General features: G+C 52.4%; 3 protein-coding genes and 3 long non-coding RNA genes across 18 annotated transcripts; 3 read left to right on the forward strand and 3 right to left on the reverse strand.

Moving 5' to 3' along the window:
- Window positions 1-308: 308 nt before the first annotated feature.
- DRC7 (dynein regulatory complex subunit 7) lies at window positions 309-21,275 on the forward strand. 2 transcript variants are annotated; one of them, NM_001038031.2, is given in 18 exon segments: window positions 309-332; window positions 3,187-3,418; window positions 4,018-4,192; window positions 5,305-5,430; window positions 6,174-6,368; window positions 8,308-8,466; window positions 9,760-9,978; window positions 10,880-11,008; window positions 14,354-14,426; window positions 15,248-15,376; window positions 15,579-15,707; window positions 16,684-16,904; window positions 17,672-17,887; window positions 18,356-18,466; window positions 18,554-18,664; window positions 19,567-19,761; window positions 20,586-20,725; window positions 20,997-21,275. In NM_001038031.2, coding segments are annotated over 17 exon segments (2,619 nt in total). In that variant the 5' UTR covers window positions 309-332; window positions 3,187-3,221; the 3' UTR covers window positions 21,091-21,275.
- On the reverse strand, window positions 1,637-3,084 carry LOC132342812 (uncharacterized). Of its 2 annotated transcripts, XR_009491331.1 has the most exons (3): window positions 2,718-3,084; window positions 2,409-2,539; window positions 1,637-1,977 (listed from the first exon to the last, which is right to left on the reverse strand). It is a non-coding gene; the product is annotated as an uncharacterized lncRNA (long non-coding RNA). The 2 variants fall into 2 exon arrangements; XR_009491330.1 differs by lacking the exon at window positions 2,409-2,539.
- A 2,984-nt stretch (window positions 21,276-24,259) lies between the features above and the next one.
- Window positions 24,260-42,227, forward strand: KATNB1 (katanin regulatory subunit B1). 4 transcript variants are annotated; one of them, XM_005218502.5, is made up of 20 exons: window positions 24,301-25,416; window positions 25,547-25,833; window positions 30,026-30,156; window positions 32,626-32,743; window positions 35,846-35,946; window positions 36,344-36,385; window positions 37,024-37,107; window positions 37,322-37,437; window positions 37,788-37,859; window positions 38,005-38,155; window positions 38,302-38,492; window positions 38,599-38,729; window positions 39,140-39,190; window positions 40,087-40,178; window positions 40,298-40,417; window positions 40,509-40,658; window positions 40,858-40,934; window positions 41,020-41,094; window positions 41,331-41,447; window positions 41,791-42,227. In XM_005218502.5, exons 2-20 carry the CDS (start codon window positions 25,794-25,796, stop codon window positions 41,921-41,923), a joined length of 1,992 nt encoding a protein of 663 aa, XP_005218559.1. In that variant the 5' UTR covers window positions 24,301-25,416; window positions 25,547-25,793; the 3' UTR covers window positions 41,924-42,227. The 4 variants fall into 4 exon arrangements, with proteins under 4 accessions (XP_005218557.1, XP_005218559.1, XP_005218558.1 ...); NM_001101909.2 differs by having other exon boundaries at window positions 24,345-24,386; XM_005218500.5 differs by lacking the exon at window positions 30,026-30,156 and having other exon boundaries at window positions 24,260-24,386.
- Window positions 42,228-43,228: 1,001 nt separating this feature from the next.
- KIFC3 (kinesin family member C3) lies at window positions 43,229-77,774 on the reverse strand. 8 transcript variants are annotated; one of them, XM_059877437.1, is made up of 22 exons: window positions 77,722-77,774; window positions 74,162-74,226; window positions 73,395-73,602; window positions 70,932-71,074; window positions 67,088-67,226; window positions 63,959-64,161; window positions 55,346-55,411; window positions 54,733-54,876; window positions 54,352-54,591; window positions 53,658-53,831; window positions 53,029-53,176; window positions 52,813-52,943; window positions 51,536-51,647; window positions 50,051-50,232; window positions 48,959-49,063; window positions 46,963-47,093; window positions 46,329-46,452; window positions 45,972-46,101; window positions 45,653-45,882; window positions 45,111-45,245; window positions 44,606-44,714; window positions 43,229-43,894 (listed from the first exon to the last, which is right to left on the reverse strand). In XM_059877437.1, the coding sequence occupies exons 2-22, from the start codon at window positions 74,210-74,212 to the stop codon at window positions 43,869-43,871; spliced, it is 2,931 nt and encodes a 976-aa protein (XP_059733420.1). In that variant the 5' UTR covers window positions 74,213-74,226; window positions 77,722-77,774; the 3' UTR covers window positions 43,229-43,868. The 8 variants fall into 8 exon arrangements, with proteins under 8 accessions (XP_059733420.1, XP_024834726.1, XP_059733418.1 ...); XM_059877436.1 differs by lacking the exon at window positions 74,162-74,226 and adding an exon at window positions 44,091-44,119 and having other exon boundaries at window positions 43,836-43,894; window positions 77,337-77,774; XM_024978958.2 differs by lacking the exon at window positions 74,162-74,226.
- On the forward strand, window positions 64,157-70,936 carry LOC112442291 (uncharacterized). The gene is made up of 4 exons (XR_009491329.1): window positions 64,157-65,013; window positions 65,119-65,330; window positions 67,221-67,324; window positions 67,684-70,936. It is a non-coding gene; the product is annotated as an uncharacterized lncRNA (long non-coding RNA).
- A 31,697-nt stretch (window positions 77,775-109,471) lies between the features above and the next one.
- Window positions 109,472-119,501, reverse strand: LOC132342813 (uncharacterized). The gene is made up of 3 exons (XR_009491332.1): window positions 118,936-119,501; window positions 112,203-112,489; window positions 109,472-110,703 (listed from the first exon to the last, which is right to left on the reverse strand). It is a non-coding gene; the product is annotated as an uncharacterized lncRNA (long non-coding RNA).
- Window positions 119,502-127,646: the final 8,145 nt, after the last annotated feature.

A 127,646-nucleotide genomic window follows, 5' to 3' on the forward strand; every position in this document is an offset into this window, starting at 1 on the left:
GTGATGAGTTTTGAGTATTTCTTACCTCTGCTTTTAATATAGTCTATTTACTTATATGTTTTTGTAATTTAAATTTTACTAATGACTGTGTTCATCAATGGGTTCACAAACATTTCTAAAGCTTTAACCATCAGCTCTTGCAAACTGGCACACAAGCTGGTTCCAGCCCACCACGGGCTGAGGGACACACTGCAGTGTGTCTCCTGGACCCAGACCTGGTTAGTGACAAAAGACTACATTTCCCAGAAGCCTCCTCTCCCATGACCTGCCCTCAGCCTTGAAAGCTGTTACTATGGAGACAGGCTAACAGATGGTACAGGCTGTCCTCAAGGGTGAGATGGGAGCTGGGGTGTGCAGTGGCTGAACCCCACCTGGCAGGGGGGAGGGCAAGGGCGCTGGTGGTAAGGGGGATTCTTCTGCCTGGGGCCTTTCAACCCCAAACTTTCTGGGGAAGTTTTCAGTGTGTGTGTGTGTGTGTGTGTGTGTGTGTGTGTGTGTGTGTGTGTGATGGTGAAGAGGAGGTTGCTGCTGGGGAGAAAGACGCAGGGAAGGGCTTGTGGGGTGGGGAGAATGCTGGGCACAGAATTGCGGGAACTTTAAGGTGGGACTGCCTTCCCCAAATTGTGCTTTAGCTGAAGGGGCAGGCTGATGCCGGGAATAAGCATTGCAAGTTCTGGCTCAGCTCCACCTCTGATGACGTGTTCTGTGACCTTGGCCCAGAGCCCATTTTAGTGGCTGCCCACTGACACCTTGGCCTCCTCCCCTCCTATGTCTTTCCTTACTCACTCCCCCTCCACTAAACCATCCATTCCTTCTAGGATTTTTACATTTCATTAGGCCCTTAAATGCATGGATTTCAGAGCCAGAAATATACAGGTTCATGTATATTTCTGCTCCTTACTAGCTCTGTGACTTTAGGCCAAGCACTTAACCTCTCTAGGCCTCAGTGTTCTCCTCTGAAAAGTGGGTATCATAATAGTATCTGCCTCATAGGGTCCGTAATGGGAAAACTCAGTCTTCCATCTTCTGTGTGTCTCCTTTACTTCTCAGACAAAACCCTTTGCTTCTGACACTTCTGGTTTCCAAATGTGCAGTTTCCCCCTCACTGAGTAATTCCTTTTTAAAATATTCATTTATTTATTTGGCTGCATCAGTTCTTAGTTGCACTGCACACAGATCTACACTGTGTCATGCGGGATCTTTCTTTGCAGCTCAAGGGCTCCCTAGTCGTGATGCGTGGGCTCAGTAGTTTTGAGGAATGGGCTTAGTTGCTCCACTGCATGTGGGATCTTAGTTCCCTGACCAGGGATCAAACCGACGTCCCCCGCATTGCAAGGAGGATTCTTAACCACTCGACCACCAGGGAAGTCCCAAGAAATCCTCCATGACACCATTTGGGTGTCCTATAATTCAACTCAATTCTGACACTACCTACTTGGAGATGGCATCAGATCCCACAGGTTAAGGGCTCAGTCATACAAGACTCTTCCCACTCACTTCAGATGCCGATAGCAAGCAAGTAGTCGGTCCCTGGGTTATCCACAATTTATGTCCAATGTGGCTACCAACTGGGGGTTCCCATGACCCCCTCCTCGGGTTCTATTTATTTGCTAGAGAGGCACAGGGAAACACCTCATTACGTTTACCAGTTTATTAAAGGACACAGTAGAGGACACAGACAGCCAGGCAGGTGAACAGATACATAGTGCGAGGTCTGGGAAGGTCCTGAGTGCAGGAGTTTCTGTCCCCCAAGAGGACGTTGCCTTTCCAGCCTGGAGGCTCTCTGAACATCCTACTATTGAGAGTCTTATGGAGGCGTCCTCACATAGGCTTGATCAACTATTGAGCCCATTTCTACTCTTCTCTCTTCTCTGGAGAATGGAGGAGGGGCTGGAAATTCCAAGCTTCCAGCCATGGCTTGGTCTTTCTGGTGACTGGTCCCCATCAGGGAGTCATCCAGGGGGTCACCCAGCCTTGCTAAAACAGAAAAAGAAAAAAAGATGTGCCTGGTGTTCTTATCACTTTGGAAGTTATAAGGGGACTGGATCTTTCGTCCACTTTAGTGAGGCTGGGCTCTCTGGCTGCAGACAAGTCCTTCTCTAGGGCACATGAGCATATATGGCATTTCAATGTCCATCCACCCTCCACCCCCCCCACCCAAAGGTCCTCCATCCTGAGAGATGACACAAGGGCTTGGCCAGAAGAGTGTAGGCTGTGTCACTGCCACCTGCCCCTTATTCAGGTGCCTTAGAGGCAGCCCCATTCTTGCCCTCTCTGTGTTCCAAGTTTGGTGATGTTACCTCTTCTTTTTTTCCTTCCTTGCTATTATGAATGGGCTTCCTAGGTGGCGCCAGAGGTAAAGAATCTGCCTGCTAATTCAGGAGACATAGGAGACACAGGTTCCATACCTGGGTTGGGAAACAACAACTGCTTGTCTCCAGTGTTGCCAACCATGGTGCCACCCAGTCTCGTGAGGCACTGGGAACCAGCCCTGTTAGCAACTCAGTGACTGAGCATATAGGTGTCATATCTAAGAGGCCTAAAAGATAATTATGAATAAGTTTCTTTGAATTTAGACTTCCTGGACTTCATAAATATATTTAATAGGAAACTTCATAGTACTATCCATACAGCACTAACATCACCTGCCAGAAGGAGAAAGTAACTGGCGGAATAAATATACAAAAAGCAAAGCAAGGTTAATAAGTCTCAGCTACCTGCTCCTGACCTGACAACAATCTCAACATGTGACCTGCGTCGTCTCTGCTTTAAGGGGAAATTTGCAAATGTCAGAAAGGTGTTACAGGTGTGCTCACACCACGTGGAGACTTTCTCTCTGATGGAAAGAACGTTTAAGAGGGTCTTGCCTCCTCCCTTTGTGATCTAAACCAGCGGTCCCCAACCTTTCTGGCACCAGGGACCAGTTTCATGGAAGATAATTTTTTCATGGACCAGGGGTGGAGGGAAGTGGTTTCAGGATGATTCAAGCACATACATTTATTGTGCAATTTATCTCTATTATTATGACATCAGCTCCACCTCAGACCATCAGACCTTAGATCCCGGAGGCTGGGGGACCCCTGAATTCTAAAGCACATCAAAGCACCATCCAGGGACACAGCTGGTGTCATTGACTCCATTCTGGCCTGAAATTGGCCATTCTGAGTGCATTTAATCCTCCTGCAGCGACCTCCTCTCTAGACAGTCATAGACACGCCAGAATGGAGGTCCTAAAGGAGAAAGTGGAGGAGGAAGAGGCGGCGGAGCGAGAAGAAGCAGCTGAGCGGGCCGAGAGGGGAGAGAAAACAAAGAGGCCGATGGAGGTGCGGAGGGAGGAGACCACCATGACGCAGGAGATGCTCAGAGACCTGGAGAGGAAGCTGTCAGAGATTGAGGTCTCTGTCCCAGAGAAGCTCTTGTGAGTGTCAGGGATAGGGAGGGAGGGGACTTTGGCCCAGCCACCCTGGCGGGGGTCAGACCAGGGCTGGGCAGAGAGAGAGCAGGTCAGAATGGTGATGCCTGGGCTGGGAGGCAGCACGGGGACCTAGAAGGAGATGGTTAAGAGTGAGGACCATGCTTTCAGGCTGTCTGGTCCAAGTCTCTAACTCCTAGGGAGTTAACCCTCCCTAACTGTAACCTTGGGCAAGCCACTCAGCCTCTCTGTGCATCATTTCCCTCATCTGTTTAAAGGGGCATCTGATCAACCCAGTGCTCGGTGACAACCTAGAGGGGTTGGATGATGGAGAGGGGAGGGAGGTTCAAGAGGGAGGGGACATATGTATCCTTATGGTTGTTGTACAGCAGAAATCAACACAACATAGTAAAGCGATTATCCTCCAATTAAGAATAGATTAAAAAAATAAAAGAGCAGCTGATAAGAATGACACTTCCCTCCTAAGAAGTTATGAGGATTAAATGAGGACGGAGTAGAGCCGGTGGCAGCTAAGGTAGATGGAGGGTTCCCTGTGTGCCAGGCCCAACCCCACACAGGCTAATACCACCCTCTTGTGGGCACAGGGCCTTCACCAAGGACACTATCGACACCTCCAAGCTGCCCCTTTCCTACCAAAGCAACACGCTCAAGGAGGAGCACCTGCTGCAGGTGGCGGACAACTTCTCCCGCCAGTACAGCCACCTGTGCCCGGACCGCGTGCCCCTCTTCCTGCACCCACTGAACGAGTGCGAAGTGCCTGTAAGACCGGGTGGTAGAGGGCAAGGCCGGGGCTGGAGCACAGAGGGTGGAGGGAGGCGGGCCAAGCACAGACCTCTCCTGGAGGGTGGTGGGGGCAGCATATAAACTCAAATGCCCACAGGCCCCAGCAGACCTGGTGTGCGTCATCCCTGGGGTCTGTGGTGGCTTGGAGCCCCCATGCCCCACCTAAGGGGCAGTTGGACAGCCAGTGCGATCTCCAGCCCCCAAGGCCAGCCCTGTGCAGACAAAGGCAGAACCCGAGTGCTGGCCCCCTTCCTTCCCACCCTGGGACCCAGGGCACGTCCCTGATTCTCACTGGGCCTCAGTTTCCCCACCTGTAGGCCCTATGGCAGGAGATGAATGCGAAGTTACAATGCCGCAGCCCATACATAGGTTGACAAGGGGCTTGCAGACCGTTTGATCTGGCCCACCTGGTGATGTAACCCTTGTGTTAGCTGCCAGCACTTGGAACTCAGCTGTTCCCAACCAGATCCCTAGTCCCCTCTTTCCTGGATCTGGTAACCCCGGACCTGCATTTCTGCTACAGCCATCAGTGGGGGCTGCCCCTTAGGTGGGGTCATGTGTGATCTGGTGCTGGTGAAACCTTCCTCGAATTCACAGGGAGGGAGACTCCAGAGGCCTGGCTCCTGGCCCCAAGGCAGCAGAGCAACCCCTCAAAGGCCACAGAAGCACTAGGTCCCCCACGCTGGGCAGCGGTCTAGAGCCACAGACCCGACTCTTCTACTGACTGTGAACCTGAACAAGTCAGCTCACCTCTCAGAGCCTCGGCTTCCTCACCTGTCAGTGGGACCTGCCTCACAGAGTTGCTGGGGGTCAGGAGGTGATGCGGGACTGAGCGGCGCTAAGTGGGGTAGTGGTGATGATGCGGTAGTGATCACATCACTAGCACAGGATTATGCTAGATCTGGGCAAGAAGGGCCTTGAGGGAATCCCTTCCTCCAACTCCCAAGGCCCTGAGTAGGAACCTGCGGCCCAGAGAAGCCTAGAGAGCGGCCCCCAACCCCATCCTGAGGTCTCCAGCTTCCTTGGAGCACCGTGGTTTCCTCCCAAGTGGCACATCGCCCCAGGGCCTGTGGTCTCTCCCTTTGCAGAAGTTCGTGAGCACAACCATCCGGCCCACACTGATGCCCTACCCTGAGCTCTACAACTGGGACACCTGTGCCCAGTTCATCTCCGACTTCCTGTCCATGGTGCCCTTGCCTGACCCCCTCAAACCTGTAAGTACCACCTGGGGCTGCGTCCTTAGGCCACGAAGCCAGAGATGGGAAACCAGGCAGGTCGGGAGAAGGAGGCTTGGCCAGCCTCGGGCCACAGTCTATGAGTCTGTCGGGGCTGAACCCCTCACCGACCCCCTGGCTGGGAGGGAGGATGGGAATAGGCCCAGAAAGAGACAGCCACTTGCCTGAGGTCACACAGCATGCCTGATCTCTGGACTCCCACCTCTTTGACTCCTTTGCCTCCTTCGGCTTTCAGAGTCTTCTTTTCAGGACTTTAGGAGGTGGAAAAGGAAAGAGGGGGACCTGCTACCCACGTTTCAAGGCCACATTTTTGGGGTTCTGACCAGCTTAATCTCTTTAAGAATGGAGGGTGAAAGGAGGGAGAGAAAAGGGAATATGTACACAGTGGAGAAAGAGAGGAGAGAGACAGAGGTAGAAGGTAAGGGTAATTTGGAATAAAACCATAAAACATCCAATCAAAGATCCTCAGGCCAGAAGCCTCAACATCCAGACGGTCTTTCCCACCAGGAAGAAGTCCATGGCCCTTTGGAATTACAGGCAAATGTGGATTGCACTTTCTGGACGGGGGCTGTGGTTTTCACCCCATTCTTAGCAGACTCCCTAAACCAGCAAAGGGGAGGAGCCCCATTGGGGTTGAGCCTGCACACTGGCCCTGGTGCCCAGCCCTGGGGAGACTGGCGAGGGGCAGGGGGCAGCTGTACTGACCAGCCTGCTGTGCCCAGCCCTTGTACCTGTACTCCTCGACCACTGTGCTCAAGTACCAGAAGGGGAACTGCTTCGACTTCAGCACACTGCTCTGCTCCATGCTCATTGGCGCCGGCTACGATGCCTACTGTGTCAACGGCTACGGCTCCCAGGACCTGTGCCACATGGACCTAACTCGGGAGGTGTGCCCACTCACCATGAAGCCCAAGGAGGTACGGCCGGGCCCCTGCTGCCCTCAGCATCACATGAGACACGCCATCCTTACGGCAGCCTGTCCCTGCCGCTGAGCTCTACAACTGGGACACCCGCGCCCAGTGAAATCAAACCACTGATGATTTCTCTCCCCTTGGCATCTTCATGCACACAGCCCATTCCTCCAAACTGGCTGCTCCTCTCCACTTGTTGTCACTCAGTTGCAGCTACTGTGTTCCCCACATTAGTGAATGCCACATGGCGACTATCTTCAGCCAAATTCTTCCAAATTTATCCTGTGCATGCGATAAAAAGCCATCCAGTCATTTTCATATACGGAAAAAGCAGACAAATGAACAGATATGTAGTTCTGTCTTTTTTTTCCCCCTTCTCATGTAAAAAGATCCCTTTTTTAACAGCACAAAATTTCACCAAACCACGGCAGGCAGTGGTTGTGCTTGTATATATGCTGACTGAGTACACCATAATGACCCAAGGCAGCTGTGAACACTCGAAACACTTCTTAGTGAATTTAATTGTAGGAATCATTAAAGCATCTCTGTGCATTTGGAAAATAGCCATGCTACAGGCAAAAAGGACTTCCCAGATGGCTCTAGTAAGAACCCACCTGCCAATGCAGGAGACGTAAGAGATGTGGGTTCAATCCCTGGGTTGGAAAGATCCCCTGGAGGAGGGCATGGCAACCCACTCCAGTATTTTTGCCTGGAGAATCCCACGGACAGAGGAGCCTGGCAGGCTACGGTCCATAGAGTCGCAAAGAGTCAGACATGATTGAAGCGACTTAGCATGCATGCACAGGCAGATAATGCTTTTCATGAACTAGATTGATTCCAGGATTTTGTGATCCGGAGTCAAGGCCCCATGAGTATCTGCAGCTTGGGGCAGGGGATCCAGGGGCCTGAGGCAACCAGCATCATGCACCTGTGTTACCTGCGTGAGCAACTGGGGCCCCTGGGGCTGTTTTCTGGTGGAGAAGGAGAGGGAGGCACCTGGTGAGAGCCCAGCCTGCTCTCTCAGGCCCAGCTCCCCACGAAAGATGGAACAAAAAAAACTCCATCACTGCTTTTGGCTCCAAAGGCCTATGAACTCACATACAGGCCTCTTAGCTCAGCCAAAATTTTAATTATGAAATTGATATCAATAGCTAATGGGTGCTGAGAACATTCCGGTCTATAAACCACTTACATGTTTCTTGACTTGGTTGCTCCTCTCAAGAGCACTGCGTGGTAGGAATGATTGCTCTTGTGTTTTACATGTGAGTGTGTTGAGATGAAATAGCTTTTGTGACCAAAGTCACACAGCTGGTAAATGGGTCCCTGGGGGCTGAGGCCCAGTCTGTCTGACTATGAATGGTGGAGATTCGCTATTTCTCCCTCATACCAGGTCCCCATTCTGCAGCTTCTGTGGTGTCTTTTCCTGGACATTTTCTGGCCACCTAGCACACATTTGTGTACACACGCTCATGTGCACGTGCGCGCGCGCGCGCGCGCACACACACACACACACACACACACATACAGAGGCTTTGTTCTTTTTCTGAGACCAGGAAACTCTCACTTCAAGTCAACATGTGAAGCCCTGCAGTGGTAAAACCTGAAAATCTGATTCTCGACAATTTGCCCCACTTTCTAAATCAGATCCAGATCATAGCTAGTCTAGGCCATGGGGGATGAAGAACAGAAGTCACACCTCCTGAGCTCCGGCCTGGATGGGCAACTCATACAGACATTGTCCTGTCTGCATTTGACAGATCAAGCCTGGGGAAAAGGTTCTCACTGAATTTTGCAGAAGATGCTACAGTTAGGGAAATGGGAGGACATACCCACAGTCACAGGTCTGGAGCTGAGGCTCTTTCTGTGTTTGGGGTCAGAGAACCTGCAGACTCCAGGAGCAAGAGTGTGGGTGGCTGCCAATCCTTTTCCTCTCGTCTCGTGACAGAGTGTCAAGGAGGAGGAAAAGGCACCCCCTAAGAAGTACGCCATCAAACCTCCCAGGGACCTGACCAGCAGGTTTGAGCAGGAACAGGAGATGAAGAGGCAGGAGGCGATCAAGGCTGAGGAGGAGAATCGGCGGAAGCAGGAGGAGGCACGCCTCTTGGTGGGTCCACCATCCTCAGCCCTCAAGCCATGAACTCAGCTCCAGAGAAGGGGCTGCTTGGAATGGGGAAAAAGACGCAGGCCACAGGCCATGTGTTTATGGCCTCCAGGTTCAAATCCCCTCCTCCCTCTTCCAAAAACCCCACCTCCATCCCAGTGGTGGTCAGCCAGATGCTAATACTACAGAGCTGTGCTGCCTGGGCCAATTCATTGTGTGCTGTGCAGTTCTGGTGTCCTCCTTGATCCAGACCAGGAGCTCACTGAAGATATACCTGCATACACTCTACATCCATCCTACATCCACCTTCCCACCACCCTCAACCACCCTCCCACCATCCTCGAAAAACCCTCCCACCACCCTCCCAAAACTCTCCCACCATCCTCCCACCTCCCGCCCACCACCCTCCCAAAACCCTCCCACCACCATCCCAAAACCCTCCCACCACCCTCCCATCACCCTCCCACACCCGCCCGCTACCTTCTCAAAACCCTCCCACCACCCTTGCAAAACCCTCCCACCACCCTCCCATCACCCTCCCACCACCCTCCCACCACCCTTCCAAAACCCTCCCACCACCTGCCCACCACCCACCCACCACCCTTCCAAAACCTGCCCACCACCCGCCCATCACCCTCCCACACCCGCCCACCACCCTTCCAAAACCCTCCCACCACCCGCCCACCACCCTCCCACCATCCTCCCACCACCCTCCCACCATCCTTCCAAAACCCTCCCATCACCCTCCTACCACCCTCCCACCACCCGCCCATCACCCTCCCACCATCCTCCAATCTCTCCTCCTATCCACCCACACTCTCATCATCCCTTTCATCTACTTTGCTTCCCTCCCTTCTTGTCTTTCCTTCCATATAGTATTTATTGAGGGTCTACTGTGGGATGCAGTAGACCCTGGTGATGCAATAATGAACATGGCACAGTGACCCTTTTTCCAGAGGGGTGCAGATAGGGAAGCCATATGGTGTCCCCCTATCTTTCTTTGGATGAAATCTCACCCAGAATCACAACACAGAAAGCCAATAAATCCCAGATACCCTAGAGCTCCAAAAGGTCAAGTTTATAAACCACAGTTCGAGCTAGATCCTCCCATTTTATGTATAAGCAAACAGGTTCAGAAGTGGGGTGATGTCCTCAAGGTCACGAAGTCAACCAGAGATGCAGTGTGGATCAAAATTCGATTATTTTGCCAGTTCCTCAGCCCCAGGGAGATGTTTGTACCCCTGATGATCCCCTTCCCATCCATTTGCCTCGAGGTCACCCACCTTTCCCGTGCAGGAGCAGGAGAATGCAAAGACCGACCCCCTGCACGGACTTCGTGTGCATTCCTGGGTCCTGGTGTTGTCGGGGAAACGTGAGGTGCCTGAGAGTTTTTTCATTGACCCATTCACTGCACGCAGCTACAGCACCCAGGACGATCACTTCCTGGGAATTGAGAGCCTTTGGAACCACAAGAACTACTGGGTCAACATGCAGGATTGCTGGAACTGCTGCAAGGTGCAGGGCGGGCCTGGGCAGGTGTGGCAGGCACAGTGGGGGAGGGTGGGTGTGACCAGTGGGGAGAGCTGGCCACCAGCCAAGAGGGCTTTGAGCTTTTCCTGGAGTACCCAGGGCCTACTGCTTTACCCATACATAATCATTCCAGTATGATTATTGTCACTCTGTTAGTTTCTGTATCCTTATAAAATGTGGATTGTTAGTTCAATTGATTTTGAAGTGCAATACACATGCAGAAAAATGCACTTATCCTACACGTCCAGCTCAATGAACTTCCATACATATTTATGTATAAAAACTCAGTGCCAGGACTTCCCTGGTGGTCCCATGGTTGAGAATCCCTTCCAAATGCAAGGGATGCAGGGTCGATCTCTGATGGGGAAACTAAAATCCCATATGCCCTGGGGCAATGAAGACCCAGTGCAGCCAAAACAAAACCCAAAACCTCAGTGTCATTTATAGAAGTTAAAAAATATGTGCACATGTTTGGAGGGAGGTGGTAACTGGATACCAGGGGACTTTCTGGGAGTGTGGATAATGTTCTGTCCTTGAACCGGTCTTTGCCATATAGTGACACCTCATCTCTTCCTGTAAGGACAATGCCAAATGAGCTCCACATTCAGGCCTATCCCAGGCCAGAGAGTCTCCGAGTCTCTCACCCAGAGACCAACACGGGAAGGGAGTCCCAGCCCCCTCAGGGCCTCCGTCCCCCTGTGGGGATGAGGAGGGCGGGCGAGGACTCTCAGAGGCAGCCTGGAGCCACGTTCTGGCCCCTTTGAGACCCAGCTGGGTTTCTTCTCACCCTGGGCTTGGCTGTTCCCCGCCCCCCTCCCTGCCCCTTTAGAGTAGGAGCGGGGTACACTGGCTGTGGGGTGTGCTCAGCGACCCCGTTCTCCATCAGGATTTGGTCTTCGACCTGGGAGACCCCGTGAGGTGGGAGTACCTGCTCTTGGGCACCGACAAGCCTTTCCTGTCCCTGACTGAGGAGGAGGATGAGGGGATGAATGATGATGACGACGTGGAAAACCTGGTGAGCCTCCATGGAGTGGGGGGACTTGACACCCTGTCTTGCTTCAGGCCAGCCTGACACACTTCCCCCACAGATATGTGTCTAGGGCGGGGCAGTTCAGATAGACCACTTATAGATTCCTTGAAGCAGAAGGGCCTGGACCATGCCCTTGTTTTACAGATGGGCAGACTGTGGCCCAGACAGGTCCAGCAACCTGCCCGGGACCCCCAAATGGTGCAGGGAAAGTCTGGGATGTGGATTCAGGCCTCCTGCCCATCGCCCACTCGGCCCCCTCTATACACACACACACAGCCCACTTCCTGTTCAGGGGTTGCCCTGCCCTTTGGAGTAGGGCAATAAGACCCTCTCCACAGCCCATCCCTTTCAAGCCCCAGAACCATCCCTCACATCCAGGCCTCTCCTGCATGATCGCCATGATTCTCCACACACGCTTCCGGACCTTGCTTGTCCCTCCTATCAGCCCTTCTGAAGGTCATTGGCCTGGTCATCTCTGATCTCCTACTCGGGGGCAATCCAGGCAGGTCTGCATGAGGCCCTGTGAGTGGAAGTCAGAGGCCCAGATGCCTTCGCCACTGGTTCCGACATCTTGAGCAAACTTCCTAACTGTTGGAAACTTCAGTTTCATCATCTGCATGTAAAATGGGGGAATGGGGTCAGTTACATCACGGTAGTAATAACTGGGGTATTCGTTTGCTAAAGTTGCCGTAACTCAGACTGGGTGGCTTAAACAGTAGAAATTTCTTTTCTCACAGCCCTGAAGACTGGAAGTCGAGCTGTCAGCAGGGTTGGATTCTCTTTAGGGGTGCCCACCCCCGGGTCCTCACACTCTTTCCTCTGTGTGCGTCTGTGTCCTAATTTCTCCCTATAAGGACACCAGTAGTATTGGATTAGGGCTCAACTGAATGACCTCAGTTTAACTTCGATACCTCTTTAAAGATCCTGTCTCCAAATATAGTCACATTCTGGGGTTCTGGGTTCTAGGACATATGAGTTTTGGGGGGATACAATTCAGCCCCCAGGTAACACTCACATGGCCCTTTCTAAGTGCTGTGAAGCGGCTCAGTCATGCCTGATTCTGCCACCCCATGGGCTGTAGCCCTCCAGACTTCTCTGTCCACAGGATTTTCCAGACAAGAATACTGGAGTGGGTTGGGATCTTCCCGACCTAGAGATCGAACCTGGGTCTCCTGCATTGCAGGCAGATTCTTTATCATCTAAGCCACCAGGGAAGCCCTTCTAAGTGCCAGAAGGTATTTAACTTGCCAATATCTTCGCAGCTACCCGGTGTGATGGGTACTAGTATTGTCACCCATGATTATTATTGCCCCATTTTACTGACAGGAAGGCTTACACACAGAGGGGTGAAATAAATGACCCAAAGTTACACAGCCAATAAGTGACAGCTGGGATTTGACTTGGGATTTGACTGTCCGGCTCCCAAGTCTGGGTTCTCAAAGGCAGTTCTGTTCGGCCTCCTGGGGCTGCATGAGGACAAGTGAGACCACCAGTGTGATGTGTTTGGAAAGACGTGTAGACCCACCTGGAAATGGTGTTGAGTGTTCTCAGCCTCTTCTCCCTGGAGACCAGAGAGCCTCCTCTACTGTGCAGTAAATCCTGGACCACTGGCGCCTCCTGCTGGCCTCAAAATGAGAACAGACAAGCCAAGCGGATGTCAGACATCTGAGCAATTTGGCAAGAAGAGTTTTCTTTTTTGAATTTTTTATTTTATATTGAAGTATAGACGATTAACAACATTGTGATAGTTTCAGGTGGACAGCAAAGGGACTCAGCCATGCATTTGCATGTATCTATTCATGGAGAAGTTTCAAACCGAGAAAATCTTATGCAAGTTTCTGTGGTTACCTAACCTGAAGATCATTTGTCCAATGTAGTTGCTAAGTCGTGTCCGACTCTTTGCAACCCCATGGACTGTAGCCTGCTAGGGTCCTCTGTCCATGCGATTCTCCAGGCAAGAATACTGGAGTGGGTTGCCATGTCCTCCTCCAGGGGATCATCCTGACCCAGGATCGAACCCACATCTCCTGCATTGGCAGGCAGGTTCTTTATCAGTGAGCCACCAGTGAAGCCCTTAAACCTGAGTTTGTTTCTGTTTTGCATGTGTATTCATTTGTATTGTTTTTAAATTGAACAGCAGAGAAGTCATACTGGAGAAAGGCCTTATAAGTGAATGCATTCAATGTGAAAAATGTTTTACCCATAAATCCGCTTTCTATCAAAGAATTCACACTGGAGAAAGGCCTTCTACGTGCAGTGAATGTGGGAAATCTTTTATCAACAACTCCAATTTCCATAGACATCAGAGAATTCACACAGGAGAAAGCCCTTATGCCTGTAATGTATGTGGAAAATCTTTTATAACTCTGGCTGACATTTGTTATCATCAGAAAGTTCACAGCAGGGAAGTGCCATATAAGGGCAGTGACTATGGGACCTCCTTTAATCAAATGCACCTCCTCAGTTCTGGTAGGAAAATCCACACTGGAGAAAAGTCTTATAAGTGCAGTGAATGTGGGAAATCTTTTACTGCTAACTCTGGCCTTTGGAATCATCAGAGAATTCACAGTGGAGAAAGGCTTTATGAGTGCAGTGAACGTGGGAAATCTTTTATTGCTAGGATGAGCCTTCTCAATCATCAGAGAGTTCACACTGAAGAAAGGCCTTATAAGTGCAGTGACTGTAGAAAATGTTTTATTAGCAGTTTGAGCCTTCTTTGTCATCAGAGAGGTCACAGCGGAGAAAGGCCTCACGAGTGCAGTGAACGTGGGAAATCTTCTCCTGCTAGCTGTGGCCTTCGGTATCATCAGAGAGTTCATTTGTCTAGACTAGGCCTTATTTGCCAGATGGGGAAACTAGGCTCAGAGAGAAAGAAAAACAATAAGGGCAACCAGGCAGTGTCCCAAACCCTTATGTGCATTTATCAGTCAATCCTCCCAAGCAGTTAGAAAACTGAGACTCAGAGCCGTTAAGGGACTTCACCTGAGCTGGTATTGGATGGAGACTCCAGAAGCCCCTCTTTTAACCAAAGCCCTGTGGCTTTGTCTCCTGCCTCTGCGGGAAGTGGGTGGGGGGGTCATATGGGACAGGGCGTGGCTGTCCTCGCCAGGTACCAGGTGGGTAGAGGGGTAGAGCTGCTCCTCCTCCTCCCCTCTGTCTCAGGTCACACCAGGTCAGATCTCCAGCACCGCTGGGGGAGCTGACAAGCCACCTTGGGGGGCTTGGCCCTGGGGGGTGAGAGAGTAGCTCCGACCTGCCTGTAAGTCAGCCCTGATCAGAAGGCCCAGTCCTGATCAGAACTACCCACCCCACCCCCACCTCTCCCAACAGGGCAAGGAGGATGAGGATAAGAGCTTCGACATGCCGCCCTCGTGGGTGGAGCAGATTGAGATCTCCCCTGAAGGTACAGTGTCTCTGGACCTTTGGGGGCATCTGTGGCGGCGGGATGCCTGCAGAGGCTGCCTCGGCCCCTCATTTCCAAACCCCGGCCCCATGTTTCCTGCTGCACCCTCTTCATCTCTTCCTTCCCACCATACACGCTCAGCTCTGCGGCCGGGGGCCTGATCCTAGTCTGGCACACAGGACAGGGCTCAGTTACCAGACCCAGAGTGATGGAGTGTGGCAGGTGCTGGAGGACTGGGGACCGGGACACAGCTGTTCCCCTCCCTCAGCCCACTCTGCCAGGAGGAGACTACACACAGTACCCAGGGCAGGCAGGGAAAGCAGGGGGGCAGGGCATGCTTGTGCCCCATGCCAACCTCTGCTGATTGCTGAGATTTCCATCTGGGAGTGGCTGGACCCATGGGGAGGACCTAGGCTGTCCCATCAGGGCGGGAAGGGCTGGAGAGGGTGTCATGGGAACCCGGGGGTTGGAGGCTGGGGAGTGGGTGGGCAGAAAGGGCTTCTGGGAGGAAGGCTCATCTAAGCTAAGTTTTAAGGGGTCGGAAGAAGTCAGCACAGTAAGGGCAGGAGGGGATGGTGTTTCCAGCTGAGGTCTGGAAGAGTGCGGTGTGGTCAGGCTCAAGCTGAGATGTCCTCCAGGGCAGGAGCCGTCCTGACACCTACAAGTGTAGGTGACTTGTCCCCTCTGCCTCCCTGGAGTGGGCTTGGGGGCTGGAGGAGCTGAGCAAACAGCACAGTGAACAGAGGCTGAAGAGTGGTGAGGCTGGCCTTCCCTTCCCCCAGTCTGGGGAGGAAGGACCCCAGCCCACTCTGTGTCCTCAGCGTTCGAGACCCGCTGCCCAAATGGGAAGAAGGTGATACAGTACAAGAGGGCGAAGCTGGAGAAGTGGGCCCCGTACCTCAACAACAATGGTCTCGTGTGCCGCCTCACCACCTACGAGGACCTGGAGTGTAAGGGGGCAGCTCTAGCTGCGGGGCTGGGGGGGAGGGGGCAGAAGAGCTGGATCCCCGACATGTTATGTGACCTTGGTCATGTCACCACCCCTATCCGTGTGAGTGTGGGCCCTGCTGGTGTGCTCTGTGTGCTGGGAGTGGTGGGACAGCAGCTGGGGGATCTGGCCTGGCTGCTTCAGACACCGATCGGGCCCCACAGGTACCAAGACTTTGGAGATGAAGGAGTGGTACCAGAACAGGGAGGACATGTTGGAGCTAAAGCACATAAACAAGATCACGGGCTTGAATGTCGACTACTTCAAGCCGGGCCACCCCCAGGCACTGCGCGGTGCGTGGACCCCGTGACTAGGCCAGGGTGGGAGCCCAGGGTGGGGGCCTCATGTGCTCCTTAGAGCAGCCTCCACGGCAGCTGATGCGTGGTGGGAGGAACCAGCATCCTTATTGCCAGGGTTCTTGGGTGGCAAGCTACCGAAATAGCCCCTGCCTCCCCAAGCAAAGCAGATGTGTGGGAGGTCAGAGGAAGCACAGAAAATCTAAGGAAATGTGACAAGTGTTCTCCAGGAAAGGTAAAGCAGGGCTGCAGCCCATGCTGTGGTTGGGATCAGGTACCCATTCGGGCCACGTTCACAGGGGTTAGGATGCCTACAAGAAAACCAACAAGCACCCCCACAAGGGCAATGCAGGGGGCCGAAGTGTGGCAGTGAGCATGTGGTGGCAAGCCCAGGAGACTGGGAAGCAGGGAAGGACATATCCTGGGAGAGAATTAACAACCCAATCCAAGAATTCACAAAAGAAAAACATAGGCGCAATACACATCTAAAAACAGGACCAATCTCACTTGGTTGAGACAGGAAGGGGAGGGGAGGGAAGGGAAGGGAAGGGGAAAGAAAGAAAGAAAATCAATAAGGGACCAACCTACAACCCTTCAGTTGGCAAAAGTGAAAAAATGGCCCTACCACGTGTAAGCAAGAGACTCCCCTTCATTCCTGGTAGGACAGCAAATTGGCACAACTTTTCTGGGGAGCGGTTGGGCAAAATAATCAATGATAGCTTTCAATTATGTACGTTTTTTGACCAACAGTTCTGTTGCACAAATAGCAGGCAAGAAGAAAACATACATCAAACAGATGTTCATCACGGTGTTGATTATAATAACAAAAAAGCTGGAAGCAGCCTAAACACCTAGCTCTAGGGCATTGGTGACATCACACATGAGGCTTCTCCCCAAGGCCTGGGGTCGGGTTATGAAGCCAGGGGCTCCGGGTGCTCACCTAGGCGTCACCCGGCCCCCACCTACCCCGCAGTGCACTCGTACAAGTCCATGCAACCTGAGATGGACCGTGTCATGGAGTTTTATGAAACGGCCCGCGTGGACGGCCTGATCAAGCGGGAGGAGACGCCCAAGACGATGACAGAGCACTACCAAGGTCGGCCGGACTTCCTCTCCTACCGCCATGTCAATTTCGGGCCCCGGATGAAGAAGCTGGCTTTGAACAGCGCAGAGTCAAACCCCCGGCCCATGGTGGTAAGTACTTGCTGGACTTGGGGATGGGGTGCCTGCCTACTCTGGTGGGCCAAGGTTACCCTGAAGGGGAGGAGCCCCGACTCCGGGGAGCCTTCTTTACTGAGTGACCTTTCCTTTTTTACCATCTCGGGTCTGTCTGATGCCAGACGTCAGCCACTGGGCCACCGAGGTATTATGTCCCTGTGTGGGTATACGCGCTCTTGACTAAACACTTGGAAAATATGTAAAATTATAAAAAGTAAAAAAATCTCAGAATGCCATCTCTCAGCTATTATCACATATTAATAGATTAGATTTTGAGAGTCTTTTCAAAGATGTGGGTGTGTGCATGCATGTAGAATTCCTGTATCTCTCTCTTCCCTTAAATTGTGTAGCTTTTTCCTCCATATCATCACAAGTTATTTTGCACCTATATTTAACTTCTGCACACCAAAGAAGCTCTTTTTAGCAGTAAGCATTGTCAAGTGATAGAGCAGGCTGCCTGGAGAGGTGGTGAGCTCCCCATCTCTGGAGGTGGGCAAGCAGAGTCTGGCAGAAGGAGCTAGAGAAGAAATGGCGCACCACACAGGGCTGGAGCACCGGGCACTGAGAACCCCTGGGGCCTTGAGAGCCACTGTCTAGCTGGGAGGGGCTGTTCTACATAAACCCCCACCCCCCAAATAACCCCAGACCCCAGCGTCCCTGAGGGTCCTTTGCGCCTGTCCTCAGGGCAAGCACAGAAGTCCCCCTTTTCCACCCTGCCTCCTCCGCATGTTTTGGTGTCCCAGAAAATCACAGAGAGATTCTTCCGCAACCCTGCGAAGCCTGCGGACGAGGACGTGGCCGAGCGAGTGTTTCTGATCGCTGAGGAGCGCATTCAGCTGCGCTACCACTGCCGCTCCGACCACATCACGGCCAACAAGCGCGAGTTCCTGCGGCGCACGGAGGTGGACAGCAAGGGCAACAAGATCATCATGACCCCCGACATGTGTATCAGCTTCGAGGTGGGCTTGGGAGTCTGGTGGGCAGGGGCAGGATGGGGTGGAGTGAAGAGAGAGCCCTGGGGTGGAAGGCCCTGGTACCCCGCCTGGAAATTCATCTTCGCCCCTGGGAAAATCAAGACCTCCCATCTGGGAATAATACTCTTTGAGCTCCTCTGAAAATCGTCTCCTTTTCCATCCTGCGACCAAGGCTGTGACAGATCTCAGCACCTCCACAGGGCTGGCTTTCCTAGTTCCAGTCCTGACTTTGCTGGCACATTCCTTGGCCCCTCTGAGTCTCCAGTTTCTCTTCTGTTGCTAGTTGTGCTTTTAGAGATGCAACAGTTTGAGAGAGGTGAAGCAACTGGCTGGAGGTCACACAGCTAGAAAATGGCAGGGAAAGATTTGAACCCAGGAGATCTGGCTCCAGAATCTGCCCACAACCCCAGCCGTTGCTGCTGCTTCTCCAAGTAAATGTGGCGGTTGTTCCAGGTGGAGCCGATGGAGCACACTAAGAAGCTTCTCTACCAGTACGAGGCCATGATGAAGCTGAAGAATGAGGAGAAGTTGTCCAGACATCAGGCCTGGGAGTCGGAGCTGGAGGTCGGGTGTTCTGCGGGAGAGTAAGCAGATGGCAGGTAGCAGGGGTGGGGGGTGTTTAACCATGTCTGCCCCCACTTCCCAACTCAGGTGCTGGAGATCCTGAAGCTTCGGGAGGAGGAGGAGGAGGCACACACGCTGACCATCTCCATCTATGACACCAAGCGCAATGAGAAGTGCAAGGAGTACCGGGAGGCCATGGTGAGCCCTGCTCCTTGGCTTCCCCCCGACCCCTCCCCCACCCACTCCCCCGGCCCCCCCCCCACCTCCAGGGTGCTGAGGTTGATAGGGATTCTGGGGAGAAGCCCTTTAGAGGTGATGAAGTTATTGACACCGTGGTGGTCATCTTTGCTGTGAGCTGACCATTTCCCTGGATCACGCCCCAACACATGCTTAGGATACAGGCCAGGTCCCCCCACACCACCTCCAGGAGCTATGGCCAAGCCAAGACCTCCACTTGGGGGCTTCCCTGGAGGTTGTGACCTGGGCTGGTAGCACCAGTGAGCGGACTCTGGCCACGGGCCTGAGTTCTCTGGCCCCTGCACATACCTTCACATTACCCACTCTGGTTGCAAGACCCAGCTTGGTTTTTTTGAGGCAAGCTTCTAAATCCCCTTTACCAACCAAGTGGAGATTTCTAAAAAAAAAAAAAAAAAATAGATGAGGTTGGCAAGACAGGACTGGGCACCTGAGGTCTGGTTCTCAGACCCCCAGAGGTAGGGATGTCTGCCCCCACATCTCTAGCTTCACTGGGCTCTGGCGGCCAACACAGCACATAAAGAAGGCCCCAGGGTGGAAGGGAAAACAGGGACTCACCAGCAGTTTTTAACGTCATTAACAACCATGCTTTATTACCATTTATCGAGCGAGCATCTGCTGAGTGATAGGTATGTACTGAGGCTCGAGTGGAGACGTGTGAACTCACAGACACCAGAGTTGGCCGTCACCAATAACCATGATCTCAGGAGACAGCGCAGAGCCCTCTGAGGCCTCAAGCACAGAGGGTTTGAGGTCCAGTTCTATGTGATCACATCTCGATAGAGCTGGTTGGGGGATGTCTGCGGCCCCTGCTGGTCCAGCCAACCCCCGGCCCCCTCTTACAGGAGCGCGTGCTACACGAGGAGCACCTGCGACAGGTGGAGGCCCAGCTGGACTACCTGGCCCCGTTCCTGGCCCAGCTCCCACCTGGGGAGAAGCTCACACGCTGGCAGGCCGTGCGCCTCAAGGATGAGTGCCTCAATGACTTCAAGCAGCGGCTCATTGACAAAGCCAACCTCATCCAGGCCCGCTTTGAAAAGGTGCAGCCAGGGCCCTGGCAGGGGTGGGGACCTCGGCATCCTCCACCGGAAAACCAGCCCAGGGCTGTTGGCTCACCATCTCTTAGATTGTGAGGGACTATCGGGCAGAGGGGGAGGAGGCCAGTGCCTGGTGTGTCCAAAGGACCAAGCTGTCCTTCCTCATCCTTGTTTATTGGGTGGAAGGGTGGATGGAGGGGTGGATGAGTGAACAGAGGGATGGAGGTGTGGCTGGCTGGCTGGCTGGAGCATTATAACAACTCCTATAGTTTTTGACTCATGTCTGTTGGTCAGGTACACCCATGTAGTTCCCCTGCATTATCTTATTTAATCTTCCCAAACAGCTCTATGGTGGTGGGGGTGGGGTGGGTGCAATGACCCTCATTTTGCAGACGACAGATTGGAAGCTCTGAAAATGTACTTTGACCAGAGTCACGTGGCTCTCAGTCCTGACTCCTGCTCTAACCTTGTGGACATGTTGTTGTTTAGTCGCTAAGTTGTGTCCGATTCTTTCTGACCCCATGGACTGTGTAGCCCACCAGCGTCCTCTGTCCATGGGATTTCCCAGGCAAGAATACTAGAGTGGGTTGCCATTTCCTTCTCCAAGGGATCTTCGCCAGTCAGGGGTCTAACCCTCGTCTCCTCTACTGGCAGGCTGATTCTTTACCACTGAGCCACCTGGGAAGTCCTTGTAGCCATATATCCCTCTAAACAAGGCCCCAGGTTTTCTGCCTCTGCTTCTCTGGCTTCTAGGAGAAGGGGTGACGGGGCTGACCTTGTGGGGCTGTCTGGGTCAGCCCTCCTGCTCTCCTTCCCCGTGCCCACAGGAGACTCAAGAGCTGCAGAAGAAGCAGCAGTGGTATCAGGAGAATCAGGTGACCCTGACGCCTGAGGATGAAGACTTATACCTGAGTTACTGCTCTCAGGCCATGTTCCGCATCCGTATCCTGGAGCAGCGGCTCAGTCGGTGAGGAGGCAGGGGTAGGGGGAGCCGAGAGGACCCACAAGGATGTTGGAGCACCAGCTTTTGTTTTTTTGGTTGTGCTGAGTCCTCATTGCGGTGCATAGGCTTCTCCAGTTGTGGCACGCAGGCTTAACTGCCCTGCAGCACGTGGGGTCTGAGTTCCCTGACCAGAGATTGAACCCATGTCCCCTGCAATGGAAGAAGGATTCTTAATCACTGGGCCACCAGGGAAGTCTCAGAGTACCAGCTTTGTAACCCCTACTTGTAATTTCAGACACAAGGAGCTGGCCCCACTGAAGTACTTGGCTCTGGAGGAAAAGCTCTACAAGGACCCACGCCTGGTGGAGTTACTTAAAGTCTTTGTTTGATGCTCTTCACCCCCTACACCTGTGGTCCTCTGAGTCCCTCCTGAGGCCTCAGCAAAGCTGCCAGAGAAAGAAACCTCCCCCAAAGCCTGGCCCTTGTGTTCCCTATGCTCAGCTAATGACCATCCACTCAGGCACACTACCTTCCTGCTTTGCCTAATTTACCTGTAAATAAACACTTGCCATTTGCCACGTGTACCTCATGTTTCACAGACTCCAGCAGCAGCCTTTTTCTCCTTCCCTTCTTTATCTGTGGCCTGGGACCACCTTTACAGCCTTATCTTATTTAATACAGCAACTGCATCCCCATTCCACACATGGCTAATTAGTGGCTGATAAGAAGAGTCGGTGGAATTCAGTCACTTGCAGTCTAGCGTTGAGAACCCAAGTTCTGGCGCACACACCTTAGGCTTGCCATTCCCACTTTGTGAGCTGGGCCACCCCGGCCATGGTGGGGGTGCAAGACCCTCATTTTTCAGACGAGAAACTGGAAGCTCTGAAATGTACCGTATCCAGAGTTTCATGGCTGTCTCAGCCTTAACCCCGGCTCTGACTTCATAAGCATTATATCCCTTTAAACAATATCCCAGTGGCTTTCTCTCAAGACGTGTGTGTGACCCCTGCCTCTGCTCCTCCAACTTCTGTGGGTAGTGGCCCTTCCCAAAGCCCACCCCACCCGAGTCCCAAATGAAGTCGGCCTTTATCGGGTTCCAAATCCAAATTGGTGGTCCCCCTCAAGCTGCAGTGCACTCATCCATTAATCGAGGCCGTGGGGGTAGCACTCCCGGACTCCAAGACTGACTTGGACCCGGAATCAGACTCCGTTTCCCTCTAAGCCTCCTGTGTGGGATTCAAGCTGGGGTCCAAGCCAGAGAAGAGGGACAAAGTTCTCAGAGCACGCCAGCACCGAACCCGAGGAAAAAGAAAAAAACAGCAGTTTCGGTAAAGTGCTGACCAATGCCTCAGTTCAGTTCAGTTGCTCAGTCGTGTACAACTCTTTGCAATCCCATGAATTGCAGCACGCCAGGCCTCCTTGTCCATCACCAACTCCTGGAATTCACTCAAACTCACGTCCATCCAGTCAGTGATGCCATCCAGCCATCTATCTCATCCTCTGTCGTCCCCTTCTCCTCCTGCCCCCAATCCCTCCCAGCATCAGAGTCTTTTCCAATGAGTCAACTCTTCACATGAGGTAGCCAAAGTACCGGAGTTTCAGCTTTAGCATCAGTCCTTCCAAAGAACACCCAGGACTGATCTCCTTTAGAATGGACTGGTTGGATCTCCTTGCAGTCCAAGGGACTCTCAAGAGTCTTCTCCAACACCACAGTTCAAAAGCATCAATTCTTGGTGCCCAGCTTTCTTCACAGTCCAACTCTCACATCCATACATGACTACTGGAAAAACCATAGCCTTGACTAGATGGACCTTTGTTGGCAAAGTAATGTCTCTGCTTTTGAATATGCCATCTAGGTTGGTCATAACTTTCCTTCCAAGGAGTAAGCGTCTTTTAATTTCATGGCTGCAATCACCACCTGCAGTGATTTTGGAGCCCCAAAAAATAAAGTCTGACACTGTTTCCACTGTTTCCCCATCTATTTCCCATGATGTGATGGGACCAGATGCCATGATCTTCGTTTTCTGAATGTTGAGCTTTAAGCCAACTTTGTCACTCTCCTCTTTCACGGTCATCAAGAGGCTTTTTGGTTCCTCTTCACTTTCTGCCATAAGGGTGGTGTCATCTGCATATCTGAGGTTATTGATATTTCTCCTGGCAATCTGATTCTTCCAGTCCAGCGTTTCTCATGATGTACTCTGCACAGAAGTTAAATAAGCATGGTGACAATATACAGCCTTGACGTACTCCTTTTCCTATTTGGAACCAGGCTGTTGTTCCATGTCCAGTTCTAACTGTTGCTTCCTCACCTGCATATAGGTTTCTCAAGAGACAGGACAGGCGGTCTGGTATTCCCCTCTCTTTCAGAATTTTCCACAGTTTATTGTGATCCAAAATCACTGCAGATGGTGACTGCAGCCATGAAATTAAAAGACGCTTACTCCTTGGAAGGAAAGTTATGACCAACCTAGATAGCATGTTCAAAAGCAGAGACATTACTTTGCCAGCAAAGGTTCGTCTAGTCAAGGCTATGGTTTTTCCTGTGGTCATGTATGGATGTGAGAGTTGGACTGTGAAGAAGGCTGAGCACCAAAGAATTGATGCTTTTGAACTATGATGTTGGAGAAGACTCTTGAGAGTCCCTTGGACTGCAAGGAGATCCAACCAGTCCATTCTGAAGGAGATCAGCCCTGGGATTTCTTTGGAAGGAATGATGCTAAAGCTGAAACTCCAGTACTTTGGCCACCTCATGCGAAGAGTTGACTCTTTGGAAAAGACTCTGATGCTGGGAGGGATTGGGGGCAGGAGGAGAAGGGGACGACAGAGGATGAGATGGCTGGATGGCATCACTGACTCGATGGACATGAGTCTGAGTGAACTCCGGGAGCTGGTAATGGACAGGGAGGCTTGGCGTGCTGCGATTCATGGGGTCGCCAAGAGTCGGACACGACTGAGCGACTGATCTGATCTGATTGTGATCCACACAGTCAAAGGCTTTGGCATAGTCGATAAAGCAGAAATAGATGTTTGTCTGGAACTCTCTTGCTTTTTCGATGATCCAGGGGATGTTGGCAATTCGATCTCTGGTTCCTCTGCCTTTTCTAAAACCTAGATCGCCGTTTTACCCCAATCCAAGATGGAAGGTCCGCGGCTTCACGCTGCTCTTGATGTCCCCTTCCTGTTGGCTATCCTGAAATTGGTTTTCCAATAATACGGTTGCTGATTGGTCGATTTTGGACGGTTGCTAAAGCGATTGGTGCAACCGCCCTTGGAGGGCGTTTCGAAAAAAAATTAAGTGCAAACTAGTTTTCGTGAGAGACGGAAAGGGGAGGAAAGGGAAAGCTTGAGGCGGAGGCGGAACCAAGAAAACGGCAGCTCGCATTGGTTCACTAGAGGCCTAGGGGCGGCTCTTGAACTCTCCTTCCTCGTGATTAGTCCAATTCAGGAAAAGAGGGCGGGGACTTAGGAGAGGCGGCAGAAGCGCCTGCTTCTATTGGTCATACCCGAAGGGCGGTGGAGTGCTCGCGGCGGCTGATTGGTGCTGGGGGTGAGGAAGGAGGGGCTCTGAGCCGGAGGTTTTGTTGTGAGGGTCGGTTGTCAAGCAGCGGCCAATCAGGCCAGGGGATGGAGGCAAGTGGGGGTCGCGCCTGGAGCGGAGCCTCGGCCTGCCGAACCGCAGCTGCAGGTGGAGTGGGCGAGGGGGCGAAGGGGCGAGGCGGCGAGGGGAGGTTGAGCCCTGGGCTGGGCCGAGCCAGGCGGGGCCACGCCGGGATGCGACGGAGAAGGCCCTGGGCAGAGGGGGGCCGGAGCCAGTACTGAGAGGAGTGGGAGGGTTAGGCAAGGCCGAGGGACCATTTCCAGCTTCGGGAGGGGCGGGACCGGTGTGGAGGCCCAAGGGGAAAATCCTGAGAGGCCGGAAGGAGAGCGGGGGGTCTGCAGGAGGAGGGGGGATGAATGGGGACTCTTGAAGCAGGAGAGTGAATGAATGGGGATACTGATAGCAGAGAGAAAGGGGGGGACTTAAGAGGGTCTGGCGAGGCAGGGGCCAAGTTAGGGAGCCCTGGAGACCGGATGTGCACACATAGGCGGCAGGGAGAAGGAGAGAATGGAGAACTAGAGAGGCAGACCTGGGGAATGCAGGAGAAAGGCTTGGGGGAGCGGATAGGAGACTCCATGAGGTCGCCTTTTAATGCTGAAGAGTCATACCGACTCATGTCCAGTCCGGAGGCCTAGTTCCCAGCGCTGTCCTTGGGAATGGCAGGGACCTGGAGTAGTTCCCTTGATACATACTGGACTCCCAGGGTCCTCTTCAAGACTCTCCCTAGAGAAAACTTAAGTCTCTCTCTCTCTCTCTCTCTGTCTCTCTCTCTGTCTCTCTCTGTCTCTGTCTCTCTCTCTCTCTCTCTCTGTCTCTCGGGTGCCTCTCGTGGCCCCCTAAACTTAGTCTCTGACTCCGCCCCCTTCCCATACGTCAGACAAAACTGACTCTCTGAGATCTATCAGAACTGCAGACATGTGGTCTTTCTTCCCCGCCCCACTGCAGCATTTCAGCTGCATTTCAGGCAGCCAGCCTCCTGGAACAGAACCTCCTCCCGTCATCCTGGCCTCTGAGAGAACCTTCTTTTTCTCTGTGCTTCAGTCACCCTGCCTGAGATAGCCCCTCTCCAGATTCTCAAACCCAGCTTGCAGTGGACCTCTTGTTTCTGGTGTCTTTGGTGGGTGTCTGTTTTTATCAAGTGGCCTTGGTCATCCAGGGAGCTGCAGCTGCAGTTCTGTAAACCCAGCGACCTCCTGAGCTTCCCCCGAGTGTTTACTAACAAGCCATCACCTCTGTTTGTATTCCAGCCCAGTGTTGAGCTGAGATGGCTCAAGCCTGACATTCCATGACCCAGGATCCCAAAAGGCATGCACAGGGTGCTGCTGTGGATGATTTAAAACCACGAGGTGGTCTGGAGACGAGGCATTCCCTCTGCCTGCATGTGTGGAAACTCCCTGCCAACTTGATTGGTGGATCTGGGGGGGATCCACCCCCACCCCACAAGGAAAGCACAGTCTATTGTGGGTGGAGCTTCAGGTGCCAGCCAGCTGAAGGATGGCCACCCCTGTGGTCACCAAGACAGCCTGGAAGTTGCGTGAGTGGCTTGCTTTCTTACCCCCTTTATCCCGGTAGCTGTTTGTTGGTGGGTGGCCTGGACCCTCAACCTTGTCTCCCATTCTTAGCACAAGGGGAGACTCCCAGGCTTTGGCATAAAAAAGACCAACATGCAAATCATGACTTTGGCACTGAGTGACATTGGCTCAGTGACTTAACCTCTCAGAGGTTTAGTTTCCTGTCTGTACGATGAGATCATCACGCTTCCATGCTAGAACTGCTGTGAGATTCAAGTGAGAAAATGAACATAATGAAGCACTTAACAGGATTTCCAGTTAGGCCGGCAGATGGGGTGGTGCCTCTCAAAGATGTCCTTGGTGTTTTCAGACGTCTCTCCAGTCAAGCTCCCCCATCAGATGAGAACATCTTGGGACTGGGGCGGAGGTGAGAGGGTAGGCAGAGGGCTGCTAATAACCTCTGCAATGTATCTGAATCCAGGTACCACCCACCCCACCATTACTGTAAACTGACAACTCTAAACTCTTTGATCTTAGGACGCTTTTATATTCTTAAAACTTATTGAGAATCCCAAAGAGTTTTTGTTTATGGGACTCATATCTACCCACATTTACCACTTCAGAAGTGAATATTGAGACATTTGAAAACATAATGCACAAACACACTGTTAGTGATGATGTCATCACATGTCATGTATCTTCTGGAAAACTCCACCATATTCTTGTGAGCAGATGAGAGTATAAAAGTCAAACTCCATCTTAGTATTATGATAAAAGTAGTTTTGTTCTCCTGGATCCCCTGAAAGGATCTTGAGGGTCCCACGGTTCCCTGGATCATCTTTTGAGACCTGTTGCTTTGCACCTGGTGCCTCTGTGGGCCATGTTCCTCTAGTAATAACTGGTTGGCATAGATCTGGTGTGTCCAAACTGGTCATCCTTTGCTATGAGCTGTCCCTGGGCTGTTTTCAGAAGCAGGGCCGGGCTCCTCCACTTTTTAACTGTGAGAACCTGAGCAAAACTCTCTGCTGCGTCTCAGTGTCCTCATTTGTAAATGAGAAGATTGGGCCATGTTCAAATTGCTCCTCAGTCCCAGGGTTTAGGGAGGATCATGTTATGGGCTCCCAAGGAGGTGCACTTTGGACAGAATGGCTCTGTATTTATTGGGGTTATGTATATATATACCTTTAACAGCTGGTTTTTCCTGAGAAACCAGGAAAGAACCAGGCACTGGGGAGCCAGTGGAGGGCAAAATAGGCAAGGTCCCGGTACAGTGGGGCTTAGAGTCTGGGGAGCACAGCACATGGGAATCAGGTAATCACACTCACCTGACTCTCCTTCTCTGATTTCAAGCTGGAACTTGTGCTTTAAATCAGTTCACTACATGATAGAGGGGTGGGAGTAGAGGAGTGGGGTGGGCTACCTAAACAGCATGTGGCAGGAAGCTTGGTGGGTTTCAAGGTCTTGGAGGAGGCCATGGGCTGCAGCACTTTGGGGGAAGAATGTGGTGTCGCATAGGCTGGTAAGGTCTTCTGGGACCTTACCCAGCCCTTCTGAGGCTTTGCCTTTATCTGAAAGGTGAAGCCAAGCCATCGGAGCATTCAGGTGGGAGGCGACATGATCAGGCATTTGGGCATCTGCTGACATGTGCACAGCAGTTTCCGTGGGTATAAATTGTCTAAAGAGCTCAAAGGCCAAATGACCTCTGGCTCCTTGTGGCTCTAGAGTCTGAGGAGGATCAGAAAGTGCTTGTTGAAGCCTAGTTCTTTGCACCTTCTGTTGGCATGCAGGTGCTTAGCACTTCTGACCAGAACACAGTGTCCCCCTAGCTCTGGCTGGGATGTGGGGTCCAGAGTGTGCCCCTGAGCTTGGGAAACCAGCGTGAGCCTGGGGCCCCATGGTAGAGCAGCAGCCATCGGCCTGGCCTGCCGTGAGGACTTCTATTTGTTTGCATTTAAATTCGGTACCCAGGCCCGGGCCACTGCAGGATACCATCCTTCAGGCCAGACTGGGAGCTCTTGGGCCAGTGCCCTGTGCCGAAGCCTTCTCTGCCTGATGCCTAAGGAGTGCCCCCTCTCCCCACCCCACCCACTGGTCCCTCCAGGGGTTCCAGCCAATCCCCTGGTCAGGCTGCTTGCAGGGGAGTAGTCTGAGCCCTTCTAGAGGGGCCCAGTCTTCAAATTCCACTTGCCCTAAAATCTGTGGTTCCTTGGGCTGGATGCCCTGTCCCTGGAGCCACCTGCCCAGGCTGGAGCATGGAGACGAGGACCTCATCACTGTCACTCCCCACCATCTCTCAGCGCAGGGCCTCTAGCGGACACCCAGGAAACATTCATGCTATGTATTGATGGCTGTCTCTGCAGGCAGCGGTCCGGAGATGCAGAGAGGGGTGACAGTGGGCCCAGGAGACCCAGTGTGGTGGGACCCAGCCCGAACTTCCCCTGGGAAGGCTGAGAGGCAGGGTGCGCAGCTAGGCCTCCTGGTGGGTCACGTGTGGAGGGCGTCACATGTAGGGAGTGTCTTCAGAGAAGGGGAGGGGCCGTGGGCTGGGGGGTCACAGTGCTCAGGCAGTTTGGCCTCTAGCTGGGTTGGGCAGTCAGTCTGGCCCAACAGAGGCTCATGAACAGATAACTCTGTGACCAGAGCCCCAGGGCACCCATACATCTGTGCTACAGTGTCCAGGGGACAGAAGGCTCCTTGCCGAGGTGTGGACCAGAGAGACGCCCAGCTTCCTCGACTCCAGGGGCAGGGTCCCCTAGGCCCTGGCTCACATTTGGGCCTGCCAGGAGCTCTCACCTGGCTGGGGCTGGCCCCGCCACCCCTTGAGGTGGGATGTCATCTGTGAGGTTGAGTCTGGGACCTAGTCCCCCAGGCAGTTCTGACATCCCCTGTGAGGCATGCCGCGTGGCCAGCATCCTTCCCCAGCCCAGCTTCCCAGCCTCCCTGCGGTCTGAGGCTGGCACCGCGGAGACCCCCAGGCAGGGCAGAGGCTGGAGCAGGCACCGTAGACGGGCCTCTGCAGAGCAGCTGCACCGCCCTCCCCCTCAGCATCGCCCAGGCTGGCCTCCCAGCTGCCTCAGCGCGTCAGCATGTTTCCCTCGTCTGTGTGGGGACACTGTTTCTTTTCTCCCTCTTCTTAGCAGAAACTACTCAGGCCCTGGCTCGGAGTCCCAAGCAGCCTCTTGGTTCCTTGCCTGTTCCTTCCCTGGCGATGCCCTCTGAGACTTACATCTGCTGCACCCTCACCCCCCCCATGCCCAAGCCATGGGCCCTCGGGGCCACCCACAGTGACCTTACCTCCTTCTCTGTCCATTTGGCCCTCACACCTGACCCCTCAGTTCGACTGCCTCCTGCTCCCTCCTCACACAGCCCACCTCCTGGATTTCTCCTGGGCCGCAGTGCCCACTCTCCATGATGTCTAATCTGTAGCCTGCCTAGCAGCCATGAGTATTCAGCCCCTCAGAGAAGCTCACAGGATTGTCCTTAGTGAATCTTCAGCAGTCCAGTGAGCCACGTACCATTATTATCCCCATTTACCCAAGGACGAGTGCAGCACTCAGAGAGGGTGAGCAACTTGTCGAAGGCCACACAGCCTGCAATAGCAGAGCGCAGACCAGAGCCCAGGCCAGGATTGTGACGCTGTGGGCTGAAGCCCTGGCTGAGCTCACCTGGGGACAGCTTGTTTGCCTTCGACCTATACGGTTCTGAAAATGGGTTTCCCCAAGCAGGAACACCAAGCGGCAGTTGAGAGGTTCTTAGGTGGTACGTGGGTCAATATTTCTTATTTCAATTGTTGTTTTTATTTTTCTTTTTCTATCATAGAAAAAATGTAGTGAACATATCAAGCTTGTAATTTTCATGCATGTTATTGCTTAAACGATAGAGCTAAATAAAAGTAGCAAGTCAGTTTTTAAAACTGATCATAGTAACTTAATGATAGTACCCATTCATATACAGAAAAAGGAAAAAATTCATGAGGCTTAAGGGTAGGATGGGAGTGACTGAAGTTGAGAAATTATTTCTGTCTCAGGCCCAAGCCCTGCACTGTCTCACCGCTCATGGGGTGTGTCTAGGCACCAAAGGGAACCGCAGGGAGCAGGGCCCTTCTTCTGGGCTTCCAGTGCCAGGGATGGGGGCCGAGCAGGATAAGGCCCAGCCTGCCTCCACGTGGCCTGTCAGGCCCCCGACTGTCTTCTCCCTCTGCTCTTCCCTGTATAGAGGAGATCGTGGCCCACGCCAGCAATGTGTCCTCGCTGGTGCTGGGCAAAGCCTCGGGCCGGCTGCTGGCCACGGGCGGGGATGACTGCCGCGTCAACCTGTGGTCCATCAACAAGCCCAACTGCATCATGGTGAGGTTCGGTCGGTGGGCGGGGTGGGGCAGATGGGCAGACCAGGGATGGGCGCTGGGAGTGGGCAGCTCTGCAGAAACCCAGCACATCAGTGCTCCCCCCACACTTGTCTACTCAGGGAAGTCCAGGACAACCCAGATGGCTGGGACAGTGGCCAGTCCTCAGGAATGGGGAGCGGGGGCGGTCATCTGGTTGTGGGAAGGAACTCTGGGGAGCCTGTATGAAAAGGCTAAAATAAGCCTACAGGCCCGAATCTGAGCCTCCCCTGCCCATTGACCTGTCGGCTCGCCTGTCAGTTACATGCAGGGTTATTTTGATTCATTACCCACCTCATTCCACAAAAGGGATTTGAATGCCCCTGGTTGGAGCTGGTTAGAGGACTGGTTCTTTAATAGTGTTAATGAACTGAACTTCGCTTGGCTTGGGAGCCAATACATGAGAGGCAAGTGTTGGTTGAAAGGAAAGGTTGCTTTATTCAGGAGGCTGGCAGCTGGTGGGGAGGCGGTCTTGTGTCCAATAGCCAGTTCCCTGCTATTGATCAGAGGGCAAGAACTTTTACAGGGGAGTTTCAGAGGTGTGTAGTTGATGCAAGGGAGCTACGTGCAGAGCAGCACAACCAGGTCTGGCGTCATCTTGAAGTCGGTTGTGCGGTGGTCCACCCAGCAGCACCTTCAGCCCCACGGTCTGTTTGTTCCCGTTTCTTTGAGGCCAGTTCTCAGAACTGTGGCATCTTAGGCTGTGGTGACAGTCTGGTCGTCATGTAGTCAGCTTCTTCCATCTGGTGGGAGTTTCGATATCTACAAGACAGCTCACAAGATAGGGTTCAGATCAGTATCCACAGTCCTTGAGAAGGAACCAAAGTTCCTCAACTTTGTTTAATGACTAAGCTCTTATTATTTGGTCCTATTTGACTGCTTTCCTTTGCTTCTTCTGCATTTTCCTTATTTCTCTGATTAAATTTGTTCTCTGACAAAAGTTTTTCTCCAGACAAAAGGCAGGCAAAGGACATGGAGGTGGGTGGCGTCTGTCCTAGGAAGGCCCTGTAGGGTTCTGCTCCCATTTCATTAGCACTGTCCCCCTGGTTACACAACTATATTCAATGCCAAAAACCGTTTTCCAAAACAGGAAATCACACAGAAGGGAAACAAATACAGAAATGAGTTATATGCAGTTTGATTATCCAAGGACCATTACACCTGGTACTTCGGTCTGTGTGCTGCTAGGGCCTGATACAGACACAGGTGCGTGCACGTGTGTGCAGACTTGTGCCTATGTGTACACGGGCAAACATGCCCACGTGCACACAAATATATAACAACATGTTTCCAGTACACTGTCTTACTCTTCTGTAGCCTGTTTTTTTTTTAATATAGCAACAGTGCGAGTGTTTTCCTGTGTCAGCAAATACCCTTTTACAACACGATTTTTAATAGCTTTGTGGTATCCCATTGTAGGGTTGAGCCTGGCTCCCAGCGTGGAAGTCACCGCCAGGTTTTTGGCTCAGCCCAGCCACAGTGGGGCACATCCTCGTCTCCCTAAATCTTCAAACAGATCTGCAATCATAAGATTGAATCTGTGGGTGTGTACTGCTTATAAAGCTTTCAAAACATATTGCCAAACTGCCCTCCAGAAGTCAATTTACATTCTCATTGATGGCACTGAAGCTTGCCCTCTCCCCCTACAATCTTGCCGCACAGGGCGGTATTCTTTTGACTCTTGACCGAGTAAAGATAAAAAGGAGGTGAGGTTTATTAGTAGAAACATAATCAACTCAGTGTTCTTATGAGATCCAGCAGACAGCTGAGATCTGACCCAAACCGCGGCCAGGGTTAAGGTCAGAACTGAGATCGGGTTAAGAAGAGAATTGAAATTGTTTTGGGGGGTTCACATGTGTTTGCCTCTCCCTGAAAGTCCAGAGTAACACACCCTAATTGAAAAAGACTCAACAGAGGCTGGTCTGAATTGTGAAGAGTGTCCGTGTTTCCAGCAGAATCACTCCCGGGTCCTCTGGTTTCCAGAGCCCCTGCCTGAGAGCGTGGCTGGGTCCTCTGGTGGGGGTCAGCCCCTGGGGACCTGGGGGCTCCAGAGGCCGCTGACGGGTCAGACCTCAGTTCTGCCGTGAGGGCTGGGCCAGGCAGAGTAGAGATGAGAGCAGTTCTGCCTCTGGAGGGCTGGGCCAGGCAGAGTAGAGATGGGAGCACAGTCCAGGAGGACAGTGCTTTGGACTTGGGACTGAAGGGTCAGCTACCCCCCCGCAGGGCCACTCCTGCAGGTGACGTTCCTGTCGGGAGCACAGCGGGCAATGGTGGAGCATGGCTGGGGTCTGGCCCACTTTCAGCCCTGGGAGCCGAGAGGCCTGGGGGGGCCATAGGATCCCTGCTTGATGAGCTTCCCGGGGATCCAGGATTGGGGGCAGCAGCTGAGGGTCTGTTGACACAGCGCACCAAAGCTGCTACCTTCTCTCCTCAGAGCCTGACGGGTCACACGTCCCCCGTGGAGAGCGTCCGCCTCAACACCCCCGAGGAGCTCATTGTGGCCGGCTCCCAGTCGGGCTCCATCCGTGTCTGGGACCTGGAAGCTGCCAAAAGTAGGTGTCCACGCCTGCCTCCCCCCACGCATGCCTGCGGTTGTGCTTGTCCCCAGCTTTCCCGTCCAGCCACTTTCTCCAGGAGGCCTGTGCTGACTAGGTTGGGTGCTTCTCTCCTGGTTCAGTGACCAGATGGTGTGTTTTAGGTTCCAGGGCTGCTTTGGGAGGTCATCCTAGATCCCTCACGCGGGACCTTCTTCTCTCCTCCCCTGCCTCTCTCTCTGTAGGCTTGTAGGATTTTCCTCCCAGTGTCCTCAGGTTTCACAGTGAAGGGCTTTGGTGGGCATGTTCTCGTCCCTGTACTGGGTCCTCACTGGGGTCTTGGTCTGTAGACTCATGCCCTCAGTTCTGGGCCAAATAGGGAGTCCCACTTTCCCTAGAATGGGAGCTGCCTCTCAGCCTCACTGGCTGTTGCCACACGGGAATGTGGGCGCAGTGTTGCCAGACTCTACAGATTTTTTAAGAGAAGCTGGGAATCTGGGCGTTTATGTGGAATCCACCCATTTCTAAAGGTTGACAGCTAACTCAACATACTTTTCAGAACACTGTGCAGGCTGACACTCAGAGGTCCAAGTAAAACCTGTTTGCTCACTGCTTTTGCCAGCCTCTAGTCTGGACCTCGCAGCATGCCAGGTGGGAGGCCATCTGCTCCCTGAAGGATGGGAGAGGAAGGAGTTGCGTGGTTTTTTGCCGAGTCTGCCTCTCCCAGAAACAATGCCCTCTTTGCTTGGCTGAGACTTAAAGGTCATTCTGGCCTCTCCTCTGGTGCCTGCAGGATGCTCTGCTGCAGGGTGGTGGCCAGTGGCCACATATGCCCAGTGGCCACACATGCCCAGTGGCCAGGTCCATTCTGCTCTCGTATAGGTGTTCCTCAAGTTAGGACCTCACTTGAGCCTCTTGGGTGGTACTTGCCCACCCAGTGGCAGACTGTTTCAGAAAGACAGAGCCCCAGGACCTCTTAGATAATAAACGGGCTGCGAGCTTAGCATCTCAGCATGCAGTCCCACTGCCTGGCCACACATAGGACCCACAAGGTGGGGGCATCGCTGGACAAGGGGCGAGGGAGGCTGGGCTCCAGCCAAGAAAGCAGAAAGGCTCAGGCAGCAGGTGGTTCACCTCTAGGAAGCCTCTGCCTGCACCCAGATCCCAGTGGAGGGTGCCAGCCATTTGCCATTCACAGAGGAGCAAGACATAAAGAGAAGGCAAGAGCTGTGATTTCACAGCCGTGACTCTCACGCACAAGGGAGCGTGAGGAATTTCTTGAGGTAGGCAAAGAATGGAGACTAAAGACGTCTGGAATTCCTGAGCCCTGGGCTCCCAGGGCTGGCTGTTCTACAAGCAACCTGTGACACATCCCAGACCTCACTCGCAGAGAGACTGACTCAGGAGAGGGATGGGCCCAGGATCTGGCTTTCATAAGCTTCTAGCTGGTTCTGATGCAAAACCAGGTTGACACTGTCTCCTTTTTTGACAGATGGGTAGACAGGCCCAAGGAGGGCCCTGAGCTTGGTAAAGACTCCACGGCTGGGGTGTCTGACCTCGAATCCTGGTGTCAGGACTCCCATCCCAGTGCTGTCTGCCCTGCCATTTGGCAGGGGTGGGTGGGTTTCAGTGACAGAAGAGAAACTTGCCCTCAGCATTCTCGGCAGGAAGAGGACCTTGGGCCCACCTCCACCCCCACCCATCACAGTGTGGGTGGGAATGATACAGAGGCAAACTGGCACCTCACGCGTAGAAAGGGGTTGGTAAAGGGTTGCCTGGCTGTGGCTTCAGTTGCCCATCACTGTAGGGTCCAGCTGCTCAGCTGGAGGGTTTGGAAGTTCCCATGTGGGGTAGACAGGCCCTGGAGGCCCCTCCTCTCTGCAGCTCCTGGATCCCGTGACCAAGTGGGGCATCAGGAGGCTCCAAGAGTCCTCCCAGGACCGAAGAGCGAGGGCAGAAATCACATCAGAAGAATGTGGTCCTGCCTGCTTTCCATGGAGAGCCAGAGGGCGAGGGCGGGTCAGCCCAGGATCCCACAGGAAGGCGGTCTGGGCTTCATGAAGCCGGCCTACGCAGGGGTGGGACCTGCCGCATCCTCTGGGGTGGGGCAGGATTTTAGAAGCCTGGCTCTGGGATGCAAAGCAGGTGGGCTGGCAGGGGCGGCGTGGACTGGAGCATGTGCGAGAGGAGTGTGCACCCTCCAGGGCCTGGACTGGGCTGCATGTGCCCGAAGACCCCTTGGCCAAAAAGGCAGTGCTGAGCCCCCGGTGGCATGTGACAACTACAGTGTGGGGAGGGCAGCTGCTCAGATTTTAGGGTCTTCGAATTTTGTCCTTAAAGCATTATGTCTGGAGTCTGCTTGAACACCTGCTCCAACAGAGTGCTCACTACCTCACAAGGCAGCCTGTTTCACCTTGGCTCAAACCTGAGGATCACTGGACTGCCACACTTCTTTGCGCCAGCACCCCTGGCAAGATCAGTTTCATTCAAACAGCAGATCTTCTAAAAAGCAAGGCATATGAGGCCAGAGAGAAGAGGCAAATTTGAGTGGTACCAGAGAAAGCTCTGATACAGAAACGCAAGCCTCCCTCATCCACCACCTACTGACATCCTGCTCAGATACCACCTCCTCCAAAAAGTCCCCCTGGATTTCTGTTTTCAACCTAGCAGCTTCTCCCCCGCCTTGGACCGCTCCTGCATCCCTCTCCTCGCGCTGTCTCGGGTATGATGGGATGCCTGGCAGGTCATAAGCTCCGTGTCCACAGGGCCTAAACCGAGTGCAGCAGCTGCTCGACTCTGCTGACTCTGGGGCTTCACTCTTGTGAGAACACGTTGGCACAAGCCCAGTGGCACAAGCCACATGGCGCTTGCAGGGAGTTTTCTGGGGGCTCATGTAATGGCAGAAATGGCTGGCATCTCTCGGGAGGAAAATAAGAAAAGTTAGTTGTTAGGGTGGTAGGACTCTAGTTGAGCTTCCTCCCCATCTTGAAAGTCGGTGTAACTGTTGTGTTTTTCTGTGCTGTCAGTATGAAAGCACACACAGAAACGAACACTGAAGCTCTTTCTCTGCTCGCCGTCCTGTTCGCCTCTCACACCACTGTCTGCTCTCTCCCTTGTTAGTCCTTCGTACACTTATGGGACACAAAGCCAACATCTGCAGCCTGGATTTCCACCCATATGGCGAGTTTGTAGCCTCGGGTTCCCAGGACACAAACATCAAGGTGAGACACCACTCAGCACCCTGGCTCTCCCAGGACTGGGCCGCCAGTGGAACCAGGCTGTTGAGTCCCACCCAAGGGGGTGGGCTTCGGCTCTGCGGGGGCACCTCCCACTTGTGCTGCAGCATCCATGTCCCCCCAGCCCCACCCAGGCAGGGAGATGTAGGAGCACTGGCCAGACATTTGTACTCGGAATGCCCAGCTTTACTGAGCAGTTTCCAGACCCCTGTCATTTTGGGGTGTAGTGACCTGGAGGTGCTCAGAGCCCGTCTCTGCTCATGGCCGTCTACTGCCCTCTGACCCAAGCTCCAGGACTGAGCTTGGCTAGGCCTCCCCAGCGCAGCCCAACTTTGTTGTGATCTGTCCTGACCCCGGCCCCTTTCTACTCCCCACTTCACAGCTCTGGGACATCAGGAGGAAAGGCTGTGTCTTCCGATACAGGGTAAGTGAGGCCCCTCTGTCCATCATTCCACAAGCACCCTGAGGGCATGGAGCCTGGGGCAGTGCCCAGACCCTGGAAGGGGCTGGAGGAGCTGCTCATCCAGCCTGGGTGAGAACGTGAGAAACAAGAAGTCCAGATGAGAAACGTGCATCTGGAGCAGAGCAGGGGTGCGCTGGGTGGCCCACCTGGACACCCAGCTTTCCATGCCTCCCCACAGAACCGTGTTCACCGAACTGTGCTCCACAGTTTGTAGGCTGGTAATAGGTGTTATTAAGTGAAGTGGGTTCCTGTTCATATGAGTTTCAAAGCACTGAGTTTAATAATTATTTTTCGAAGTTGTTAGACCCTTTGACATAAGAGGAGGCATTTAACTCTCCAAAAAGAGGCACAGGACACATTGCTCCTCAACCTGTAAGACCATGAGGTCTTGATCTCCTGGAGTGTCCTGTAGGACTGGGGGTCCGTGACCACCTGTGGAAAGGCGTTTCTCTGTGGCACCTCCCGCAGGTGGCCATCTGTCACCTCTCTGCCTGCTCCCGGGAAGCACTTGCTTGTGGAGGGCAGGGAGGAGTAGGGGGTGGGGAGGGAAGCCCACAGGGCCCAGCCCCTCCAGCGCTCATGCTGTGTCCTGTCCTCAGGGGCACAGCCAGGCTGTGCGGTGTCTCCGGTTCAGCCCCGACGGGAAGTGGTTGGCATCAGCCGCAGATGACCACACGGTGAAGGTAGCTCCCAGCCAGACGTGGGCCCAGGGCTGGGGACTGGGGTCTGCTGATCACACCCAGGTTGGGTCTTCACCTCCCTCCCCATCGGGCTCGCCCGCCCCAAGACTGTCCAGAGTGGGAGGTGGTTCGTGGATAAAGAGCACGGGCTGGATGAGAGGGTGATCCGGAGGCTGAGGACCAGGCTGGTCCTGACCTCCAGCCCACCCTGCCCCAGCTCTGGGATCTGACTGCTGGCAAGATGATGTCCGAGTTCCCTGGCCACACGGGGCCTGTCAACGTGGTGGAGTTCCACCCCAACGAGTACCTCCTGGCTTCTGGCAGCTCTGACAGGTGAGGAGGAGGAACAAGGCCTGTGGCCTGTGACTGCCACACCTCTGTTCTTTGGGTGTGTTTCTGTCCCAGTCTGTCTTTGGGTCCTGGGTGTCACATCCTACCTGGACTGAACTGACTGCCAACCAAGCCAGCCTGGGACCCAGTCACATCTCTCTCCTGACTCCAGTTCCCTGGCCCCAATGTCCTGGGCCTTGCTGGGGTGTCTGGATCTAAGGCAGATGTCCACCTCCCACATGCTTAAGAGTGGCCCTGACCTGGGGGTGGGTGGGCAAGTGTCTGCAGAAAAGCGGGTTTTCCCAGCCACCGGCCTGCGGATAAACCAGCATGGGGCCTGGCTTTCTCTGCAGAACCATCCGTTTCTGGGACCTGGAGAAATTCCAGGTGGTGAGCTGTATCGAAGGGGAGCCCGGGCCTGTCAGGTAGGCGGGCGGTGGGCGGGGCCTCCTCCTGGCCGTGGGGCATGGCTGCGGTGGCCCTTTCCTTTCTCCACTTCCGCTCTGGTCCTGGGTTCCCCGGAGCCTCTCCAGAGGCTTCTGACCCACGGGCCCCTCTTGCCTGGCCCAGGAGCATCCTCTTCAACCCCGATGGCTGCTGCCTGTACAGTGGCTGCCAGGACTCGCTGCGCGTCTATGGCTGGGAGCCCGAGCGCTGCTTTGATGTGGTCCTCGTCCATTGGGGCAAGGTGGCCGACCTGGCCATCTGCAACAACCAGCTGGTGAGAGAGCCACCGCCCACCTTGCATCTTTCTGCCGGGCCGCCGGCCTCCTCCCGCTCAGGTCCCCAACTCCCTTCTGGCCCTGTGGGGACCCTACCCTCAGAGCCCCATGAAGGGTCCCGCCCCAGCTCTTCCATTTCCTGCAGATAGGCGTGGCCTTCTCCCAGAGCAACGTCTCCTCTTACGTCGTGGACCTGACGCGGGTCACTAGGACAGGCACGGTGGCCCGGGACCCCGTGCAAGACAGCCGGCCTCCGACGCAGCAGCCGCCCCACCCCAGTGCCCCGCTTCGCCGCATCTACGAGCGGCCCAGCACCGCCTGCAGCAAGCCTCAGAGGTGGGGTGCTCGGGGCCTTGGAGGACACTGGGGGGTGCAAGAGGTGAGCCCCCCAGCCTCACCGCCCCCCCCCTCCCCGCCTCCCTTTGCTCGGCCGGCCCCCCAGGGTGAAACAGAACTCGGAGAGTGAGCGCCGCAGCCCCAGCAGCGAGGACGACCGGGACGAGCGGGAGTCTCGGGCGGAGATCCAGAACGCAGAGGACTACAATGAGATCTTCCAGCCCAAGAACAGCATCAGTGAGGCTCTCCCCTCCCTTCCCATCCCCGCCTAGCCCCACCATTCCCCTCTGGGACGCAGAGGCAGATGGTCCTTTCCAGGATGGTGTCCACGTTGCTGCGCCCCCCTTAGCCTAATTTCTCACCCACATCTGGGCCTGGCTCTGTCCCCAGGTCCTCTAGGCCCCAGCAGAAGCCCAGCAGCCCCTCGGTGCTCAGCTTGCCAGGGGCCAGGGCATGAGGAGGGGCAAGCCTGAGGGTTCAAACCCTAGGAACAGATCACGGTCTACAGCTGTATGTGTACCCTGGAACCACTTGCCCATCTCCTGCATCCTATGGGGCCCTGGGGTCCCCGCTGACTGGGCCCTGAGGGCTCAGACAGCAGCCCTGGGCTGGCCCATGTGAGTCCCCAGCCCCCTTCACCTCTGCAGGTCGGACGCCACCCCGAAGAAGTGAGCCCTTCCCTGCACCCCCAGAAGATGGTGAGTCGGGGCAGAGCCTGGCCTCCCGGGCTCCCCAGTCTTCCTCTTCCAGGCTGCCCCTCCCACAGGACAGTTCCAAGCCTCTCTCTCCCCTTGGGTCTTTTCCCTCCATTCACCCAAAAAGCACCTAGTGTGTGCCAGGTGCTGCGCTAGACCCTGGTAACAGCGTGAAAAAGTAGGCAGGTGCTCACACCCAGTGAGGAAGGCAGGTGGTAGACAGCCGTGTGGGAGGAGGAGCCAGGCGTGGTGAGAGGCACTAGGGCCCGTGTAGATGGGGAACTGTGAAGCTCTGCAGAGGCGGTGCATCAGGCAGGGCTGGGGACCAGGTGAGGAGATGGGAGGGAACAGCCTCAGGTGGGAGGGAGCTAAGAGGAGGGCGGGGGTTTGGGGGGCCAGGTCCCCAGGCCCTGGGAGTTGGGTTTCGCTGCTGGAGGATTTAAGAGGGGGGAAAAACCTGATCTGCTTTATTATTGGAGAAGGTGGGACGGGGCACCCTCATCTTCCAGCCCAGCCTCACCCCTCCCCCGCCATCAGCTTTCTCCTCAAGGGGCCATCTTCCCGAGCCCCTAAAGCTGGGATCCTGAAGCACCTCTCTCTCCCACACTCCTATTCACCATCCACTCAGCACCAACCCCCCCTGCAAAACACACTCCATTCCTAGTGAGGTGTCAGGGCCACCACTCCCTGGGTCCCATCCACATGTGGTGCTTGGTTCCTGCTTTCTGCCAGACCTGTGGTTGAGTAGGTGGAGAGGGAGGGGCCAGGCCCACCCCCTCCGCCAAACCTCCCCTGTTAGAGGCGAGGCGCCACCCAGAGTCCCAGCCCAAGCCCTGCCTTCCCGCCTGTCCCTTCTCCCGACCTGACCTGACCCAGTGATCTTTCCCTTCTATCTCCAGACATGGCCACAGCCAAGGAGGCAGCAAAGCCCAGCCCAGCCACAGACGCACAGTTCCCAGTGCCAAACATATGTCCAGGCGGAGCGGGCACGGTATGAGGCTCAGAGGGCCTGGTGTCCTGAATCAGGGCTGGGGTGACCCTTGCTGGAGAGAGGGGCAGAGGGGGAGGCCTTGGGCTGGCTGGCTGCCTGCTAACTCCAGACCCTTCCAGCTTGAGGTCCTATCCCGGCCCCCAGTTGTCACTTCCACCCCTGCACCCAAGGCCGAGCCTGCCATCTTTCCTGCCACCCGCAATGAGCCCATCGGACTGAAGGCCTCCGACTTCCTGCCTGTGAGTGGGGGGCCCAGGCTGAGAGTGGGTGGAGGCCCATGGGGCAAGGGCAGAACTTGGTTGCCACCATCCGGGCACCCGTCCCACACAGGCCGTGAAGATCCCCCAGCAGGCAGAGCTGGTCGACGAGGATGCCATGTCCCAGATCCGCAAAGGCCATGACACCATGTGCGTCGTGCTCACCAGCCGCCACAAGAACCTGGACACTGTGCGGGGTGTGTGGACCACAGGCGATATCAAGGCAAGTGCCACCTCTGCCTGGGCTTGGAGCTGAGCTGAGAATAGAGCTTCCTGGAGTGGGGTTGGAGGGGTGGCAGGCGGCTCCGGTCACCACACCTTGCAGTTTTATGTACACACCCCAATAAAGCCCATGATCACATCACACCCAGGCAGGGCCACTGTGTCCCTGGTCCCCACTAACAGGCGCTCTGTTTGCACAGACATCGGTGGACTCAGCCGTGGCCATCAATGACCTGTCTGTGGTCGTAGACCTCCTTAACATTGTCAACCAGAAGGCGTGAGTGGCCATGACGGGGGATGGGAGGTGGGGGGCGTGGGCAGGGCCAGGTGCTGAGAGCACGTGTCCCTGGCCCTCTCCCCAGCTCCCTGTGGAAACTGGATCTGTGCACCACGGTTCTGCCGCAGATCGAGAAACTTCTGCAGAGCAAGTATGAGAGGTATGCGTGGGGAAGCCACACCTGCCTCACAGCGGGGCGGGGTGGAGGTGGACCACAGGAAAGACCCCCAGGGCTGGGGCACGTGTGGGGGGCTGCACCACGCTGCTGTCCCCTCCGAAGTTGGAAGGCCAGTGACCACAAGTCCATGCTGCCTCTGGCCCCGGCTCTGCCCTGCTTTGTCTCCGTGAGCCATGCGCTCTGTGTGTTTGATTCTATCCATCCCTCTGCCCTTGCAGCTACGTCCAGACGGGCTGCACCTCCCTGAAGCTGATCCTGCAGCGGTTTCTGCCCCTCATCACAGACATCCTGGCGGCCCCGCCCTCTGTGGGTGTGGACATCAGCCGGGAGGAGAGGTGAGGAACCCGGGCAGTGGGGAGGGGTGTGTGGCATGTCTGTCTGTGTCTGTGTGTGCACGCCACGTCAGGCAAGAGCACACAGGCCTGCTTGTTGATGGCCCTGGTGAAACAGCCAACAGAGGCAATCACTGTGCCTGGGACAGTCGCTCAGGGCACGCGGTGGGGTTACCAGAGCCTGGGCTCCTCCATGGCCTGGTCTGGCCTGGGCCCTGCTCTTTGGGTCTCAGCCTTCCCCTGGGAGGAGGGTTGGTGTGGTTAGTACAGGAAAGGCCCTGGGGTTGGGCGGGGGTCATGGGACTGTGCCGGCTGGCCACCTCCAGTGCTGACCCTATGCCCACAGGCTGCACAAGTGCCGGCTCTGCTACAAGCAGCTCAAGAGCATCAGCAACCTCGTCAAGAGCAAGTCGGGTTTGAGCGGCCGCCACGGCAGTGCCTTTCGCGAGCTGCACCTGCTCATGGCCAGCTTGGACTGAGGGGCCCAGAGAGTGGGGGCACCCTCAGGCCTGGCCTTGGCCCCCACTCCTGTTCCCTGTGCGCCCACCAGCCCATAGAGCCTCTGCCCGGCCCCCACTGCTGCCCTGTGGCCATCCTGGAGGCAGCAGCGCTGGCCCACTGGCTACTCCTCAGCCCTGAACTCTGACAACTTCTCTGCAGCAACAGTTGCCCAGCTTTGTCCAACTCCTGCTTCCTGGGGCAGTGAACTGAGCCCTGGGGCTGCTGCTGTAAGGGGCTGCTGCTGTAATTTATAAGGTGAATTTTATTAAATTTGTAACTATTCCCCGCTTTCCTTGCTGGGAGGTGCATCCTCGGGCAGCCACAAGGCTCTCCTGGGCCCCTGATGGCTTCTTCAGAGAGCAGACCGCTCCTTCTCCCAAGACCCAGAGGTGGTGCGCCACGCTGGGTGGCCAGCAGGGGGCAGCAGAGTGATAGGCCGGTGGGAAGGGGTCAGTTCAGACTAATCTGGGGGAAGGTGGGCACAGCAACTCCCTGTTTCATGGCTAGAAGAAACAGGTGAGGGGTGGGCTCAGGCTCTCCAGCCCAGCCCCTCTGTCTCAGCCACTCCCACCTGTCCAGTGGATGCCTCTGAGGCCAGTCGGCAGCTGTACCCTGCAGGGGGCTGGGACTCCAGCCTTGCAGTGGGGCCACTTACTGTGGTGGCTGATCCAGAGCTCACCGCCCTCCCTCCACCCCCGGAGGCCTCCAGGGATGGGACCAGAAAGGCCACTACCCCATGCTCTGAACAGCTGCCCCTCCCTGCAGGGCCCCCAGTGCTGGCTGGCCAGAACAGCTCCCCTGACCCAGAGGTCACCCTGCTTCTCCTCCTGAGGCCACTTCAGCTCATTTGGTGCAAGGACCCCACAGAGCCCTGCACATGTTTCCCCAAGGCTGGGACCAGGTGCAGACCAGCACCACTTCCATGGTGGGGAGCCTGGTGGGCATGGCACCCATGGTTGGGGTGCTGTAGGCAGAGGGAGGAGGTGGGTAGCACTGACCTATGGCCATTCACCTAAGGGGGCAAGGCCAGGGCAGACGGCAGGCAGTGGAGTAGGGACCACTGTGCTAGGTTTTTGGCAAGCCTTTGGAGAGCTTGAGTTTCCCGTTTATTAGGTGAAGGTGCCAGTACTTGTATGGGTCAATCATGATAAGGATGGGGGGAGGACACTTGATCCTGACTTAGTGGGTGACAAGCCAGCACTGGGGAACCACCCACAACATGCCAACACCCTGCTCCCTGCATCTGATCAGGGGCTCACAAGACCAACTCTTCCAGACAGTGCTTGTGTAAAAAGGTTATTTAATAAGTAAAAATGGCTAAGCTTCCAAAAGTTCTTAAATAGGATTTCAGAGGGAGGAAAATGTCAAGAGGCTAGTGAGCAGAGAGACAGCCTGGTGCCAGGCAGAAGAGGGGAGCAGCAAGATCCCCACCCACTGACCTCCTGCCAGCCATAAATAAAGCCCGACCCGCCGCGGGAGCGGGCCTCCTGTGTACATCTAGGAACACTGTATACACGCCTGGCGAGATGCTCTACTCCCGGAGAAGAGCAGGACAGGGCTGCCCACCAACCGCCCAGCTCCCACAGTTCCTGTGCCTTCTGGAGAGGCCCTGCGGGCTGGGGAAGGTTGGGCCAGCCCAGGCGAGGGCCCACCCTCCCACACGACACACTTGCCCTCCCCGCAAGGGCCCACACTGATGGCCTGGGCCTGCCCTTCCAGCCCGTGCCACCTGCACCCAGAGCCACAGCCAAGAGACATGGTTTCCTTCTGAACATGTTTCTCATCTCTAAGGGGAGATGGGGTCAAAGAGGCGCCTCCACTCTGGCCTCTGCTTCACAGGCTCCAGACGCTGCAGCAGGGGTGGGCCAGCCACGCATGGAGACCCAGTCGCTGGTCCCTGGTCCGGCAGGGTGGGCATGTCCATCACACAGGCAATGGCCTGGACTTCCCTATGGGAGGGGATAGGTTTTGTCAGCACCGGGACTGTCAGCCTCTGTCCTAGAGCAGGAGGCAGCCGCGCAGAAGCACACAGACAGCAGGCAGCGAGCCCCAGACCCAGCCAGCTTCCCGGCACAGCCCTGCAACCCGAGGCGGCCAGGCAGGCGGGTGGGCAGGCAGCCCTGGGCTGCTGGCCCCCACACTCACCTGGAGACTCTGCAGCCCCAGCCGTCAGGCTGAAATCAAAGCAACAGGTGTCTCACTGGTAGGCTTCCCTTGGGCTGGGACCCACTCCCCAGGACCCTGCTGCCCATACCCCCTTTAGACTCAAAACATTTGCCAGGCCCTTCTGTGAGTGGGTCAAGCTGGGGACTGGAGCCCCGGATTCTAATCACCCATCCACGGCCTAGTTGGGAGGCCATGTCTTTCATGAACCCAGCCTCAGAGAATTGCGTCCTGGGCCTCACATCAGCGGCCTAGCTAGGAGTCCAGAGGGCTGGCCTCCCCTCCTGACACTCCATCTCCAAGGGGCCTTCAGTTTCCCATCAATAAAATGGACCCAGCACTGTCTGCCCTGACTACTTCCCAGGGCCAAGGAAGGTTGTGAAAGTGGTCTGCAAAAGTTTTATAAATTTAAAGCCCACTCCAATAAGGGCAGCCCAGTGGCTGTGATCAGCCTATGGGGGAGGCTCCCCACCCTGGCTCACTCCCTGAAGACTCACCTGAGGGCTGCAGCTTCCTTCTGATGGAGCCTGGGCGGCTAGTGGTCCCAGAGCCGGGGGCCGAATGGGCTCGCGCTGAGGGCTGTGGCGTCTGGCAAGCTGACTCCCACTGTGGGCAGAGAAGGGCAGGTGGGTGGGTCCCCTGCCACCCATGTGTTTCCCCTCCCCAGCCACCCCAAACTGTTTTCTCATCTGCAAAATGGACATGACAATGATACAATAACTATGGGAAGACGGAATTAATAAAGAAGTAAACACTACTGAGCATCTGTGTGCCAGCCTGCACCTCCCTGCCCCACGTCCAACCAGCTGATGACCCCTAGGTACCTCTGAGGTCAACAAAAACGCCTGGACTGAAGAGACTACTGGGTTTGGGTTCAAGTTCTGGCTCCACCCGCTCTGGTATGTTCCCCTCTTCCCCACTCCAGGCTGTCCTCCCCGCCACACCCTCCCTCCTGCCCATGACCGGAAGTCTTTGACCCAGCGCCGGCGGGGGTCCCTGTACCTCTAGGTGCTCCTGGCTGGACCATGACCCGAGCTCTGTCCTGCGGGACCCAGGGCCCAGCTCCACAGAGCGCACCCTCTCAGCAAACTTGAGGGAGTAGAGCGTCTCACTGGTGTTCTTCTCCACAGGGGACACCTAGGGGACACACGAGAGCTCACTCTCCACCTGGCTGGCCAGCTGTCCTCACGGAACTGGAAGGGGCATCAGAGGGAGCTCACAACCAGGGGATTCTAGAAGGCTCCCTGGAGAAGACGAGAAGGAGGGGAGCTGGGGTGGGGTGGGGGGGCAACTTCACCAAGGTGGCTGAAGTGGAGGAAGCTGCAAGCAAAGAGTGACTGTGGCCAGGTCTGTTGGGAAGGCTATGGGGTGGGGGGCACATGTCACTGACTCTGAAGCTGCTGAAGACAAGAGGCTTTTCTCTGCACAGCCTGCGGGCTACCTGGGCTGCAGGGGAAGGAAGGGGGTGGGAACCCCTGTTCTTGGAACTGGCCAAGTCTGTACACACTGATGGCCACACTGTCTGGCCCACCTGAGGCCCTCACCTGCACCACCATGAGGGTCTTGCTGTCCCCGCTGAGCGAGTCCTGCAGCAGGTAGGTGAGCTTGGAGTTGCGGAAGGGCACGTGGCCCTGACGGGAGCGCAAGGCGGCAATGACATCGCCCAGGGCAGACAGCGACTTGTTGATGTGCTGCGCCTCCCGCAGGCGGCTGCCCTCCGCCCCCGACTTGCCCACGCGCTCCGAGCCGGCCAGGTCCACCAGGTTCAGCTTCCCTGTGGGGAGGGCGCGGGCAGGTCAGGGCCGCCCCGGGAGAGGCAGAGGTGGGGGGTGCTCAGGCAGGGCGCTGGGGGTCCTGGCTCACCTGTGGTGCGGAGGCCGGTGCTGCAGTCCACGCCGCGCACCGTCACGATGAGCAGGGCGTGCGAGCGCGAGCTGTGCTCGTTCAGGTTGGTGAACTCCGTGGTGCGGTTGGTGTGGCCGAACTCGAACACCTGGAGATGGGAAGGCCGACGTACCGGCTTTAGAGTGGGGTCTTCGAAATCCCCAGTCCTGGGGCATCCCTATCAGGGGGCGTCACCCGCTACCTCCTCCGCGGGAGGAAACAGGCTCCCAGAGGCCTGCGGACCCAAAAGAGCCTGCATCTGAGCCCTATCCCTCCGGGCGGAGCCAATCCGCTGTGGGCGGAAGCCTCCCAGCGTTGGCCCGCCCAGCTCCTCACCTTGTTGATGTCCTCCACGCTCTGCACCTGGAACTCGGTCAGCCCCGGCACGTATAGCTGCCCGCTGCCATCTGGACACAGCCGGATTTCCAGTTTCTCCTGGGGCTCCTGTCCCAGGAGGTCCCTGAGGGCAGGAAGGACGGTCACGCCCTCCTCCCAGTCTGCCTTCTGCTTACACTTGCACCGCCCCCCGCACCCCCCCAACCAGCCTGGAATCTTCTCCCAACCATCACACTTCAGGATGCCTTCCTGGACACCAAGGGGCTCAGCCCTTCTCCCTCCCCAGCCCCAGCTCCTCTCGGGCACTCAGTTTGCTGAAGGGCAGAGGCAGGAATGTTCCCCAAAAGTCCTGGGGTGGTGGTAACTCCAGTCCCCATGCTGCACTGAACCCCTGGAGGCAGGGTTCCCCAAGACCCCACTCTCACTTTTCACCACCCAGTGCAGCCTGCAGGTAGGGTGAGGGCACTTCCAGAGGAAAGGAGGGCCTTGGTCTGGGTGTCCCAGGTGGGCTCAGTGGGCCTCCCCCCTCCTGCCTGCTAGTGCCTGGAACCGGTGGATTCTCTGGGCCTAGTCACAACATTCAACTCCCACCTGAGGCCCCCATCTGAGGGCCCTTCACCTGAGGGCCCCTCACCTGAGGACCTCATTGTAGATCTCTGCGGCACTGACGGTGATGGTGTATTCCCAGTCGGACGCTTTCTCCTGCACCTCAGAAAAGAGCAGCCGCAGGGCCCGCTGGTTGATGCCTGGGTTCTCAGGGGTCCCCTGGGGTAAAATCAAGGCCCCAGTGAGCCAGGCCTCTCCCCTTTCCCCACAAAGGCTGACCTGTGCAGATGCTCCCCACCTCCTCTGGCTACCCCTCCCAGGCCGGCCTCCCCAACTTAAGCTGTCACATGCCAGCCTGCCCCCTAAACACCCTCCACCAGCTACAAGCCGCTTCACCTCCTTGGGCCTCAGTTTTCTCACCTTTAAAATGGCCCCACCCTGCCAAGATTGGGCCTGAGACTTAAAGCAGAGCACCAGGTGGAACTTGGCCTGGGCCCTGCACACAGGGCCTGCTGATGGACACCTGGCCCTGCTGGGCCCCCTGGGAGGAGCCACTGGGAATGTGTGACTTCCCTGCTGCTGCCCAGAGTTGGGGCTCAGTGTCAGGTGGGCCGTGAGCCAGGTTCTGCGGGAGAGCTGGCAAGTGAACTGGGGCCGGACGGGCTGGCTGGCCTTTCTAGAAACAGTCTGGAGTCCTCACCTGGGCCTCCCTTTGGATGGCACCTTCCACCCCCACTTCCACTTCTGCCACTGGGGCCTCAGTGTCCTCCCCACACCCTCCAGCCCCGTGGCCTCTGCCCTGCTGTCCCCTCTGCCCCACATTCCTCTCTGACTGGCTTCGGTGTCTGCACCAATGTCACCTCCTCAGGGAAGCTTCCTTTCCCTCCAAACACCAGATCCCCCCCCACCTCACTGTTAGTTCCTTGTTCCTGGATGAATTTTCCTCTCTAGCACCTGGAGGACACATGGTGACTTGCCGTGGGCACTGCCATCTCCCCATGGGTGGGCCAGCTCCGCGGGGCAGGCGCTCTGGTCACGGCTGAGCCCCAGGCAGGGTGCCTGATGCACGTGGAGCCTCAGCCTGGATGAGTTGGAGGATGGGTGCCCCTGGTGTCACCTCAACTCTGGGCGCCCCAGACAGAGCTGGGAGCCTAAGGGTGTTGCACACACTCCCCTCAACCACCCCCTCCCCCTTCCCATCTTCTTTTGGCCTGCCTCTCACTAAACAGTCTAATCAATCCCTTCTTGAGGGAAAAGAAGGTCCAGATTGGGGAAGAAAGGCCCACCACGGGAGCCTTCCCAAAGGGTGTCCAACAGCCTGGGCCAGCAGGGCCCTCTCCCAGCCCTTGTTGGGACACCAGGTCACCTGCCCTCCTCCTCTACCTGGAGAATCCCGTAGCAACCCTCAAGAGCCAGGGAAATGCTAACAAACCAAAGACATGCCCTGTGACCAGCTTTCCATTTTTGTCTACAGTCAAAATTCTTCCTCCTCTCAACACCCCTATTCCAGGCCACAGTCCATGGAGGCATGGGGCGTGGGGGGGGGGGAGGGGTGGCACACGCGTGGAGATGAGGCCCTGCAAGCTGCAGGTAAGAGCTGGGCACCCCACAACAGCCTCCATTGGCCAGTCTCTCCCGCTGCCCAAGGATCTCCTTGAGGGTCGAGGTCCCCCCTCATTCATCCCGACACGCCCAGAGCCCAGCATGAGCAGCCATACAACAGGAGCCCAATACATGTGTGTGGTTGAAATGAGGGCAATCCTGAGATACGTCACAGCAATCTGCCCTGGACTCTTAGCCCAGGCCAAGACACCTCTGGGGCCAGAGGCTGTTGTCAGCACACCTTCCCCTCCCCCGTACCTACTAGGACCACGCAGGTGTGCTTAGGCAGGGCACCCCCACTTCAGGCCTGGTGCCTTAGGGTTAACACAAATAATTATGGGCTCAGCTCTAAGGCTGTGAAGCCCAAGTGAGGCAAAACACGCCCCACACAGAACCTCAAGACCAATGAGGGGCACCCCCATCAATAGCAGCAAGGGGGCAGTCTTCACTCTGAACCCCTGCTCCACCCAGTGGGTACCCACCTCCATTGTGTATGTCTTGCCAGCACCCGTCTGGCCGTAGGCGAAGATGCAGACATTGAAGCCATCAATGCAGGAGGTGATGAGGGCCTGCACCTCCTGGAACACCTGCAGAGAAGACGTAGGATGGAGGATGTGGAGCTGCCAAGGCTGCTGGCTGCCCCCAACCCCAGCCACCTCCTCCTGACCACTCCCCTTCTTCAGCTACAATATGGCACATGTTATCATGGGCAACCAGCTCACTGTGGAGGAATTTGTGACTAATGAGTCATTTACACTAGGCATCAGTGGGCAACCTCATTGCCGAAAGACTGAAAGGAAGTCAGGGTAGTAATTACTGCCCACTGGCACCTGAGGAAGGGGCAACCTGGGCCAGGAGCTCAGGAGCCCTCCCCCAGCTTTTCCCCCTCTCAAGGGAGAGGCAGCATGTGCCTGGCACCTCCACTGGCTTGCCTGCCAGCCAGCAACAAAGGACGGGGGCAAAGATAAAGCCTAGCCTGGGCACAAGCAAAACAGGCCTCTCAGGTTGGCCCTTGCAATGTGAGGGAAGAGCAGATGCTGAAAACACCTGGCTCACACAGGCTGCAGGCTCCTCCCTGGGGTCTGCGCGAGCAGCATGGAATCCCTAGAAAGGCCCGTGGGGCTGATAAAGGTGGTGCTCCTGGCTGGAGAGGCCTGCCTCCACACAAGCCAGGGTCCAGTGGGTGGGCGGGGCCATGTGAGTGGGAGGGGCTGAGAGTGGGTGTGGTTGATTATGGGCGGGGACGGTTGGGTGGGAGGGGCTATGAGGGTGGGTGTGGCTATAAGGATAGGAGGGATCACCCGAGTAGGATGGGCCCAAGAGTGGGTGTGGCTGAGATGGGCGGAGCCACGGGGGGGTTGCTCTAGCTTATACATGCATCTGCCCTTCCGAAGCCCTTTTTGCCTTCCCACCCTCTTCTCTCCTCCAGAGGTAAAGAGAGGGACCTTGTAGCCCTAGGCTTCTCCATCCTGTCTCCCCTCCCTTACGTTTATTTTCGTCCAGCCCTCACCCATCTCTCCCCCTTCATGTGAGGTGTGTCTCTCTGTCCCTCTCTCGGCAGGGGCCACACTCACGTCCTGCTGTGAGGCCTGTGAGGAGAAGACCTTGTCCAGCTCGAAGGAGACAGGCTTTCCTTTGTGCAGCAAGTGAATGATGGAGTCGTCGTCGGGATCAAAGGTCACAGCATTGGTCGCCTCAGGTCCTTCCCCGTCCTCTTTGGTGACTGGCCGGACACGGGCAATCACCCGGATGTTTCCTAGATTTGATGGGGCAGGAGAGATGGGTACAGGCCAGGTCAAGACCAGATTGCCTCCACACTGGTGTCCACTGGTGTCTGGAGCAGGCCAGTGGCTCAAGAGATCCTACCTTCTTAGTAAGGCCCCCAAGGGCAAGGTGGCCCACAAAGCTGTTCTTAGTCATTCACACTATACTATGAATTCATGTATCAATACATTTTTTGCTAAGCAAAGCAACTGAGGGTGGCAGCCTCACCTTGGGGACATAGAGGAAAGGTCAGTTTTCAGAGTTGAGACTTTGCACCTTGCACCCAGTTTGAGTGGGATACCAAAATGGACAACTCATTACACATCTGGACTTCAGTTTCCTCACACACACAATGAGGGGCTTGGATCCCACTAAGCCTAGGAGCTTGTTCTCATTCTAGAAGGGCACTGTGAATGCCAGGACAGAGTCTGGGAATCAGATGGGCTGACGGGACCAGGCAGAAGATGGGCACAGGCAACAGAGCAGCCCCGGGGTTGACTGGGGCACAGATTCAATCACGCCACCCGCCTTGCTTCAAGCCCTTAGATGGGATCCCAGAGGCTTGAATGAAGAGAATGAAGAGAAAACTCCCCATCAGATCTAGCATGGCCCCACCTCCCTCCACCTGTCCACTGCAGCTCACAGTCCAGGTCTCAACCCTGGTTCCACCTCCTACAAGAAGCCCCCTCGACACCCTCAACTCTCAGATATTTAGGAGCTCTGAGAACCCCTCCCCAGCCCAGGTAAAGGGGCACTGATGGGGTTCTCAGGGTGATTAATGATCACTGTCTGCTCCCCTCCACTGAAACTGAAGGGAGCACCATGAGGGCAAGGGCAGGTTCTGTGGGGTCCAGAGACATATCCTCAGTGTCTGGAACAGCATGTGGCACAGGGCAGGTGCTCTCTGGACCGCTGGGCAGTGAACGGGTGCTCTCTCAAGCTTGACCAAGCCCTACATCAGAATAAGTGACATTCTAGCCACCCACCACCCAGTACTTCAATGCCCTGCTCCTCCAACACCTGGCAGGCTGCCATGGGCACGAGGAAAGGCTTCAGAGTTGGATGGATCCAAGGTGCAAAGTTTGTTTACTCGCCATGAAGTTTTGAGCAAATTCCCTGTGACATTCCTGTGCCTCTGTACCCTTATTTACAAAGAGGGCATCACAACAGTCCCTCAAAATGACAGGGCACAGCTCCAAGGACTGGCACTGGGGGCCAAAGGGAAGGGCAGGAGCACCCCCGAGGCAGGTCAGGGCCCCCTCTGCTGGGCACCCCCTAACCCACACGGCAGTCACCTTTCAGCCGCACGAGCTCATTGTGGCACTTTTTACGCAGCTGCAGCTCCCGGCGGTACTTGCGCAGCAGTTCCTGGTTGTTGCTATTGACCTCCTCGATGGCCTGGCCAATCTGGTGGGGGAAGGGCAGTGCCATCAGGGGGCCAGTTCCACCCCCCTCACATGCCCGGCCGCTGCCCCCCCACTGACAGCCTGCTCATCGCTGCCTGCCCTGGACTGGGCACCTAAGCTGAGCTGTCACACGTCAGATTTTCCCAATAACCCCTCTGGGTAGGTACTGTGACCAGACCCATTTTACAGAGCAAGAAACTGAGCCCCAAAGAAGCTAAGCCAACCTCAATGTTGCCCTGCTGATGAGCAAAGAGCTGGGACTCAGCCCTCACTCCACAGCACCAGCCCTTGACTACAGGATTCAGTTGGACCCAAATCTCAGCTCTATTCTGAAGAGCTGGGAGACCAGAAGCAACTGGCTCAATGTCTTCGAGCCTCAATTTCCTCATCTGTAAAATGGGAATTCATAGGAGCTGGTGATAAAGATTTCAAGTTCCATTCATAGGGAAAAGAAACAAGATGCAGGCTACACTCACACCTGTTCCCCTTTGTTGGGAGAAAGGGAAGTGCGTGTACATGCACATACATGTCAACAGTTTTCAACATGCTCAGGATACCCTTTAGGGGACATGCTGGGAGAGGTTTCTTTTGAGGAGCGGGCTGGGTGGCAGAGAGAGGCCTTTCCTTTTCATCCAACGCCCATCTGTGAAGTCTGTAGTTGCAACATGTCCATGTATTATTGACATGATTTTTTTTATTAAAGGAGAAGAACTATTTTCGAGTCCCCAAATATATGTCTATCCTGCGGAGCTGTCACACAGACTCAAGGAGCTGATGGCTATAAAAGGCTCGGCATGTAGGAGGCACTTTAGAGACGTTGGTTATTCTCATACTGCACAAGTACAGCTTGAAAAAATTAAATTAAACCTAACAGATGTAAAGATATGTGTAGCATGTTTGAGATATAAAGATATGTGTAGCCCATATGGAATATAAAGATATATGTGACGTGTTTGCTTTACAGACTCATAACAAGACAAATATCCAAATACCTACCCTGATCAGACTGTTTTTCCAATGGTCTGAGGACAGCCGTGTGTGTGGTAGGGAAGGGAGCTGCCGTCTGCGGGTTTGTCTGAGTTTGAGAAGGGCGTGGTAGGGGATGCTGTGTCCACCCAGGGGCTCCAGAGCCTCTCCCAGCCCCGCCACCCAGGGCCTGCACTCACCTCGGCCTTGACACTCTTGAGGGCCTCCTGCAGCAGCAGCGGGAAGCCGCGCACCTGACGCTTGAGCCCATTGTAGTCATTGGTCAGGGTCCGCAGCGCTGGCTGCAGCGTCAGCAGGTTGGTCCGGACGCCTATGGGGACACAAAGGGGTGAGAGGCAGATGGGGTGAAGGGCCGTGGTGTGGGGAGCAGGCTAGCGCTCAGCCGGCCGGCTTACCTGCCAGGTTCTCGTGTACCGCCTTCATCTCCACCTGGGCTCTGGCGAAGGCCTCCTCGATGGCCCGGTTCTTGTCCTCCTCCAGGGACTGCATCTCTTCCAGCATCTGCCCGTGGGCCCTCTCCAGCTCCGACTCGTACATGGCGATCTGAAGCCAGGGTCAGGAGCTCAGTGCAATGCCCCATGGGAAGGTGAGATGCCCCACCCCCCCCACACACACACATGCACGAGGGAGAGATAGGATGGCCGTCTCTCTCCCCAAAAGGGCTGCCAGCTCCGTGCAGCTACTTCCCAGCATCAGCCCAGCACCATCCAAGGTCCCATAGGCCCTGGGAAGCAGGGGAGAGGATCTCTCATCAGTTATGATACGGACCAGGGTACCCTTCCAAGAGCGTTGTGTGCCAGGCCCTGAGTCAATCTTGCAATGAGGTCAAGCCTCACCGGGAGCTGGGTTCTGCGATCAGACCATTTTACAGATGAACAGAAACTTGCCCTTGGTCACGACGGCCAGCAGGGAGAGGGGGACTGGAACACGGGTCTGTGGGACCCCAAGTGCTCAGCCTCTGCACTGTGCCAGAGTGCGACCCCAGCGTCATGCCGCCCCGACAGCCACGCGATGACCCACACACCTGCGCCCGGAGCTGTGCGGTCAGCTGGTGCGAGCTCTGCAGCTGCTGCTCCATCTCCTTCAGCACCTGCCTCTGCATGGCCACCTGCTCCTGCAGGTGCTGGTTCCGGGCCTGCGACTCACTGAGGGCCTGCTTGGTCTTGGACGACTCTACCTCCACTGTCTTGATGACATACTGCGAGGAAGGGGCGGAGGGGCAGGCACACAGAGGTGTGTGGGTGCCTTGCCCTCACCCTGGGACCCTGAGGGGACCCTCAGGAGCATCCCACTAACATCCCGCAGAAAAAAACTAGAGGAGCCCTGAGGTCTTGGCTTTCCAGAATGCTGCAGGGGCCTCCTGGAATCTTCTCATTTTCACGAACCCACGAGGAGCCTGGCTGTGGCCCAAGACTGGGCACAGAACAGACAAGGAGGGCAAAGACGAGAGCAGAACATAGTGAAGCATCACATCCATGCCTGGCTCATAGCAGGCACCCCAAGCCTCGGTTGCTGGACGCCTACATGGCCTGACCCTGGACAGCAGGAAGGGGAAGGGGCCAGGCTGAGTGCAGACCTGGAAGGATTCCTTCAACCCCTTGCACCTACTTATTCACCAAGACAAGCCTGTTCTACATCTGGCCGTCCTGGGCTCCAGAGACCAGTGCCGAGGCACAGCCCAGGTGCATACAGCAGGCAGCCACCCAGCCCCGGCTCACCTTGATGGGCGGTGACTGGGCGCGCAGGCTGGCGATGGTCTCGTGGCTGTCTCGCAGGCGCCGGCTGAGCCTCTCCTCCTCCTGCGCCTTCTCAGCCAGGCAGTCCTTGAGCCGCAGCTCCACCTCGGCCAGCCGGTCGGTCTTCTGCTGCACCTCCAGGTTCAGCTCTGACAGCAGGCCTTTGTTCTCCGCCACCTCCAGCTGTAGCTGGGACAGTCTGTCGCGGAGCTGGGCGCTCTCCTGCAGACGGACAGCCACAGAGGCATGGGAGGTGGGGATGGGTCAGGTGTGAGACCAGCAGGCAAGAGTCAGCGTGAGGAGCTGGGGTGACTGCTGGGAATCAAGCCCCCTGTCCCCCGACCACACTGGTCCTGGGCCCACCTGGCTGTGCTCGCAGCCCGTGCAAGGGGCCGCCGGCTTGGCCCTCAGCTCCTGCAGCTCCGCCTCGCAGCGCCGCATCTCCTGCCTCAGTCGCTCATTCTCCACCATCAGCAGGTCCCGGTGCTTCTCCAAGTCGGTGCCTCCCTGCAGAGAGCCAAAGTCGAGGTGGGGGCATGTGGCCAGGGCAGGTGGGGGGAAGGATGGGGCAGCGGGGAGGCAGAGACAGTACAGGGTGCAGTGGGCAGAGGGCCAAGATGGGGAGGAAGAGAGAAGGAGTAAAGAGAAAGAAAGGCCGGTGATGGACGGAGAGAAGAGAGAAGGGGCTCCAGAGAAGATAAAGACAAAGATGAGGGCAGAGGAGAGAAGAGATGGAGGAGGGTGGTGAGATAGGAACGGCTCCTGGCTACACCCCAGCCCTCTCATTCTATTTTCCTGAGTGTGAAAGTAACAAGGAAAGTCATATTTATATACACAGAGATCACACTCCTGCTTTACATCAGCAAACAAGTATTAACCTCCCTCCCATTATGGGTCATGCAAGCTCGTGGTGATAAGTACCCTGGAAGCTTCTCCCCACCCCTCAGCCCCGTTAGGATGGCGTTGTTGGGCTCACCAGCTCAGATCGAAGGCGGCTCACTTCCTGGGCCTGGCTTATAAGCTTCTCCTTCAGATGTTCCACCTGCCAGCACAAAGCCAGGGTGGTAAGCCTGGTTCCTCACTCCCAGGCCTCTCGCCCAACCCCATGGCCCCAGCCCTCCCTGTGTTCATACATCAGACCACACCTGAACTCCAGATGCAATGCACCTGACCTGGTCCTGACAGCTCTCAGCACGCTCTCCCATCACAGAACCGGCCAGCTTGGGCTCTCAGGAGTCCAGGGAGCAAATGCAGAGAAGTGACCCCTGGGCCCACTCCAGGGGCAGCTTGACAGGGGCCTCAAGGGGCTGACCCTCAGGACACCTGCCTTGCCCAGACCCCTGCCCAGGCCTGTAGCTACTTTTGTATTTGTAACTTTATATCTTTTTTTTTCTTAAAAGGCCTCCAAATTGTATAAACTCCAGGTACTACAAAATGTGGATTGGTCCTTGTCCAGCCCCTAGAATTTTCCACTCTGAGTGGTTCCTGGGGAGTCTGTCTGTGGAGACACCAGCCTGCCAGTGACCAGCACAACTTTAGGATCTGCGTCCACCCTGGCTTCCAGTCTGCCTTGCCGGAGAGCCGTGGGATGTGCACTCCATCAGGAGGTGAGGGTGACCTGGTTCAGCCAGAGCCCAAGGAGGAGAAACCAGCCCCCAGAGAGCAGGGTTCCAGGGGGGCTGCCTGTTCTCCCCGCAGGCCTAGACCCTGGTTCCACATCAGCCTGCCCCCAGGAACTCTCCCCTTGGAAATAACCCAAAATGCAGATGAGGACTTTGGCACCAGCATTCATCAGAGCACGTGTAGGGATTTCCCTGCAGAACATTCTGTGATGACCGCAGGGAACCTTGGGAAAGGTACCGTGAGAGAGTCAGGCTTCCTCCACGGAGATAAGGAGATGCAGTTTACACAAGCAGGCCACAAAGCCTTGGGCTGGCTATTACTACACACCAGGAGACAAAGCCTACTGCCTACAGGGTCCACCAGCCAGAAAAGCAGGTGAAAGGCAGAGCAGGAGCAGACGCCCAAGATCCAGCTGAAGAAGGTGGGAGTGCGGCGTGAGGTGGGGACACAGGCCCAGTGTTGCCAAACTTCTGACCTTTCAAGCGAGGCCAGACATGGGGATTTTCAGGTTGTGCATATTAAATCTCCCCACTACGTATGGCTGAGATGTCATCAACAATCGGTTGAGCACAAGCTCAGAACCAACCATCTCCTGGGGCTGGAGAAGGCAGCTGAACCACAAGTTGGTCTCTGCTTCTCTGAGCGGGTTGGGGGAGGAACTGGGTAACAGGCGTGACCCCACCTCCGAGGAAAAGACCAGTGACACCAGCGAGCTGCTCCCTTATAGTTGAGGAGGTGGAGTACAAGACCCAAGACCCAGAGAGGGGTTGGGAGGACCAACCTGGCTGCCCAAAGCCTGCTGGCTGGCAAGCAGGTGACTTAAGGGAGGGCACCCAAGAAGGTCACCTCTGTCACCTGCTCCACCAGCACATTCCTTCCTAGCAATGCACGGGACGTGGACCAAGGCAGGTAGCAAAGCCTATGCCACTTCTCTGCCCACTCCAACGCCCCCTTCTGTTAAGAGCCTGACACACAGAGCGTTCAGTCCCTTTGCCCTAGAGGGGAGTTTGAATAAAGCAGCCTATCATTCCTTAGTCATGAAACTGGCAACAACCTGAATGCCCAGCATCAGAGGACTGCTTAGGTGGGTCACGGTAAATGCACTCATACACTACTGTGTAATTGTTGCTTATATGCTTATCATGAATTTTAAATGATGTAGGGAATGGCTCCTCAATGTATTAAGTCAAAGAAAAATACAAAAACAAAATTGGATTTGCAATACAAGAAAGTAGAGGGTGCTGGATAGCAGGATTATGTTTGACAGACGTTTAGCACTTTGCAGTAATTTTCAAGTCTCAAAGAATATATATTTCTCTTGCACTCCTCCCACCCTGAAATAGGTGGAGTCCACCTCGTTTTGAAAGGTTGGGGTCTCCCACCTCCCTCCCCTTCCTCAGAAATCACCCAGTAAGATCCACTTGCCCCAAGTTGGGGCACAGAGTCGGTGCCCCAACAGACTGCTTCCTTGGCACCGGGCTGGGGGTGTTCAGACCTTGTGTGTCCCCGACGCCACTGGCACTCAGATCCAGTGCAGAGAAAGTGGGGGTTTCCAGTGTTTACCTGAGGGGGGTGGTCAGGATGCTTACCTGCCACCTGCCTGCAGCCCAGTTCCTATTCTCTTCTTACATCACAATCGGAACTCTAGGAGCGCCAAGCCACTGTCTGGAATTTCAGAGGGGTACCCCCAAAAGGCAGAGGCTGCCCTGGGGGCCCAGGCTAGGGGTGAGGTGGGGCATGAGGGAGAGGCTGTAAAAGGCTCCTCTTGTCAGAGATGTGAGTCCCTCATCCTCTCCCGGTTTGTGTCGGGCAGTGGGGGACACACCAACACCGCTGGTCAGGCAGCAACCACCCCATGGCGTGCGGTGGCTGCGCCCCAGTTGGCCAGCTCCACTAGGGGCCTGGGAATGAAGAACACGCGCTGCCCAGGCGCAGGACCCCTGCCCGCCACAAAGAGGGCTCGGCTTTGGGGGGAGCCACGGGGAAGATGGCAGCTTTCTCCCAGCCTGGGAGATGGAACAGGTGAGTCCCTCAGAGTCAGGGAAAACAGTGGGCAATGGAGACAGAGACAGGAGGCAGGCTCAGAGCAGAGACGGGGAACTGAGGGTGAGCCTGACCAGAGGGCAGAGCTTCCTGTTGGAGGGGGCCCCACAGGGCCCCCCTCCGCCCACCCAGCACAGCTCTGAATCAGCAACCATACCGGCATCTGTACACAAAGAGGGTTCAAAGAGTCAGCCAGAGGGCCAAGCAGGCTCCTAACAGGCTGCAGTGACGACCCCCAGAACAGCACGCAGGCAACCCCAGGCTGAGAAGGGACCAGGCTGAGTTTGTGCAACACTCTCCCTGGGGCTTCCCAGGTGGCACCAGTGGTAAAGAATCTGCCTGCCAGTGCAGGAGACATAAAAGACACAGGTTCAATCCCTGGGTTGGGAAGTTCCCCTGGAGGAGGGTATGGCAACCCATTCCAATATTTTTGCCTGGAGAATCCCAGAGGAAATACAGTCCATGGGTCGCAAAGAGTCGAACACGACTGAAGCGACTTAACATACACACACTGCCTGAGCTCAGTCTCCTCGTCATCCAGAGAAACTGAGTCACAGGCCTGGTACAGGGCAGCCTCAGGGGAGACCTGGGAGATGGGGCCCGTCTGCTGACCTGACGCCAACCCATAGTTACATCTCCCAGCAGAAGCAGGCTCAGCAGAGGGTGGGGCTGCTCGAGCTGGTCTGCGTTTTCCCAGTTGTCTGCACCTCTCAATGCAGACAACCTACTGATTACCTACCCTCGACCTCCCACCAAGCCTGGCCCTCCATCATCAGCTGTCTTTGGAGGAACAGAGGGCTGTCCCAGTGGCGAGACCAAGGGGTTCCTGAGCTGGGAAAATGAGAGGGCCTGCAATCCAGACAGCCCCAAGGAAACACAGTCCAGAGGCCTGAGGGGCAGCCCCGGGAAGCATACTGTCTTGCCCCCAACACACTCCCCATTCCACAAGACCTAACTCCTGGCTGCCTACATATGTGACCAATGACCAAGCCTGTCTGGCTACGTCCACCCACCCTGCCTCTACTGCTGGGTTTTCACATGTGAGTTCTCTGCCACCAAGGGTCACTGGGATCATGGACTCTCAGGCCGGACTTGCCCAGCTTTCTAATTCAGACATTGCCCTAATGTGCTGGACAACCATGGATATGTCTCAAGTCCACCATGCCTCTCTCCATATCCTTGGCTGTAGAGTGAGGCTACCTTACCGAGGAGGTCTGGAGGATTAAGTCAGATTACAAGAGATAACATATATGCAAAGTGCTTAGGACAGGGCCCAGCACCGTAATGAGTTCTATTAACAGAATGAAAGTTCAGATAGGCAGAGATATTTGTCTATTGTGTCAGCGGTGTACTCCCAGTGCCTAGAATGGCAGCTGGTATACAGTAGGTGCTCAGTAAACACATATAGAAGAGTGTTGAATGCCTGAGTGAGTGAGCTGAAAGGCAGGGCACGGGGCAGCAAAGGTGGCACAGGCTGGGGCTCACTGAAGGGTGCTCCCTTCCACCAAAGGCAGGAGTTGGGTACTGGGCTCCAGGCAGCGGCTACCATGTGGAAATGTCGGCCCGGAGGTGCCACATCTTCCAATATTTTATGACAAAAAAAAAGGAAGCTGAGGTTTTTATACGAACTTAACTAAGATTTAAATGGTGGCAACTAACTTGAGCATTAAAAAAATCAGGCCAACTGGAACTAATAAATTCAGCCAAGTTGCAGGATACAACACATTAAAAATCAGTTGTGTTTCTATGCACGAATACTGGACAATACAAAAAGGAAATTAAGAAAACAATTTCATTTACAATAGCATCAGAAAGAATAAAATATGTAGAAATAAAGCAACGATGGAGGCAAAACCTTGTTCACTAAAAACTATAAAACGTTGCTGGAAGAAATTAAAGATGATAATGGTAATGGAAACACATTGCATTCGTAGTTTGGAAACAATATTGCTAACATGTCAACACTACCCAGAGCAATCTATAGATTCAATGCAACCTCTATTTAAATCCTAATGACATTTTTTGCAGAAATAGAAAAGTCCATCCCAAAATTCATATGAAATCTCAGAAGATTTCAAAAAAAAAAAAACAATTTTGAAGAAGAATTAAGTTGGAGGACCCACACTCCTTGATTTCAAAACTTACAACAAAGCTCCAATAAACCAAAAAGTGTGGAATTGGCATAAAGACAGATATATAGACCAATGGAGTAGGACAGAGAGCCTAGAAATAAACCCTCATATATCTGGTCAACTGATTTTTGACAAGGGTGTTAAGATTTCTAATGAGGAAAGGATAGTCTTTTCAACAAGTGGTGCTGGGAAAATGATATCCACACGCAAAAGAATGAAGCTGGACACTTACTAACACCATATACAAAAATTAACTCAAAATGGATCAAAGATCTAAACACAAAAGCTAAAACTATATATAAAATTCTTAGAAGAAAACAAGGAGAAAGCTTCATGACATTAGATTTGGCAATGATTTCTTGATTAGATCTTTACTTTGAACCCCTCAATCCTCTGAGGTACATACTATTATTATCTCCATTTTACAGGAGGAAAAACTGAGGTCCCAAGAGATTAAGCCTTGGTTAATCTTGCTCAAGGTCACTGGACTATTAAGTGCTGGCGCTAGAATTGGAGCCCCTGCAGAGCCCTCAGTCTTAACTACTAGGCCACGTGGCTTTTCAGGAAGAGCAACATGGCAAAGCCAGTTGAGTTCAAAGACAAGTCTAGACAAGAATGGGAACCAGGAGGCATCCTGAGAATGAGGTGGAGGGTACTCCACGGTGGGCTTTTCTTAGAGAAGCAACATATAGAAAAGCCAAGAAGGTCAATCTGTGTCAAATCACAGTGAGGCTGACAGGAAACCAGAGCACACAGACGTGACACCTCACGAGGCACAGCATTTTACAGTTTATGGTCCACTCTTCTGTCCAGTTTCACAACTGAGCTGCTCAGTAACCATGAAGCAACATCTATTAAACCCAGTTTAGAGATGGGTAAATGAAGACTCAGACAGGAAGTGACTTACTACAGCTGCACAGCCAGTACTCAAACCCTGCGCACGTGATTCCAAATCCAACACTCCTCCCAGTAACAGTGAGGGTACTGATGGCGGTGACACCAATAACACTGGTCCTCTCACCAGATACTGTTATTATGTCCATTTTACAGATGAGGAAACTGAGGTGCAGAGTGGTAATTAACTAACCCAAGGTCACGCAGCTGATGAGCAGTGCCAAAGTCAGGACGTGGATGGGACTCCGGGCCCCTCAGCTCCACAGGGTCAGACCCTTCCAAGAGTGGTTCAGAGACCTGAACCTTCAGGCGCATCTCCTGAGATACTTTTTCAGACAAGAGCTTGCAGGAATAAAACATGACCCAAGACCGGGAACCATTCTGAATTCTCCAGATCATCCAGAGGAGTGGAGGCTGGGATAAGGGAAGGGGTCAGGACTGCCTGGAAAGCTGCAGCTCAAAGACACCAAAAAGGCTGAGATGCTTAACACTCAGCTTCCCGTCTAAAAAGTAAGTCAATTTTGCTAATTAAAGGGAAAAAAAAATGTTTCTTAAACATTCATTTAGGGGCTTCCCTGGTGGCTCAGTGGTAAAGAATCTGCTTGCAATGCAGGAGCCACAGGAGATGTGGGTTCGATCCCTGGGTTGGGAAGATCTCCTGGAGAAGGGCACGGCAACCCATTCCAGTATTCTTGCCTGGAGAATCCCAAAGACAGAGGAGTCTGGTGGGTTACAGTCCATGAGAGTCACAAAGAATCAGACATGACAGAAGAGACTTAGCATGCACACACACAAACATTTGTTTAAAGTCACAATAGGCCACATATTATTTCATTTATATGAAATGTTCAGAAAATATCAATCCATATAAACAGAAAGCAGGGCACAGGACTTCTCTGGTGGTCCAGTGGTTAAGATTCCATGTTGCCAATGCAGGGGACACAAGTTTGATCCCTGGTCAGATAACTAAGATCCCACATGCCATGCGGTGAGGCCAAAAGATTTTTTAAAAACCCAGAAAGCTGGGCAGTGGTTGCCAGGGGTTGGGGGAAAGGGGACATGAGGAGTGACTTAATAGGTCTTTGAAGGGTGACAAAAATGTTCTAAAATTAGACAGTGGTGATGGCTGCATCATCACCTTAATATACTTAAGACCATACATTGTATACCTTAAACGGATGAGTTCTATGGAATGTGAATTCTATCTCAGTAAACTTCTTCAAAAAACAAAACTTGTTTCAAAAGTGAAGTGCCCAGACAAACTAAACCAAGGGAAGTCGGGGAAGGAGGAGCTCTCCCCGCTACAGGTCCTGATCTCCCTGACAAAGGCATCTGGTAAGGGCCCGCATGCCCTCTGTGTGCGCCCGCCAGCAGAGACTTTGTTACTCTCCCACCTTTACATAAATGCAAGTGACAAATGTCTGTCCTCCCCTAGACTGCAGCTGCCACAGGCCAAGGCATGCCTGTCCACCTGGGCACCCCCACTGCTCAGCTGGGTGCCTGTACAGACCAGGCACCCAGCAGCCATCTGAGGCAGGAAGGCAGGAGGTAACGGTGATACAAAGTTGGTGTGTTACACCTGCCGTGAAGAGCTCCCACGAGTGGGGCACACCAGCCCAGGGCAGCAAACAGTGGGGTCAATGTACGAGGAGACAGACAGACTGGGCACCAGGGAGGCCCCAGGGAGGCCCACCCAACTCAGCAAAGGACGGGTGGTCAGGACAGAGAGAGCCTGAGGATACACTTATAAGCATTTTTCCAAAACGCTGCATCTGGAAAGTGCATGAGGACTTCCCTGGTGGCGCAGTGGACAAGAATCCACATGCCGCAGAGTAACTAAGCCCGTGGGCCACAACTACTGAACCTCAGCGCACCTAGAGCCTGTGCTCCGTCACAAGAGAAGCCACCACAATGAGAAGCCTGTGCACCACAACGAAGAACAGCCCCCGTTGGCCGCAACTAGAGAAAGCCCACATGCAGCAACGAAGACCTAGTGCGGCCAAAAATAAAAAAATAAATAAAACTGCATGAAAATAATCCGCTGCCCCCGGAACTGAGAACAAGTCACGGCATCCAGTAATGAGGAACAGAAGATCCACAGGCTGGGCAATCACAGAGAAAGAAGCTGGTCCACCTGAAGGCAGGGCGTTCTACAGAGAGTCAGGCCCGGGAGCGCAGGCACAGGTTCCAACATGGAGATGGTGTGCAGACAGGGCTGGGGAGCTTGGGGAAGTGGGAAAGGTCAGACTCAGGCCTGAGAGACACTGACGATTAGAGTGGGGAGTTGAGCCCCAGGAAAGGGGCCTCGGGGCCCACGTGATGGTGGGAAAGAGTGAATTGGCCAGGCACTTGGGTGAAGGCCAGGGGTCAGCCCAAGGGGCCTGTGGCATCCCCAGCATCCTCCTGGCCAGCTAATGCAGGAGACAACACTGGCCAGCATGAACCTTTGCTTTCTCTGGCTCCCAGAGATTTGCGAGCTCCCTTCTCTCCCTGGTACACACCCCAGTCTCTCTTCTCCTGCCAGTTTTCCATGGGGCGACCTCTGCGATGAGTTTGGTCCATGTGGGCTGCCCGAGCCAGGCCACCTCAGAAGATGGAGTGGACTCAGCACCAGCCTCAGAGCAGGAATATCCCTGCGCCTTCCTGCTCCGCCCACGTCTACACATGCTGCCTGTCACTCATGGAGATGCGGATCTGGCCCCCTGGTAACCACGAGGAACGGCACGTGGAAGACCAGGACGGGAGGCCCAGGCCTCCATGTGTTCCCAAGCCAGGGGAGGAGACCCCATCTGTCCATTGTGCGGGTGGCCTGGAGGGTCCCAGGTACCCTGGGCGACGTCCTCCGACCTGTTCCACGGTGGGCAGTGGCCTCAGCCCATCCCACCCTCCCCAGATACCTGGTTCTGCAGCTGCGTGGACGCGGCTTGCTGCTCACTGTCGCGGACAGCCAGCCTCTCCCGCAGGGCCACCAGCTCCTCCTGCAGCTGGGCTTTCTCCTCCCGCAGCTGGGACATGGCCTCCACCATCCTATGTACCACGGGGGCGGCACTGGGTGACCCCGACAGGCTTGAGCACCTCCCGCTGCCAAAGGGCCTCCCACCTATGAGCAAAGTAGTGGCTGATCAGCGAGGCAGCAGAGGCCTCAGCCTGGCTGAGGACAGGGGGCCTGTCATGGCAGGATGGACCAGGGGATGGGGAGTGGATGTAAGCAGAGGGGACAAAGGAGCTGGGCAAGGGCTGGGGCAGCAGCAGGAGTTAGCGGGTGCCGGTGGGTTAGTGGGGGGGCCTCCAGGGCCTGCCTTGGAGGAAGCCACTTTAGTGGGAAGTTTCTGGTGGGTAGAACTGCCTGGACCAGGAGTCAGGAAAGCAACTTCCACTCATTACTCCCCCAAAGCCTATGTTCTAGGTTTGATGGGCAATATCCTCTCCATGGCCAGCCTGCAGGGACCTGCAGTTGAGAAAGATGTGCCTCTGGCAACCGCTGTTGTCTCCCCGGAAAACACTATCCTTGGTGGAAAATGATTTCTTTACGCCCCAAACCTTCTCCAGAGTACAGAAGAGAGGTGGGGGCTCACCAGCCTGGCCCCTGCCCTCCGCAGGGAGTGATCACTGCACAGAGAGAGAGAGAGCAGGCGGAGGTGTGCGTGCGCAAGGGACAGACAGACCAGGACACAGGAACAAACGCAGCAGCATACAAGCAGGAACATCACCAAGCGTGCTCCCAGGCAACCCCTGTGGGACTGAGTACAGGGACCACACAGGCAAGAGGGAGGGATAAATACTGGGGTGGGCGGGGGGTCTCCGCCTTCCACCATCCTGTCACCAGCAGAAGAGACACAGACAGACGGACAGGACAGAGACACAGAATCAAGGCCTGGGACCTGCTAATGGGGCCTGGCATGCCCATCACAGCCTGCTTTGATGGCACCAAGAAGGACCACTGTCTCTGCAGGTGGGGAGCTGGCAAGGGGGTGGGGCAGTGGACAGAGGAGAGGCTGGAAGGGCAGGGATCTGCCTCCCGCCTTGGGCAGCCTAATCCGGGTCCTGGCCAAAGTAGGTGAGGCAGGATGAAGTGTCCAAGAGAGGCGTGAAGAGTTGCTGCAAGCCTCCACCCTCACGGAGCACCAGAGCGTCCAGGCTCCCTCACATGAGGTCCCAGAAGCTGCAGCCCTGTGTGGGCAGGACGGCGGGGAGACCCCAGACTCCAGAAACAAAGCCATCTGCACCTGAAGTCACACAGCCCAGCTTCAACCCACAGGAAGGTGACAGGTGTGTTCAATGAGACGGCAGAGAAGCTGAAACTGTAGCCTGGCTCTTGGACTAAGCGGGAACGTGGGGCACAGATGGCACTGATTCCAGGCTGGACAGAACAGCTCAGGACTGGGCCCAGGAGGGGTGGACAGTGAGAAGACATCCACTACTGAAGGAGCAGGCCCTACACACACAGACTCCCTTTCCCTTCCTCCCAACCCCAAGGGTTGGCTCTGACTCAAGGCCTTCTGGAGAGCCGGAACGGGGGCCAACGCTGGTTGGCCAGGGGGCTCTGGCCAAGCGGCCTGCATGTGACACAGCATGCATGTCACACACAGCTGGCCAGGCTTCTGCTCTCTGTTCTAGAGAGCGCGAGGTCAGATGGATGCTTCCAGGCCAGCACCCGGAGCTGCCATAGACAGCATGTGACCAGCACAGCCCTGTGCTCTCTGCAGATTGCCATGGGGTGGCAGGAAACGCTCTCGGCTCTAGGTCCAAGAGTTGGCACTGCCACTTCAGAGCCGGGTGGGAGGATCCCTCTGGGGCTTCCCTTGTGAAACAGGGACCATGGTCCTTGTCCAAAGAGGCAACCTTGGGCAGGCACCTGGAACCCATGAGGGGTGCACGGGTGTGTTGCCCAACAAGACTGGAATAGCCCTCCTTGCTGGAACACGGCTCATCTCACCCTCAGCCCACAGCCGGGGGGCTTCATCCTAACCTTGGCATGGTGCCCATGTGCCAAGGGAGCCGCAAGGGGCCTGGAGAGCATTTACTGGGGAGGAAAAGACCTTGAGAAAGCTAACAGAGAACAGCAGAGAAGGGAGAGATGCGATTAAAGGAGAACTTAAAAGGGGGCTAAGGGACCACTGCACCATCATAGTAGGTCAGCTGTCCATCCACATTCTCAGAAGACAGTTTCTTTCTCTGAGACCCTGCCTGGACACTGCCCCTCAAGGGCACCCAGGCTCGGGGAAGCTCAGCCCCGGACCCACAAACCAGAGTCAGAACTCTGGACTGGCTGGACAATGGCCCTGCTTCCACAGCCTGGCCAGACCCCAACACCCGGCCCCAAATGAATGCTGGGCCCAGACAGGTGAAGGAGGCCCTGGATCAACCTCAGAGAAGGGGGTGGCTCCTTCCACCTTGCAAGTTCAGACACAAATCAATCTCTGGTGACAGGAGAAGGCAAACAAGAGGACGGCCAGCTCCTTTCCCCACTCACTCTTGGCCTTTCCCTCGGGCTTCTTGAGAATGCCCTTCCCCAATAGCTGCTGGGCTCTGGGTTCCTGCTGGGGAACTCCACAAAGGGGGCCCACAGAATCTTCCAGAACTGTCAGCCTCGCCGGAAAAGACTGGAGCCATCAGCTCCTCTTTCCCAGCCTCGACACAGCAGAGCAAATCCCCGTCCTAGGGCCTCTGGGTCCCTGACGGACCCACAGATACACAAGTGGAGGGGGTCAGGCCTCTCTCTGCAGGCGGTGGCGTCTTCGCGGCTGCCACCCTTGCCCTGCTTTTGACAGGCGCTGGGGAAAAGACAAAAAAGCAGGGAAATTCAACCCCAGCGTGTGCTGGCCAAAGCTGCTTATCACCGGCTGGCGCCCAGTGGCACCGGGAGGAAGGTGTCCCTGGAGTCAGGATGAGCAGGCTGGGGTCTCCGAGTTCCATGTCAAGGCGGCCACTCCAGGCGAGGAGGACAATGTCTGGGGACAAGAGCCTCCCCTCCGACACCAGTGTTAGCCAGGGCTGTGCCAGGCGGGTGGGCAGACTTCCTTTACCTGTTTTCTCTACATTCATGGCGCCACCAGCTTCCTGGGCCTCCCGGTCCCTCCTGGGGGCCGGCGCCTGCCTCTTCAGGGGCTTCTCTTCTTTCGTCCCCTGACTCTTGCTCTCGCACCCCTTGTCCTGCAGGGCTTGCTGCCAAGACACAATCAGAATCCTCACGTGAAGAGGGGGGATCGCAGTGGGGAGGGGACCCCAGTGGAGCCTGAAGATGGTGCATGCTCCCGGAGCTGGTGAGGCCCCCAGACCTAGCCGGTCCACCCCTCACTGTGTGGGTAGATGGGAACAAGGAGGCCCGGAGTCGGAAGAAAATGCGCCCAGATCTCACAGCGAGAAAGGGCAGTGAGTTCCCCTGGCCCTCATTGGCAGCCGGCCCTCAGGACCAGCAAACAAGGTTCTTGGGCACATAGAAATCCTCAGGTGAAGTTCAGCTGGCCGACCTGTGAGCCCTGAGTCACCAGTGCAGTGGCCTGCTTGCTTCAGGTGTACCCTCGACCCACCATTCACAGGCCTGTCCAGCCCCAACAGGCACACGGCAGTCTCAGGGCAACAACCCCAACCCGTGACGTCAGCTGCCTCCATCCCCCTGCAGACAGCACCAGCCTGGGACTGCCAAGGAGCGGGCACACAGGTCCACACGAGCAGGGCAAGGCCATGGTCCACGTGCAGGCATGGCTATCTGGGACCATGAGACCTTGTCTCCAGGAAGGAGGAATCAAGGCAAAGAAGGCTGGAGAGAAGAGACCAGTGAACTGGCAGGGAGATGAGGTGAGAGGCAGAAAGAGGCTTTCAACCAGAGAAAATCACGTGCAACTCACACAGGACAACAGGTAAGGTGTGAACAGAACCACAGGTAAGGTGTAATCCCATTTAAGGATAATGGAAATAAAAGAGGCTTGCCCCTCCCTCTCCAAATCTGGTTTCCTCTGGAGGCTGGGTGATGTTACAGGGGTATCATCTAAATTTGGGGGGTGGGCTTCCTTGGCGGCTCAGTGGTAAAGAATCCACCTGCCAATGCAGGAGATGTGGGCTCAGTCCCTGAGTCGGGAAGATCCCCTGGAGGAGGAAATGGCAACCCACTCCAGTATTCTTGCCTGGAGAATCCCATGGAGAGAGGAGCCTGGCAGCAAAGAGTCAGACATGACTGAGCAACTGTGCACACACGCAAACTCTGGGGAAATCAAAAGAAACTTGTTGCAAGAGAAAGTGGAGAGAAAGGAAAGGCTTTATGTTTCATTCTGAACCTTTCTGGCATTTGCATTTTTAAGCTTGTAAGCATCTGTGGTGTTCTGCTTTGTTATCTTTGATAACAGAAGCTATCCAGAATGGGAGATTACAGCCAATTTTTGGTGTGTCTTTGTGCCAACCTTATTCAAAACAAAAAGACAACTGCTATATTTAAAAAATATTCCAAATCTAGAGTCGGAAAGGCCTGGGTGTGAAGCCTGACTCAGGTGAGCTGTGTGACCATGGGCAAGTTACTTAACCCTCCCTAAAGCTTCATCGTCCCATTCTTAAAACAGAAACTCCACTTTCTACTCCAGAAGGAACGGTCGTGATCATGTCTCGTATTTAGGAAAATTCCCGCCGACTTAATTTTATCCCCACCCTCTGACCAACTGCCACACCAGCACGAGCAGCCTTGTCACTGGCGGTGGCAACAGCGGCAGCTGGAAGTTTCCATTTGCCGTCCAGAGCAAAGGTTACACTATTTCTGGCCGGTTGGCCAAGCCACAGGAAGGGCAGACAGGCCCCTGGGGGTTGGGAATTTCTGCAGCCTCCAAACGAAGCAACTCGGGTTTTAACTGCTTGAGAAGCTGGTGGGGGAGGTCACCAAGCCCACCAGGTCACTTCACTGGGTCTGGGTCCCTGTTTGAGCCTCACAACCCCCATCTCGAAGCTCCTATAAACATAACGAAGCTTCACCAGCCCAGAAGAACACGCATGTGGAAACTGGTGGCTGGCGGCAGCGTCTCACATCCTCAGTAGATCTGCTGACCCCAGGACTCAGCAGCAACCACAACCCAACAGCCCATAATCAAAATTCAAGAACAGAGCCTCCACCCAACTCAAGGCTGCCTGTTTCTGACCACCTCCCGATTTAACTACCAATGGCTTGAGTTCGATTAAAAAAAAAAAAATGATTCTCCAGTTTTTTTAACTGTTCCTGCACCAGACCTGCATTTCTAGCAGAACTTACAGTTAAAAAAAAAAAAAAACGGACCATTCAGTTCTATCTTCAGATGAACCACACCAGAGGGGATGAGAAAAACCAGGAAGCCCAAGACTATCTCTGAAGCAACAAGCAAGGGGTTCATGTTCAGATCAGGACTTGAAGCCACACGTTCAAAGGGCACCTATCTCCCACACCCACCCTGCCTTCCATCTGCATGGGTCCCTTCAAGGTAGCCCCTGCCACACACAATCTTTCTTGTGGGGAGGGGCCTTGGCAACACCTCCTGATAACTCTGATCCTTCATCCTCAGCCATTATGTCAATGTTTGCCCATCCTGGCCTCTCTGCTAGACTGCCGGGTCTATTTCTCTTTTTGGCTGTGTGCCAGCACAGTCTTCTAACACAGGGTAGGCACTTGCAAAAATATCTGTTAACAGATGCATCCATTTAAAAAATTACAAGGACTTCCCTGGCAGTCCAGTAGTTAAGACTCTGCACTTCCAGTGCAAAGGCCTCAGGTTCAATCCCTGGTCAGGAAACTAAGATCCAACATGCTGTGTGGTACAGCAAAAATAAAACTGCAGAGCCTGTGCTATCCTGAAATTGCTCAAAGTTTTAGGTGCACAAATGCATCGGTATTTGTTTAAGGAGCTCTTTGCAATCAGAAACCATACAGAAGATCAGTGAGATAAACCCTGAAGTAGAATATTATGCGGCAGTTTAAAAGAATGAAACAGTTCTCTATATATTGACAGGCATGAAGAAATCACCAAGACTCACTGTTGAGGGAAAGAGCTAGTCACAGAATAGAAGGCAAAAATAAAGAATAAAAACTGTATAAACGCAATCAAGTAGTTGTACAGAAAAGATAAATAAATTAAGAGTGGATTTCTCAAAGACACAGGACCACAGGAGACATTCAGTTTCTAGATATTACATGCCACATGTGTGAGTTCTTTATACCATTTTTAAAGCTGATCATGTTCAGACCCCAGCTTGCTGTGTGACCAGTAGCAAGTCACTTAACCTCTCTGAGCCTCCTTTACTTCACTCATAAAACAGTAACTATGTCTTGGACTGATGTGAGACATATAATATATGCCACAATGTCTGGTATAAAGCCAGCGTTCAGTAAATATTATTACTGCTATTAGGACGTCTTCATTCTACAACCAAATACTATACATATAAATGTAAAGTCAGTGTTTTGAAAGTCCCATGATAACTGACTTGCAGTGATGACTGCAAGAGAAAAGAAATCAAGTTTTGGTAAAGTCCTCACTTTAAATGAGGAAATTTAAGTATCGCTGCCCCCATGGACTCATATGCCCCAGTGGGAATATACAGCTCCCCTAAAATCCTGCCCATCTTTCTAATAGCTTCTCACTGAAGGCCCCACATTTCCCACTTTAACACTTCAGTCAGGGCGTGGCTGAGAAGCTCCTGTCATCTCCTGTGAGATTTCCCGCCAGATAACCTAATAAAGCAAATTGTCCCATGTAGGCAGGCTCCCAGTGGGTGTGCTATGAGGAGCTTGGCAGGAGGTGTGAGACCCATCTCCTTCGTGGCCTCCTTCCCCAGAGGAGCCCAGCGGCTGGTATTCAAAGGGCCATGGCATACCTGCCCAGCTAGACACCTGGCTTTTCTGACAGCCCCTGGACTTACCTGCAGGGTCAGGTAGAGCCTGTGGGGGCTCCCGGGGCCAGCCCAGTCCACGCTGAGGGCTCGGCACTGAGCCAGGGCCGGGCGAGCTGCACTTCGGGTGCCCGAGTCCTCGTCACCGCCAGCCGGGCTATCTTTTCCACGCCCTGTCCCAGGACAAGAGGAGACAGGTGAGATGCCGGATGCTGGTTGGAGGCTGCTGGCCAGGGATCAGTGGCCAGAGCTGAGGCTTAGCTCCCCTTTCACACACTCAGGGCGGCCCAGGCACCGCCAGGAGGGACTCACACGCCCTCACATGCTTGCCTGGCACAGAGGGAAGGCCTGGCGCTGAGCAGGGGCTGCGCTCTTTCTTCACCACAAACCGCCAGGGGATCCTCTGCAGGAGGTCGCCCAAGACCTCCCCCCGGAGGTGGCGGCTTCCTCTCCCTCCACGGTGGCCTTAGGGCTGGCACGTGCCCACCAGCAACCCACTACAGAGAGCAGCAGAAGGAAGCCGACGCCACCCCGGCTGTGCTAATCCTCACAGGAGGTGCACCCCAGGGCCGTGACCTCATTACCAAAGCCGCCTCTAGGTGGCAATTTCTCCCCTGCCTTCATAAAGAGCAACCCCACACTGGGTGGCCTGGTCCTCACGGCCTTCAAAAGCGCATCCAGGACCAGTTAAAGCACATCCTCTCGAGTCTCTGACACATGGCCTCCCTCACCGGATGGCGGGAGACGGCTGACTGTGGCTTCAATACCCATTCACCCCTAATCCCCAGCCCTCCACCGCAGCTTGTGGGGCTGGACGGGATGGGAGAGGGGACACCCTGAGAGGTGTGAACCGGAGGCCCGGAAGGGTTAATAATATGCCCAGGGTCACCTGAAGCCAGTGTTCCAATCCCATGTGCTAACCCACCTTCTGCTTGCTGTCCCTTCTCAAAGTGGCAGTAAGTGGAGGGGGGGGGGGTGGTGGGTAGAGGGGCCTAGGGACACCCATACTGGCTGAAACTCTACCCAGTGGCAGGCACCATGATTGGCATTTCACACACAGGATTTCATTGGACCTTTGTCTTAAATTTTAAAAGTGGATAAAAGTCTGTATGGTCATATAAGCCTCATAATACTAATTTAAGAGAGCAATATGCACATGCAGGACTGGAAGGAACTATATAAAATGTTTAGTGACAAGCTTCTAGGTGAGTCTTCTTTTTTATACCTTTCTGTGGTTTTTTTTTTTTTTTGGCTTTCCAAGATAACATGTTTTTGTTTTTCAATTCTTGCTTTCTTTTTTTTTTAAGCCAGAAAAGCAATACTATTCATTCATATTACAGTCTTAATCCTTTGGACAATCTGGTGGAGTAGAGACCATCTTCAGCTCCTTCCAGACAACTGGGGCCACCTGATTCAAGAGCCCAAGCTTTCCCAGGAGGACTCCAGGGTCAACCCCAGCCTCACTGTCCCCGAAGAAGAGACAGACCGTGGAGGGCAGCGCTTTGGCTGCCACTGATGGTACAAGTGAGGTGGGAGACAGGGAACTGGAGCTTGCTATGTGCCCTCTCTGGGCCTCGGTTTTCCCTTCTGTACATGGAGGGGCTTGGCCTTATGTCCCAGAAGGGCTCTGCTAACTTAGACAGGCTGGCCTTCTACAGCCCTCTCCCAGTAGGTCAGGAGCAGTCAGACAGCAAACTCCTGAAGGCCCCCTGCCTGAAGACACACCCTCTGCCCCCACACTTCCAGGAGGACCTGCCCAAGCCAAGGCTGGCAGACACCCAAGGGCAGCTCCCCAGGCCTGATGATCTAGCCCCCACTGGGAATCACAGAAGCCGCCCACTTCTTGATGTTGGCAGCGCCAGGGGACATGACCCAGAAAGGAGAGCCCGTGTTGACAGCTCCCCCAGGGGGAGGGAGGGCCCAGACTCGGGGACTCCCTCACTACCCACCTGCTGTCGGGGCCACCTTGGATGGTACCTAAAAGGAGCGCATGGCACCCACCCTCTGCCAGGCCACGCTGGGGAACAGCCTTTCGTCCACTCCGCGCTATCCGCCGGAGAGCCCCGGCGGGATCAAGTGTCGGCACAGCGCAGGGCGCCGGGCAGCTCTGTACCTACCTTGTTTACCAGCTGCGGGCAGAACCCGGGGCGAGACCACGAGTGCTCGGCCGAGGACGGGCGGATCACAGAGCCACAGCGACCCGGCCGGTCAGGGAGCGCGTGGCTGTCCGCCGCGTTCTGCGCTCCGCGCTACAGACTGCGTTAACGTTTAACTCGGCGTCCCGGGCCGGTCTTTACAGACGGGCGGGCGCGGGGCAGGAGCGCCCAGAGAAATTGACGCCCTGACTCCACGCCCGGCTCGCGGGCTGCCGGTACCCTGTAATTACCTGACAGCTCTGACTGAGTCTAGGAACTTGCGAGAAACCCCAGTCTCATCGTTGGTATCTGGAGGAAGGAAGGGAAATAAAGAGGCATTTTAAAAATGCGGACTCACCAGTTCTCAACCTCCCCGGGCCGGTGTGTGGGAAAGGGCGGGCGGCCGGGCTGGCTGGGGCGGGGCGAGCCATCCCCGGGTCGGGCTCCCCGGCCCGGCCCACTCGCCACAGGCCGCGCAGCGAGGGCGTGGCTCCCAGGTTCCACGTCCTGCGAGACGGGACCATGGCCCGGCGGGGCTTAGTAGCCTCCTCCGGGCACCGGGCAGCCTGCGGAGAGAGCAAGAAAAGCGAGATTGAAGCCCGCTGGCCGGCACCTTCCCCCGCCTCAACCCCAAGCAGATCAGAGACTGCCATCTGCAAGGGTCCAAGGGACTGGGTCACCTGTTAACCCAAAGCCCCAATTCCAGCGTCCCCCAGGGACCCCCCTGGGCTCACGCAATGAAACAGGCCTAGCACCATTTCAGGGTGTTCATTAAGGAGAAGGGAGGCTCAGAGGTGGGCAAGCAGCCCACCAGGTGCACCTGCAGCACAGTTGGAGACCCCACATCTCAGCCCTCCCCTCGGAGCCTGGCAGCACACAGACAGGGCACAGCCCCACATGGAGGCACCACCAGGGCCTCCAACAGCATCTCCATGAATCTATTATGAGGGGACCCTGACTGTGGCCCTGACAAGTCAGGCTTATATACATCAAAATTCTCTTTAAATCAGCTCATTCATGTATTCAACTAGCCCTCACACTGTACTACGACTGGCAGACACCCTGCTAGGACTCGAAAATACAAAGATTCATTCATTCTTCATTTAATACTTATTTACCCAGTACCTGCTGTGTGCCAGGCACCTGCCTGGGGTCCTCTTTGATCAGCAGAGACATGGCCTCAAAGCTCCCTGTCAGGAGGGAGGTAAACACTTCAACAAACCTTCACAATCAGAACAGGAGGTAAGGGGGCTCCAGGTGGTATGGAGAATGGGGCTGGGGGTAGGAAACACTGGTCTGGGTAGAAAGCCCCATAGGGCCCTTATGCACTGAGCAAATGAACAAGACAGACATAATTTACTTTACAAGTCTATGGAACACCTATTGCGTGCAAAGCGACTCTGAAGGCATTTAAGGTGATACACCAAGCTACAGTCCCAGACTCAGACAATAAGTGATGCCATGTTTGAAAGAAGCCAAGTCAGCTCGGAGAGGTAATGTGGAGTTTGCTTTGGGTTTAAAATGGAGTTGGAGGCACCCAAGGATTTCCTAATGATGCCACCTGGGCTAGAGACCACTCTCCCCATCCCTCACTGCACTGATTGCTTTCTACCAGACTATTTAAAGCTATTTAAACAGTGTCCATTCCCCCTGACCTTCTACGGTTCCCCAGGGTGAGTCCCATGGCACCCAGCCTGGAGCAGCAGCTACATCCACACCAAACAGCTGGTGAAGGCTTACTAGGTGAATGCCTTGATAGGAATGCACACGAAAGCCTGAACTGAAAGCTTGGAAGACAGCAGGGCTAGAGATGAAATCACTGAGTTGAGAGGCTGATGGGGGTCACCGTGCTACAGGTGAGGATCCAATCATCAAAGGTAGTGCAAGATGAAAGGCAACCAGGGAGGACAGAGGTGACTCCGAGTGGGAAGGAAAGCTGGAGAAGGAAAGTCAGAGGTGGCAGAAGCAACAGACAGGTGCAGAGTCCTCAGAGGTGACCGGGAGTGAGGAGAGGATGGTCAATTACCAGGGAACCATGCCACGGACAGATCAAATTGGAAGAAAGGTCAATGGAGCAGAGCAGAGGGCAGGCCTGGGAAGGTCTAAGGTGGGGTGAAGGTGGCTAGAGGAAGCTGCCACTTCCTTCTCTTTGGAGAAGTTGGCTAGGACGGGAAAGAGAGGATGTGGAATTTAGAAAAGGAGAGATCTGCACATTCTGGGTCAACAGAGGAACAGGAACGACTGAAGCATCGAGAGGCAAGAGAAGGAAGAGCCCAAGGATGGGTTGCCTGAGGTTCGCAGAGCTGAGCCCTGGAAGACTGAAGAAGACCCAAGAAGGCTCTTGGCTAGGGAGTCCTGGTCTCTGCCTTCCTTGATTAAGGAAGACACCTTGGAGGAGGAGTCTCCTGGGTGCCCTCTCCCTGGCAGGGGTCAGGACTGCGGGCGCAAAGGGTAGAATGGACGTTAATGCTGCCTATAGGCAGCTCCGCTGAGGAAATGGAGATAGACCAGTGTGGAGTGGAGACGTAGCCAGACATCCCCTTCTCCAGGCTACTCAGCACAGAGCTGGGCACACAATCTGCCCTGAGGATCAGCTGCCCAGTGGGTAAAGAAGGAGGGAGCGAGACAGGCTCCACCTGCATGCTGAGCTGCTGGAAGGTGAGATGGCAAAGGGCACTGAAGGTCGATTCCATGGTTGAAGGAGACTTTCACGTGCCTCTGGGCTTAGTTGTGTTGGACTCTTTGCGACCCTTTGGACTGTAGCCCACCAGGCTCCTCTGTCCATGGGAATTCTCCAAGGAAGAATACTGGAGTGGGTTACCATTTCCTTCTCCAGGGGATCATCCCTACCCAGGGCTCATCCCAACCTAGGGATCGAACCTGCACCTCCTGTGTCTCCTGCATTGCAGGCAGATTCTATATGCGCTGAGCCATCAGGGAAGCCCCTAGAAGACTTTTAAGGAGATCAGCTAAGCCTGAGGGGCAGGGACACAAGGACACATTATTTCTTGGCTTTCAGGAAGGGAAGTTGGGAGGCAGGAAGATATCAGGAAGAAAGAGGAAGGGTGTGTGCAAGATCCTGAAGAGGAAAAAGTAGCTGAATTTAGCAGTCTGTGGGATGTGAGAATCAAACGCATCAAGGACTTTCAAACAGCCCAAGACTGGAGACTCAAAGACCTAGGTCATAGGACGGGGTGATGGGGGCACGGCGTGGTTACGACCAAAAGCTAGTTCAGAGCCCAGCTGCGCCACTTAGTAGATGTGCAACCCTGGGAGAATGACTTTGTCTCTAAGCCTCAGTATTTCCATCTTTGAAATGGGAGAACTCTACCTTAATAGGGTTGGTGTAAAGTTTGGACAATACATATACACAACATTAAGAACAATACTGACATATACAAAGAACCCTCCCCCCCGCAAATTTAATGTTTCAGTGACCTATGTCCAGCGGTGGGTGAGCGCAGGGGCGGGCTGCAGGAGAGCCCCATCGACCTCTCCATGTTTAGGCCAGGGTGGCAGAGGTGCAGCCCCCTTCCCCCAGACCAGGGTTGCTGCAATGATTGGGGGACAGACTTGACAACTGCCCAGAGACCACTGCCCAGGAAACATAGTCTCCGTCTTCCTGGGAGAGGGGGCAGAAGGTCTGGGAGGGTGGACAAGGGCTGGACCTCCCTTGCACACAGTCACACATCCTGGGTATCGCAGGTCAACCCAGATTTCAAAGCCTCTGTTCCTTGGTGCCCAGAAGGAAAGCAGAACTCATTACCCCCACATCCCTCAAGTCCAGTCACTGCAAATACAGGGCCCCATTCTCAGACTGCATTCTTCGCAAATGACGCTCTGGCCAAGGAGAGGGCTACTTTTATCAAGGGCATGGGGAACAGCCTGGGCCAGCAGAGTTGCTCGCTCAGCCTCAGGCGGACAGAAAGCCAGAGAAGGCGAAAGGCCAGGTGTGGCCAGGACCCCCAACCTTGAGACAAATGTGTGGGGGGGGGGGGCGGGGGGGAGCTGGTGACAAATCGTACTTGAGAATTTAAATACAGCTTCCTCTTTAAAATCTGCCAGGACCAGGCCCTTCACTGCGCCAGAGTTCCGCTCTAACTCACAACAGGGTGCTGACAGAGGTGGCTTGGGCTGGCCCTCCCAGCTGGGAACCCCTCCCCACCAGGCTGCAGCTGTCAAAGGCTCAATTTCCCCACTGCCCAGGGGGACGCCGGCCCAGGCCCTCCTTCCTAACCTGCGGCTAGCCCACCCCATCCCGGCCCTGCGAAGGGGAAAGTCAACTGCCCAAGGGACCTACGCGGTGGGAGGGCTGGAAACTGCAGCGTTCAAGGGAGCCTTGCGGACCCGGGGACCTCGGCCCGGGGAGGGGGCGGCGCTGACCGGCACGCGGTTCCCCGGCAATCTCCGGCTTTCCCGGGCCATTGAAATCGGAAAGGGGGTCCCGAGGCTGCTCGCATTCCAGGGGACGTGTCGCCCCCATGCTCTGATCGGCTCCGGCTGGACAGCGCTGGGGGCGGGGGTTGGGGCGGGATAGCGCAGGTCTGGGTCTCCCGGGCCCGGCCCTTCCCGCGCCCCACCTCAGGATTGGGCAGGGGGGATCCCGGACGCGACACCCCGAACGACGGGCTGGGCGGAACCCGAGCGCCCAGCCCTCCCTCTTCCCGCCCGAGCCCCGGACTCACCGGCCTGGCGGAGGCAGGATCCCGGCGTCGCCGCAGTGCCCGGGGCTCGGCCCGGCCCGGCCCGCCGGCGGGAGGCAGCTCCACGCCACCGCCTCCTTGGCCCGCCCCGCTCCCGCCCCGCTCCGGCCCCTCCCGCACACTTTCCACAGGAAATGATTAACTCGGGCCGCGGCGCGTTCCCATGGCAACCGGCTCAGACCCCGGCGGGGGGGCGGCGGCACGCGCGCGCGCTCCCGCGTGCACACACACAGAGACTCACACTCTTACGCGGGGCCGCCCGCTCCTCTCAGACCTTTCTTCTGGGTCTCCCGGCGCTCCGCACAATCCCGTGCACACGTGCGCGCTCACCCCAGACGCACACGAGCCGTCCTACGTGCTCACATACAATACAGGCGGCTCTCACAGGTTTGCACACACGCTCTAGTCAGTCCACATGAACACACTCACAGTTCTCACACACATCCCAACGTTCGTTCCTACGTGCATGCTTTTGCACTTAAACTGACATTCTCATCCACACCTTCTCAAACCCTAGTACAAAACTTTTGCACACACTAGTTACTACTAACACACAATTCTCACAAGTGCTCCTTCACCACCTTTCACAGTTTCTCACAAACAGTAGTACACTTTTTTTTAAACTTTCTAGCACACACACTCTAGCTAGTATGTGTGCACACTTGCACATTCTCACACACTTCCAATGTGCACTCACATTCCCGTAGGGAGTTCAGACTTTCCCCCTTGTTTTCCCACAAATGCTGTACATGCTTCTTCACATGCTCTTGAACTCTTCCTCACATTCCACAGAGCAACATTCCGATGTTGCTAACCCCAGTACAGACTTTCATGGGCTTCCCAGGTGGCTCAGCTGGTGAAGAATCCACCTGCCAGTGCAAGAAACTTGGGTTTGATCCCAGGTCCAGGAAGAGCCCCTGGAGGAGGAAATGGCAACCCACTCCAGTATTCTTGCCTGGGAAACCCCGTGGACAGAGGAACCTGGCGGGTTACACTCCATGGCGTTGCAAAAGAGTCGGACTTGACTTAGCAACTAAACAACATACGCTTTGGTGAGCACACATGCACATGCATGCACTGTCACACATCAGCACACCCGTTTTCACACATACATTCTCACTAGCTCTAGTAGGAGTACACAGGCCAGGTTGCCTCCCTAGCCAGGGCACCACCTGCTGCCCCCTGTTCCTCCCTGGCCCTGTTCCCCTCTCATACCCCCTCTCAAGAGATAGATGTCTTGCAGAGCAGGGAAGCTGTTTGGGATTTTTTAAGGTAAAATATTCCTTTAATCTCCAGTGAAAACACATTCAGAATGCCGGCTCGGAGCAGACAGCAGCTCCTGGTGTAGACCCAGACGGCCTTCCTCAGAGGATGTCCCAGAAGCAGCCTGGGGGAGGCAGGGAGGCAGGGAGCCTGCCAGCCAAGGAGAGCCAGCTGACCCGGAGGAGCCACTCTGTTCTTTGTCTCCCAAACAGAGGCGGCATTTTATTCCAGAGTCAGCAGCAATATTCCCCCTCCAGCGTGCAGAAGGAGGAGAGAGCAAAGAAATTCAGGAGCCAGCCCAGTGCAGGCTGATGGTTCCCGCAGATAATCCCAGGAGGGTGGGTGCTCTCTGCCTCTTCCTGTTTAACAGGAGGGGAGGATGAACCGACTGGAGGGGGACGTGCAGCTCCAGGTGGATTCTGTCTCGTGTTGCTGAGCAGGCACTGGGCTGGCGGTCAAGAATCTCAACCAGAGGCAGAGCCAAGGTCCTGGGCCTCAGATGGTCCTGGATGCTAGACCAGGACACTCCCAATCTCCTACTAAAAATGGATTCATGTGTTTTATCTTCTCACTGAGATGTCCCAGTGCAAGCCCAATAAAGGGTGCCTGTCACTCTTCTGGTTTTTGTTTTTATATTTTTGTCCAAGCCACAAGGCATGGGGGATTCTAGTTTCCGGACCCAGGATCAAACCTGCGTCCCCTGCATTGGCAGTGCGGAGTCTTAACCACTGGACCACAAGGGAAGTCCCGAGTCTCTCTTGTGGAATGGTTTCCTATAGAGTTGGATTTCTAACTAAGAACCCCAGAAAACCCTCCCAATAGGAGAGCCGGTCATAATTTGAGAGGCACTTTCTCTTTGACTGCCCCGCAGACAGCAGTGGTCAGGGGGACTGCAAGGTCAGATGAGGACAAATTTTCTCTAGATCCTTGACCAAGTATCTCCTTTCATTATAGACCCTAATGTTTGACTGGGCAGAGGGATCGGGTGGGAGTATCTGTCTTTCCAAGTCCTGATACAGAACCGGATGCCCTGTCTTACTTACAGCCGGCACGTTGACATTAACTGCAGGTTCCTTTCGACAAAGCCGAAGCCAGATTTTTAAATTAATAATAACATTTATTGTTCGTTTCCTCTGATTACAAAAGTAATAGATGTTCATTGTAACCATAATCCCACCCACTAGAGATAAGTGCTGCCAACATTTTAGTACAGTTTTTTTTCCTCTCTGCACATAATAGCTACCATTTATCACAGTTATCACTGTGCCAGGCACTGCGCTGAGCTCTTTAAAAACAAGATCTCGTTTAACCCCAAGCACCTATGAGGTGGGTACCATCATAGCCCCCATTTTCAGGAGGGGAAACTGAGCCTCCTAAAGTTCATTGACAAACCCGGTGTATGCTACTGCTGAGATATGAACCCAATAGGGGTGTGTGTGTGTGTGTGTGTGTGTGTGTGTGTACATGTTGTTGTTGTTGTTCGGTCGCCAAGCTGTGTTTCACTCTTTGCAACCCCACGGACTGCAGCCTTCCAGGGTTCTCTGTCCATGGGATTCTCCAGGCAAGAATACTGGAGTGGGTTGCCATTTCCTTCTCCAGGAGATCTTCCTGACCCAGGGATTGAACCCATGTCTGCTGCATTGGCAGGTGGATTCTTTACCACTGAACCACCAGGAAAGCCTGCGTATATATACATATACACAAACATACAGTATAACCATATATATATAGGTGCTGGAGTTTACTAAGTTCAAAGCACCAGTGAAGGAAAAAGAAAACTGAGATGGTTGAGGAAGCATTTGCCAAATTCCAGTAAAACTCTGACTTGAAATGCAACACCAAATTGCTTTATGATTGCTGGAATTTAGTTTAAGGTTGCACAATGTCAGAAACTACATATCAGTGACTTCGGGGTATATTTCTATCCCAGAAACTTCACTGATGGTTTGATATGGAGGCTGCCAATTCTCCCCAGCCACACGGAAAGTGAAACTTGGCCACCCCGATGCTGAGGTCCTGAGCCCATGAGTGAGGACTCTTGGGTTCAGCCTACCTGCCCCCTGGCAGAGGCATAGATGCCCCTGGGAGAGCCATAAGAATGCAGTGGCCAGAAGCTGAAGCTCCAATACTTTGGCCACCTGATGCGAAGAGCCAACTCTTTGGAAAAGACCCTGATGCTGGGAATGATTGAAGGCAAAAGGAGAAGGGGGCAGCAGAGGATGAGATGGTTGGATGGCATCACCAACTCAATGGGACGTGAGTTTGAGCAAACTCCAGGAGACGGTGAAGGACAGGAAGCCTTGCATACTGAGTCCATGGGGTCACAAAGAGTTGGACACGACTGAGTGCCTGAACAATGGAACGCTGCAGGCTCGTATCCACATTGACCCATCCTCCAGGAAAGAGGGGGCAACACCATTGTTGTTCAAAGAGTCTGAAAGCCCTTAACTTCAGGCACCCATCTGAGAGGTAGTCAAGGGCTCAAGGGGTTCTTCTGCATAGAGGGCAGCAAAAAGGGGGTGATAATAAGCCAGTTCTGTTTGATCTGATTCTTGTAGCAATCAGAGTTAAGCACACCTAAGATGTACACGATTTTCCAGTTCTAATGACTGAGGTTGAGACTCAGTCACCTTCAGGCCTTTGTAATGCTGTTCTCTAGAGGCCTCTCTTCTCACCTCATTCCTACCAGCCTCCACCCACCTTCACCTGGGCGGCTCCTGTTTCTCCTTCAAGCTTAGAGGTCACCTTCCTTGACCCTACCAGGCACTACAGTCTCCTGACTGCTCACTCCCCTGCAGCACCCCCCATGCTGGATTGTAAAGGTCTCTCCTGTCTACACCATCATCTCCTTGAGCTCAGGACTCATTCCTAACTGGATTACAGGGAAGGCCTCTGCTACAGACTCTGGTCCAACAGGCAGTAGGTGCCTGGCATCACATCAGGTAAATAAAGAACGAGATCACACAGGGATCACAGAGGGAAAGAACAGGCTGCGCTAAACATGTATGAACAGACTTTCTTCCCGTGTAAATAACATAAAAGACTTAATGAGACGTACACTGCTATATTAAACATGGATAACCAACAAGCGTGATCGGAAGACTGAAGGCAGAAGGAGAAAAGGATGAAAGAGGATGAGATGGCTGGATGGCATCACCAATTCAATGGACATCAGTTTGAGCAGACTCCAGGAGGTGGTGAGGGACAGGGAAGCCTGGCATGCTGCAGTCCATGGGATCTTGAAGAATCAAACATGACTTGGTGATCGAACAACACAGCCAAGGACCTACTGTACAGCACAGGGAACTCTGCTCAATGTTATGTGGCAGCCTGGATGGGAGAGGGGTTTGGGGGAGAATGGATACATGTATATGTATGGCTGGGTCCCTTTGCTGTTCGCCTGAAACTGTCACAACACTACTTGTTAATTGGCTATACCCCAATACAGAAGAAAAAGTTTAAAGAAAAAAAGGAGTAAGTGAAAGGATTCTTAGGGAATCATTCCAATGTGGTCAGTTAGGAGCCCCCTGCCCCTGTGAAAAGCGTGATCAGTACATGTTCCTGTAACAAACAGCTTCTTGAAGTCAGAGGGTACCTCCCGGAGCTGAGTCACACAGTAAGTAATTCTGACTCAATTAGCTGCTGTTTTGAAGCCTTTCCAGTAGACTTGATACATCCCGTCATGGACAGTGCAGAAAGAGCTTGGAGGATCCCAGGAGGGCACAGGCAGGGCTCTGCACCCAGCCCTGCAAGCACGAGTTTGACTCCTCACCAGCAGCAGGACTCAAGCCTTTGATCTCTGAGCATACTTGGGGGTTGGCTCTTTGCAGGGGTAGGGGGGTGCTGGCCTTTGATTCACACCTCCCAGCTCTGAGGAAGTCACGCTTCTCAGTGGACGTGAAGGTGTGGGCTCTTAGATGACCCCGGGGCTGGACTGTTAATCCTGACTCTCCTCTGTTACAGGCTCAGCTTAGCACTCAGTGCCCATCGGGTATTTGAACAAATGGTCCCCGCCTCTCCCCTCTCCCCTCCCCTCTGGGCCCTCCCTCCTTCTAAAAGCTGTATTAACGAGGAAAAGCTTGCTCCCACTTCCAAAGGTCTCTGCTGGGAATCAAGGCAACCTTCCCCCCAGACCACTCTTGCTCTAAAATATTTAGACAGTGACTGACCTGCTGCATTTGCCAGGGAAGTTGGGCTCAGCAGTGCTTCCCAGCTCCCAGGTGAGGGGAACCTGAAGCCTCTTGATGATCTGAGGAAGAATTTGGCAGATACCCCTCTCCTAGCATTCCAGGGCAGAAAGGAAACAGAGAGTTTTTTCCCCTTATCATTTCCTGTAGTCTAAAAAATGAGAGGAATGCAGACACTAAGGAGATATGTACTTAAGTATACCAGGTAATAAAGAGATGGAGGAAGGGTGACCGAGGGAGATGAGCCCTGCCTCCACGGCTTCCCTCTGAGTCAGCCCTTTCCTGGGATCATCCAGAAGCCCTGGACTTCCTTTCCCAAAAAGCTCCCTCCCTGGCTCTCTTCTTGTTCCTAAATCGTTCTCTCTCTCCTTGTTCTAAGCCAAGACATGCATTATTCACATCATCCCTGCTTTTTTTCAACTTCCCCATTCATTTTTCCCCATCTGCTGCAAATTCTAGATTGCTGGGGTAGGGGTTTGTTTTTTAACTTCAATTTTTATTTTTTCCTGCACAAATGTAGTAGAAATCAAGAGAGGACAAATCATCCATGCCCCCAAACCCCACCACTCTTCACTTATTGTCATTGGCCCAGATTTTCTCTCTAGTGAAAGTGTGACAGTGTTAGACGCTCAGTCATGTCTGACTCTATATGACCTATGGACCATAGCCCTCCAGGCTCTTGTATCCAGGCAAGAATACTGGAGTGGGTAGCCATTCCCTTCTCCAGGGGATCTTCCGGATCCAAGAGTCGAACCCGGGTCTCCTACATTGCAGGCAGATTCTTTATTGTCTGAGCCACCAGGGAAGCTCAGAACACTGTTAACTTTCAAAAGACATTATTTCTGTAGTAAAGGGAGACAGTAGAGAGCAATGGTTAAAACTAGGTTTGAGGGTCAAGTGGTTGGGGGTCTGAACTCTGGCTCCTTCACTTCCTCTGTGCCTCAGTTTCCTCCTGTGACAAGGTAACTAACTCATTGGGCTGGTGTGAGAAGTAAATAAGAGCAAACACGTTACACCCAGAGCCCGGCATCTGGTGCACCAGCTGCGGTTATAGTGGGAGGCAGACCGTGGAGACAATTTTCTACTCTGCCTTTTTCTCACGTTACATCATAGAACAAGGGATTTTCCAAGTGACTTTTTCCTACTAAGGTCTCCCCTTTTCTGAACTGCAGGACCAAGACTGAGGATGAGGCCCAGGGCCCATTCGATCTTGGGCTTGCACGGTGTGGGGTACACCTAGCACCCTGTAAAAAATGACTGAAAAGAATAAACATTTTAAATGGCTGCATAATATACCTCTGAACGGCTCTGCCACCACTGAACTGGCCATTCCATGGGATCAGATATGTGAGTAGCTCCCATTTTTACACATTTATAAACAGCATTGCTGTGACATCTCCCTACACACAGCCTGTTCATGCCCTGGGGACAGGGTAGGAGACAGGAGAGGGGGAGTGGGGTTGTTAACTTCATAAAATCTGAATAAAGAGTCTGATCATTTTTTTTTCTTACACTTTCTAAACATGTTGCCAGATTGCCATCAGATGGGCTGTACCAAATTTACACTTTACGCTGTCGCTGGCAGCATTTTAGACGAGAGCTACTTTTTGTACTAATTTACAGTTTTTCTCTTGGATCTGGAATTCTCGCCTGGGCTGGTTCCCCCGTGAGGCATGAGGCACATTAGACGCCTGAGCGATGGCTGTCAGGGAGGGGAGTGTCTGGTTCCTTTGCTGGGTTTCTGTCTGCTGGGCTGGCCTAGGCCCAGCTAAGAGAGCTGAGTCAGCGCACCCCCTTTCTGTCTGCTCTTTAAGCCCCCAGACACCTTCCCAGGTGGGTTCTGGAACATCCCACAACCTTGGCAGACTGCTCAGGTGGCCATCAGCATTACTAAGATTGTCTCTGCTCTGACCCCAGCCTGCAACCTCATCCTGTGTTCTCGCGAGAGCCACTCACATGCTCAGTCGTGTCCAACTCATGTGCGACCCCATAGACTGTAGCCCTCCAGGCTCCCCTGTCCATGGGATTTCCCAGGCAAGAATACTAGAATGGGTTGTCATTTCCTACTTCAGGGGATCTTCCCAACCCAGGGATCCAACCCATTTCTCCTGCATCTCCTGCATTGGCAGACAGATTCTTTACCACTGCGCCACTTGGGAAGCACCTATCAGTCACTCCTGGAAAGTAAATCACTCAAGAGACCCTGGTATCTGCAATCACTTTTCATTTCTCAGGGGGCAGGAGCAGGTACGCAGAGGCAGCAGCCGGGTGAGGGAAGCTATGTTTTCCGGACAACCACAACCCCGGCTCCTGACCACCTGACAGCCTCTTGGCGCTGCCAGCATGGCTCACCCAGCTTCTTCAGCAGCCCCATGGCCTCTCCCCTGCCTCTGGTCCTCCTCCTCTGGGGGTGGCCCTTGTTTGCAAACAGCCACAGGAAGTTTTGATGCTGCTGATTAACCAGACTCCCACAGCTCTGGGTTGTTAGTCATCATGACAAGTCTCAACCTTCCGCCAGCCCTGCCGACATCACCAGCTCCCAGGTGACGGGGAAGCAGTGACTAGGACCTGGGCAGTTTCAGTGGCTCCCATCGTCATCTTCACGGGTTGGGGGAGGACCGCCACCCATCCCAAACAACCAGAGTGTGCAGGGCCTGGCATTCCAAGCTAAATCGATGTGATTTAACTTGCTTCTACCCAGGGATTGCCATGTGCCAAGCACTGGGCTAAACTCTACATACAGGATTGCTTTAGGTTTCATTTAATCCTCACAATGATATGTGAGGTAGGTGTTATAATTCTCATTTTACAAGATGGAGAAACTGGAGTACAATGTTATAAGAGTGACTGGGCCCAGGAATGTGTAGGGGGCAGCTGGGGGAAGGCAGCTTGGAGCTGAGAAAGCAGAGTACTCCAGGCCAGGAGTTGTGTTCCCAACCACTGCATGACTTTGGGCAGGTTTCTTCCCTTCTCTGGGTCTCCTGTCACCTCCCTGGATAAATGAGGAGGATGAGTGGGTGAACTAAAACCACAAGGGAGTGAGTAGGCAAGTTGGAAAGAATGACTGTGGGATTCTGAGGTTCTGCCGCCTGAAGTCCTGGTCTGAGGGAGGGGTAATTCCAGCTGCGAACCTGGGGCTCTGGCCTCACTGTTGACAGTTGCTTGACAAATGAACGCCAGGAGAAGAAAGGAGAGGAGCGATTGCCAGGGGCTGGGAAGGGAGGGGGAAATGGGGAGTGCTGCTAATGGGGCTTCTTTGAAGGGGTGATGAAATGTTCTCAAATTAGGTTATGGGGAATGGTTGCATAGTTCCGCAAGCATACTGAAAACCACTGAATTGTACACTTTAAATGAGTAAATTTTATGCTATGTTAATTACATTTCAATAAAGCTGTTTAAGAGAGAAAGGAAAGAAGAAAAGAAGGTAGGAAGGGAGGGAGGGAGACCACACAGAGGTTGGGCCAGAGCTCCCTCTGAGATTTGCCTCCTGGAGGCCTCACACCCAGCCCCTCCCAGTCACCCTCTCCTGCAAGCACCCTGAGCCTGGGAAATGTATGTACCAAGACACCCAAGTGGCAGGTGATGGTTCCAGATTCCAACCAGTAGTGATGGGAGCCTCTGACCTCCTTGGAAGCAGAAGGAGCCATGAATCAAACAGCAGGTGCAGGCCTGAAGGGATGGGGAAGAAGACAGATGGAGGCCAAGTCAGGGCACGTGGCTAGGAGGAGACCCTGAGCATCAGAAGTGTGGCTCTGATGGGAAGGCCCAGGAAACAGAGAGCCTGGGCTGGCCAGGGTCTCTCTTGGTGGCCTAAAAACATCGCAGCATCCCAGAAAGTGAGCATAGAAAGTACCTTCTGCTGCTGAGGGCCCCTCAAACTGGTACAGTCTGGCACTAGTGGGGTCCCAGACAGATGCAGCCATTCCAGAGGCAACATCGACCCAGACTTGACCCCGAGCCAGGTGCACAGGTGCGGGGGGACCCAAAATGAAGGCAAAATTGGCCAATAGGAGTCAGGAATTCATTCTACTTCTGCTGTTCGGGCAACTTAACTGCTGCAAGAGGAGATTCCCAGAGGGTCTTAGAGGCACAGTTTTCCTGTCTAGATTTCCAAGGGCAGATGACCCAGAAAGCACCTTCCGCCAGACAAACCTCCCCCGTCCACGTAGGCACATCCTCTTGCACCCACCTCTTTGGGCAACTGGCCGTGGGCAGTCTGGCCATAAGGGAACAAAGGAAGCTCTGTCCTGGAGATTGTAACTGCCTCTGAGCGTCTCAGCACTGGGGTCAAACCTACGTGCCTGGCAGCCAGGCTGACAAAGGCTGAGGGGACATACCCCGAGGCTAGGGGCTCCTGGCTTATTCCTCCAGCCCTGGAGTACATGTGCTGCTATTGGCCCTGTTCTGTGGAGGTGACCCCAGGCAGACTGGCTCCAGGGCCCAGGTTTGTTTGTTTGGTTGGTTGGTTTTTTATGGCTGCACTGGGTCTCCATTGCAGCGCATGGGCTCAGGAGTTGTGGCATACAGGCATGTGGGATCTTCCCAGATCAGGGATCAAACCCGTGCCCCCTGCATCGGCAGGTAGATTCTTAACCACTGGACCACCAGGGAAGTCCCTTATTTATTTGTTTATTTATTTGGCTGTACTAGGTCTTGTGGTGGCATGTGGGCGCTCCGATCTTCACTGTGGCATGCGGGCTCTATAGTTGTGGTGTGTGGGATTTAGTTCCCTGACCAGAGACTGAACCCGGGCCTCCTGCATTGGGAGCACAGAGTCCTCGCCACTGGATCACCAGGAAGGTGCCAGAGGCCTGGTCTTAAACCATTGTACCATACAGCCTCTTCAGGGTACAGTTGGTGGGGTCCTTGTCGCCCCGTGTCAGTCCTCCGCATACATTCAAGGCTCTTTGCCATCTGCCTGCAGCCTCCCTGCCCAGCCCTCTCTCCCAGTGCTCCACCCAAGGCACTCTCCTGTTCTGAGTTTACTATGTGTCTGCGCCTCCCTGCATTCGCACCTGCTGTTCTTTCCATGATGACAGCCCATTCACCAAGTGAGGCCCTGGAGAAATATCACCTCCTCGTGGGACCTTCCTGCTACTGCCTAGCCAGAGTGCCCCCAGGACCATCTGCCCTTCCCTTAGCTCACTCAGGACACTGAATTGGAGCTTCTGGAGAACTAGTCACCCTCTCCCATTACCCTGGAGCTCCCTCATTCAGGCTCCCAAGCTGTGTGATCTTAAGCAAGGCACTCAAACTCTCTGAGCCTCCATGCCCTCATAAATGGCTGTCTTAATTGTAATAGCTATTATTCGTATGGGTAATATTTACTGTGCACTTACTATGTGCCAGGCACTATGTGCTAAGTGCCTTATGGGGAAGATCTCATTTAATCCTCACAGCACTCTAGGAGGTGGATGTTATTATTATCCCTTGTTACAGATAAAGAAACGATCACTTGTGTTAGGACAACTGCCTTTATCACGATTGCTATTCTTTCTTCTGCCGCAAAGCTTAACATGTAGCAGATACTCAAATCCTGTTTGTTAAAGTCAAGTGTGGTTAAAAATAGGAGGGGACTTAGATAGGAAATGAGTTCCAGAAACATGGCCATGCACACGCTCCAGAATGTTGAGGTCTAACCTTGTCCTGGCTGAAATGATGCCATCTCTGGAGCCCGATGCTGGCTGACTGTGGAGACCGGGGACTGGGTGGCCCACTTTGGATTCTCCCATCAGCCCTAGCCTTACCTGTAGAAACAGATGCTGCCCACACCAGCCCTGCAGTGCTCTGAGCCCCACAGTTAACAGGGGTTTTCTGTTGTTGTTTAGTTGCTAAGTCATGTCCAACTCTTTGCGACCCCATGGATTGTAGCCTGCCAGGCTTCTCTCTCCATGGGATTTCCCAGACAAGGATATTAGAGTGGGTTGTCATTTCCTTCTCCAGGGGATCTTCCCCACTCAGGGATCAAACCTTCCATGTCTTGCATTGCAGGCGGATTCTTTACCACTGAGCCACCTGGGAAGCCCCCGCCCATCCCCACACTGCAAACAAGCCTCCTAGGTAAATGGTGACTGAGGCTCTGGGGGTCCCAGGTGGTTGACTGAGGGCAGAATTTGTGCATATTCATAACTAGAATAGCCTCAGAGTTGACTTTGCCAAGCTCAAAGCCAAAGGTGCAGAGCACCCTGTGTGTCCATGCGCCAAGCTCCAGATGTCACAGTGTTTCCTAGGGGTCCTCTCCACCACTCCACACATTTCCTGAAAGCCTCAGGGGCTGCTTCCAAGGTCTCTGCCCATCACTCCCACTAACTGACCAAGGACCACATCAGCATCTGGCCTAATTGCAACCAGGATGCTCTCCATGACCAACGCAGATCCCTGACCCCACAGCACCCAGAAGGCTGCACCCAATGCTGGAAACATAGACTCAGAGAAAGTGAGGGACAAACAGCTGAGAAACACTCCACTCAGGGAGAAATATCTACTGTCTTGATCAGGCTCAGACACGCAGCTCAGATGGTAAAGAATCTGTCCACAGTGTGGGAGACCCAGGTTCAATTCCTGGGTCAGGAAGATCTCTTGGAAAAGGGAATGGCAACCCACTCCAGTACTCTTGCCTGGAGAATCCCATGGACAAAGGAGCCTAGTGGTCTACAATCCATGGGGTTGCAAAGAGAATGACACGACTGAGCGACTAACACTAACTAATGCTCATCCCTTGGCAAAGATACCTGGGTTTGTGGTATCACAGAGTCCTTTTGACTCACCACCAGCACCTCCAAGACACCAGATTCCTCTCCTGGTCACTGCTCCACCTGGACACACATGCAGTCCTCGGTGCCTCGATTAAGTCTGTGCCCTGTGGTAAGCTCTGCTCCAGGGGACCCAGCATCCATTCATACAGTGGACTCAGCTGGGCTACCCTCTGTCCAACAGACAGGCTTTTACAGCCTTGACCTTCAGCTGGGGCAGTCAAGAGTCCTGTCCCCTCTGCCTTTGAGGCCTCCTTGGCCCTAATGTAAGTTTGTGGACATAAGCAGAAGGAGAAGAGGGCGTCAGAGGATGAGATGGTTGGATGGCATCATCGATGCAATGGACATGAATTTGGACAAACTTCAGGAGATGGTAAAGGACAGGCAGGCCTGGTGTGCTGCAGTCCACAGGGTCACAAAGAGTTGGACATGACCAGGTGACTGAACAACAAGAAGCAGGAAACACCATGTTCAAACCCTCCCACCATGCGACCTGCTACTCACAGTCACTCACTGTGGGGCCCATTTGAGGGAGGGCACCTCCACTTCTTATTATTTCTCAAGCCCTCACAATATCTCCATTTACAGAAGTGAAAAACGAAGCTCTAAAAGATCAAGTGGTCTGTCCAAGGAAAGTGCCAGAACCAGGCATTCTGTGGCTACTTCTCTCCACTGCTCACTCTTACCTGGAACCCATACATCGACACCGCTTACCACAAACCCAGAAGCAGCAACGGGCCCCTGAGGGAGGCAAGAGATGAAGTCAGTCTGTCCTGGGGTGTCGGAAGGATTCCAGAGGCCCGCGCGTCCCTGCCTGCCTGCCTGCCGAGGGAGGGCCTCGGAAGATCTGCCTCCAGGAGCTGAACAGAAGCCAGGCGGAAGGCAAAGGATCTGAGCACCACGGGGGAAACGCTGGGCTCGCAACTGCCCAGTGAATCGCAGCTGATGCTCTTCGTCTACAAGTTAAAAAACCACAACGAGCTGTGGAATGACAGCCGGCTGCCCAAGTGTCGGAGGAATGTTGTTGCCAGACAGGTTGACGAGGTGTCTGCCAAGACAGGCTCCAGAAACCAGGCCTGGGCTGTTGCCACGCCAGGCGGCTCCTGGGAGGCCAAGGCCACAGGGGCAGCTGCCACCCTTCCCACAACAGGGGCCCCTGGAGATTCACCGCAAACCTCAGTAGAACCCCTCTAGATGCATGGGGGCCAGTCATTGCCCCCAGGGGCAGCCACCTTGTCCAGGCAAGGCTCACGGAGACCAGAGCTGGGGCAGCCACCCCACCCCACCTGACTCCTAGCAAGGTCTGAGTTGGGAAGGCTACAGGGCTTTCCTCCAACCAAGTCTGTAGCCATGACAACCTACCTTGAATCATTAATAAAGATAATTCCAGGAATAGTGGATTTCTCTGGTAGCTCAGTGGTAAAGAATCTGCCTGCAGTGCAGGAGACACAGATGTGGATTCAATCCCTGGGTCAGAAAGATCCCCTGGAGAAGGAAATGGTAACCCACTCCAGTACTCTTGCCTGGAAAATTTCATGGACAGAGGAGCCTGGCCGCTTATAGTGCATAGGGTCATAAAGAGTCAGGCACGATTGAAGTGACTGAGCATGCACAGGCATGATAACAGTGGCTAACTTTTCTAAAGCACTTAGCCATGCCAGGGATCACGCTGGGCACTTTTTCTGGATCTTCAAACTTATTAGTTTCCTGTGGCTGCTGTAACAAATGACCACAGACTGGACAGCTTAAACCAGCGGTCCCCAACCTTTGGGGCATCTGGGACTGGTTTCGTGGAAGACAACTTTTCTGTGGACAGGGGATAGGGTGGGGGTGGGGAACTCAGGCGGTCATGTGAGCAATGGGTACCAGTCTGTGACCTGGGGGTTGGGGACCCCTGGCTTAAACAACAGAAGCTTACTGTTGCCCAGTTCTGGAGGTTAGGGGTCAGAATTCAAGGTGCAGCAGAGCCACACTCCCTCTGCAGGCTCCAGGAAAGAAACCTTTGCCTCTTCCAGCTTTTGCTGGTTGCTGGCAGTCCTTGGTGTTCCTTGGTTTATAGACGAATTCTTCCAAACTCTGTCTCCACATCATGCTTTCCTCTCTGTGTGTCTATTCAAACTTTCCTCCTCTTATAAGGACATCAGTTGTATTGGATCAGGGCCCATTCTAATCCAGGATGAGCTCATCTTAACTTGACCGTCTCTGCAAAGACCCTATTTCCAAACAAGGTCATGCTCTCAGGTGCCAAATGGACATGAGTCTGTAGGAGACACTGCTCTACCTCCTGTATCACATATAATCCTGCCAACAACCCTGGCAGTGCTCTTATCCCCATCTTACAGGTAACATGACTGAGGTTCAGGGAGGTTAAGCAACTTGCCTGAGGTCACACAGCTGGAGACCCTGTTTTACTGATTCTAGAACCCACGTTATGTTGTCCCGAGCACCATGTTCATCACCACCTCCTCCGGGGCCCAGTGGTTCAATGTTCACAAGGCTTTTCCTGGCTGTTGTTACATCTTCCTGCCATCACAACCTCAAAGGACCCTGTTTTCAGTTTACAAAGGAAACAGAGACTCCATTAATTAACCTGGCCATGGAGAAGGCAATGGCACCCCACTCCAGTACTGTTGCCTGGAAAGTCCCATGGACGGAGGAGCTTGGTGGGCTGCAGTCCATGGGGTCGCTAAGAGTCGGACACGACTGAGCGACTTCCCTTTCACTTTTCACTTTCATGCATTGGAGAAAGAAATGGCAACCCACTCCAGTGTTCTTGCCTGGAGAATCCCAGGGACGGGGGAGCCTGGTGGGCTGCCGTCTATGGGGTCGCACAGAGTCGGACATGACTGAAGCGACTTAGCAACAGCAAGGTTTCCCTGGTTGCTCAGCAGTAAAGAATCCGCCTGCCCGTGTAGGAGACGCAGGTTCCATCCCTGATCTGGAAAGAGCGAAGGAAATGGCAACCCACTCCAGCATTCTTGCCTGGGAAATCCCATGGACAGAGGAGCCTGGCGGGATACAGTCCTTGGGGTCGCAAACAGTCAGACGCGACTTAACGACTAAACAGCAACACAAAGGTCAAAAAGTGGCAGTCTCTCAAACCCAGGTCCAGCCCTGTCCACAATGTAGACTCCAAATGGGGAGTTAACGGGAACATTTCAAGGCTTTGTCAAGGCAGTCAAGGCTATCTCCCTGGTGTGATCAACGGCTGCGCTGTGTTTACTGATAATACCAACTTCAGCTACACCTGCCAAGCTCATAGAAGGTATTGTAAATCTGCGGCTTAAATTCACCTCCTCAGGTTTCAGCCCGTTGCCCAGGACTGTTCTCTGCCAGCAGTAAGGCCAGCTGTTTCAGTGGCTACAAAGCAGAGAAAAACCAGGTCAAGAATCCACGAGGCTCTCACAGCTCACATTTGAGCCGCAGAGCTTGGGCCACAGCAAGAGATCCAACGGGCACCGTTTGTCCAGTCACTCCTGGCCCAGAAGGGCAAGACTCAGACACAGGCCCATCAGCCCAATGCCAGGCATGGCTCCGAGCACCATCCAGCTTTTTTCCACTAAACCACATAAGTACCCATGCGTATGTGCATGCTAAGTCACTTCAGCTGTGTCCAACTCTGTGCGACCCTATGGACTGTAGCCCGCCAGACTCCTCTATCCATGGAATTTTCCAGGCAAGATTACTGGAGTGGGTTGCCATGCCCTCCTCCAGGGAATCTTCCCGATCCAGGGATTGAAGCCACTTCTCTTATGTCTCCTGCATTGGCAGCCATGTTCTCTATCACTAGCACCATCTGGAAAGCCAATATCTATGAAGTAGGTGCTATTGGTACCCCTATTTTTCCAGAGGAGGAAACAGGCTCAGAAGAAGTACATGCTCTGCTGGTGAGTGGCTACGCCAGGACTGGGCCACAGGTCTGCTTGAGTCCAGAGCCCCAGTCTTGGTCTCTAAGGAGGGACATCCATGGAGGCCCGGAGCCTGTAAGAGTGACCACTGTGATAGAAGTCCCTTAGAAGATAGAAGTTCCCTTAGAACATGCAAGGGACAGAGTGGGCCAGAGGGGGTTTTGAGGGAGGGAGGCCAGGCCTAAGGACCAGAATGCCTAGCAAGCCAGTGTGCTATGGAGCCATGCAGGGTGTGAGGGGATGCAAACAGGCACAAGCAGGAGGGTAGGACCCTGGGGGACCGCCCTCTGATCCACTGCAATAGCCAGAGAGGTTTAACATGAAAAGGAGACCACATCACCTTCTGACTTTAAAAGCACCATTGGTGGGACCTCTCTGGTGGTCCAGTGGTTAAGACTTCACCTTCCAATGCAGGGGGTGCAGGTTCAATCCCTGATCAGGGAACTAAGATCCCCTCTGCCTCACAGCCAAAACATAAAACAGAAGCAATGTTATAACAAAGTCAATAAAGATTTTTAAAATGGTCCACATTAAAAAAAGAAAGAAAGAAAGAAAGCACCAGTGGCTTCCTGTGAAGCTTACAACAGAATCCAAACTCCTTATTGTGGCTGATGACCCTAACCCCGCGGCATCCCACAGCTCAGTCCTGCTCGAGCTGCACAGGCTTCCTTCTTGTTTTCCAAGCATGACACTGAGCCTTAGTACTTGCTGTTCCCTCTGCCTAGAATGCTGTTCCCTGAACTCTGCATGCTGGCTCCTCGTCCTTAGATTCTTAGCTCAGCTGTCCCCTCTTCAGAGTGGCTTTCCGTGGTCGCCAGTCCAGAGTCAGTAGCCCCCCATTCTTCTCCAAGTAATCCTCCTGTTTTCTTTCCTTCTTAGCACATACTACATCCTGCAATTGCTGTTTGTTGATTGTTTGCCCTTTAATCTTCCTCCCATGAAGCCAAGGACTTCCTCTTGTTCCCTGCTGACCTCAGCACCTAGTACAGTGCTTCACCCATAGTAGGTGCCCAGTGGATATTTGTTGAATGAATAAATTCACTAGAAATATGGAGTCATAGATGGATCACCCAGAGAAAGACCTGGGAACAGACTGGGCCAGCAGTTGTGATGGGATGAGAAGAGCAGCCCAAGAGCAAGGCCCATGTGGAAGCTGCTGGGGAAATCCTGGGAAAGAGCAAGGCCCAAGTGGAAGCTGCTGGGGAAATCCTGGGGAAAGAGAGAAGTATAAGCCACAGGGGCCAGCCTGGCCACAAACAAGGGCAGAAATGCACAGAAAAGAGGTAGTTTTCTTAAGAGCAATGCAGACAGAACTCATGCCAACCAACGGGCACATGCCACAGTGGAAAGGCTAGTAAGAACTTAAGGGTGATTTGTCAGAGTGACAACAAAAGGTAGGTCCCAAGGCATCCTACATCCATTCATTCATTCATAGGTACTGAATATTTACCATGTGCAGTGAGTGAGGAAGGCTGTTCTGGAGGGGGCAGAGTCAGGGATGGGGTCAGAGTAAAGGACATAGGGGCTACCTTGGGTTGCTGGGCCTTCAGCTTGGAAGACTTCCTGGAGGGGGGTGACCAGGCCCCATGAGAAGATGTTCTACCTCAGGCTGCGGCACGGGGCAGGGGCAAAGGCAGAAAGTGGAGCCAGGTGACTCTGCCACTTCAGTTCCAGCCACAGAGAGACCAGACCAGAGAGGGTTCCTTGGTTCATATCCTGTTCCAACCCATAACAGGGACTCAGATCAGAACACAGGACAGGGACTCAGATCAGAACTCAGAACAGGAACTCATGTCATGGACTCAGATCAGAACCAAGAACAGGGACTCAGATCAGAAGGCAAGGGTTTTTAGACTCAGAAGTGAACTTTCACCCCATAACCCTCTGCACCCATCTGCTCACAATCTCAAGGCTCTCACGGTTAATTGCCCCCTCTTTTCTTACAAGGGAAAGTCCACAGGTCAGCCACCTTATCTCAGTCAGTATATGGAGAGCAGTTCTGGGTAGAGGATGGCTGGTGACCTTGAAGACAATTTGCTGATGTTAGAGTTCAGAAGTTAAAAGAAACAACACTTGCAAATAAAACGAAAACTCTCCGGGACACAATGGCCCAGCGGTTAGGAGGTTTGACTCCCGAGTTAAAATCCAGGCCTACCTCTCTCTGGCTGAACCACTTCAGGCAAGCGCTTTAACCTCTCTGCGTCTATTTTCCTTGAGTGCGCAATGAGCATAATTATATCACTTGTCTTTCCAAGGGTGGTTGAGGAGGTGAATGAGATATTGCATGGAACGATCTTGGTACGTGGTGGGCGACATGGTAGCAGTTATACACAGCCAGTTACACCCCAGGCACTGCTGGAGGGCCCTGCAATCTACAAAACACCTGGCCTGTCCTCTTCAAAAACATCAACATCATGAAATACAAAGAAAAGATCAGGGCATTGTTGCAAGTTGCTGTTGTTTAGTGGCTAACTCCTGTCGGACTCTTTGCAACCCCTGGGACTGTAGCCCACCAGACTTCTTTGTCCATGGGATTTCCCAGGCAAGAATACTGGACTGGGTTGCCATTTCCTTCTCCAGGGGATCTTCCTGACCCAGGGATCAAACCCACGTCTCCTACTCTAGCAGGTGGTTTCTTTACCATGGAGCCACCAGGGAAGTCCAAAGTCTGTAATTATAGAAGGGAAAAAAAGAAAGGAATGCATAATCCCTGCCCTTAAAAGGATGCAGAGAGCCCTGGCATGTCCCTCTGGTGGCAGACTTCCAGGGAAGGTGATCAGCCATCCGGGTTTGCCCGGGACTGTCCTGGTTTTAGCGCTGAAAGTCACCCATCCTGGGAAATTCCTCAGTCCTATGTGAACTTGCATAGTGGGCCACCCACTTCCAGTATTCCTGTATGGAGGAATACTGTGGGCCCCTGTGGGTCCAGTGAGCTTCCCTGCCCTGGTGGAGGCCTCCCCTGGGTTGTCTCTTCAGTGGGGGGACAGGTTTGCCATGAGTGGGCAGAGTGCAGGCTAGAGACCTCATCTCACCCAACAAGAGCCAGGCCAGAGATTTACAGGCGAGTGAGGTGTTCTCAGAGAACAAGATTTCAAAGCTCTGTGCTGTGAGGCCCCAAGAGTGGAATGAGGCAGCTTGGTGAGGCCAGTCCCACCCCATTGACATCTCTTGACTGGTTGCTCACTCTGCCTCAGGCAAATAGTTAACCGGCATCTGAGGCCTACTCAGCTCTCACTGTGATTGGAAATCTGTGAGAAGGATGGATGGACACCAGGCCTCTGGCCTTGTCAACCAGGTGCTTCATGGCTGAGGAATGTGACCTACAGCTCACACAGCCTGGCTGGCCTAGCAGGTTGGCAGCTGCCTGGGGCAGGCCCGTGGGCAGTCCAGGCTGCTCATGACCTCCTGATAGGACTCCCTTCCTGGGTGAGGTGGAGCAAAGGCACCCCTGCCAGACGTCCTGAATCACAGCCCGGTTCCCTCCCTCCCATCCCTCCCCAACAGATGTCGAGGGTCTGCGCTATAGCCCCCCAGCCTCGAAGGACTCTGAGGAGAGTAAATGGGGTTTGCACATGTGCTTTGAGCCCCAGTGAAGAAAGCCCTAGGTATCATGATTACCACGAGGATACCAGCTTGCATGTAGCAGGCTCTCAGACCCCCTGCAAGGAGGGCGCCCCTCCATTGAGCTTGGCCGCTGTGGGGCCAGCTGTGAGTCAGCCTTTGACCTTGGCCACCTTCTTAATTTAGAAGAGTAGCAGCTGCCCACCCAAATTAGCCGCTCCTTGCTCAGCCCCCAGTTCTGCCATTCACAGGCCTCTCCTCTCAGGTCCTCTTGAAAGTCAAGTCGGCGTATTGCCCTGTGGCGTTGTTCTCTGGTTGGACTGTTTTGACACCAGACGAGTTCAAACAGTACAGACTCTGATGAAAGCAAGCCTTCCTCTCACGCCTGAACTCTGTCCCAGAATTCACTTCCTCCGAGACGATCACTGTGGCCAGCGGCTGGTGGATCCTTCTGAGAGATAGTCCCCGCATACCGGAAGTGCCCGGCTCACCCACAAGTGTCAGCACAGCACACACTCTGTCCGGCACCTTGCTTTTCTTACTTCACTCTCCCAGAGAGCCCTCCAGATCACAGAGAGACTTGCCCCCAACTGTTGTGTAAAGGGTGAACACACCCAAATGATTAACCACCTCTGTTGGCTGATAATTGAGTTATTTTTAGTCTTTTGCAACCACAAACAATGCTTCCAGAAATGTTTCAGTCCCTGGATCTTTGCTGTCACTTAAAAGTAGTTGTAGATATTCCCAAAAAGTGGAATGGTTAGCATTAGCATTTTTAATTCTGGGGTAGGGACCACTGACTCCTTTGAGAATCTACTGCCAAATAAAAAATCCTCCTCTCCAGAAAAAAAAAAAAAAAAAAAACCTATACAATGATTTACAGAAATTCAGATTTCTGAAGGGAGATTCACAGATACCATATTAAGAAGCCATTGCAAGGGGAACAGAATATATGTAAGAAAATTGCATCTGACTATCACTTCTGTGTGTGTCTATGTATATAGATTTCATCACGATATAGGAAGAAACCAATTTGTTGCACTGACAGTCACAGAAATAGCCAGCAAATTTCCAGTTCAGATTCCAGAAGTCAGATTCCTTATCACACTTTGTTCACCAGGGCACATACCTCTCATGGCTGTCGTGCTTCTTGACCTTGGCTCCCCAGAACCTGGCTGTGGAGCAGCTGCGCTGGGCCAGGGCTGCGCCTCCCGGCAGGCGCGGGGCCTCTAGGCCCCTCAGACCCTGCCTGCAGCTGTCGTCTCGCCTCGGGATGTGAAACCAGACCCTGCCCCTGGAAGGCTCCAGAGCTCGCACACTCACTTAGGTATTAATATTTTATGCCGGTAGCCAATGAGCACTCGGGTTAACAACAGTCTCTCCAGGAAAACACCATGCAGAGAGAGTACAGACTTTGTCATCTCTCAGTCAGGATTCACGCTGGACTAAAGAGGGACTGCCCTGGTGGTCCAGTGGCTAAGGCTCTGTCCTTCCACTGCAGAGGCTGCAGGTTTGATCCCTGGTAGGGGAACTAGGATCCCACATGCTGGGATATGCAGCCAACAATAGCAAAGAAAAAGAAAAGAAAGGGAATCCACTAGAGAAAAGCTAAAAGGAAACAGAGCTGGGAGCAGCCTGTGGCTGGTCAGAGTCTGGCACCAATGAGTTCAGGGTCTGAGTCTGGGGCCCTCAGAAGCCAGAAGCTCCCCTTGGGCCCATCCTGGTGTCCAGCTGGCCCTGAGACCAAGGGCCCTGCCCACAGTGAGGACAGAGAAAGAGCTGAAGCCAGAGAGCCAAGGGCCTTGACTGACTGTCTCCCAGGCCACTCCCCTGACAGAGCTTCATGCAAGACTGTTTCCACAAATCCAGAGCAGAGCCAAGGAGCCACCTGGAGCCTGGCTCTGAGGAGGCATTCAGGACCTGTTATCCCTCCCCTTCTTCTTCCTTTCCTTCAAAGTTCCTGGAGTTCAAACTCTCTTCAGGCCCTCCTGCTGCCCACACAACCCACTGTGGTTATTATCAGGGTGACAACACCCCTGCCTCCGGTACATGGTCATTTCCTGAAGTGGAGAAGTCAACAGCTTGAGTCTCAGCAACCAAAAGGCCACGGATTTAGGGGAAACTCCCGAACACTCCCTGAACGACAAACCTTCCAGTGGGCAATTTGGAGAGGAAGGAACTGAGGACTCTCATTTCTGGAAGCTCATGTAATTTCTAGAAGGTTCTGTCCTGGAGGCTGTAGCCACCTTGCCATCTGTGGCTTGTGTGTGGGTGTGTGAGCACGCTTAGTAGTGTCTGATTTTTTGTGACTCCCATGGCTGTAGCCTGCCACATTCACCTGTCCATGGAATTTTCCAATTGGAACAAGTTGCCATTTCCTTCTCCAAGCAATCTTCCCAACCTAGGGATCAAACCCATGTCTCTTATGTCTCCTGCATTGCAGGTGGATTCTTTACCAACTGTGCCACCTGGGAAGCCCCTTTGCCATCTGTGGCTTGTGTATTGAGAAAAAAAATTACCCAGCATCCACTGAGCAGTCACTGCAGACCAGGTAGCATTGTAAGTGTTTTCAAATGTGTTCACTTTTATTCCTCCAGCGGCCCCTTGATGTGATTCCAGGATTATTCCACTTGGATCTGTAGCCCAAGTGGCTCTACCCTGGGCCGCACCCCGCCCCCAGGCATGGGCTTTCCCCTGAGCGGCTTCCTGAAGGAGATGGGAGGAGAGAGCAGCTCCAGGACCTCCTGCTCCTCAGGATGGAGCCCCGTGTGTGTGTGTGTGTGTGTGTGTGTGCGCACGCTGTCACCTGCATCACGTTTACAATTGCCTCTTGAGGTAAGACGTGTGTTTACATCCCTTTCTCAAGTAAGCCAGCCGATGTGACGCAACCTGCCCGTCACTCAGTGGCAGAGCGGGGATTTGGCCCCAGGCTGGGCCGTCAAAGATCAGGCCCTCTCTGGGCGCTGCCTGTGGCGGCCCACGTGGGCACGTGGCCTTGAGGAAATGGAGCGGCAGCGGGGCGTGGCGGGGTGGCGGGGGCTGAAGCCTTTGCAATGTGGGCGGCAGGAGCAATGTTTTCAACAAAGTCTGGTCTGCATCTTTGCCTAGATGTGCTTGTGATTGTCTCCCTGAGGAGACAGCCTGGGGTGGGGCCTGCTGGCTCTGGGCTGGAGACCGAGCCTGGGTTTCTCATCCCAGCTTTGCCCTGACAGATCCAATCTCTCCACAGGCCTGGGCAGAGGGTGGGCTCTGCTCACTCTTCTGGCCATGATGCTTTGTGAGGCAGGAGTGGGAAGCAGAGCTGATGGCATAAACCCTCACCCATACAGACCTTTGACTATGTGCCTCAGAAGCAGCCCACCCGAGGGGAGCACCCAGTCCCCCTAACAGCAAGCCCATCACCCCCCAGCAGAGGGCAGTGACAGCAGCCTTCCCAGCTGAGCACTAACTAGATGCCAGGGGCTGGAGGCCACCTCTACACAAGCTGATTGCTATGGACCAAAGCAGATGCTGTCACTACACCCATTTTACAGATGAGGAAACTGAGGCTTAGGAAAGTCAGTAGGTACAGTAAACACAATGCCCAAGGTCTATAGTATTTGGGGGGGGTGGTCCATGAAAATATTTTAATATCACTTAAAAGCAGAAGGAAAAAAATTCAGGATGAAGAAAATGGCTTTACACATAACAAAATATTTATCTTTAGTGCCAACATTGTGGTAAATACATTTTTAGAGTTTTCTTTTTAAAGAAAAAGAGAAAGGGCTCCCCAAAGGCAAAAGTGATGAGAGGGCTTCTGAAACTTGTCATGCTAAAACTTGAACCTAGATCCATGCCCTCTGAAGGTCAGAGCTGTCAAAGAGCTGCCCAGCCTCTCCCCTGGTGTCAAAGGAACAGCACCACCCAGGAATTCCCTGGCAGTCCAGTGGTTAGGACTTGACCCTTTCACTGCCAGGGCCCCGGGTTCCATCCCCGGTCAGGGAATTAAGATCCTGGTGTATCCAAAAAAAGAAAAGGAACAGTACCAGGGTCTTCCCGGGAACTGCAGTATGCACCTGTCCCTGAGAGCAGAATGGCCACTCGGCCTTGGTGCCACGCTACCTGCTGCTATCGCTGGTGTGCAGGCCACCCGGGCTTTATTCCTGGCCTCCAAGAAGCCACTGGAGCAGAGCAGTCATAGCTCTGAGGCCGGTTGGTTCATGGGGAGAAACTAAGGAAAAATGTGAGCCCCTGGAGGTGCCCACCTGGGAGAAGCAGAAGAATGACAAAGATCATTCAGAAGAACACTCCCGCTTTCCTCCTCACCTGAAGAAAAGAATAGATAGATACCCTGGACTGTAGGAATTCTGTGTTTGATAGACTCACTATAGCCCGGGTGGACAGAGAGCCCGGTGGAGTAACACATGCCTGGATTTGGGTCCACAGTCTGTCATTTAATTTACTCTGTGACCTTAAGAAAGTTACTTTACTTCTCTGATTTTGTTTTCCCTTCTGAAAAGTGGAATAACAACAATACCCCTTCCTCTACTCATACCCCTCCAATAGGGTTGCTGTGAGAATTGGTGGAAATAAAATGCTTTCTATAAGATAGACATTTCAACTAGCAAAAGACAGAAGAATACTCATTTGTTTGGGAAAGAAAAAAAAAAAAATTGATCCCAGCGTCCCTAGAGTCTTGGGTAATTGTGGTGCTGTGCACTTGCCTGAGATGTGATGAATTTGGAGAAGCCGCCAAAACCACCCTAACTGAGGACAGAACATGAGGTCGGCCTCCTTGTCCCTCCGATAACCTGACCCACGAAAAGGGAGTGTCATCTCCGATGAAGGCGTCACCGGAGCGGGGAGTTCATCAGCCTGGTGACTTTCGCCACATTTGAGCCTTGCAAGCCCAGGATTACACAACCGCAGGCAGAAACCGTGAAATTAGAACAGAGGCATGAGTAATGAGCAGACCCAGGGTTCCCTCCAGGTGAGCAGCGCTGTTGCCTAGCAGGTGAGCCTGTCTTACACGAAGGCTCAGGGCTATAGTTAGAACCACAGCTGTTCATGGCAGGGAGGCTGAACCCTGCTAATCCAACACGGAGCTTCTCAAGGTTCTAGAAACCTGTGGCAGGAGGCAGCCCCCTCCCACAAAGCAGCACTTCTCAAACTGCACTGCACACACGAATCACCTGGGATGTTAAGACGCAGCTTAAGATTCAGTGGCGGCTCAGTGGTAATAAATCTGCCAGGAGTGCAGGAGATTCGGGTTCGATCCCTGGGTGGGGAAGATCCCCTGGAGGAAGGCATGGCAACCCACTCCAGTATTCTTGCCTGGAGAATCCCATGGACAGAGGAGCCTGGCAGGCATACAGTCCATGGGGTCGCAAAGAAACATGAGTGAGCACACACGCATGCATACATTAAGATTCCGTGGGGCTTCAGATCCTGCATCTCTGACAAGCTCCTAGGTGATGCGGATGCGATAGCTAGGAGGAGGACCTAGTCGTTCCTCTGGTCCCATCGACACCTGAGGCTGCCCTTCACCAGGTGGACCAGGGCCCTGAGCAGTTTGCACTCCAGAACTTGGGATTCAAAGAGCCAGTAGCATTACCAAAAGTGAGATCCCTCACAATTTCTTTATGGGGGGGTTGGGGTACAAAAGGAATTAAACGTAAGCATCTGTGGCAGCATAATTTGTGAAAAGTTAATTTTCTTTTCTCCCAGCATACCCACTCCCTTTTCGGGCAGGTAGCAAGACCTTGCGCTCTCTTGCCACCGGGATTTTAAAGGACAGCTAATTGCAGCCATATGATGCTTTCCTTTTAAAAACAGAAGGCTCCAATAAAGCCGAATCCTCTGCCATTACCCCTTCTCCTAACTCCTCCCTGCTTAGAACTCCCCTGCTTATGTTTATGGAAAAGATTTTTGCAGAATCATCTTGGACTGTCTTTTTTCTTTTATAAAAATATCAGCCCAAGGACCCATGATGGGGGAGGGGACTGTGGCTCCCTCTTCCCATCTTGCGTGAGATGTGGTAGCAGGAATAGTAAAGCTTGGGGGTTGTCAGCCTCCCCATCAGCTCCACCAGGACCCCCTCCCCTAACTCTTGAACATAGACATTTAGCTATGATACTCTGGGGATGAGGGTCTGAGCACCCTGGGCCTTTCTCACCAGTGGGGACAAGCCTGGCACTGGGGAGCTGAACTGTGCAACCACTGAGCACCCATACAGGATTGACCTCAAAGTGGTGCTTCCAGCCATGTCCTGGGCTCCTGGCTCCAAGCATGTTCCAAATGGAAATGGCCCCCAGGGACACCCCTTTAGGATCCAAAGACCAGGACACCCCTGGTGTCAGCATCAGAGACCAGAACATCAATGGGCAGGGGCCTTCCCCCCACCTATGGTTGAGTTCGCCTTTATGACGACAGCTGGGAGGAGAGGAGGCCTTAACAACATTGAAAAGGAATTTGAGGCCACCCCCCTGCTCCCCAGGGGAGCCTGGAAATAGCACCAGAGCGCATCCATAGCAAGTTTTAAAGCAGTGCCATACCCACTGCATATACTTAGTTTAATGATATTCAGTATTTAGGAAAGCATTTACCATTTTACTTTTAAAGTAATACACGTATGGTGGTTTAGGCACACATGATCAAATACATTGTTTGATTAAAAATCACTAAAGGTTACCATCTGCTAAAATAATCTTAGTGCTGTTTCTTAGTGGAGCTCTCCTCATTTCAACTCTTCCAGGCCTAGGGAACATCAGTTGGTTCCCGAGTAAACTGTGCTCCCTTTCGTTTTTTAAGCAACTAAAAAAAAAAAACATCGCAAAGGTTATACACATTCTACAGTTCATTTATTATTCAGTAAAATATTCACCTTGAATTTTTTTCTTTTAAGTGTTCAAATTTTGAAATTTCTGTAAAAGAAAAATACCTGCGATGGCATCTTTTGTGTCTCTACCTCACTCCCTTCGGCAGAAGCAGCAGTTAATTAGCGATGCTCAGGCTTTCTCTCTCCCTGCAGCCCAGTCCTTCCCTAAGGAAGGAGATCTAGGAAATGGTGGTAGATACCTGCCTCTGATAGTGAAGTTCAGGAGGGTTAAAAAAAAAAAAGCAACCACCAGAAACTTCCTTCTTTGGCTTTCCTCTTTGCTAAGACTGGATTCCTGCAGGGCCTCTCCACCCTCTGAGTAAGACCGGACACGGTCTTTTTCCAGGCATGGTCATGGGAGAAAGACTGCCTGTGCCCCACAAGGCACTTCAGCCCTTGAGATATTTGAATTGGTGAAAGGAGATTTCATCATCAGGAAGTTTTGGCATCAGGGAAAAAATAAACCTTTCAAAAACAAAATTTTAAAATTACTAAATCAAATCAAATCATTTATCAAGAGGGAGAAAAAAATGAGTCTTTGCTTATTGCATCCCAACTGGCTCTGAAAGAAGAAGCTGGAATGTATTCTAAAAAACAGCAAAGACACACATATGGAAAGTTTAAGCACACGTCTTCCAGTGATGACAACTGGACGGTGCACTTTTCCTTTGTGGATTTCTGAAAGTGATCGGCATGAATAGAATATGGGCCTAATCTAATGGGTCCTCGTTGGTCGTTAGTCCCTCAGTTGTGTCTGACTCTTTTGAGACCCCATCGACTGTAGCCCACCAGGCTCCTTCTGTCCACAGGATTCTCTGGGCAAGAATACTGGAGTGGGTTGCTATTCTCTTCTTCAGGAGATATTCTGGACCCAGGGATTGAACCCGTGTCTCCTGCACTGGCAGGCAGATTCTTTACCACTGAGTCACCAGGGAAGTCCATTGGGTCCTTACCCCATGCCAACAATTTCTATGGCATTTCATTTAATTATCAGAACAGCCCCATGAGGTAGCACTCCATTTGTCAGCCCCATTTCATAGACAAACAGAGGGATTAAGCAACTAACTCAGGGTTTCGTAGCTAATAAAACTTGATCCAATCCAGGTATCTGTCTCCAGGCCTTTGCTCCTCCTCCAAGCTGAGCTGGACTCCACAGTGAAGCTGAGCCATGACCAGCATGCAGGTCACTCTTCAGGGGAGTGCAAAGGTTGCAGGCATTTTCTTGTTAGTCTTTATAAGGCTGCCCTCCTCTCCCCTCCCCTCGTAGGGCTAAGAGCATTATGTTCTCTTGATCAAGAGCTAAAACCCCCTGCTCAAGGAGTTGAAGAGCTCATGCAAGGTCAAAAAGAAAATTCTAACAGGAGAGTCTTTCTGGTGTCAGACTGGACATTCTATCTCTTTGAGCTACCCCCAAAAGTCACAAAAAGAACACAGGAATGTGCCCGCTTGCTCCAAAATAATTTTCCTGGCTTTTATCTCAGCCCTTTAAAATGCATCATATGCTCTGTTACAAACCATTGTAAACAGTGTGTGAGTACTTGTGAGTGTGTGAGCATGAGTGTGTGGTGTGTTGAGAGGGTGACAGAGATGGGGCAAGAGGCAACAACTGAGGAATTCAATCAACCCAATGGGAGGAAAATAATCACAACGCTGCAAATGTAGCCTCAAACATGAGATGGGGTTGCCATAGCAACCATTTAATTGACATTTTCATTTTCCCAGCATTTGTTCTGGGCAGGTGTGGGCAGATACGTGTCCTCTGGGATATATGAGGAGGAGGGTGAGCCCATCTGCCACTGTCAGTGTTCACAACTGGGGAAGGGTACTGCCCCCCAGGTAAGACCCTTGGAATGGGGGTCTTGGACAGCAGTGCACAGAGCATCCATGCCACACACAGCATCATTACTGTGTAACAGAGGTGGAGATGATGATGTTCCCATACTTCATCACTGCAAGATGGGACAACGGGGCCCAGGCTGAGGGTCATTCAGAGCGGCCACGGCAGAGCCCGGCTCACACACAGGTCCACTGACTCGTGGTGGCCGTTCCATACTGGCTTGCTGAACCAGGGTCAAGTAGGAAGGGGGGTGGTGATGGGGAATGAGGCAAGGCGGCAGCACAGCACAACTTAAATCCACCCACAGAGCGCGGTCGTCTTTTCTCTTCTCAAAGAGCAGTAGTTTTCTGCACTAAGCCATGCATGGCCAGCGAATCTGCCTCCAGAGGACAAAGAACAGAGAAATGGGGGTTGGGGATGGGGGTGGCAGCATCCCCAGGCTCAGTGATCCAGGATGGAATTAAACTCCGATGTACCTGGAAACAGCTTATGTTTTAGCTACAAGCCTCCTCCAAGCAGCCTCAAGATTCTGAACTCCCGTGCTTCGCAAGCTGCACAGCAATCCTAGAGGCAGCCCTGGCTGGGTCCTCGAAGCCCCGACGCGTATGGAATACTAAACACACCCTGCGTTCCCGATGCAGCCACCTGGTTACAGCCCTGCCCCAGCTTGTCTGCAGCAATTTCTCCGAAAGGCGAAAGGCGAGGCTTCACGCGTGTTTGTTACCAAGCACCCAAAGACAAGACGGTGTTCCAAAAGCACCGCGCCGCGTGGGAAAATATGAGCCATCAGCCCATCATTTGGCAGGGCCAGGAAAGCCTCTGGGTGGAAAATACTGCTTTTATGATTTCCCTGAGAGGAAAGAACCAGCTGAAATTGCTATGCGCTAGAGCTTCCATTTTCCAGAAAGCAAAATGCCTTCAAAAGCCCATCAAGGTTGTACTGTAGCATAGCTTTGCTTAATCCATTTCTTCCCAGGTTTGTATTGTCATATTGGCTTCCTGAACCATTCCTGAATTTTTTTTTAGGCTCCACTGTGCGGCACGCAGAATCTTAGTTCTCGACTGGGGGTGGGGGTAGGGGGTTGAATTCCTGTCCCTGGCATTGGGAGCTCAGAGTCTTAACTCCTAGACCTCCAGGGAAGTCCCACTCCTGCATCTTATAGTGATCACAAGTTTTGCATCTCTGTGTGTGAAAACCAAACGACAAAAAGGCACCACTGTAGGAGATGCACTAAACCCTAGGTGGTATGGTGACTTGGTTAAAAATTATTTTTAATTGTAACTGAAAGGCTAAAAAGAAATCCTATATATTGGGGACCTTCCCCATGGTAATTCTCTTCATTGCATTTTAAATTCCATTGAAATTTATTTTTGAGCACTTCTTGTGACTTAAAATATAGGCATTTTGGCTAATAATATTATCATTATTGTTACTGGCTGCACTCACAGCATGTGGGATCTTAATTCCCTAACCAGGGATCAAACTGGTGCCCCCTTGCAGTGGAAGTATGGAGTCCTATACCACTGGAACGCCAGAGAAGTCCCTGGCTAATACTATTATCTGATGCTTTGTGCTTGAATGTAGTCAAAGCATCAAGTTTATTTACCCAAACTTAGATCTAGGTTTTGGATTTTTTTTTTTTTCTGGATCTAAAATTTCAAAATACTTGAGCAACACATATTTGTCAGTTTGACAATTTCTCCACTATTTTAAGCACTATTTTTTTAATCACCATCTTTGTGCCATTGACATTGCCACTCTGCTGTCTAACAGACTTCTCAAGTTGACTCTTCCAACTAAGTTGTCCCCTCTCCTCTCCTGTTCTCCCCCTACCTGTCCCAGTAAATGGCCCCAGTTGCTCCAGTCAAAATCCTAAAGCGGGTCCTTTGATTCTTCAAACACTTACTCCAGCCATTAGCAAGTCCAGTGGGCCCTACCTGAAAGGCAATGTCAAACCACCTCCATACCCTCATCCGGGGGCCAAGAATGCCATCTCACCAGGCTCTCCATATCCCCCTCCACGAGGCAGCCAGAGGGACCTAGTAAAAGCAGAACCTACACCATTCACTTTATCCAGTCTTGCATTTAACAAATATCTTCACACCTCTGGGCCAGCACTGTTCAACACTTTCTAGACCTTGCTAGACATTGCATCCTCATCAGGAAGAGGATAACCAACAAAATTAAAGAGGGAAACGTAGAGCGTGTTAGAGAATGTTAGAGCTGTGGACAAAAAATAACAATGGGGCGGGAGGACATAGAGTGTGGTGACTGGCTGACTTCATTCCAGTCCTTTAAACAGAGGGTTGCCATTTTACGTAGAGTGGTCAGGGAAATCTCACTGAAAGGGGAATATGAGACCGGAAGGAGGTGGGAGAGCCATCCGTACCACACCTGGGAGAAGAGTTACAACCCTTCAAGGGTTCCCTATTACACCAAAATAGAACCCCCGTCCCTTAGAAATTTATTTAGTTTTGGCTGTGCTGGATCTTTGTTGCTGTGCACAGACTTTCTCTAGTGGCAGACAGTGTGGTCTACTCTGTGCAGGCTTCGACTGCAGTGTTTCCTCTTGTAGAGCATGGGCTCAGTAGCTGTGGTGCACGGGCTTAGTTGCCCCATGGCATGTAGAATCCTCCCAGACCAGAGATCGAGCCTGTGTTCCCTGCATTGGCAGGCAGATTCTTTACCACTGGACCACAAAGGAAGTCCTGCCCTCTGTTCTTCAGCCACCACCTCTCGGGTCTGTCACCATGCCAGCCAGGTGCTGCCCTATTTCAGGGTCTTTCCTCTGGGTGCTCCCCTGTCTGGGACACCCCATCCACCACTCCACACATACTTCATGCCCCTTTCCCCTTCTCTCAAGACTGGTTTCTGTCCATCCTTAGGTCTTAAGGATGTCACTTCCTCCAAGAGGCCTTCTCTGACCACCCCCAGCCCCCCACCACTCACCCTCTCGCTATCTTTTATTGTCATCATGGTTCTTATCGATGTCTGAAATCATCTGGTTTCCTGTCTGCCTCCCCTACCAGGAATACCAGCTCCAAGACAGAGAATCCGGTCAGCCTGTTTACGGCCTGGAACGGGCCCTGGTACTGAGCAAACATTCAATACGTATTTATCAAGTGAAGAAATCAATCAGTCAAGTGAAGCTAGATAATGAACTTGTAAATAATTAACGTGACTCAGGGCAGCAAATCGAGAATCACCCAAAACAAATCAACCCTCATCCCAGACTCCACCATTTTATCAGCAATAAGAACAAATAGCAATAGCAATAAACAATAAAACAGTTCAACAATAATTCAACAATTCCAACTCATAATTCAATTCCATAAGACAGTTCAACAATACTAAAAACGTGAACCTTTATTGAATTCCTTCACCCCTACCATTTTTTTTAATCCTCATGACAACCCAGTGAGAGATGGATAGCCCATTATTCCCACCTTAGTAAGTCCAAAAACTGAGGTCAGGGGATATTTTGTGACTTGTCCAAGGTCACTCAGCTAGTATGGGGCAGAATCAGCATCCTATCACCAGGTCACACAGTGGTACTCAACTTCCTCTAAGTATCACGAAGCATCTACTGTGTGCAAGGAATTGTGAGAATTTCAAAGGCTAATTATCTCACAGGCAAATTGAGATGTCTTAAATAAAAGAATTTTCAGCTAATTCTAAACCACTTGAAAGAGAGGGAGAATGTGAATACCACATATTGAGCATTTACTGCCCACAAGGCCCTGGGTGATGCCCTTTGCATGCATTACCTCATTACTATGTTTTATTACCCTACTTTACAGATGAGAAAACTGAAGCCAGAGTAATTAAGTGGCTTGCTCAAGGTCCCATGACCAGGAAATGTTGGAACTGGGTTACTGAACTCAGGGAAAATCTAGTACTCTATGGGTTAGATCTGATCCATTACTAGAACTTCTGTGAATATAGAAGATACTAGAAAAGTCTAAATCTGGCACCATCAGACATGTTTGCAGGACTTGAAGGAAAACATTCATATATTCCATTTTCGGAGAAGGTTCTTTCCTTTATCTAAAAGCAATGTGAGCCCCTGGGCAAGGTCTGGTTCCTCAGCTCCTTACCTGTAAGCCATGGCCCACCATTGCCAGCATGCCTCCTAGGGAGGGGGCTTGGAGTTTGGCAAGAACAGCTCCTTTGGAAGTGCAGGGGCCAGACCAGTGGCACCCGTGACAGCCCAGGGCCTCCTTCTGGCCTGTGCTAGGGTCTTCCTTCCATCGCCCTCTCTGCAGGGCCCAGCTGTTGGAGCCCAGTCTTAGTAGGGCTGGAACCATGAACATGATGGCCTGGTCCGGCTCACTCTGTCAGGCCGTGGAAGCAGAAGCTTCCAGACTGGAGAATGCAAGAGCCTGTGCCCTGGAATGTTCTGCCAGGCAGCGGCTTTGGTGGGGAACAAGGTACGTGTTCAGTCTTTAGCCAAGCAATTAAAAGGCTTTGAGAACAGGATCTTCAGCTTCCAGGGGGATGACCCAGGCTATAAGTAGAGGTCTTCAAATATCACCTGTTGAGTTTTCTACCCAGTGCCTCTCCTCTGTGGTCCATTCGGTCTTGAAAAGACTTAGAATTCTAGAGCAGGGGGAGCAAAAATAAAGTAAATTAGGCTCCCAACATTCCAGTGGGAACGCAGGATGTCCAGAACAGAACCTTAGTTTTCATCTTTTCAAAATCCTGCTTCATTCCCCAGTCTTCCCAGCCCAGCTAAGAACAATCACCTTCTTCCAGGGACCCAAGTGGAAACTGCAGGCGTCCTGGACTTTCATGCTCTTTCACACCCCATAGCCTCTCAGTTACAGCTCCGGGCAGTCCCACCTTTGAATATCATCCAGAACCTGACCGTTTCTCCCCACCTCTACTGCGCCCGCCATCTCTGTCTGAGCTCCTGCAAGGCTCTGATTGGTCTCCCAGCTCCAGCCCTTAACGTGTTATTGTCACTCCTCAACTCAACAGCAGAGCTACTGGCCATGTTAAAATTAAAGTCGAATCTCATCACCTCCTGCTCAGAGTCTTCAGTGGCTCTCATAACACTCCAAGGAAAAGCAAGACCTCTCTGCTCCAAGTCCTCACTACTCCCCAGTCCTCCTGAAATCCTGAAATCCAGTCCTCCTGAAATCCACCAGGCACCCCCAGGGCCTTTGCACAAGCCTGATGCGTTTCCTCTGCCTGATACTCTTTCCCCATGGAAATTATCCACCTAGCTTCCTCCCTCCCTGCTTTCCCATCTTCTCAGATGTCTTCTCCTCAAGGAGGCTCACCCTGACCTTATTGGAGGTGCCAGCTTGTCCCTTGTCTTCCAGCTCTGCCCCCAGCTCTCCTGCTGTCCCTATGCACTCTGGTTTTCCTCTGTTCTTTCACAGCACTTAACGCTCCTGAACCACTAAATGATGCACTTCTGCGTTGGGCCTGTTGCTCATGATATGTTTTCCTCTGTGACAGGGGTCCCCAGCCTCTGGGATCTAATGCCTGATGACCTGAGGTGGAGCTGATATGATAATAATAGAAATAAAGGGCGCAATAAACATAATGCTCTTGAATCATCCTGAACCATTTCCCACCCCTGGTGTGTAGAAAAATTGTCTTCCACAAAACCAGTCCCTCGTGCCAAAAAGGTTGGGGACTGCTGCTCTGTGAAACAAAGTCCTACCAGGTGAAGCTCTTTCTCTGTTTTATTTGCTAGCATATCTTGGGCAGTTGGACTGAGCCTGGCATGTGGAAGGAGCTCAGTAAAGATTTGTGAAATGAAGGGGAGGCCCTACAAAGCACAGAATTCCCACCAAACAAAGATGAGAAAGAGAAGAGAGGAAATATTTTGGACTTTCCTGCCCCTTGGGGAGATGAGATAGAAGAGGAAATTGGGGCGGGGCCAGAAAGACCATGCAGGCACCTCCCATATCCACTCATAAACCTGTGCCCACCCCCACCCCAACAGAGAGGGCAGGCCCTTGACCGCTAAGGGCTGGGTAGGGGAAGACCTCCACCCACTGGGTCCTCAGCTGCTCTGAGAACACCATGACCCCGAAGTCAGGCAGGGAGAAGCAGGGAGCGCTGTAGGAAGCCTCTTTCTCTACCTGTGGCCTCCCAGCTGTCTCCAATCCGGTGGAGGACTCTTCGAGGCACTCAGCTTTCTAAGTAAAGATGTCGATTGCTGAAGAAAGTGAAGGGCTAAGAGTGATGTTAAGAGACGCAGCCTCTCTGCAGATGCTGGCGTGCCGAGTCCTGCTGGGACACCCGCCTCCCAGGCCGAGAGAGGATGGCACTGCTCCCCCCACACAAGCACAAATTCAGTCCATCCTTGGCCCCGACTCTTTCACGAATCTGGTCACAGCCTGTCCTTCCTCTCTCTCTCCCTCTCCATCTGGGTGTTAACAAGAAAAGCAGATTAGAACTGTCACCTCCATGACCGATTCAGAGCTGCACCACCGGTCCGCATGTGTTCCATTCCAACAGGTCCAATTTCCTTCCTCAATCAAACACTCAGATACTGGGTTCTGAGAAACTTTCTACTTGTTTGGATTTTGTGAGCTTGACTATGACCTGGGGTCAGTAGCTCTTTTATGAACAAAGTATAGAAAAGGCCAATAAAAAGGAGTTTGGTTTCCTTTGTGACTGCAGATGGAGTCCGTGCATGTCCAGTACACACAGGGCTGCCCAATTTTTATTATAATCAGGGGAGGTGAGTCCTGTAAGCGGATTTGCAAATAGTGTGGGTGAAAAAGAGAAGATTCTTTTTCATCATCTTATTGTTTAAAAGTGCATACTTCCAGTAAGTCCCGAAGCTAGATGAGTCCTTTACAAAACAATTTTTAAATACTCTGAAAAACTATAATTGAGGCATCTTGGTTGTTAATTAAAAAATAAATCGGAAGGCAAAGTTTTACCGTCATTATTTTATATAGAATGTCCTGAAATAGCCATGTGTTTAAAGGCATCTACTAAAGCTATAAGCTCATTTTATCCACATGGGTGTTCATGGGTTATTATGATGCCCTTGGGAAGTAAGAGGTGTCCTGGAGTGATTGTTATTTAGTCTTTGTTTTCTTTAGCATGAAGCTGAAGATGAACAGGCGTGATTTAACTGGGAAGGAGGACCACACAGAGAGCTGAAATTCAGGACCAGCGTTAAGATGCCTCACGAATCTCATTCAGTTCTACCGACCACTAAAGCGTCTCTAAACAGAAGCCCAGGGAATGACCACATAGTGTGTTTAACAAAGACATCATAGCTTAGGACTCTCTGCCTGTGATACACTCAGCCAGCCTTAAAGAAAAACTGCAGAGGTTTACATACTTTTTCAAAGTGTTTCTGTAAAGAAGAAAAACTCAAGAATTTAGATTCCCTGGAAGCAGTGACCTTAAACTTTGTTTTGTTTTCAACCTGGAAAATAATCACATAAAATTAAACTTCTCAAGAATGTTTCTATGATGATTTAATTTCAACTTTTTCTCCCTTCACTGAAGCACTAACTCTAGAATCTGAATAATATTCTCCCCTTAGATGTAATGATCAGTAACCCACTTTTTAAGGGCTTTTTATTAAGCAGACAAGGGCTTCCCTGGTGGCTCAGCAGTAAAGAATAATCTATCTGCAATGCAGGAGACTCAGGTTCGATCCCTGGGACGGGAAAATCCCCTGGAGTAGGAAATGTCATCTCACTCCAGTATTCTTGCCTGGAAAATCTCATGGACAGAGGAGGCTGGTGGGCTACAGTCCATGGGGTAGAGAATAGTAGGACATGACTTATGACTAAACACACACATAATAAGCGGACAATAGTAGTATTGAGTGATCAGGTGGTACAAGGGATTAACAGAGAGGTTAGCAAGAAGCTTTAGAGGGTTATGTACCTGGAGCTCCATTATCAGAAATTGGGCTGCACTCTTGGAAGCAAAACCCGTTAGCCAATGAAGGCACTTAATCATAGCAGTTTCTGTAATGGGTGATCTTGGTAGAAAGGGTAAGTTGTAAATAAGCACATCAGATACCCAGTTTTCATGCATTAATTTATTCCCGAAAGACCAGTTTAACTGTGATGAATTACCTTGTAGATAATAACAATAGAACTTACACACACCAAATCAATTGAGATCAACCACTGTGTGTGTGTATCTGTGAAAGCATTTACTTTGCTGATCCTGAGAGAATTGTCTTAAAGCACCGACCCAGGAGACTGGAGGGCTGCAGTCTATGGGGTCACAATAGAGTCTGACACGACTTAGCAACTAAACATCCGCAGCTTAGTCAAGTGCTTATTTGAGGCACAGTGTAACTTCCCCAAGAATCTGAAAGTCAGTGTAGTCTTTTAAACCACAGTGCTAGCATCCTGTTTTTTGGGAAGGGAAGGACATAAACCCACTGCTTCTAGAATAGATGTTGAATAGAGGTGCTTAGGATGAGTGCTTGATGTTCTTCACGGCATGATGCTAAGATTCAAAGGATTTCCAGTGATTCACTCGTGTTTGTAATGGGAAATTTTTGAAGGAGGAATCTTTATTCAGGGAGAGAGAAACTACTTTTCTTCTGCCTCTTAATAGTGGAAATCTCTGACTAACAAACACACTGAAAATCCCTGGACAAACCTGAGATCTATGACTCCTTAAAGAGTCTTAGCAACTACACTGTATTGCTTACTCTTAGCAACTGCGTGTTGGGCGTATAGCAGGAGACCTTCCATCTAGAAACTCCTGTACTTCAGGGGTGGAAACTTTCCTGTGTTATTTCTTTGCCATTTTCCTCCCCTCCATTTTTATTGGTTCTCCCTAGAATTCCTTTGGCTCCATTTTTTGTTTCTTAATTTCTGATTGGTTCTACCATTCTTTTTTATTTTTCATCTGTCTTTTTGCTCTAGCTCCTGAGAAATTTCCTCAACTTTATCTTCCAACTCACCTACTGATCCCAGCACACACATTATATTTTTAATTCCCCAGAGGTTTTTATTGTTTTTTTTGAATATTCATTTTTAAATAACATTTCAAGAGTGCATTTGCATCTCATCTCTCTGGGATTATTAATTATAGGATTTCTTTCCCTCTTTTCTGATGCCTGGACTGTCTTCTCTCTCCTGTCTCCTGTTTGTTTTATTGTGGTATCTACTTTTGAGTTAGACTTCCTGTGAGATTATCCTTGACTTTCTGTTTATATTTAAGGATAAAGCACTACAAAGTCCAGGAAACTGCTGTGTAGGAAGAGCTCGTGACTGGAGGACTTCCTGTAGAAGGATGAAGTGGGGAGGGGACCTTTCATTGGAAGGCTTTCATTGTCAGTTTCATTAGGTCCTTTCTCTTGAGATGATTAATTTCCCTGGAAATGAATAATCCTGTCTCCTGCCTAGGTTGGATAATAGTGCCAATTTTCTGAGACCTAAGAGAGGAAGGAACGCCAGGCGCCTCATTGTTCAGACTCTCACTTGATCCCCAAACCCTCACCATCCCACCCCTCGGTGCTAGGTGATTCCAAGTCCAGATTCCTGGACATCTTTTAGCCTGCCGTTGTTTCCTTTTCTATTATCTTCATCCTCGTGGGGTTTTACTTTTAAAATCCTAGTACAGTCATTTCACTTGGGTTCAGGAAGGGATGAAAATAAATGCACACGCTCTCGCCTCCAGGCCTAACTAGAAGTCCTGCCCATTCATCTTTCACTTCAAGAGGTTTAATGCAAAGCACATTCACAGTCGGGTCAATAGTTGTTCTCTGAGCTCCAGTGAGCCCAACGGGGGGAGAGTAAAGAAAACCATATGGTGCAAAGATTTCCACATTCCACTGAGGCGGTGGAACGTCACATCACAGGTGGCCAAAACTGTGGTCTGAGCAGCTGGCACTTCCCAGTGGACACGCATGACAATGTTCACAGCAGAGTGGAGGGCAGAGAGGTGCCCTGTGATCAAAAGAACCCTTTTCTACAGGTGAAATATTTTCAGGCTCAGGGAGTAGGAAGACTAGTCAGTAATGTGTTTAGATCATCAAAGAGTGAGGACAAGCTTCTGGGTACGATGCTGGCAGGGTGGGCCTCCTCAGGACAGCCCATGCCTGAGAGCTCCACTGTTCCTTCTGTGGTGGCTCCCTCCCACCCTTCAGCTCAAGCGCCCCCTTCTCAGAGAGGCCTCCCTTAACTGCTCTGTTTAAACTAAGTACGTATTCAGGCTTCCCTAGTGGTTCAGTGGTTAAGAATCCACCTGCCAATGCAGAGGACATGGGTTCGATCCTTGGTTGGGAAGACCCCTCTGCTGTGGAGCAAATAAGCCCAGAAGCCACAATTACTGAAGCCCGAGTACCCTAGAGACCTGCTCTGCAACAAGAGAAGCCACCGCAATGAGAAGCTGGAGCACCGCACGTAGAGAGTAGCCCCCTGTTCTCCACAACTAGAGAAAAGCCCACCTGTAGCCTTGAAGACCCAGAACAGCCAAAAATAAATAATAATAATAAATAAACTAAGTACGTATTCAGTGTACACATGAGTAATGGAGCGGAGCCCATAACCCAAGTTGCAGTTTCCTCCTTTGTAATGAGGAGGGTCAACACTCTCTGCAGACCTGCCCAGAGCCCCAGCACACGTGGACAGAGTGAGGCCTGGGGGTGAGAGGGGAGCCAAAGAGGAGAGCAGAGCAGGGGAAGATCCCGGAGGATTAGAGACAAAATATAAAAACACCTGCCACGGGGTAAGCCCTCAGTAAATGGGAGCTTTTACTGCCTCTTAAAGACAACCCCAGACTGGGAAACCTATGTAAACAAAACAAAGAAATGATCACGTGCTTCGGACTTTTAAAGGTTCCTCATTCTACCCAGGACTTGGCTCTCTACTCACAGCCCCCCTCCCCAGGCATATTTGAAATAGGATTCAGTTCACAGGACTTTTCAAATTTTGGACGCCAAGAGATCTTAATCGTAATAATAAACTCATGAGTGCTTGAATGGGACAAAAGGGAAATAGGGTGATTCTAGACTGGGAAATTCTTAAAAAGACAAAACCCTCCAGTGGCAAGGGGCAACTCAGGGCCTGCTCAGAGAAGCCCCTTCCCCCCGCCCCAAATTGTGCCAAGCCTACTACAAGGAAAGGCACAGCTCCCCAGCAAGCAGCCCGCTTAGGCTGCTCAGGAGAGAGAGATAATGCCCTCAGCCACCATCAGTGGTAGCAGCTGGAAGAAAAGTGCTGTGGTGAAAACAGAACTTGGACAAATAAAAGGGAAACATCAGAGGCATGACCCAGAAGAGGAGGAGCTTGGTGGTGGTGATGAGGTGAGGTCTGTTTCTTCCTAGTTCTAATTAGTTGGTGCGGAGGGAGGGGGATGGGGACGTGTGTTCATAATCCCATTAAATCTGGTGGGGGAGGGGTTGCTCTACAGGAGGATTTTCTGTGTATCAACTTGGAACACCCTTGAATTACATTCTAAAAATAATTTCAGAAATGTTATCCAAGTAATATGTGTGGTTAATTAAAACAACTTCTTCAATGCTTTATAAATAGTTCAAGCACCAGAGTCGTCACAACCCTCTAAGGATATCGACAACAGACCCGGTCTCTGTTTTTCAAAGAGAACACGGTGGTCAGTCCCACTCCTGACATCTCCCTCGCAGCCCCAAGCCGCCCCCACCCCGCACTCGCGTCTCTGGGACACCAGCCACCGGCCTTCCTTGCCTCAGGGCTTCCACGCAGCTGCCAGGGTGCTCTTTTGGAAAGCACATTTGCCCACACCATTCTCTGAGCTCTCCTCCTTCCTGGGCCGTCCCACCAGATCGAGCAAATCCCTGAGCCCAGCACTTCAGATGAAACCTTCAGACACCGGTCCCCTCCTTCCAGGATTACCAGCTGTCCCCTCGCCCTGTGCCCTCTGGCATCAGCCACAGCAGCTGCTTCCAGCAGCCTCTCCTCCTTCACCCATGCTGTCCTCTCTCTGGAAGCCCTTCCTTCCATTTCTCAGCCTCCATGACCCTATGTGTCCTCGGCCTCTAACACTATCTCACCGAAACCTTCCCTTTAAAGTCCTCATGCAGCTGATGGTGAATTCCTCCAAGTGATCAGACTGTATTGTCATCACCGCTATTAATGTGACTTTTTTTTTTTTTCCATTTCTGTATTCCCTAGGAGAATGTGAGTTTGTAAAATCTTTATCTGATTTGTTGGTTTTTAATTATTCCCAGTCCCAGGCTCTGTGCAAAGCAAAAAGTAAGCATTTGATACCTGTTTCTTGGATGAACAAATGAATGAATGAATGAATGGTACCTGGTCAATGGTACCCTGCAGTTGCCAGAATGCTCCTTCTGGAAAGCAGATCTGATCATCACTCCCTGAGCTATATCCCTCCTCAGGTGATGAGGTTATAGAGGGAGCTAGTAATAAACAGGGGGAGAAGGCGATGGCACCCCACTCCAGTACTCTTGCCTGGAAAATCCCATGGACGGAGGAGCCTGGTAGGCTGCAGTCCATGGGGTCGCTAAGAGTAGGACACGACTGAGCGACTTCACTTTCATTTTTCATTTTCATGCATTGGAGAAGGAAATGGCAACCCACTCCATTGTTCTTGCCTGGAGAATTCCAGGGACGGGGGAGCCCGGTGGGCTGCCGTCTATGGGGTCGCACAGAGTCGGACACGACTGAAGCGACTTAGCAGCAGCAGCAGCAGTAATTAACAGGAGGAGCAGACAAGGGGGCAAGGGAGGAAGAGAGGAAGAGACAGGAGAGGAAATGGAGAGGGAGGGGAGGAGGAGGAGAATAGGAAGAAGTCTATGTGACTTTGACAAATTACTCATTTTCACTGAGTTTCGGTTTCCTCATTTGTATGATAAAACGGAAGTGCTGGACAGATTACCTTTGAAGGGATCTTCCAGTTATCAAATTCCAGCCCTCTGGACTCCCAACTAGTCCTGAGTCCCTGACGGCTATAACCCTGGTTTTAGCGCCATCTAGTGGTAAACAGAAGCAGCAGTGAGGAGAAAGGCAGAGGGGCTCGGTCATGTCCGACTCTTTGTGACGCCCCCGTCGACTGTAGCCCACCATGTTCCTTTTCCATGGAATTTTCCAGGCAAGAATACTGGAGTGGGTTGCCATTTCCTACTCCAGGGCTTGAAGCCACAGCTTCTTCGGCTCCTGCATTGGCAGGTGGATTCTTTACCACAGAGCCACCTCAAACTTAATTATTTTATGAGGCAGCAAGAAACGAGATCAAGTCAAAGTCGCTCAGTCACGTCTGGCTCTTTGTGATCCCATGGACTACACAGTGCATGGAATCCTCCAGGCCAGAATACTGGAGTGGGTAGCCATCCCCTTCTCCAGGGGATCTTCCCAACCCAGGTATCGAACCCAGGTCTCCCGCATTGCAGAGGGTAAAGGGTTCTTTACCAGCTGAACCACCAGGGAAGTTTAAGAATACTGGAGTGAGTAGCCTATCCCTTTGCCAGCGAATCTTCCCGACCCAGGAATCGAACTGGGGTTTCCCGCATTGCAGGCGGGTTCTTTACCAGCTGAGCTATCAGGGAAGGGTATTAACCAGGGAATTCCATTAACCTGGTAATGGAATAATTAATTAACCTCAGAAAATATATGAAGCAGCCAATTAGGAGGTCTGAAATGAAGACAGCAACAAAACAATTCCTGTGTACTCCTGTTTTCTTTTTTAAAATCAGTTTACTGCTTGCCATCCTGATTAAATCTTTACTTTGGGAGGAAACATACTTTTGAAGCACCTGTGGTGTGGAACTCTAATACCTCAATTAACCACATGCTAAATATTTAATTTAAACTGTACTTGTTTCAAATTTCTTTTTTTACCTTCACTGAAGTGTGATAAGAAATGTCAAAATCCAAATATTGCCAATTGACACTGTAGAAACTATTAGGGACAATTCTGAGTGAGGCAGCAGAATAGCAAACTCCAGGATCTAAATAATGCTCATGTGTAAGTTCCAATAAAATACACTGACCTAAAATTTTTATCAACCTGGTATTTGGTTTCTAAATTACTTTCTAGTTGCCACAAATAAGAATCAACCAACCAACTTGAACTAATACATAATTTTTTTTAATTGAGCATATATTGAAGAATGACACTGAATTTTTCTATAATCTATCCCCAGAGCTATGCTCCTGAAATGACTTTCTGGGCAAAGCAAACATTTAAAAGCGTAGGTATTTTATAGACTCTTAAGTACATCTTTGAGTGGGAAGGAGACAAATTGGTCCTACATTTAAACCATCTCTAAAAGGGAGATCCCACTGCAGTGTGTAATTAGCTTTGCGAGTAATACTAACCTATATCTGCAGAGCACATTACTTTATAAACCTGTTCCTATTCATCCTACCTTATTGTGGTCTGATAGAATCTTGCTAACTGTTGATGAATACAATACACATGCAGGAATTATTTTTGTGTAACCCCAGAAATGCATATAGTATGACACTGAAACTGAGCCATTGCACTGCACTGACTATATTTTCCAAACGAAAATTCAGGCTGCTTGGATTTGTTTTTAACTTTTTATTTTATATTGGAGTATAGCGGGTTAACAATGCTGTGATAGATTCAGGTGGACCACAAAGGGACTCAGCCATACATATACATGTATCCATTCTCCCTCAAACTCCCCTCCCATCCAGGCTGCCACATAACATTGAGCAGAGTTCTCTGTGCTGTACAAAGGCCACTTGTACTGACAAGAATATATGTGCCCATGGAGATGGAGGTTAAACTGGAACTGCCAGTATGTATCACCTGCAGACTACTGCTTCCTTGAAAAATTTATAATCTAGAAGTGTTCGAAACGATAAAAGCTACAGAAGTAAAGTCGGGCAGTCTTTTTATGACTAGAATCAGAATCCAAGTCTTGGAGACAGCTTTGAAGAAAGGTATGATTCTGGGTATTATTAATAACAACATGAAAGAATGTAGTGAGTTATGGATGATGGACTTATGAGGCAGGTCTGTGCCTGACTTCTATATTTTATCTGCCATTACATATATGCCTTAACCTGTAAGCTTAAAGATGTACCTCGTTTATGCCTAACATAGTTACATAAAGGAGGATATGTTTTGTTTGGATAGGCTCAATTTATTTGACAAAGTCCAAGAGAGTTTCAAACATACAGAGTTAAAAAACAAACTTGCCAGAAACAAAATGCTAATAATGCTTAAATGCTTCCCTGGTGGCTCAGTGGTAAAGAATCCACCTGCCAATGCAGGAGATAGGGGGTGGGGGTTCAATCCCTGGGTTGGGAAAATCCCCAGGAGAAGGAAATAACGACCCACTCCAGTATTCTTGCCTGGAGAAGCCCATGGACAGAGGAATCTGGCAGACTATAATCCATGGGGTCGCTAAGAGTTGAACTCAACTGAGCAACTGAGTGCACACACACACAATGCTTAAATAAGTAGCCAGAACACTTGGGGAGAAGGCCCGTTAGCCCAGTGAAAAGTCATCAGCTCCACAGTCAAAGCCAAACAAGGAAAACACCTGCGATTCATTTCATGGTGATTTAAAGCATATTAGGTGATTGCAAACAACTACCTTCCTGAATAGGGCTTCCCTGGTGACTCAGTTGGTGAAGAATCCGCCTGCAATACAGGAAACCTGGAGTCAATCCCTGGGTTGGGAAGATCCCCTGAAAGAGGGCATGGCTCCACTCCAGTAACCTTGCCTGAAAAATCCCTATAGACAGAGAAGCCTGGCGGGCTACAGTCCATGGGGTCACAAAGAGTCGGACAGGACTGAATGAGTAAACACACACACCCCTTCTGAATTGGCATCCATTGAAATGTAAATATTTCTCATTCTCCCCCCTCCCCATTATTTTCCATCCTGAAATTCCATTTGGAAATCGTATACCCATAGATGTCACAGTCGTTGCCTCTTCTTCGTTGATAAGGATGCTCTGCTTAGAGGTTTTTATAAGTGTTATTTTTCCTGTAATGAATCCTCAGCAATTCAAGCCTGTCTTTTCAGCTTGCTGCATGTAAGTGTCCCTTGATTAATGGACCTGTCACCTCCACGAGCTGATATCCAACAACAAAGGCTCAGCTGAAAAACATCATTTCTTATCCTGGTTGCCCAAGCACTTCTGGTTTCCAAGCTTTGTGCATATAACATATGTCCCCAGTATTTCATTCTGGGTTCTGTTAATAATAAGGAAAGTTACATTCACACAGATAATTGAATTGTTTAATTCAATAGAAATAATTTCTTTTCTTCAAATTATGTGCTTCATATGATGGAGGTTTATTTCCCCCTTTCTGTTTTTTCACTACCATCAACTGAACTGTGACGTAGCCATTTAAATCAATGCATAGGTCAATATAAACATTTTTTTTTTGCTTGATTCCCTCTGGAGGTAAAAACTTGCAAGAATAGAATTGTTTGAGGTGGGGGTGGAAAGTAAGTCTGTAAATAAAAATATTTTGCTTTAGTAACAAAGGCATCAGTTCAGTTTAGTCACCCGGTCATGTCTGACTCTTTGCGATCCCATGAACTGCAACGCACCAGGCTTTCCTGTCCTTTGCCAACTCCTAGAGCTTGCTCAAACTCATGTCCATCGAGTTGGTAATGCCATCCAACCATCTCATCCTCGGTTGTCCCCTTCTCCTGCCTTCAATCTTTCCCAGCATCAGGGTCTTTTCCAAGGAGTCAATACTTCGCATCAGGTGGCCAAAGTATTGAAGCTTCAGCTTCAGCATCAGTCCTTCCAATGAATATTCAGGACTGATTTCCTTTACGATTGACTGGTTTGATCTCCTTGCTGTCCAAGGGACTCTCAAGAGTCTTCTCCAGCACCACAGTTTAAAAGCATCAGTTCTTCGGCGCTCAGCTTTCTTTATAGTCCAACTCTTACATCGATACTGACCACTGGAAAAACCATAGCTTTGACTATTCAGACCTTTGTCTGTAAAGTAAAGCAAAGGCACAGACTCAGTTAAAAGTGAAGGCTGTATGCTTAGCCCATTTTGCTTGTGTTTTATGTTGTCAGATTCCATTTCAGTGGAAGAATCAGAACTCTCAGATTATAAACAAGCAGAATCATGGGCTACACCAAGCTTCTAGATAGACAACATCCTGAAAAATGACATAATTTGGGGGGTAGGATAGATATCAAGGGGATTACCAAGACAAGTGGCCCCAAAGTTATAAATCAATGGACTACCTCAAAAAATGTATTTCATGATGTGAATGAAAAAAAGAAAGGACAGAATGCCATGCTGAAGCTCACTGCAAGTAGGAAAATGAAAAACTTCTTTGAATGCCTGGGGGTGGAGGGAATATATATAAAATGCAGGCCTCAAAGAAAACAAGGACCGGAGTATAGGTCCATGCACATATCATTTCTGTAGCCATAAAATCCTAAAACGTTTTCTAATAATAAGAAAGGAGGACTTCCCTGGTGGTCTAGTGGTTAAGAATCTGCCTTGCAATGTAGGGGATGCAGGTTTGATCCCTGGTCAGGAAACTAAGATCCCACATGCCAAGGAGCAACTAAGCCCATGATCTACAACTAGAATCCTCCCATCTCAACAAAAGATCTGGCATGACGCAACAGATTCCTCCCGGGTGCTGCAACTGAGCCCCCGACACAGCCAAATTAATTAACTTTAAAAAAAGAAAAGAAAAGGGATGTAAACCTGGAGCGCAGATGGCTGGACACAACATCCAGGGGAAAGGAAGCAGAGGCTGGCATTCCCAGGGCTGGCAGGCACGCAAGGACAAGAAGGCTAAGATGAAGCAGCGACGCCCAGGAACGCACACACCACACCTAAGCAATACTAAGACCAAAGGCCAAACACCCAAGAAAGAACCAGTGGCAACGCAGGGGGCACAAGCGTTCGAATGGCACTGAGGTCAGCAGCTGTGTGCTAAGTATGAGTAATAAGACACTCAACTGATCACAGTATAAGAACGCCCATTGAAGATCCCGGAAATATGCAGCTTACTAACACATGGGATACAAAGAGAATTAAGGAAGCTTTCAGCCGAAACCGAAGTTTGGGATGAAACAAAACATGAAAGAAACACATGCATTTTCTATAGCTGACCACTTCCTTATTTTGTTCTCTTTTTCCAAAAGAGTAAATTGCCTCTTCTGTTTGATGCTCTTCAGTAGTAACAAGAAATCTCTGAGTAGAACAACTCCAAATCCCCAAGCAATACATAGCTTTGGGTGGTTTGTTAGTTGTGTCATTCAACATCGTATCATTAGCTGATGAATTAAGAGAAATACCCTTTTTTTTTTTTTCATATTGGCAATCTCATGCAGGTATTATTAGGGTTCTGCCATTAAACGTGTGTGTGGGGGGAGTTGCCCTTAGACTTCCTTCTAACCACGTGTGAGAAATGCTGATTCAACAAGCATTATTATTTGTTTCAGTTTCTTGTTTTCAGGGCTATTACTCATATCTGGAAGAACTACCCTAGACTGAAATGAATAATTCAAATCTGAATCACGCAAAGTTTCTAATCTCCTTTTTCAGTCTTCAAAAATTTCTTTTCCACAGTCATCATGTAGTGATCCAAAGGAGTAACATTAAAAAGGATCTACCTACATCCTTAGCCCTATCCTTTTAAGTACAGTTAGACTCTGATAGTGACTGCAGCCATGAAATTAAAAGACGTTTACTCCTTGGAAGGAAAGTTATGACCAACCTAGATAGCATATTCAAAAGCAGAGACATTACTTTGCCAACAAAGGTCCATCTAGTCAAGGCTATGGTTTTTCCTGTGGTCATGTATGGATGTGAGAGTTGGACTGTGAAGAAGACTGAGTGCTGAAGAATTGATGCTTTTTAGCTGTGGTGTTGGAGAAGACTCTTGAGAGTCCCTTGGACTGCAAGGAGATCCAACCAGTCCATTGTGAAGGAGATCAGCCCTGGGATTTCTTTGGAAGGAATGATGCTAAAGCTGAAACTCCAGTACTTTGGCCACCTCATGCGAAGAGTTGACTCATTGGAAAAGACTCTGATGCTGGGAGGGATTGGGGGCAAGAGGAGAAGGGGACGACAGAGGATGAGATGGCTGGATGGCATCACTGACTCAGTGGATGTGAGTCTGGGTGAACTCCGGGAGTTGGTGATGGACAGGGAAGCCTGGCGTGCTGCGATTCATGGGGTCGCAAAGAGTTGGACACAACTGAGCGACTGAACTGAACTGAACTGACTGAGACTCTGATAGAATACAAAGTATTACTTTTAGTACAAACTTTTGTGGCCCTTACTCCTTCCTGATGGCTTTCTATCCTGGTGAGTGCTATTTTGTTTTTGTTTTGTTTTCAAATTTGCCCAGTCATTTAACATAGTATTGAAATGTGGTGCTGGAGAAGACTCTTGAGAGTCCCTTGGACTGTAAGATCAAACCAGTCAATCCTAAAGGAAATCAGCCCTGAATATTCATTGGAAGGACTGATGCTGAAGCTGAAGCTCCAATACTTTCCCACATGATGCAAAGAGCCCACTCATTGGAGAAGACCCTGATGCTGGGCAAGACTGAAGGCAGAAGGAGAAGGGGGTGGCAGAGGATGAGATGGTTGGATGGCATCACTGACTCAATGGATATAATTCTGAGAAAATTCCAGGAGATGGTGAAGGACAGGGGAGCCTGGTGTGTTGCAAAGAATTAAACATGACTTAACACTGACAACAACAACATCCTCAGTCTATTTTAAGTAAATTTAGATTCTGATGGAGTGCCAAGTGTTACTTTTGGGTACAAACTTTTGTGGCTCTTACTCCTTCCTGGCAACTTTCTTTCCTAGTGGGTTGTTTCCTAGTTGTTTGTTTGTTTGTTTTACAGATTTGCTTCCAAATCATTTAATATAGTATCCTCCATGGAATTCAGGTCAGTTTGATTTTAAAACCTTTCACGTACTTTAGGCTGATAACATGGAAGCTTTCAGTACGATAGGAATTATTCATTTGGACTATCTGGGAACACTTCAGGTTCTTTTTTCCCCTTTATTAAAGGAGCAAAACACTTTGAGTTTCAGAAATCTGGAGGTGTGAAAGGTGGGGTTGACTACCCCACTCTACAGGCACGTTTTTATAGAGACTATGGGGGCTTCCCTGATGGCTCAGTGGTAAAGAACTTGCCTGCCACTGTAGGAGATATAAGAGATTCGGGTTCGATCTCTGGGTCAGGACGATCCCCTGGAGGAGGGCCTGGCAGCCCACTCCAGTATTCTTGCCTGGAGAATCTCATGGATAGAGGAGCCTGGCGGACTATAGTCCATGGGGTCACAAAGAGTCGGACACAAATGAAGTGACCTAGCACACACACACACACACGCGAGTAGGGAAATAAAGCTACTCTGAATTTCTCAGGGCTCCAGGAAAAGCCCTGACTCCTGAGACTCTTCACATACCAGGATACTTAGATCTGTAGCCATTTGTCTAGTTAATTGCCCTCCTCTGAAAGGATGATCAAGTTCTTCTTATCTCAGGGAGAGGCCAAAGAGCTCCAGTTGGCCCAGACACCAAAGTTAAGCCCCTAGGTGCCAGAAGACACCAGGGCCTTCTCCCCAGGTATTTACTTGAAAATGGAGACGTTCCAGAACTTGGAGAGTGTATTAGATGATAAAAGCAGACACTAAGGGCTGTCTAGCTCAAGGAAAGACTTTTGGTATACAAAATGGTTGGAGTTAGGTTTCAAGCCCATATAAGTTTTCCAAGGAGAGTTTCAAGGGAGGGGGATAATGACCTCCTTCCTTCTTCTTTTTTAAAGCACAGAAAAATGCCTTACCTGTGGCATGTCCCGCTACAAGTGTGGGACTGCTGATCCCTGGCCGGAGGGGAGGCCTGGAGTAAGTGGGAGCCATGTGCTTATTTTTGTTTGTTGTTGTTTTAGTCAGTAAGTCATGTCCAACTTTTTGTGACCCCATGGACTGTAGCTCACCAGGCTCCTCTGTATGGGATTTTCCAGGCGAGAATATAGGCGTGAGTTGCCATTTTCTTCTCCAAGGGATCTTCCTGACCCAGGGATTGAACCATCTTCTGCTTGGCAGGCAGATTCTTTACCACTGAGTTACCTATTTATGCATGCATGCTAAGTTGCTTCAGTCGTGTTCAACTCTGTGTGACCCTATGGACTGTAGCCTGCTAGGCTCTTCTGTCCATGGGATTCTCCAGGCAAGAATACTAGAATGGGTTGCCATTTCCTCCTCCAGGGGATCTTCCCAACCTAGAGGTCGAAGCTGCATCTCTTGTGTCTCCTGCAGGCGGATTCTTTACCACTGGCGCCATGTGGGAAGTTCCTAAACCAAAGATAAATGTATTCAAAATATGTAAGGTAGCTCTTGTCACTCGGGAAAAGCTGAAGACCAGGCCAGGGAGTAACAAGAACCTGAACAATCTTAAGTATCCATCAATGGATGAATGGATAAAAACTTGTGCTACATACAAATTGAGGTTTTGTGGTAAGTTTTCATCAAGCAAATCTATCAGCACCATTTTCCAGCTACATTTGCTCACTTTATGTCTCTGTTACATTCTGGTAATTCTTGCAATATGTCAAACTTTTATTGTTATATTTATTATGGTAATTTGTGATCAAT

The sequence above is a fragment of the Bos taurus genome, chromosome 18 (assembly GCF_002263795.3).
Source record: "Bos taurus isolate L1 Dominette 01449 registration number 42190680 breed Hereford chromosome 18, ARS-UCD2.0, whole genome shotgun sequence".
In the NCBI taxonomy this organism is placed as follows: domain Eukaryota; kingdom Metazoa; phylum Chordata; class Mammalia; order Artiodactyla; family Bovidae; genus Bos; species Bos taurus.

Excerpts from the sequence above, each read along its gene's own strand:
- DRC7 (XM_059876542.1), top strand. The coding sequence starts at position 5,338 with ATGCCCTACCCTGAGCTCTACAACTGGGACACCTGTGCCCAGTTCATC. Across the intron at positions 5,431-6,173 it reads TGCCTGACCCCCTCAAACCT|CCCTTGTACCTGTACTCCTC; the intron begins GTAAGTACCACC and ends TGCTGTGCCCAG. Across the intron at positions 14,427-15,247 it reads GATTGAGATCTCCCCTGAAG|CGTTCGAGACCCGCTGCCCA; the intron begins GTACAGTGTCTC and ends CTGTGTCCTCAG.
- KATNB1 (XM_005218500.5), top strand. The coding sequence starts at position 25,585 with ATGACCCAGGATCCCAAAAGGCATGCACAGGGTGCTGCTGTGGATGAT. Across the intron at positions 38,730-39,139 it reads CCAGCCCAAGAACAGCATCA|GTCGGACGCCACCCCGAAGA; the intron begins GTGAGGCTCTCC and ends TCACCTCTGCAG. Across the intron at positions 40,659-40,857 it reads GGACCACAGGCGATATCAAG|ACATCGGTGGACTCAGCCGT; the intron begins GCAAGTGCCACC and ends CTGTTTGCACAG.
- KIFC3 (XM_059877435.1), bottom strand. The coding sequence starts at position 77,519 with ATGGGGGCGACACGTCCCCTGGAATGCGAGCAGCCTCGGGACCCCCTT. Across the intron at positions 54,877-55,345 it reads GCCGCCTTCGATCTGAGCTG|GGAGGCACCGACTTGGAGAA; the intron begins GTGAGCCCAACA and ends GGCTCTCTGCAG. Across the intron at positions 43,895-44,605 it reads AAGGAAGCTGCAGCCCTCAG|GGAAGTCCAGGCCATTGCCT; the intron begins GTGAGTCTTCAG and ends CCCCTCCCATAG.